Raw genomic sequence first — 117,508 nt, 5'->3', positions numbered from 1 at the left:
CACATAATTTAAGGCAAGTGACTCAACAGATTGAGCTCTTTCACTGAGTCCCATGTGGAATCAATAACTAACCAGAGATGGTCTGATTTGTATCTGTTTAAGAGTATGTTGGCGTAGAAGCAAATAAACTTGAATCAGAAGAAGAACTTGTCTGTATTGTCCCATAGGTGTTGACCCCAAACAACAACACGTCATTTTCTCTGCCTAGCCTTCCTGCAATGAGTTAAACATGGCATCATTTGTAGAAAAAGTTCTCTTCTGCTTCTGTTTTTTACAAATTAAGTCCAAGTCAAGTGAAAGTCAAACTCAACTTTATTGTCAATCTTCTATGTATGAGTTACAGACGATCTCACAATCCCGTATACAAATGTATGTATATATACATACACACCTGTACACCCACATACAGTATATATATATATATATATATGTACTACACATATACTGCATTATCAAAAAATAAAAAGTCACACGGATGAAGAGGAATATATTACAGTAAAATATGTACAGTAGTGCAAATGACTGTCCATAGCAGTGTGTGTCTGTGTGTGTGTGAATTTGTGTGGGGGTGTAAAATAGATTTTAGAGGAGATTAGAGATAAGATGTAAATACATGACAGGAGATAAAATGATATAACAGTCTCTTAAAAATGGAAGGTGATGGGATAAAGCAGTCAATTAGCCTCCTTTATTTACTTCTGTAACATTGTGACATCACTGTGTAACACTCCTGCTTCTATTGGCTAGCATTCCAACATATTGTAAGTGAGAGGGTAAGAGGATCTAGATTGAAATGAGATACTATTCACTTTGCATCTTTAATCTAGAGATTAATAGTGCAGAAGCATGCAGGATCAGATACAATTACACATTACATAAAATTACAAATGGGATTTAATGGGATTACATTAAATTATATTACATTTGAGATGAGACGATAAAATAGAGATGAGATTACATCAAATGGAATTAGTTTAGGTCAGATACATGAGATTAGAGATTAGATTAGATCATATGGGAGACTGAATGACATTCCATCAACTCTTATTTTGTCTGTGCTGTCAGAATAGAGGAGATATCAGATTAGAAGAAGAACATTAGATTACATTGAAGTAGATTACAGTCAAATTAGAGGACATTATAAGAGACAATGAAGAAGGAAAAAACAAGCTAATGAGCTAGAATCAATACTTTGGTTCAGGGTTATTGTGTGTATGATGCCAGCAGTGCAGAGGAAAAGTGTCTGATACTCCTGTCAAACATCCAGCTGCCCAGTCAACAGCACACTACCCAATTACTGTCCATCTGGCAGCAGTGCACAGAGTTGACCTGAGGTACACCCATTGTGTGTAACAAAATAAAAACAGCTAACCATGTGCGGCAGACTCGTCGGTATTTTGTTAGATCAACAAGCTGTGGGGTCCGAGTTCTAACAGGCAGTTTAGGATTACAGGAAGTAACTAAACTTGTTTCTTTGTGACTCAGACTGTTGAACTCAGAAATGTGATCTGGCACAGAGAGGCCCCCTGTTGTAAGAGGATATTTTCTTTTCTTCCAAATGCTCAACATTATTAGTGAGTTAAAGGCTGATAATCACCATGCTGATTAAAAAAAAAAATAATAATAATAATAATAATAATAATAATAATAATAATAATAAAAGAAATGATGTTCCACATTTTAAATTCATAAAAGAACACATTATACTGTATGTATTGTTCACCTTTTCTTCTTCTCTGTTCTCACATTGTTCGGGAGTAGCTTTAACTGAGTTGTGGACAGCTTTCTCTGGCACAGTTTGGACCAAAGTAATTTCAGAAGTAAAAGGATTGTTTTTGCAGATCTGTAGACTTCCCTTATGACACAAGATTTAATTTGGAACATTGACTGGACATTCCACTGACTTCACCAAAATGTGTTTCATATGAAAACATTTTACGTAACCCGGCTGGCAGCTTAGGGCTGCATGGAAAGGAACATGGTGGGCTTACAGTAGTAGTGATGGCAGCAGCTGTTTGCAATCTTTTAGTTTTGTAAGAATGTGGAAAAATGTTTGATTGTCCATGTAAAAGTTTGGGATTTTGAGGACATCGAGCTTGAATAGTGCAGCTTGTAAACAAAGTAGTTGAGAGTGCTTAGTAATGTTTGAGGAATGAACAAAGAACCGCCGCTGACCGAGGGTGGGACTAAATATGGACATTATTAAGGGTGGTAATGCTTTGATGTTCTGACTTTGTTCCCCTTGAGGCATAGACTCTTTAAAGAGTGAAAACAGCTGCTGGAATGAACATTTGCATATTGTAATTTCAAAAACCTTGCATCTACATTGCTTTACTGTGTGACTCACCATGACATTGTACTTAGATTTAATGTTCTTTATGACTAAAGACTGAAATAATCTGTGTCCTGTTCCCTTTTGGACCTGATGGTGTGCTTATGGCTGCTGTGTTTTAATATGTTGTTATCTGTACTAAAATGGGTAAAGTTATAATGATGGGATTCTTTTTTCAGGTGGATGGGCCTTTATAATGTCCTCACAAAATGCTTTTATTTTATCATAGCTAATTATTCGGTTTTTATTTAAGTCTTGCTTGGATTGAATTATTCTTTATGTATTTACCCTAATGATATAGTCTTTGTAGAAACCTCCCATCCTGCACTTTAAGTTGACTATTGCAATACAGTATAATGGAGACTACTGCCACCCTGTGTTAAATTTGTGATACATCGCTTTCTCTTTTTTGGTTTAGAAAGAAAGGGAATAGTGTATTCACAGAAAATGAAAGTGAATCTAGTGTAGTCATTCATAAAGAAAGTGGAACTAGTGTGCTTATATGAAAAAGAAAATGAATCTATTCGGAATAAAAGAAGAGAGAAATAAACATATACCCTTAACAACCAAAATCACCATCATGTAGTCTTTTTTGTGTTTTATTTGTGCTCTAGTAATTCACTAACAGTTCCAAAAACTAATGCAGATGTAGGCTTGCACTTTTCCAAGATGACTTTACACAATAAGTGTTTTTTAGAAAAATAATTGATTTATAAATTATTGCATAGGATACAATGATCAAAAATAATGGGGACGATGATGGTAATTGAGATGGCAAAATTATATCTTGACACTGACACCAGCGATAGGGAGTATTTTAACCAAACAATAACTGAAAAAAATAAATAATAATAATAATAATAATACAGTCAGGAATTGTGACATCTGCAGGATACACCTTTGGTATTTGCTTTGCACATTTGGAGTCAAAATAAGTTATCTCACTGTTATCACCAGTTGTGTTTTTCTGTTATTCTCAACGTAAACATTTCCCAAATTGGGATCAATAAAGTTATTCTATTCTATTCTGTTTTATTCTATTCTATGTTCTTGTTAGAAATGTATTTTAAATACTTTTAAAACTCGGGTTATATCCCTGGTATTATCATGGATGTGTAAAGAGAATATGATCAGCTTTGTTTGGAAAACTACATAATGCAACGAACAGTTACATAAATGTCACACTTAGTGCTACCCAGTGGTTGCAATCCATAACTAAAGTTCCAATTTACAAAAACGTTTAACTTTGGAAGTTTTGGACAGGAAGTTTAATATTGTATTTAGTCGTTCAACTTTATAGTGTAGTTACCCACTGTAACCACCAGAGGGCACACGTCGTTCAACTGATACCAACCAATTTGGCACTGCCTTTAGTTGGATGGTCATAGCACATCTCTGTGAAAACTTCATCTTTTACAACAGAACATCAAGCTGTGACCAACTTCTAGTGGTACAAAAGCTTATTAAACTAATGTATTATCTATTGTGTAACGTATGCTGAGTTTTACTGTCCTCTGGTGGTCGCAGTGAGTTTACTCCTCTAGCGTCAAGTTAGACATGTCAAAACGAAGCTTCAGTTGGACTCTTTCAAAATGAATCACAAAACGTTTAGATACAAGCTGTTACCAGCAGTATAGAGATGTAACGCTCTAGGCAGAGTTAACTAGGGATTGTAGGTTTGACATTTTAAACACAGCCTAGTTTATACCGAGTATCTGCTTTGAAGTCGATTTGTGTCGCGAAGTCTGCGTTCAGTTGAACGGCAGCACAAACGGTGATTCTCTCGGCAGTAGGTGGCGCTGTGTCGTTAGTTAGTGAACAACATTGACACAGAGAGGAAGAAGAAGAAGAACAAGCCGTCATGGTACTGTCTGATAGATTTTTGAGCCGGCTAACGTTATTTTTGTTCAAATTGTATATTTTAGGCTAACCACGACCCGTTTTATTGGAACGAATAACATAGCGAGTCACTTTTAATTAAATAAGTATGCCAAATAATGTTAATTCATTGTCAATAATGGGTTTGACACCGTCAAGCTTGCTAAAGTTGCTAACAACCACATATGTAGCTTTAGCGGCATTTGTTGTCGTTAGCCTAGCAGTTTTTGTACAGTGTTTAATAATGGATGTATTTGGAGTGTGCAGTTTAGTCTTTAACTTTAGTGTTGTTTTCCTTGCCAAGACCGCATTTTGTGCGATTTGGGGTCGTTAAAGTCTAATTGATGTTAACTAAAAGTTACGTTACTTCAGCTAACGTTATAAAGCTTAATCGTTCTTACGTTTGCTAATCTTGTGTTCCTTGATGTTTTTCTCACACGCAGAATCCTTCAAGCTAAGTAATGTCACCCGCTTGACCTGCAGTGCATCTGGCTTTGATTTGAACCTGTTGGTCAAGATGAATCGTGCAAAGCCAACAACTCTCAGGCGCCCCAATGCTGCAAAACCATCAGGTACTCGAGTCCCATATTTAATGTTACTCTACACATATTACTTATTTTTTCACAATGGGATTTTTTCCTCGTACACTACTTCTAGTCTGCACGAGCCTAATGGCACTATATTGTATATGCTGTACATATTGTAAATCCCCCTTAGGCTAATATGTTATATTATGATGTAGGGCTCTTCAAAACATCTTGCAGGAGGCAGATAAAAACAGCATCATATTTGAGGTAGCTAGCATCTTATAAGAGTGCCTCATAGATGGTAAATGAAGTGATGCTAGCTATGGCTTATTTAGCATTTAAGTTATCAGCTAGCTATCTACTAGATGAATACAACTGTATGTGATATTTGCAATTTAAACATAAAATAAATATATAACCCCATAATATCATCAAACCTTACTTCACTTTGTGTAGTCCGCAGGCTCTAATGTGTGGCTTCAATAGTCTTGTGCTTTGGGCTCAAAAGTGTGGTCCAGTCTTCTAGAAATCATATGTGCATGTGATGGAGGAATGCACAGTGCCTGTAGGGGGTGTGGTCTCAATAGCCATGCAGTAAGCAATGTGCATGTGATTGAGGAATAGCATGGATATATTTGAATGGCATCTGTTTGTTTTAGTAAAGATTATGCTAAAATGTACTTTCCCCAACTATGTTTAAGTTCCCTATGATGAGCCAACCTTCAATTTTGAAGATTCATAGTTTATTCCCGTTTATTCCCTTAAATTCCTGTTAATTCCCATGGAAAGTTTCCATCTTTGAAAATTCCCGGAATTTTGCAACCCTAATTGCAATATTGTTCAAACATATCATGATGTTTTATTTTTTCCCTAATGCTCATCCCTGCCTGACTTTGACATCTGCTTTTCCCAGGTCACCCTCCACCAGGAGACTTCATTGCTCTGGGATCGAAGAACCAGGGTGGAGACCCTAAACCCCCTGCTGTCCTGCTGAAGCCGGCATCCACAAGTTTACCTGCTGACCGTAAGAGAGACACTTCCTCCGCTCTGCCCTCTGCAGGTCTATCCGGCCTCACAAAGCGTCCTAAACTATCCACCACCCCCCCAGTCAGTGCTCTGGGACGACTCGCTGATGTCGCTTCTGTGGACAAGAGGGCGATATCACCCTCAATAAAGGAGCCATCAGTGGTGCCAATTGAAGGTACTTTTACTTAAGCCTCAGAAATTGGAACAAAATGTATACTAAACTATAAAAGAAGCAAAGAAAGTTTAAACTCTATTCTTTTTTTTGTATTGTAGTGTCACCAGCTCTGCTGCTGGATGAGATTGAGGCTGCAGAGTCTGAGGGTAATGATGACCGCATCGAGGGACTGTTGTGTGGAGCGGTCAAACAGCTCAAGCTGAACCGAGCCAAGCCTGACATTACGCTGTACCTCAGTCTCATGTTCCTGGCCAAAATCAAGCCTAACGTTTTTGCTACTGAAGGAATTATTGAGGTAAGATTTCTCACTGATACTGTGTTAGTCTCACAAAAAAACAGCCCCCTAAAGTTTGCCCCGCAGATGTTGAAATTTTAATTTCCAACTGTCCCACCTTTATCTCAGGCCTTGTGCAGCCTCCTGCGTCGAGATGCTTCGATCAACTTTAAAGCCAAGGGGAACAGCCTGGTGTCTGTTCTTGCTTCCAATCTGCTGATGGCAGCCTACGAAGAAGATGAGAACTGGCCAGAGATCTTTGTAAAAGTGAGAATCTCCCAAACACTTGAAACTTTTAATAAATTAGTTTTATGTTAGCCATTTTGTGCAGTTAATCTAAAATGTCATTTCAGGTGTACATTGAGGACTCCCTGGGGGAGAGAATCTGGGTGGACAGCTCTCACTGCAAGACTTTTGTGGACAACATCCAGACTGCTTTTGGGACAAAGATGCCCCCTAAGAGTATGCTGCTGCAGGCTGAAACCGGACGCTCAGCTGGAGATCTCAGTGCAGGTACCCTGAGAAAACGCACTGGCTGGTTTGGTTGATGCAGTGAACAACTGGCATAATTAAGCTGCTCTTTTTTTACTTTGTGTCTTTAGGTAGCAGCCCTCATCCCTCAACCCCTGATGAGGACGACTGCCAGACCGAACTGCTGATAGCTGAGGAGAAACTCAGCCCTGAGGATGAAGGGCTGATCATGCCGAGGTACGAAAACAATTGTCAAACTTTTGGGTGTAGATACAATTCCACAATTATATTTAATATGATTAATATTACATAATATTTTATGAATTTATTACAACTTATTTTTGAAGAAAATGTACTAATGTCCTGTACCATTTTGTCTCTGTCTTCCCCTCTGGTGTTCTTTAGGTATGAAGAACTGTCAGAGAGCGTGGAGGACTACGTGCTGGAGGTCCTGAAGGATCAGTTGAACCGCAGGCAGCCGATGGACAACGTGTCCCGAAACCTGCTTCGTCTGCTCACTGCCACCTGTGGCTACAAAGAGGCACGACTCATGGCTGTTCAGAGGCTGGAGATGTGGCTGCAGAACCCAAAGGTGGGTAACACATCCTGAATAAACCAGTTGTTTTGCTCAATAATCCAGTATCTTATTGGCAGTATTATATGTCTGCCACCTGTAGTGAAATACTTCATTTGGGGACCTAAATACACAGTTAAATTAAAGGACCAAATCTGTGTAATTTCTTTTGTTTATGTGAAATCATGCAGATGGATGTCGTTTACTATAATTAATAAAGCTCTTTTATTTTACTTATGTGTGTGCACAGCTGACTCGCCCTGCCCAGGACCTCCTCATGTCTCTGTGCATGAACTGCATCACCCAGGGAGCGGATGACATGGAGGTGATCTCCAACCTGATCAAGATCCGACTCAAACCGAAAGTCCTCCTCAACCACTACATGCTGTGTGTCAGGTCTGCATACTCTTGTTTTTACTTATAACTTGTTGTTACACACAGTGACTCAAGCCCCTTTCCCACTGCACAATTATTCAAATTATTAGATACAAAACATAAAATGTATATGCTTTCCTCAAAGCCACCACACTCCGTTGACAGATACTTTTTCGTTACTGATTGTTGTAAAACACTCAAATAAAACTAATGACAAGTGTCTTTTAGTCTTCTCAATATTCCAACAATCACTAACTCTAGGGTTGAGAGTTTTAAAGAGCCACTGAATAAGTAACATATATATAAAAAAAGGAGTAACCACTCTAACATTTCCACTGTTTACTGAACTAGCTTTGTGGAACACCAGGAAACAATTAAAAGTAGAAAATTGGTCTTTTGCCTATTTTTAGCACTTTTTCCAAAGTTCAAAAAATCTCCACATACAACTCTGAAAACAAATTAAGCGATGCAATTCATAAATCTCAATCTCTACATGTATAGCAGCCATTCCATTCCAGTGTCTGTTGAATTCCAGCACAGAGAAATGTTGTCAGTAGTTTATAGAATTAAAATAATGTTTATTTTTACTCAAACGCATACCCATAAATAGTAAATCCGGAGTAACTGATTGTCTTGCAGTGGTCTCTTAATTTCTTCCAGAGCTTTATGTGCTTCTTTTCGTGGAAAAAGTGAATTTACTAATTGATGGTTTTTTTCCAGGGAGCTGCTCAATGCTAACAGAGACAACCTGGCCACGATGGTGAAGCTGGTGATCTTCAACGAGCTGTCCAACGCCAGGAACCCGAACAACATGCAAGTCCTGCACACAGTGCTGCAGCACAGCCCAGAGCAGGCTCCAAAGGTGACTGGAAATGTTTATATTGTTGGAACATGCAGCATTTGGAAATGGTTTTAATTGTGTTATAAGTCTTCAGCATCTGTTTTATATTCAATAGTTTTCTCTAAATCAACATTCCCCTTGTCTTCCATTGTGTCTGCAGTTCCTAGCGTTGGTGTTCCAGGACCTGCTCACCAATAAGGATGATTACCTGCGCGCCTCCCGAGCCTTGCTGAGAGAGATCATCAAACAGACCAAGCATGAGATTAACTTTGGGGCCTTTTGCTTCGGATTAATGCAGGAGAGAAAGGAGACTACCTATTTGGAAATGGAATTCAAAGTATGCGTTCTTAAAGTAATATAACCTTTACTCTTCATGCATTAACTCTGAAGCTGATAATGACCTTTGTCTCTCCCACAGGAGCGCTTTGTTATCCAGGTGACTGATTTACTGACTGTCTCCATGATGCTGGGCATCACGGCTCAGGTCAAAGAATCTGGCCTTGCGTGGGACAAAGGGGAGAAGAAGAGTGAGTGCTGCATATTTGTTTTTATGCTGCGTACACTAACCAAGGTTCAAGGGTTTTCATTATCAAATGCACAGTAGCTACAGCGTAGTTATGGCAATGAAAATCAATGCAGCGTATTATAAAAGGACACAACACAAAATAATAAAATAAAGGTAAACAAAATAGTGCAAAATGAAACAGAGTAGTTTCAATTAGAGTTAGACCAGTCTATAAATAGTGCAGATGAGGTATAAACATGTCAGAAAAATAAATAAACTCAATAACCTCAAATTTGCATGGAATGTTGAAAGTGATCAAGTGTATGCAGGATTCTATGTACATGTAAATAGTAGTTAAATATACAATAACAGGATGTAAGATTAAAGATTAGATATTGTACAGTGAAGTACAATTAAATACTGTTTGATCTACTCACTAACTCTACTAACTTTTTGCACTTATTTCAATTGATTATTTTTAAATGGAGTTTTGTTTAGTTCTTAATATAACCTCAGTGGTTAACACAAGCAAAATAGATTTTCACATTCTTGTTTGACATAAGGAGGTAAAAAGTATACATTTTTCAAACTTGATGTCACAAAAATGGCGGTTGCTACCAATTAGCTAAATGAGACTGCACAGGTTTTCAAAAACAAACACCTGTCCGCCTTTAGCTCGTGGTGTTGACGTGAACTAATGACACTGTGGTGTAGTTTGTTTATAGCATGAGCTGTTCACTGTTGGCGATTGCCCTGCACTTCAAAAAGTTATTTTGCCTGATAAAACATGTTAGTATCATTAACTATTGTTTGCCACAGAGCTTAATTCTGCAATAACCCAAATTCCAAGTGGTTTTGTCAAAGGAACAAGGGTGATGCTAACCTCAGGGATGGGTTTTATCAATAGGTCATCCCTGCTCTTTATGCTGGATTAGCTTTGTCTTTAACACATATCTGTTTGTTTCAGATCTGGAGAGCCTGAGGGCGTTTCAGAATCAGATAGCTTCCATCCAGAGGGACGCTGTGTGGTGGCTCCACACCGTGGTTCCCACCATCAGCAAAACTGGTGCAAAAGACTACGTCCACTGGTCAGTAACTCTATGCGCTGATGTGATTAGTGTTTAAACTACACAAGCTTATCATATTTCTTGCTGCTTTATATGAGACTTCTCTCTGTCCGTCCGCAGCCTCCACAAAGTGCTGTTCACAGAGCAACCTGAGACATATTACAAGTGGGACAACTGGCCTCCAGAGGGTGACAGAAAGTGAGTTTTCCCCCAGTATTTAAAGGATTCTTATGCATTAGTTACATTTCACTTCTGGTATACAAATAAAGTGTTATTGGTTTGATTTAAAAACAATATTTCTTCCACAGCTTCTTCCTGCGCCTCTGCTCCGAAGTGCCTCTGCTGGAGGACACACTGATGCGCATCCTGGTGATCGGGCTGTCACGTGACTTGCCGCTGGGCCCGGCAGATGCAATGGAGCTGGCAGATCACCTGGTTAAGAGGGCTGCTGGAAGTCAGTCTGATGGTGTGTGAAGATCCACTTAGGCTGTATCTGTTACAGTTCAAGCTGTGTGTTACATATTTGGACATTTGGTAAACACATGTGGCTCTGTTTAATGAGCAGCCAACTCAATTGTTTATAAAGGCCAACTCCCTATTAACATATTATCCTCACTAGTCAAAAAATGCATGTTAGGGAGGTAAGAATAAAAGAAATACGGTTTTGATCTTAATTGTTTTTGAATAATAGTTCTTATTTTATTATGTATTTTAAGTAGATTTGGAGGTCCTGAAGGTGGAGAGGATCCAGCTCATTGATGCCGTGCTGAATCTGTGTACATACCACCACCCGGAGAACATTCAGATGCCTGCAGGGTACTACAACTGTCTCATAAAAACATTTTGGGGTCATACAGTTTACAGTTTAAAATAACAAATCATTTCTATGTTTTAGTTACCAACCTCCCAACTTGGCCATATCTGCGCTGTATTGGAAGGCATGGCTGCTGCTGCTCGTGGTGGCAGCGTTTAATCCTCAGAAAATAGGTATAGCACGCCTTTTATGTTGTTGCATACATGCAAATAGCTATTTATAACTATTAAAAGTTGTTTATGAATACTATCTGATGTGTTTTTGCTTTAGGTCTGGCTGCGTGGGACGGCTACCCTACTCTGAAAATGCTCATGGAGATGGTCATGACAAAGTAGGTCAAGGTTGTCTTTTGTATAGAATAGTTCTGGATAATACTTTCAAACAACTCACACATCTCTCTCTGCTTCCACAGTAACTATACCTACCCTCCGTGCACCGTCGCCGACGAGGACACAAAGACGGAGATGATCAACAGGGAGCTGCAGATCTCCCAGAGAGAGAAACAGGAGATCCTGGCCTTTGAGAGCCACTTGGCAGCAGCCTCCACCAAACAGACCATCACAGAGAGCAACAGCTTGCTGCTGTCTCAGCTTACCAGCCTGGATCCACAGTAAGGGAGCAAGAGGAGTAGCTTTATGCACTTAGTTTATGGTATTCTTTAAGAAAAGGCCGTAGTAAACGTACCATCCTATTCTTTTTAGACAAGTCAAACTAGTTTCATTTTTACAGCCCAATATCACACGTTACACATTTTCCTTAAGAGGCTTTACAACATTTCAACATACAACAATCTTCACAAAAACACTTAAAAAAACTGGTAGGCAAGTTTATGTATATAGCACATTTCAACACAAGGCAATTCAAAGTGCTTTACAAAAATGAGAGCCATTAAGAGCATCAAAACAGGCATTAAAAACTGTCAAAGCAAAGAGAATAAAATAAACGTAAAACACAGGTTCATGAATGATACATAAATTCAAATAAAAGTTGCTTAAAAGCAGCGGCAAAAAGAAAAAGTCTTCAGGCTGGATTTAAAAGTAGTAAGTAGAAACTTCTGGAAGAGCCACACAAGGACACGTCTTGTTGAGTGGAGAAACACGCAATAGGTCTAGGAATAACCAACCGAGTAAAATTACAGAGTAGGGTGACCAATGTATACATAGAATGTTAGTATAAATTCAGAATAAGGATTCCAGAGGAATTTGAGCAGCGCCCAGACGTCTCTGAGCAGATAGAACCACCATTGAGCCTCACAACGTTACCTTTGGCATGTAAGCTGGAAAGAGGATGGGCTACACAAATGCAAAAAGAACCAAAACTGAAGAAGGAGACAAACAAAAACTGAAAAAAGAGTGCAGATGCTGAGATCTTGATCCAAAAATACAGCAGCCATAACCACGACAGCATGTTATTGTTGTCAGTCAATTTTGTAAGAAATCTGTAAGTCAATATAAGCACTTTAATTTTTCAGAATTGGTAAACAAGTGTTATTGCTGTGGCTTTAAGATGGACTTGTGTTTGTGTTCAGGGGTCCTCCTCGTCGACCTCCTCCTGCGATCCAGGAGCAGGTGAAAACCCTGAACCAGTCCCTGCGTCTGGGACATCTCCTCTGCCGCAGCCGCAACCCTGACTTCCTGCTCAACATCATCCAGAGACAGGTAAGGGACACACCACTGCACACTACAGACCTGCGCAAACTGTAACACATCTCTACAACTTATATTACAAAAAGTCTCGATGCCCGACTCAAAATATATTTTAAAGTAGGGATAAACAAGTTCTTAATTTGTGAAACAGAGATTAGAATCAAGGTCTATGTCCACGTCTTATAACTGTAGCACACTCTCCCCCCTCCCCAGGCTTCCTCTCAGTCCATGCCGTGGCTGGCTGATCTGGTTCAGTCCAGTGAGGGCTCTTTGGATGTGCTTCCAGTGCAGTGCCTGTGTGAATTCCTTCTGCATGATGCTGCAGATGACAGTCTGCCAATAGAGGATGACGAAGAGGGAGAGAGCAAAGAGCAGAAAGCCAAGAAGAGACAAGTATGTTGATGAGAACACCATACCGTACTGTTGGAAGTCAGCAAATAGTGAAAAATGATCCTGTTTTCAAATTTTTTCTCTTTTATAAGTCTCAAAATAAACAAGCTACATGCTAAATTTAAACTTGTGCTTATTTATTCTAGTGTGCTGCTCATTACTCACTCTTAAATAATCCTGAATTCTTATCTGTCTTCCTGTTAGAGGCAGCAAAAGCAAAGGCAGCTGCTTGGACGGCTCCAGGATCTCTTGTTGGGTCCTAAGGCCGACGAGCAGACAACATGTGAAGTGCTGGACTACTTCCTGCGCCGCCTAAGCTCTTCTCAGGTGGCATCCAGAGTCCTAGCCATGAAGGTACTGTAGTGGATCCGAATGAGAACCGCTCCAGAAGCATTGTGTTACTGATCAACAACATTTGTGATTACATGATATTTCTGTGCGTAGGGTTTGTCGTTGGTGCTGAGTGAAGGAGGCTTGAAAGATGGAGATGAGCGGGATCAGCCCATGGAAGAAGACTCTGCTGATGCTGAGCTATTGCCAGGATACCAGTGGCTGCTACAGGACCTCCCAAAGCTGCCCTTGTTCGACAGTGTCAGAGGCATGACGTCCACCGCCCTACAGCAGGTCCGTGATAAATCTAAACCTTTAAGAAAGATATCATAATAATGGAGTTTGACGGGTGTCTTGTCTGTCTGCTTCCTTTTTAAGGCTATTCATATGGAGACGGATCCACAGACCATCAGTGCCTATCTCATCTACCTGTCCCAGCATGCACCAGTGGAGGAGCAGGCTTCTCATAATGATTTGGCTCTGGTAATCACGACGAGTTGCTTAAATCCATTGCATCACATCCTGATTGTGTAAAGAGATGGACCTGACATTTTTTAATAGGAACCCATCCAGAGTTTCAAGATGCAGACAGGAGTATCGTCACAGCAGCTATCTTCTGTAGACAGGAACATTTTTGCGAAAGTAAAACACATTTAAATAACTAAAAACAAGGAACATCTAAAAAAATCAATACTTGTTGAAGCATACTCTATATTTAGAATAATTTCAATGCTTTCCTGTGCTGCAAGAAAGCCCTATTTGACACAAAATTGAAACGTTTGAAATGTCACTTAGATTACCGTCTGAATCTGCCTTATTTGTGTGTGTGACTTTGGTGAATCAAAACTACCTTTCTTTGCTTTAATGGAGCAGTACTGACATGAATCATCTGATCCTCAAACACTCTCTTCAGGACGTCGCCCGGCTCATTGTGGAGCGGTCCACCATCATGAACAGCCTGTTCTCCAAGCATTCCTGCAGACCTGAGTCCAACGCTGTGCTCAGTGCCTTCCTCACCATCTTCTCCACTTACATCAGGAGGATGAGGAAGACCAAAGAGGGCGAGGATCTCTACAGCTGGGTGGGCGTTAGCAAGAGTTTAGTTACTGACTGAACCACAACATCATTATTGCTATACATCATAAACATTAAGGGCCTATTGTCCTGCATTTCTCTGTGATTATTAATTCATCTTTACACTGAGTGCAAGAAAAATGTATCCTAGTTATCGATTAAAATGCAGAATATTCTAGATGATTGTTTTGTCAGTCTAAAACCCACTTTAATAAGAAGGGAAAAGGCTCCTGACAGGTTATGATCTGCATATGGTAACATTTCTGCATGAAAAATGACCTAAAATATTACTTATATCCCCCTATAGTCTGTCACCTATACCTGAGGCTCTAATCCCAGTTTGATGTCTCTAGGCAGACTACATTGGGGTGACAACATGTGTTTGACAAATGTTCTATCTTCAGTCAGAGTCACAGGACCAGGTGTTTCTGCGTTGGACTACAGGAGAGACCGCTACCATGCACATACTTGTTGTCCATGCCATGGTCATCCTGCTGACCCTGGGGCCACCCAAAGGTAGTCGTGTTCAGTTAGCCATTTATCGCTTGCAATGTTAAATGAGCTGTGCTAATGTGTTACCATTGTGCGTTTTACAGGAGAGAGTGACTTCTACGCTCTTTTGGACATTTGGTTTCCCGACAAGAAACCCCTCCCCACTGCCTTCCTGGTTGACACCTCAGAGGAAGCCCTTCTGCTGCCTGATTGGTTGAAGCTGAGGATGATCCGATCAGAAGTTTCTCAATTGGTTGATGCAGGTACAACTTGCCATAGTGGAAATAAAAGGTGTTGTAAATAAATGAGTTCTTTCTCACAAAACAATACATGTCCCTCCCTCAGCTCTACACGACCTGGAGCCTCAGCAGCTTCTGTTGTTTGTGCAGTCCTTTGGCATCCCTGTCTCCAGCATGAGTAAGCTGCTGCAGTACTTGGACCAGGCTGTCTCTCATGACACTCCGACGCTGGAGGAGAACATCATGGACAAGCGTAAGAGTGATGCAGATATCCCACTTTGAAAATTGATCAAGATTTAAGATATTAAAGATGTATCTTCTTGTATTTGTCCTGCAATAGACTACATGGCCCACCTGGTTGAAGTGCAGCATGAGCGAGGGGCCACTGGGGGGCACACTTTCCATTCATTACTAAGCTCGGCTCTTCCTCCAGACAGAGGTTGGTGAATTCCAAATGATGTGTATGTGCTCTTTAAGGTTATATTTTACAACATTGAGGGAAGTTTAAACTGATACTCGTATTAAAGGTAGTTTTACTTACAATATAAATGTGTTAAACAAAGTGACTGACCACGCTCCTCCTGATAGATGCTGCGGAAACAAGTAAGGCCAAAGTTACCGTGGAAACGCCCCACAGCTCTGTGAAGATGAGAGCAGCCAGTCAGCTTCCTGCAGTCGGGCCTGATGACGATCTCACTGGCATGCTGCTTCAGGTGGGATCTACGAGCTTATTCTCATTTGAGAGTTTTGGATGAAATGTGCATAAAACACAATTTTCGGGGCTAAATATCTGTTGTTGTTGTTGTTGTTGTTGTTGTTGTTTAAATACACACTATAGCCAAATTGTATTCCCATGATTTCTCCCCAGCTGTTGAGTCACCTGCATGCCAAACTGACCTGTTTCTGTTTCCTTTGCTTCTAAAGATATTCCCTTTGAAAGCGGACCCTCGCTGGCACGGCCCCCCCCCCAGCCAGCTCTCCCTGGCCTTGCAGCAGGCCCTCGCTAAAGAGCTGATGCGGGTCAAGCAGGGCCAAATCCAGCAGGGTGGCCTGGCTTTCCGGCTCCTACAGGCCATTGCAGCGCTGCTCACCTCTGCTCATGCAGGGCCTATTGTCCTCTCGATGCACCACAGCCAGGCCCTCTCCTGCCCCCTCATGCGCCAACTGCACCTCTACCAGGTAAGGCTTGCTTACTATCAGCTCATAATTCCATTTTCAGTAATAAAACTTTGGATTATAAGACTTTTTTTCTTGTTTCTTCCAGCGACTCGTGTCCCAGGACTTGGGTTTCTCCTCCCTGTTCCTCAAGGTCATTCTGGAGATGTTGATCTGGTTGGAAAACCCAACTGCGGAGGGGGGGGCCCTAAAGAGTCTGCTCAAATCCTTCGCTGGTCAGAACTCAAACAAACAGAGGAACAATGATGGTGAGCCCCTCAACACTTAATCTGTCAAAAATGTTTGTATATAATCATTGAGTGACACATGTCTCTGCCCTGCAGTGCGGACAACTTTCCTCCAACTATCTGAGGCCCTGGTATATCGCAGAGATATTGAAGGGCCCCTGAGAGCCGTGATTGCGATGCTGAAAGCTGGAGACAGATGTAACGCAGAAGCGGAGCTCATTGGGAAAGGTATTAGTCTTTTAACTAATCATCATATTGAGTGATTCCAACGTTTGTGAAATAATGAATGGCTTTAACTAGAGTTAATTTATCACAGTGTTGAAAAATGGTTTGTTGATGTTTGAGGTGAAACCTTTTTTAGTTTTTCTTTTTTTTTAGTAAAGATGTCAACAGTTTTGAATATTTTTTAACCTCTTAACTTAAATATATTCATTATTGGGTTTTTTGTACAGGAAATGTTCCAAAGTTCCCTTTTTTCCCCTGTATTGTTTTATAAAGTAGACATTAAACATACAAAATAAACTTTGACAAACAAAAAGTGCTTTTACAATTAATAAAAATAATGAATAAAAAGCCGAATTGGAGAGAAAAGCAGTCGCTGTTTTCCACTAATGTTATTATTTGATATCCCAGGTGAATGTGACCAGAATCTATTGTTTGACTTTACTTGCATACAGATGCATAATGGCCGGTCCACACTCATCATGTTTTTATAAAATGTGTGTTTTCCAGTGTTACAGGGTCTGATGGAGGTGAGGTCGCCGTATTTGGAGGAGCTGCTGTCTCTGTTGATGACTGTTGGTACACAGAACGGGACGGCCGGCCCTGTTGCCATGGTGATCTCCTTGCTGCTTCAGGAGAGTGAGGAGCAAGCGGTGAAACAGGAAGTGGATTCTAACAAGTGAGCACGGCATATTCTATTTCTCGCTCAAGTCAGGCAAGCAACAGTGATATCTGACAGGACTAAATGCCAAACATGGCTGCCTGGGACAGAAAACATAGCAGGAAGAGCGCTTGCTGTCCTTGTGCTCAGAAAAAATTGCTACTGGATTTGGTTTGGAAAGGTTTAATTGGTTTTGCAGCTTTACAGATTCAGGAGCTGTGAAAATCAAAGAACACTCCAAGGTCTCGTCCAAGCAGTTCAAGTAGAGGGAGATAGAGATTTCATTGTCTTGCTTGTGTCAGTTTACTAATGTATATAGCATTTGGTATTCAGACAGCTTTCATATGGCAAATTCAATGGCAAAAGGTTACATTTGTTAGTTGAACCAATACGTTGGGAAATCAGGCATACGATCTTTAGCTCAGCTCTATTCTGGATATAGGAGGGATGATACAGGGTTTTAATGCAGGTCAGGATAAAAAATCATTCACATTAAGTTGATTGTGCTTAATTTCCTTCTTCAGGATATTTGTGAAAATCCTTTTATAGTGACTCAAAAAACTGTACAGGTGGCTGCTGTAGTAGAGGGGTGGAAAACACTGCCTTATTCATCAAAAATACTTTATTTAACAGACTCATGCAATTGTTCAATTTCTGTAATGTATACAAGGGACCTTATTCATTCTTATTTAGATCTATTAGGTCAGTGGTTCTCAAAGTGGGGTCCCCGGAAAGTTTTCAGATTCATAAATTTAAATTATCATGATATCATTTTTTTTTTTTACAAAAGGCTTCATAGTTCAACAAATAATATTTAATTTTTTTAATCTAAAATAGTTGATAGATTACGTTCTAATCTAACAAATCTATACATTTAAAAATCAAGCACGTCACCCGTTACCATGGAAACAACAATAACGTCAGTCAGAGAGCTCCGCTGCTAGCATCATAGAGGTATAACACGGCTAGCATACTACGAAGATGGACAGATTTTTAAAACGACCGGTTACGGCTACAAATGAAGTAAATGAAAAACAAAAAACTAAGTTAAGGAAATACGATGAGGAGTACCTCCAATATGGATTTATTGAAGTGGAAGGGAAACCGAAATGTCTGATATGCCTGCAGTGTCTTGCCAATGAGGTGATGAAGCCTGCCAAATTGAAGAGGTACCTAAGCCAAGCATCCAGATTATGTAAAAAAAGACCGGGCTTTTTTTGAGAGGAAGGGCGCGGACTACCGCCAGCAACAACAACGGATGGTTAATGTAACGTCTGTTTCTGCTGAAGTGCAGCGGGCCTCCTACCTGGTAGCGCAGAGGATTGCTAAGGCGCGAAAGCCCCACACAATAGCGGAGGAACTGCTGCTCCCTGCTGCGGTGGATCTGTGTGAGGTGATGGTGGGGAAAGATGTGGCTGCCAAATTGAGAAGTGTACCTCTATGAAATGACACCATTAGGCGACGAATTGAGGACATGTCTGCTGATATCAAATCACAACTGCTGGAAAGAATGAGAGGGTCTAAATTTGCGGTTCAATTGGATGAGTCCACTGATGTGTCCGGCTCTGCGCAGCTCACCGCGCTGGTTCGCTACCCGCGGGAAGGAAGGATTCAGGAAGATTTTTAATTTTGTCAAGAGTTGACGGGGTGGGCAACAGGTGAGGAGATTCTCAATGTTATAGATATAGTGGGGCAAAAAAGTATTTAGTCAGCCACCAATTGTGCAAGTTCTCCCATTTAAAAAGATGAGAGAGGCCTGTAATTTTTATCATAGGTATACCTCAACTATGAGAGACAGAATGAGAAAACAAAATCCAGGAAATCACATTGTAGGATTTTTAATGAATTTATGAACAAAAGTTCATCTCAATACTTTGTTATATACCCTTTGTTGGCAATGACAGAGGTCAAACCTTTTCTGTAAGTCTTCACAAGGTTTTCACACACTGTTGCTGGTATTTTGGCCCATTCCTCCGTGCAGATCTCCTCTAAAGCAGTGATGTTTTGGGGCTGTCGCTGGGTAACACGGACTTTCAACTCCCTCCAAAGATTTTCTATGGGGTTGAGATCTGGAGACTGGCTAGGCCACTCCAGGACCTTGAAATGCTTCTTACGAAGCCACTCCTTCGTTGCCCTGGCGGTGTGTTTGGGATCATTGTCATGCTGAAAGACCCAGCCACGCTTCATCTTCAGTGCCCTTGCTGATGGAAGGAGGTTTTCACTCAAAATCTCACGATACATGGCCCCATTCATTCTTCCTTTACACGGATCAGTCCTGGTCCCTTTGCAGAAAAACAGCCCCAAAGCATGATGTTTCCACCCCCATGCTTCACAGTAGGTATGGTGTTCTTTGGATGCAACTCTGCATTCTTTCTCCTCCAAACACGACGAGTTGAGTTTTTACCAAAAAGTTCTATTTTGGTTTCATCTGACCATATGACATTCTCCCAATCCTCTTCTGGATCATCCAAACGCCCTCTAGCAAACTTCAGACGGGCCTGGACATGTACTGGCTTAAGCAGGGGGACACGTCTGGAACTGCAGGATTTAAGTCCCTGGCGGCGTAGTGTGTTACTGATGGTAGCCTCTGTTACTTTGGTCCCAGCTCTCTGCAGGTCATTCACTAGGTCCCCCCGTGTGGTTCTGGGATTTTTGCTCACCGTTCTTGTGATCATTTTGACCCCACGGGGTGAGATCTTGTGTGGAGCCCCAGATCGAGGGAGATTAGCAGTGGTCTTGTATGTCTTCCATTTTCTAATAATTGCTCCCACAGTTGATTTCTTCACACCAAGCTGCTTACCTATTGCAGATTCAGTTTTCCCAGCCTGGTGCTGGTCTACAATTTTGTCTCTGGTCTCCTTTGACAGCTCTTTGGTCTTGGCCATAGTGGAGTTTGGAGTATGACTGTTTGAGGTTGTGGACAGGTGTCTTTTATACTGATAACGAGTTCAAAAAGGTGCCATTAATACAGGTAACGAGTGGAGGACAGAGGAGCCTCTTAAAGAAGAAGTTACAGGTCTGTGAGAGCCAGAAATCTTGCTTGTTTGTAGGTGACCAAATACTTATTTTACCGAGGAATTTACCAATTAATTCATTAAAAATCCTACAATGTGATTTCCTGGATTGTTTCCCCCATTCTGTCTCTCATAGTTGAGGTATACCTATGATAAAAATTACAGGCCTCTCTCATCTTTTTAAATGGGAGAACTTGCACAATTGGTGGCTGACTAAATACTTTTTTGCTCCACTGTATGTTCATGGAGACTGGCAATGTGAGTTGGGAGAATTGCATTGCAATTTGCACAGATGGTGCAGCTGCCATGACCGGATGCAAGAGTGGGGTGGTTGCCAAGGAGCGCAATCCAATGATGAATAGCTACCCACTGCATGCTGCACAGGCAGGCTCTGGCGTCAAAATCATTGAGTCCTGAGCTACACTCCGTTCTCAGCACGGTGGTATCTGTGGTCAACCACATCAAGTGTAAACCACTGCAGTCCCGTTTATTCGGCTAGCTCTGCAGGGAGATAGGCGCAGGACAGGACACCCTTGCTGTTCCATTCAGAGGTGCGTTGGCTCTCCTGTGGAAAAGTGCTACAGCGGGTGTACGAACTGTGCTCAGAGCGGTATGAGTTCATCCAGAATGACAAGCCAACCACTGCAGCGCTCTTCTCGGACCCCGAATGGATCGCACAGCTCGCCTACCTCGCAGATCTGTTCAACTTCTTAAACAATCTCAGTTTGTCCGTTCAAGGTAGATATGCCTTTATCCTGGAGGTAAGCGACAAAATCAAGGCATTGCGTGCCAAAACAGCGATCTGGAGAAGGCGGGTGCAAAATGGCATTACAGAGATGTTCCCCCAACTCAGAGTTTTTGGACACAAACCAAATACCAGCTGAGATTGTGAAAAATACAATCGGTTTGCATCTTGCGTCCCTTGGTGACTATTTCAATGACTATTTCACTGACATTGACACCAATGCCTGGGACTGGGTGCGTGACCCCTTCGTTGCCCATACATCAGTGCGGGGTCTCAGTGGAAAAGCAGAGGAGGAGCTGCTGGACCTGGCATGCGACGGGACGCTGAGAATCCGGTTCGGCCAAGGGGGGCATGTGGACTTTTGGCCTTCGGTTGAACAGGACTATCCAGAAATCGCTGCTGTTGCCATGCGGGTGTTGCTCCCCTTTCCAACCATATACCTGTGCGAGTCATCATTCTCAGCGCCGACCTCCATGAAGACCAAGTACAGGGCTCGGATGGAAGTGGAGTAAGACCTACGGGTATGCCTCTCATCAACTTCTCCAAGGATGGAGAAGTTGTGCACCGATAGACGGGCTCATCTCTCTCTCTCTCTCTCTCTCTCTCTCTCTCTCTCTCTCTCTCTGTCTCTCTCTCTCTCTCTCTCTCTGTGTGTCTACACCACCATGCCTAACCTCTTTGGATTTAATCAAGAAACATTAACCCTGTATAATGTTAACCAAAACTGTAAAATTATGTTATATTAGTAAAAACATATTATTGGGAATCGCGAGAATTTTCAGAGCATCCCCGTAACCATGGTAACTCACTCTCACTCCTGCCTGGTGTGCATGGCGCGAAAGGAGAGGGAGAGACGGAAATGTCAGATATGTTGCATTTATTGATTTAGTTTGATATGTGTGTCTTCACTTGCAGAGAGAAGCAATCAGCTTCATGGACTGCCTTGCATCACTCCAATAGTGTCCAGAGCTGGCTGCCATTACAAGTAGTGGTTTGGGATTGCAGCAATGCAGTTTCAGTTTCAGTTGTAATTTACTTGATATATGTTGCAATGCAGGCATGTGTTCAATTGTTTATAGCCTGCATTTATTTTGTGATTAGATTTTTATAAATCATTTACTTTGAACTAAAAGTGAAACACTTGATGTGTGTGTGTGTGTGTGTGTGTGTGTGTGTGTGTGTGTGTGTGTGTGTGTGTGTGTGTGTGTGTGTGTGTGTGTGTGTGTGTGTGTGTGTGTGTGTGTGTGTGTGTGTGTGTGTGTGTGTGTGTGTGTGTGTGTGTGTGTGTGTGTGTGTGTGTGTGTGTGTGTGTGTGTGTGTGTGTGTGTGTGTGTGTGTGTGTGTGTGTGTGTGTGTGTGTGTGTGTGTGTAGGTTCTGAAATGCACTTCAAATGATCACTTTCCTCTTGATTTCCCTTTGATGTTTTGTTTAGGTACAGTGTTACTTGCAGCTAATTGATTGATTGTTTTATGGGTATTCTGTGTTGAGCAAATATTTTGAATACATATCTAATATCTTTCTAATACTTTTCTCTTGTGTTGTTCTTTCACATAACTAAGACTATAGAAGTGTAAAGAATAGGCTACGTCAGATTATTCCAAGGGACATACATGTCAAGTCAAGTCAATTTTTATTTATATAGCCCAAAATCACAAATCAGAATGAGGGGGTCCTTGGTGTATTCTCTCTTGTAAGGGGTCCTTGGCTGAAAAACAATTGAGAACCTCTGTATTAGGTTACTTCTTTCACAAAGAAGGATTTGATGTGTGTCTTATGTATGATGTATTACAAATATAACAAAATGTTTAAGAACGGAATTCCAATTTGTTTTAAAAGCATATGTTGATGATTGTGAGACACTATTACTTTGGCCAGTATAATCAGAATTACATTTTTTATATCGTCCAAAGCCTAATTCTAGATTGGGTTTTTATTAGGAAATGAAATATGTGTTCAGTCACATCTGACTCCATAGAGGTAACCTTCCAGTTTCGCTTTTTGCCAGCAGCTCCGAAGTGACAAAGTCTGGATTGAGCTCTGGGCTGCTGGTTGATTGGCTGGAGCATCTCGACCCTGAGGTCACCTCCTTGTGTCCAGACCTTCAACAGAAGTTGCTGTTCGCCCTCAACAGGGTAAGATAAGCCTCGCCTGCAGATGATGCTCTCCCCTGTATTATCACACTGGACTAAGTGTTTGCTCGGCGTTCCTGATTCATGCTTTCTCACTTTTTCAGGCTCGAGGAACCCCTGCCTACAGACCTTATCTCTTGGCTTTGCTTACACATCAGTCAAACTGGTCCACGCTCCTTCAGTGTATCGGCTCTCTTCTCAGCAAACGCAGGGACTACAAGTACGGACATTTCTTTAAACGGGCCCTATTGTGCTTTATTTAGGTTCTCCCTCTCCTGTTGTGTGTGATAAAGATTTTTGTGCTTGTAAATGGTCTGCAAAGGCTAAAATCCCCCCCCCCCTGCCTGAACGCCTTGATTGTAGTCCTTTGTTTACTTCCGCAACAGAGTGACATTTCCACATACAACTCGTGCTTTTATTGGCTAGAGCTCCAAAACATTGTATGTGATAGGCTAAGGGGCGGGACATCTCTAAGGGGTTGAAGATCACAACAGAGCTGGCCAGCTAGCCAATCAGAGCAGACTGGGCTCTGGTTTCAGACGGAGGGTGTGAAGAGGTGCGGCAGCACAGGCAGTATGAGAAAATAAAGAGCTTTTTGAACATTAGCATGTTAACTTAGAGGCACAAAATACAATTATGAAACCTGAACATGTGCATAATAGGGCCCCTATCAGCAACTGTTTTTTTTATTGAGTTATTAGGATTTTTTATATTCTTACAGAGAGCTTATCCTTAGTGTCTGTGTAACGCTTTTCAGGCTTGACCCATCATCCGCGCTGGATTTCCTGTGGGCATGCAGCCACATCCCGCGTATCTGGCAAGGACGTGACCAGAAGATCCCTCAAGTAAGATCGGAAGCCAACACACCAAGTTATTTTACACTTTTTTTCCCCCCCGCATTTCCAACGAGTCAGAGAGAGTTCACTCACAGATGGATTCTTCTTTTTTATCTCATCAGAAGAAAACAGAGAAGTTTGTGCTGCGGCTCAGTTCTGAGGAGCTCATCAGCCTGGTGGACCTGATCCTGTCAGAGTCGGAGCTGAACACTCGCGACTCACCCCACGATGACAAAAGCAGCTTGAACCAAGCCTCCTGCTCCCTCATCCAATCCAGGCTGCCCCTCCTACACTCCTACTGCAGCGGAGAGCTAGAAAACATCAAGAAGGTCTCCGAGTACCTCATTAACTGCACCAAGAAATGGGAGGACAGGTAAGGTGTATAGTCATTGTTTCAATGCTGATCTTTTAGTCATACATTTTAAACTATATTTAGAGACGCGTATGCTCATCACATTTTGTCAGCCTCACCAAAGTGCTTAGCTCATACATTTGGACATATTGTTTTGTTCTTTCTAATTAGCCCAAACACAGAAAGTCCCTTTTTCTCCGGTGCTGATAAACTTGGGGTAAATCGCACTAGATTTTCCTTCCCGCTGCAGATGAACTTTTCAGACATCCTCTGTCAGCCACAATGCTGCGGACCAGGGAAAACTCGATAATTAGGTCTATTGGTGTGAAATTAAAAGCAGCAGAAGTCGTCTGTACTGTGATCTCTTTAAAAGCTCAGCGTATTATAATGAAGCCGAGAGGATTAAGGCTGAAGCTCTAAACTTGCCTGTGTTGTGAATTCCTGCTCTGACTTAGCTGTCAGAGATCAGGGTGCAACTCTTTGTGGAGGCAAACCCTCCTTTCATGAATATGTCTCTGGTTATTAAACCACTTTAATGAGGAAACTTTGGCCAAGGTCAAGCAAAATTAGCTTCCGAATTACAGTATTTTAAGTACAGCTAAGCTGTCTGTTAAAAACTGTTGCTTGCGGCAACATAGCAGGATAAAAACATGTTGAAAGTAGAGGGTTTTGGCCTTGTATTGAATAAACACTTGAGTCGATGTTGAGCATTCTTCTTGGGAAACCTCACTGTCAGATAAGCTGCTGTTTATTCCAATTACACACCAACTACTGAACAACAGGCACACTCTTTACTCTTGGTCAAGGTCGTTGTGATTTGCTTAATTCATAGCGTGTATTACACACTTCATTTAGTATAGAGTACATCTTCTGAGCCCGGCAAGAGCCTTAAAGGATTTTATAAAACCACAGAGACTTCAAGGCAAATGCCCCAGAATTACATTACACTATTCATGTGCCTAGTTTGTGTTAGTGTACAGTAATTATTCTCGCTTGTAGACATAAGTAATAGAAAAATGCTTTATCGTGCTCTTATCTGCGATCTCAGATCAGCTCTGCTCATAATCCAACAAGAGAGATGGAGAAAGTGAATCTGACAAAAATCAAAGGTAGTTTTCAGTGATACCAGGAACACAGTTTGCTTTATAATGCCAGTCCCACCACAGAGCCAAGCTCAGTTGAGTTTGAATGCCTTGAAAAGCATTGTATTGCTGCAAAAAATTGGCCAACCAGTGACTGTCAAATAAAAAAGAATATCTTCAAGCCGCACAACTCAATAAAATTAGGGATTACAGTTTAGATTTCTGTGTAACTACACTTTTAGCTTTACCATAGAGCCAATTATAAAATGCATTTCCCCTTATGTGACTGACTCATTCCTGTAGTTGGTTTCCCCGTTCACCTTTTGGTTTATTTTCTCTTTCAGTGCGATGAGTAAGCGGTGCCAGAACTTGCTGCTGCAGATTTATCTCCACTTCCCCGAGGTCATCCAGCACGTCACTCTGCCTGAAGGCACCTTCAGCAGCGGGGGGGCTGCAGACGGCAGCAGCTGCAAGGTAAACATGTGTAACTTGTTAAATAGAAAACAAGTCATTTTAAGAGATTTTCTTGTGACATTTTAATTTGCTGCCCTTTCTCGATTGCATACCAATGTGTGTGGTCATTGTACTTGTGAATATAAAAGGGATGTCCTACTTTACATGGACCAGATGCCCTTTGTGTTGTGTACATATCTCGGGCCATATTCACAAACATTTAGAGAAAATCCTAGAGTGAGAATTTTAGAAGTTGTTCCCCTTAAGATTTATAGTGAATAACTTTTAATAATCTGGTAAAATTCGTAGAAAATGTCATTTTTTAAAAGAGGTTTCTTACCATTTAGCTTTATGAAGAAAAAAAAAACTGCCCTTGGTTAGATGTATTATGAATTTCCTTCATACATTTAGAAATTCAAGAGGAAAAGCAGCAGATAGACTAAAATATCCCATAGCTCATCGCAAAAAAGGTCATGACACGTGACCTCCAGCCTTCACCATGCTCCATTGGCTGCACTCTCCTCTGTACTCCACAGGATGATAATGCAAGTAATGACAGTCTTTTTGAATAAAAAATCACTGTCATTGCCATAAGAATTACCAAAAAGTCATTGTAAATTCATCAAAGTGTGGTCTATACTTATTGAATGTGCTTTTCCCAGCTTGATGTCCTGGTGCATCGCCTGGTGATACTGCTTGCTGATGTCGGAGACTCGAAGTCTGTTGAAGGCCGCGTGTCAGACGCCAACCTCGCATGCAGGAAGCTGGCGGTGTCTCATCCAGTCCTTCTCCTCAGGTGAATAAAAACTCTGTGCTGTATTTTGGATTTAGTCCACAAATACAGCGACTGTGACACTGTTCTTCTTTCATTTTTTCCCCCAGACACCTGCCTATGATTGCAAGCCTCTTACACGGTCGCATTCACCTGAACTTCCAAGAGTTTAGGCAACAAAACCACATGACGTTCTTTAGCAATGTGCTGGCCATCCTGGAGCTGCTGCAGCCGCTGGTGTTCCACAGCGAACACCAGAGGGCGCTTCAGGACTGCGCTCTGTCCTTTATGAAGGTTCTTCGGGTAGGAGGCTCACACACTCAGATCAGACCTAATCACTTATTTTAATAAGCTACAAATCAGAAGTTTACTATCTCCATGTCTGTGCATTTTTCCTCCTGTAGAACTTCCAGAGGACTCGTTCCCCGCTGGTCTTCATCAACAAGTTCTTGCAGTTCACACAGAAATACATTACCCACGATGCATCAGCCGCCATCCCCTACTTACAGAAGCACTCTGACATCTTGCAGTAAGTTTATCCTGCCAGATATGTCTCTTTAAATGATACAATTTTGCCATCTGTAATACGTTTACTGTATTTACAGCAGAAAGGGCTTGATTGAGATTCTGTTTTGCTGTTTCTCCTGCCAGGGTTCTGTGTGCAGAAAACCCAGACCTGGTTCAGCTGAAGTCTCTGCTGGCTGGACTCACTCTGCCGGTCAGGAGGTCTTCATCAGAGGTCGACCCAGAGGAGAGAGATGGTGAGCACAGGAGGATCAGTTGAAGTTGTTACAGAGGCCACATATATCTAAAGCAGTTCAAAGATATTACCTTTTGTTTTCTGTCTTATTACTTGGTGATACTTCCTGTATTTATCCGTAGGACCATATGATTTGAGTTCCTAAATGTCGTTAAGCTATAATTTCAATACGGACTCTTTTAATTGAAAAATGTCAGTGTGATGAGCCTACTTAAGCCTCTAGCGACTGTTCGTTGAGTGTTTTGTTGCTACGGTAGAGTCAATAAAGGCTCAAAACGCCATATTTGTTCTGATGTTAAAGACCTTGAAATCTGGTACGGCATACTCTGGGCTAGAACGTTGATATTTTTAGATCACATGAATAATAACGCAATATATCAACTATAAATTAAATATTAAATACATTTGTATAAATAAGGTTTAACATCTTGTTTAATTTAAGTTCATAAAAGAAATGACTTAATTGAGCTCCTTGTTTTCTTTTTGATACTATACTTAGGGCAAAGGGGACTACTATATGCCAAAAGACTGAAAATAGTTTGTAAAAACAAATTCAGTTTGAGCGATTAAAGATGTCTTCAGCTTTTAGCTTCATGGAAGCCCATATTTATGCCATACTAAGATGTCCATTGCAGGCACAAATTAAGTCTTAAAACCCGCTGTTCTGCCTTTTCTTGTAAACTTCAATTCTGTTAAATAATTGCTTTGGCTCTTCACCAGACGACGTGTCCGCTGGTTCCCTGCCTCTGGTCAACATATCTGCCTCCGTGTCTCTGAGTGCGTCTGACATGACGATGTACTTGAAGAAGATGTCGAGAGGAGAGGCAGTGGAGGGTAACCAATACACTGCTGCAGCAATTTTTCATGTATAAATCCCGTATCATAATGAGTAATACACTATTTCTTTCTGCATCTGCTATAGATGTGCTGGAAGTGTTGACAGAGGTGGATGAGAAGTCGAGGAGGAGCCCAGAGATCATCCAGTACTTCATCGTGAGTCATAATCAACATAAACACAAAAAAAAGGTCAAGGGGAAAAGCTGACAGTTTGTAACACATCCTTCACCACCTTTGTGTTTGCAGAATGATCTGCAGAGACTCATGACGTCCTCGGAGGATTTGTGTCGGAATATGGCCTTCAGTCTGGCTCTGCGCTGCATCCAGAACAATCCCTGGTAAATTAACAGCACTTCAGGACTATTTCTACAGAGAACATGCTACAACGAACAGGAAACGTGTCACAAAAATATATGGTTTTTTTAATTCTTTAGGAGCTAGGAAAAAAAGTAAACCAAATAACTTTAAACATAACTTTGTACAATGCAGGTCAAATCAGGAAGCAGATAATGTATGTAATATGGTGATCAGGGGTACAACAAAAATATCTTGTGTATTCCAGGCTCTTGGAAGCTGATATAGTCCTTTTAAGATCTGATTGAGGGCTACATGAATTCTGCGTATTGTATTGTACAGCTCCTTTAGAGTTAGCTTTTTCTCAGCAATGGCAAAACACCTAACAAAATAATAGTTATAGTCCTATCCAAGTGTTCACTTTTAACAAAATACACTTATTTTGAGGAAAAATAAAGTAACTGAGCTATAAAAAAAAAAATTACCTGTATTTTTGTTTTCACAGTAAGTTATTTTGTTTTTCAATTATATTTCAGTATATTGTGATTTCCACAAATAGAGTTTACTCTCTAATTTGTTTTCCTCCTGTTTAACAGCATGCCTTCCCTTAACCGCTCTGTTCTTTTTCACCTCCGCTGAAGAGGCATGGTGTTGTTGCTTATTTCAATTGTAATTACCATCTGTAATTTATGTATTGTTATTTTTGTTGTCTTGTTTAAACTTTTTAAGGCTTTGTGTTATTTTTTCTATATTTCATCTATTAATGAGGTATTGTACGTCTCTTCTTCAGTTTGTTGCCCTATGCACCAAAAAACATTTTCTAAGAGGGAATGTGGGGAAATAATGGTTTAGGTACAGATTTTTGACAATCACTCAATCTTTATTCCATCTGTCAGCCTACTTTTATGGGTTGCTATGTACTTTTCACTCTGTAATAATGTATGTTTCTCTGCTGTAGCCTGGCGACAGACTTCCTGCCAACCTTCATGTACTGTATGGGCAGCGGTAACTTCGACGTAGTGCAGACGGCCCTGAGGAATCTTCCAGAATATGTCCTCCTCTGTCAGGGTAAGAGCATACTATAAATGAAACAGCCACTCCTCTGCCTGCTTTTTTTTTTATGGTCACCTGACCACATATTTCTTAGTAAAACAAAGCGTTTACACGAAGCATGCACAAAGTCGCTGTCAGTCACGCGTCCATGTGATTTTTCTTCACAGAACACGCAGACATCTTGCTCCACAAGGCATTTTTGGTGGGGATCTACGGGCAAATCGACACCAGTTCCATGATCGCAGAGTCAATGAAGGTCCTTCACATGGAATCCACAACCTAACAACACAAATCCCACAACAACAACACACCATGTTCAAAATGTTGTCATTCATTTTCTGCATTCCAGGGCTAGATTTCTTTTAATGTCTTTAGTTCAAACATTGGTGAAATGAGCTAATGGCTACGTCTGTGGCTCTTCATTGCTACAGATTAAAGGATCCATCAGTGATCTGGTAGCTAACAGTCAGATAATAACGCCTAATAATCTTACTAAGATGTAATTCATTTAATCATTTTAATTTGGTGACGTCAAAGAATGCATTACACCTCCCTCTAACTGAGCTGAAAAATGAAATAATTCAAATGATCTATTTACCAATTATCATCAAAGATAACTAGGATTGGAATATTAGTAGGTGATGTTATTATATAATCAGTTAAAGAAAACATGGTATATCATAAATTAATGTTGCAGTAAAATAATACATGTTATTATATTGCAGTTGTTAAAAAAACACAGATATTAATTAAATCATCACTTTTTATTGCCTTTTCCCACATTTCTTGGGAGATGTTGCACTTTGCAGTTAATAAATAACAGCCATCAATTATTACCAGATGCAGAACTTAATGTTTATTTAGAAAATGGCACACTATATTTGGCTTCATATTTTTATTAGTTTGAATATGAAATGTCAACATTATTGTATGATTAAAAAGGAACATGCTTTATATGTCGTTGTTTTTAATTAACTATAAAATCTATACCTCATGTCCCCCAACCACTGCAGTTACTTTAAAATAGCAATATTGCAAAAAATGTTTCAAGCTTTTTTCATTTGACTTTTCTTACTATTAAGAATAGCAGCCAAAAGGACACAATGTGCCGATGCCTGAATACAATGTTCATTCTTTCTGTTACCTGAACATCATCTATGAGCCACCGTGATTTCAACTGAAATAAAATACCTTTTGGAGTATGCCTTTTTCTTATTTTAAATCCCACTTTACCCAGTAGAAAGAGAATAGTGTAACATATTTCAGCTATAAACTGCTCAAATTCAGGGTTTCAATGAAGACATGTTATCACTATTCAGCTGGAAAGAAGTTTAATTTAGAAATTGTAAAAACAAATCTCACAAGAACCAATTATTACCTCTCAGAATAATATTTTAGCGCCTCGAACTAAATGGAAAGGGGGGAAAAAACGTTTATGGCTCCTCATTTAATTCCAATCATTTCTGAATCCTGATGAAAGTGGAAACGGCTGTCATAGGTACGCTTTCTCTTCATTGCCGTGTAACAGACAAATTAATGTAGTGATGCACATGCTGTGATGGAAACCATTTTGCCATGAAAGTGTGAGTTGTTTTGCCCGGTGCCACTGACTTCATCTGAAAACCTCTTGATGGAGTCAAAGGGATAAGCTAAACAACGTGTAGGCATGCGGGTAAACTAGGAAAGTGGTCGTCCCCATTGATAGCAAATTAACCATGGTGGTAATTGTTCAATCACACAGAACAAAGTGAGCTTTGAAGACGTCATGTGGGTAGAGCATTTCACAGGCCAGACTGCTGCTGGTGTTTTGTTACAAAGAGGACATGAAGATGTATCCACAGCATGGTTAGGGATCCTCAGTGAGGGTGAGACGTGCCCACACTGGTGGGTCACTGGAATCTGTCATTCAGAACTAACAGGCATTCAGATGGCTGGCAGAAAGTAATGCAGTGTTTTCTTTTAAATATGTAACACAGTATCTAAGAATGTAGGTCAAAGTACTCTAAACTAAACCCACTTTCTTTTTATCTATTTGGGCAACAGCATAGCCGCGGAAAAAATCAAGAGACCACTCCAAATGTTTCTTAAATCTTTATCTCTACATGTATGGCAGCCATTCCAGTGTGTGTGTTGAATTCCAACACAGAGAAAAAATGCCAGTAGTTTATAGAATACAATAAAAAATAAAATAAAACAATAATTTAACTCAAAAGACGTACCTATAAAAATAAAACAAGAGAAGCTGATAATGCTGAAGTGGTCTCTTAATTTTGTCCGCAGCTGTATATACAAAGGCTGAGTTATTGCAACATTTTTGTATAGAATTCAAACCCAATAAATTGGAAATACATTATATAATGTGCCTTTGTCTTCTGAACCCTCAGGATGCCTCTAAGTCTCCTTTAATCAATATGCATTCACACATCCAACCCCATAATTACCTTGTTCATTGGTAAACCCAATCATGTCCTACCCATCATGCCTCATGCCTGCTTATCTCTCTGCTGGCTCTGTGATGTGTTAATTGCACCTGTATGGTGTCCTATAACTCGCCGAAAGCTCTGTTTATGGTTATCTATCAACTTACAACACAAGTGTTAGCAGCCCGGGCTCTTGGTCCGGCGCCAGCTTCCTATTGGCTGGGCAGCAGTGAGGCGGAACAGAGATGAATGACAGCTAAAGGAGAAGTGGTGGGAGGAAGAGAGGGGAGGGGGTGGTGTAGCTGCCTCTTGCCTAACAGTCTGACGGACCACTGACAAGTTAACAACCTGTGCCTTTATTCATCATACCAGGCTGGATGCCCTGAGACGCAGCTGCGAAGGGCCAACCGCTCATTTGTCAATGATGATTATTTTGACTTCAATCAATAAAATATCTTCATAGTTCACATAAAGTATAAGTCTAACCCTGCGCAGTGGTGGAGTACATTTACACAAGTACAGTTTGAGGTATTTGTACTTTACTTAGGGATGCTAATCAGGGGCGCAGCTACCCAGTGTCAGGGGGGTATGCAGCAACAGTTTTCAGTCCCCGACAGCTTTTTTGCTTTATCCATCTTTTCCCATGGACTTCAACTCACTACTAGTGCCTGCTCGCTCAGCGCTCGCGGCGCCCTTGCTCCCTCTTCTATGTCAAACTTCTATGGTGGAATCTTATGAGATAGGGCACCCTTCTCTAGCATGTTAGTCCTCTAAAATGTTATATAACCTTAAGGAAATGCAGAAACTATTAAGAAACGCACAACAGCAGAAACATAAAGAAAATACCATTTTTACCATCGCTTTGGCGCTACCCCCTGGTGTGGCGCCCCTATGCATCGCATATAGTGCATACCCACATTTTGCGCCACTGATGCTAATTACTTATACTCCAGTAAATTCAAGAGGGCCATTTGACTTTTTTATTCCACCGCATTGTTTTTACTGCTGTGTTTGCTTTTTTAGAGGATTTAATGAATAAAGATAAATATAAATGCAAATACTGATCTCATGAAACACAACATATTGTTCATTTCTTATATCTGGTGTCTTGTTTCAGAATCTATACATTTCTAGCAGAGAAAAAAAGGATTTTCTCTCTAAAGTGTTTTAAGATAATTGTTCAAGAGTCAGAAATGTTAAACTTAATCTAACATTTCACAAGAAAGTGCAAAAGATAGTTAAAAGTACAAAATAATAAAAATATTTCTGTAGCAGAACTTTATTTTTCATCATTCCTTTCACATTAACACTTTTCAAGACCCTTACAATTACCTTGTGACTCTTTGCAGGAGACATGGGTCCTAGGCAATCATTGTTTTAAACAACCAAACGGTATTTAATGAACTAGTTCAAATTAACTCCATCTCAACCGACTAAAACAGTAAAATAGTCCATAGTCTTTTATAGAACCATTAAGTTAACAGTTGATACATTTTCTACATTTAACAGAAAACATTGGATTTTTTTCTTTTAAATGTTTATATCTGTTGTACTTTAACTTGACTACAGGATCTGAATAAGTCCTCCAGCACTAACCATGAGAATGTGAGATTGTGAGATATTGTTTCAAGGTGCAGGGCCACGGTGTCAGAGGCTCTTCCTGCCCATGTGAAAGTGGACAGTGAATGAGCAGCGAGCAGGAATGCAACCGGCGGAGGCTTCTCGGTGTCTCTCAGCTACAGGAGGGGCCCCGATGTGTCGCTACCTGCCCATGCACATCTGTCTGCTCTCCGTCTTCCTCTCAATGGCACCCTCGCCTTAGATCATCTCCTCTTCCTCCACGCATGAGTTGCACTTGGCTTGCGTGGAAAAAATGTGGACCATCTCTCGCCTCTCTTCTCCGTGGCACTTTGATGTCTCAAGTGTGATTGCTCTTGGATTGTGGCCGCTTTCCCTTGAAGGTTTTGACATGAAAAGCAGGCTGGGCTCTCAGGTTTGTCCCATGGCCAGTGATCCAGGACTAAAACAATCAGCATGCTCACTGTGGGATACTGTTACCAGGGAGAGTGAGGCACCAAGCATAGGGGCTTCCTCAGCCATGACACACACTTTTCTTCCAAGTTACAAACAGATTTTAGGTGTGTTGATTGAATTATACCATCCACGCTCCCATTAATAGATTTTAGTTTGAAGTTTGTGCAGACACTAAAAGACATAAGCACGCAGTCAGAGATGAATTCTTGGTGTGCTTGCGCAGAGTTGGACGACTGAAATGATTCGACATTTCTGATGAATTAAAAATAAATGAGGCCCCGTAATTGCTGTTGAGATTGACCCAATCTGATAAGTATGATAATTTGACATGTCATTAACAGCAGAGGCATGTGACAACCCTTAAGCTTCACTTACACTTTCATTAAATATTGATCTTATCTGCGCTCATTGCTGTTCCAGCCTGCAAATTACACCAGATAGATATATTCCCATGACAAACGATAATCATCCATCTTGGTGTGACATTTGGCAGAACTCTCGCTTTATGAGCTCACGTGCCGTTGTAGTGGATGAGAAAGCATAATAATGTGCAGTGTTCACGACCTCCATTAGGTCGGATTTTTGGAATCCGACCTTTTTCGGAGTGTGGAAGTTATTCCACTACAGCCATGTCTTTCAATGAAAGGTAGCCGGCATCATTTAATTCATTTTTTAACTCACTGAAAGTGCTTTTTTGCAACAAAGTCCACAAGGTATAAGTCATTTTACAGGAGGCTTAGTTTTCCAATTTGCAGTCCTTGTGTTACTTGCTTTTGGACCTTGATTGGCTTCCAAACTAGTTATATAAATTACATAAACAGCACTTGGACTATACATCACCAGTTGTGTGATTTCCTAAAATAGTTTTGCTGTTCCTAAACATGTCCCACATTTCTTCAACTAATAGTTTCCTCAGGTGTTGGACTACTTGTTTAGCAAGCAATCTTAAGTCTTTATTTAAGCACAGAACAACGTTGCCTCTTCTGCAGATAAATGTGAAAATAGATTTCTACTATCAAACTTGACTTAATTGGGCCTGGAATTATAGGTGTTTCTAAATTCCAGAATCATTAAATTATCTGAGATCCCATACACACATTTGAGATGGCTTTCAGATGTCCCTGTCCTTAAACCTGCAATGACTGAATGCACGCTCAAACAAGTCCATTTTAAACTAAAGCCATCTGAAGAACGTCCCATTGGTGGCTTGCTAAACCCACAGATAATGCACGTTCTGTCCCTGCAGCTGAAGGTCTGCTAATGATACAATGATTGCCATTTCAGCTGAGGATCTCCAGTGTTGCATGTCATCCGGGGAGCTGGAGATACCTAAGAATCCAATAAGACCTGGCATTAGCCATTACCATTGTTGTCTTAATGCCTCCTTCAATTATCCACAAGCAGCTCTTTTGAGCATCTACTGTCAGATCTTCCCCCACCTCTTTTTCAACAATTTTGTCCCTGATTACCTGGATCAATGGGCATTAAAGGACCCAGGCACAGACAAACACAGAAGTTTGGGGGGTAGGGAGAAAGGGGGTCTACTTTCAGACAGAAAATAAATCCCTGTAACTATCTGTGTGCCAGGGACAAACGGAGATGGCTATTCAGTCGTCAGTCGCACCACACACAGTGTTTAGCCACAGCTCAAACTAGACACTTTAAATCTATTTGGCTTCTCCCTGCAAACCCAGGAAATAATTTCTTCCAATCCCTGTCTGTCTGCTACCTTCGTCCTTAATAAATACACACACACACACACACACACACACACACACACACACACACACACACACACACACACACACACACACACACACACACACACACACACACACACACACACACACACACACACACACACACACACACACACACACACACACACACACACACACACAATTAAGGAACAACATGTTTGGTGCATTTTAGTGCAAAAAGTTACTTTTATTCTGAAATAAGCATAGATTAAAGTACACACTCACCACCGTATGCCAACATGAGTTAAAAAACATAATTTTCCTTTTCCAAAGAGAGATATCCAAACCTCTGCATGTGTGAGAGAAAGCAGTATTCTTACTATTAAGGCTTTTTTCCCTTTACACGTAAATGGTATATAACGCAATTATAATGCTTTTCTTTTTTTCTCCCCCATTGCTCACAGTTTTTTTTTTTGTGGTACTTCTGACATTTCTTGAAGCTTTTTTGATTACATTTTTATGGTAATTCCTTCATTCATTTTAATTGTTTGTTTTTTTGTTTTATTAAAAAACCTTAAGTTAATAATGTGTAAGTAATGTGTATTTTGGGCTATGTATAAAGATATGGCACCCTTACAAAGAGATGCTTATGGTGAAAATCTTCTTGAATATCGTGAACACATCATCATTCCCATGATGTAAAGTTTATTTTAAATGAACTAAATATATTTTTCAGTCTCAACATGAGCTTAACAGGAATCCAAACCCTGACCTATACTGCCTCCACTAAGGGATTAATTCAGTGTTTGAACAGGTGCAGATGAAAGGGCCACAGGTGAGTGTTGCTGAGGAATGACCATCCCGTGACTCACCGTGGCTCTGACCAGCTGCCGGCTGCAGACGTCCCGGCTGATCAAAGCCGCTCAGCCTGCCTGCTCAGCGGTGACAACACTGGCAGCTCCAGGATGAGCAGTTAGCGAGATGTGTTGTTAGGTGATATGTATCTTCAGATTAATTGACACACCTGTGTTTAATTCATGCAGACAGTGCAGGCGATCATCTCATCAGAGATCCGTCAACACTAAGCTACAGCTGCCTGGCTCATAGAAAAGAAGTGTTAATAATCTTCCTGTCTTGGCTGTTAATGTGTTGATGTGTTTGCTTTGATCCGAGATGGAAAAATCCCTTAAATATTTGGTAACACTTTGACCACTGTCGATGGTAATAATTATTGTACTCACGATATAGCTATCATGCAATACCTTGAAAAATGTTGTTTAATGATAGCAACAGAAAAAATCACAGCAACATTACTGAAGTAAATATCTACAAATGCTTAAACTTTTTAACCATATTGACTAGTTCTGCCTTAATTGAAACAGGTCGTACATCATAAATCATAAGTAGCCATTTCTCAGTGGTTACGTACTTATTTCCTATTTTTTTCAAATTGATATTTTGTTCACATTATCTCAAATGTACACTTATTACAACTTCTGTTTTTAATTCAGTGTTACAACTACTGCATAAATTGACCTCTGTATGCTGTCACACCTTTTTTCCCATGTTTTCAAACACATCATTTCCACTATATGGATACCTGCTCAATTACTGACAACAAACCAGGGGGACCAACTGAGTTTCTTAGGGAATATGATAAGATGGGCTGGTTGGATCATTATAATACTTGACAATTATTCTTCCTTTTGTTTTTGTTTCCCTATACTTCAACACAGTATTTAATGTATGTTAATGTTAATGATCAGTATAGGTTAAAGGGAGAGTTTTGATGCAGTGTTGCAATAGATTTGAAACCATTTCTCAATCTGCAATTTTGTTTCCTAATCTAAAGATTTTGGACATTTTTGCTTCGATAGAAATCCAAACATCAAGTCAAATGGGAATGTATTATCACGATCAAAAGTCTACTAAATGCAAATGTAGTATTACCTTACAACACAATAACTCAGTGTATTTCTTCTGTCGTTTGAAGAAGGGATTTGTGCACAGCGACTACATTGGACATTTTGCTTTAATTCTTATGTTACTATATCTTGTTTTATCTTTAATTGCAAACTCTTATATTATTTAATTGTATGCATCTGTTATTTTATTCATTGTTTAATTTAACTTCTGTTAAAACAAAACAATTACCCCCTGGATTAATAAAGTATTTCTGATTTGGATACTACATTTTCCGTGATGGTAAGCTGTTCAACCAACAATTACACCTTACAGAGGAATAAAATAACTAATAGAGTAAACAAAAAGTTACAAAGAGGGCTTATTAAACATGCGGCCTTCTGCTTTGTTTGTTTTTTGTCAGGAGAAATATGTTTATCCTAGAACCAGCTGCTCAGGATACGCTGCTTCCTGCTTGATCCCACAGGTCTGCAACAACTTGTCTCTTAATATATTTGATGACTGTAAAAGCGTTTCGGAAAGAGTTTACAATGAACATGTCTAAATGTGTTCACACATTTCCACAGCTGAGTTTCCATACATGCTGAGCTTCTGTCTATCATCACTGATGTTGCAACATTATACACAAAGAGCAACATGCGCTATCAGTAAGGAAACATGTTGCGGTTGTTGGGAATGTAATGACTAATGCAGCTAACACTGATGCATTAATACTGATAATGCACTCAGAGCTGAATCACAGGTCGGATTTTCGTCCTTTAAACCAAACCGTGCTGTCTGTTTGGAGGTCATGTGACTGGGAGAGGCGAGGGGGAGGTTTTGGAGGAGTAGCACAGGTGAGACCACCTCCACTACTCAAGTGTTACTTTTACTCCTCAGGCAATACCTGAAACCTGCCTCTCAGACAAATGCAGCAGCTTAAACGACCAGCAGGTATATGTGGACAATCATTTTCTTGGGATGCATTTCAGTGATCTTTCAGTGTCATTGTAGGATTTATCTTGTCCCTTTACATTGGAACTTAATATTGGACTCTTAACACCATGGACATGTTTGGCCCAGGACAACTGGTATCTACTCTCCTGCCTGCAGTTTTCCATTCACCTGGAGCTCACTTCTTCAGTGCATTCCCAACCAGGCTGGGTTCTCCACCTCAGTTTCTGATCCCGGGCCCCTTCATCAGCTACGAATCCTTGAGGAATTATCTGCAGCCAGAGCCATGCAAGGAAGCTTTTCTCCTGGCCACTCAGGCGGTCGGGATAGGGCCGCTCACAGAGGGCATAGGTAAGTTCAAAGTGTGGCCAGAAAGTAGGCTGATGATGCTGGACATGTGCAGCCAAACTGGCACAGCATGTCTACAGGCTCTAAGACAGTCAGTAAGCACCATCTGATCGCAGTGTAAATGTTTACAAAAGATTGGCTAACAGCTCGTAACTAACAATCAATTATCTAGCAGTGTTAAAGCGGGCCTAATGATTGCTGTGCTAATTATCCAATCTAGAGCCATTAGTTCCTTGTCACCCGTTGGCGATTGTGTAATTGGTGCTCGCGCTGTGTTTTCCAGATGAACAGAGGCCAGTGAAGCAGCGGCGTGCACGGGCCAACTACAGCAGCTGGCAGCTGGAGGAGCTGGAGAAGGCCTTTGAGACCACCCACTACCCAGACATCTTCATGAGGGAGGCCCTGGCCCTCAGACTGGACCTCATTGAGGCCAGAGTGCAGGTAACCAGCTCACTGAACTGAATGTTTGCTTCAAACTGAGTCAACTCATATTCATTTTTATTTGCAAAGGAATATTTTCCACCCTGCAGATTATTTGGACGGTCCATCAGTATCAAGGTGTGTTGAGCCAAACAACATTCAAATAAAAATATTATTATTAAATCTATTCCAAAAAAGTGCATCATGTTAAGGCCAAGACAATGACACTTTCCGCTGATTTTACTTAGCTTGGAAAATCTAGTAGTTTTTCTCATTGTGCCCCTGCAACAAGGAATATCATGCAGAACATTTTAAAGCTTATGTACCTTTTATTCTACGGGGGAATTAATTGTTTTCTATGTTTTCACTACAGTTTTTGGCTGATTTATAAGGCTACATTTCAATTGCTTGTCATTATTATGTATTTGTTTTTAACTCACCTATATTCAAGTCTCTACCTCAATTGATTTCCAAAAGGAAGGTAAATGAATGAAAGGAAGAAAAATGTATATAGAAAACTACTATACATTTTAATATCAATGCATTTTAGCTTTATATGATAGACTCACATTTTTTAAGTCTGACTTAACAAAAAATCCTATATTTATATTGAAACAGTAATTGGTTCTAGCTACACTGTAATATATTGGGGTCGAACCTTTTGTACATTCAAGATTGCAGATGAAACTTCAGGCTTACTGTAGCAGTTAGCAAATAAAGTTTCAGAAGATTGTGTTTCTAATTTACATTGAAATTGCATCTGACAGGATTTGTATTCACAGCAGTTACTGATGGTAGGGATTGTTACAGCAAGCTATAAGTAAATACCTTTAAATCAATTTACATGAAATGAAGACTACATCCTTGAATAAAGTATGGTAAAAGATGTATTTTAACTTAGAGGCTGACATTGTATCCAACATTCACTTTGATTTTAAACACTGCAACTAGTCTACATGTTTTTTCTCCCTATTATTTGTATTAAGTATTATTTCATTTGTTTCCAGGTATGGTTTCAAAACCGCCGTGCCAAGATGAGGCGACAGCTGAAACTCCAGGGCCAGCTTGCAGGGCCTTTTGTAAAAAGAGACAATGATGAAATGTGTGAGAAAGCCAGCAGGAGTTTGAAGCAGCAGACAGAGAGTTGTGAAGAGGAGCTCTGGGAGAGACGACAGGAAGGAGAGAACTATCCATGGACAAAAGCTGCGAGTGCAGCGCTGAGTGTGCGTCTGCAGCCTGCGACCCCAAGGTCGGGGAAGTGGGAGAAGCCGGAGGGGCCGAGCTCAGACGAGCTCCGCTCTTGCAGCATCGCCAAGCTGAGGGCCAAAGCCAGAGAGCACGAGGCTGAGATCCACAGCTCCGTAAACATGTCAGGAGGCGACACAGAGTCCCCAACACAGGAAGATGATGCCATGCACAGTGATTAATAGTTTCCCTTCTTTCTGTTAGTAAAGACTAAGAGAACCAGCATAGACACTATTAATACGCAGGAACATACTTTGTAAACTATTTGGGTGAGGAGCTTTAGTATTTACCCCAATATAAAATGTTATATGTTAATGATTCTTCTTTATAAACAAGTATGTTTCTTTCTGCACAATTTCATCTTTATGGTACGTTTCAACCAACCTTTCTTTCTGGAACTTGTTATTTAAATACACTTTTAAAGTTATTCTAAAATGTAAATGGTCATCCTGTAAAAACTCTCTGTATCCTGCTCTTTTTAATTACTTTAAGAACAGGGTTTCTCACAAGCAAATGCCATTTCTTTACGCACTCTACAACATAACATTGATGTGACTGAGGATGACACCTTTTGAATGAATGGCGCACACAGGTCAGTCTCGAAGAGCTTACAGTGACAAATGATCCATCTTACCATCAGCCTGTTGAGGCACAGCTGAAATCGGAGTCAGTCAAATCATTTTAAAATGATTTCACTTATAGCTGCTCATCCCTGACCACTCAGGTTTCCTTCACAGACAGCCAGGATGTCGGCAAGCAGCCACACGTCCTCACAGGAAACAATGGAAATAACTGAAAAATGAAATCATTTGTGAGTCTACTGATTGGTTAAATATATGCATCAAGCACACAATATACTGTTTTTACTTTGATTTTATTGAAAGGGAAATATTTTTTTTAAGTTGGCTCTTTTTAAAATGGGCAATTTTACAATTAAAACATGCAAAAAATACTATATAAGGGTGAAATTATAATTATATAAAGCTAGTGATTGTGCTGTTTTCCCCACTTCCTCAATTTGGATATGGTCCAAGAAACTTCTAATACATGTTCAATTCTGATTATAAAAGCCATTTAAGTATCTTAAAACTGAAGACCAAATTATATGGAGGAATATGATAGGGAATTATTGGTAACAACTTATGAAACTAACAAAAGTGTGATTCATAAAGAAGTATTTCATGGCTCCATCCATACTCTGTTGGGACACATTTTGAGGAGATACACATTTATCAAGAATAAATCACATTGTCACAATATGACATGAGAAGAGAAAACAAATATGTTATTTCTTCAAACTGTTTTGTATCTTTGACCTTCTGATAGTGTTTTTAAAAAATATATATAAACAAGTTCAACAAGTAAATAGAATAGCTTTAGATAATGCAAGAAATTGGATGGTAAAACTGCCCTTTTAACAACAATGCCTGGATGTCCTGAATGCACACACTGTAAACAATAAAATAAGGCTCCTGGTATAGCTATGGTTAAAGTCCTACAAAGTATTTTCATACTGTGTGTTTCATGCATTGTTGATGCATTTGACCACTGGTTGAGACAGTTCTCTAACGGTGCTGTAACGCTGCCCCCTAATGGGCATGAAGGTGTCCTCCGACAGGATAGGTGAGATCATACTTGGCCACCTGCTGTAATTCTTTAAAATCAAACGAATGCATATGTTATTCGCTGTGTCGACCTTTATGCAACTTTTAAAAGGTATACTACTACTACTACTACTACTACTACTACTACTACTACTACTAAACTACTAGTTTTGAAAAAGAATAAACAATTCATGTGTTGCAGTGTTGCAGTGTGGGTCACTCACATTTCAAAGACTCAAGTTCAACTCTGCTTTCTCACTCACTAATCAATAATGAGTTGGGTCAAATCTGTAACTGTAACTTTTCAAAATGGCTCAGAAAAGCACATAAGAGATAGTATAGAAGTTGTTTAGTTCCTTGGTTAGGTAGAAGGCCTCAAAACGTTTCGTGAAATTAAAAAAAAAAAACTTGAGGGTAATTTTTCATGTTAAATATACTTCATGGAAGTTACTGAGAAATCATGGTACAAGTTTTCCTTTAAAAATGGTGGGACACCATAATAAGGGCTAATTAGGGCAGACTCCTTTTATGACAATAGTTGGCCTCAATTAGTCCCCAATTAGGCCCCACACAAAGATGACTGAGGGGGGGAAAAATGTATGTCATAGCTTCTGTTCCTGGTCCTCATACCACACACTGACCCTGATATGCTGCCTGAGATAACAAGTCTGCTGTTTAATTACTTTAGAAATACTGCAGCATTTGCCTCCTTTACTGGGACCACAAAAGACGGATTTTAGGAAGCATTCAATTAAAAAAATATTACTTGTACTAAGGTGAGATTCCAAAAGACCGTTGAAAACCTTACAACAGTTGTGACATTGTAAAAAAAACTCAGCAACATCCTGTCACAAAAATGCTCAGTGATTCATGAGTCAGCTTTATACTTTCTATTAAGTCCAATTTCTATGTCTTCTGACAACACATGTGGTCCCTTCCAATAAAACTCTTAACGTATATACTTCCGTTTGCATTTAATACATTACAAATAATATGATATGAATACATATTATAAATAAAACCCCAAATGCCTTTCCTAACTGGGAGGAGTTAACTGCCATAATGTATAAATAATTTAGATGTGTCTTTATTTTGACATTTAAAAGTTGTGTTACAGTCCTAAACATTTAAAGTGGCATCCATGAATTAGCCTTTATTTCTCCCCTAGCTTTGACTGGAATGGTAGCTTGTATACTGGAACCAAAAGCAAAACAATCACAATTAGGTTTAGTTTCAAAATACTTATTTTGAAACATTTTATCCATTGTGTATGAGCAGATACTACAAACCAATGTGCAACGCCTAATTGTGCTCTGTGTAAATTGTTAGTGGTTCATAAAAAATAACACTTTGATTCATACTGATTCAGGGTTAATACAGGTTGCAAAAAAAGTGCATGAATTATGAACATGAGTGCTTCTATTTACCTCTCTGTGTGAGCTGTGTTCAACTGTTGTTAGTGGGGAATCAGCAGTCGGGGTCAATTAGCGTAATGAGCGCAGACACAGCTAGCAGCAGCAGCTCGTCCCGCTGGCTGGCTGTCATTCAGGTGGAAGGAGGAAACAGGACGCAGCTGCAGCGCCGCAGTTCACGGTCAAAGCCTGAACACAGACATTTGTTTTTACCTCTCTTTCCTCCGACTCCTCCATACTGAGCCTCCGCCTGTTGCACACTTTATACCGAGAGAGAGAGAGCAGTCAGTCGCTGGGAGCATGGCCGCCATCAAGGCTCTGGAACAGTGGTGTAAACTGCAGTGTGATGGTTACCGAGATGTGGCCATCACCAACATGACGACCTCCTTCAAGAACGGAATGGCTTTCTGCGCGCTTATACACAAGTACAGACCCGACCTGATGTGAGTATGACATTTTGATAGTGCTAGATTGCTCGATGAAAGTGGTTAAAATGTAGGTGAAATGAAATTCTGCCGGGGTTTGCCTGAGTAGGCTACTTTTGTTCAGTCTGTGGGAGTTTGTTGGGAAAATGTTTCATTTCTTGTATTTTTTTCTACAAGATTTTCTATTTGTTTGGTGTATGGAACTGACCTAAAACTGAATTTATTTTAGAAATTACGATTACCATTTAAATGATCCTTTGTTGGTGTACTGTTTTCAATGTTATTCCTAAAGTGATCTATCATGTGTAAAAAAGAAGAAATACTGTCCTGCAAATGTAACATTTTTATAAAGTACTTTTATATCTTTTTACAACCCTTCAAGTTAAGTTAGATTTTTTTTCACCAGCTGGTCTAATTTCCTTCTCTGTTGTATTTCTGTATTCCTAGAGACTATGACTCACTCAAAGAGGAGGATGTGTTTGAGAACAACAGACTGGTAAGATGTCAAGTTGTTAAACCTTTGTCACATTGAGTGGAACAAAGTTCAAACTCAAGTTGCAAAATCTGATGTAGCACATCCACTTCATTAACCCCTCATGGCCCTTGCAGAGACGCTCACAGTGTTTGTTCTCCACTCGGCATCCATGCAGCAGACGTTTAAATATTTAGCTGGTTCAACATTTTAAAAGCAGAGCGCTTTAAGCAGAAGCTGCATGGTGGAATGTACACCTCTCTAATAGAGAGTCTCCATCACTTTCAGACCACTATAAAACTTTCTGGATCTTTACTCTGCCTCTGTCCGCTTGACCTCATTTATTTTGTTAACCCCAACATGACCTGAGCAGCACTGCTGGGATGGACCTCTTCATAATTCAGCCTTCTTCCATTTTACCAGCTTCCTCCGGAGGGTTACGGGCCCTGCAGAGTGCTACAGTATGCACTCTTTGCGACTTCCTTGTTGTCTTGGATGATCCTGTCAGTGTCAGCAACAAACCTGAGCTCAGGGGAGAGGCTCTCCAGTTTATTCATTTTGAATGAGGCTCCCTGTCCTCTGCCACTCCATCTATATGATGACAGTTCACTTGAAGCCATTGTTCTTGTAGAATTCTTTAATGTAAGCCATGAAGAAGAACATTTAACCCAATGTGTCAGAAAATAGCATCTGTAATCTGTTGTGTGTCTTGTCTTAGTGAAGTCTGCTTTGTTGTACATGTCTTTAGTTTAATATTATTTATGTATGTAATACGTCCTTTATAAATCCAGCCACATGTTATTTTGTTTGATCAGGTTTTTAGTTATGAACTGTTGAAGGTGCTGCCTGTGCCGAAACAGGAGACTGTGAGTGTTATTCACACTCTTCTATATTTCATGAATAGTGTCATGTTTCCAACAGGTGGTTATTTTACGAGTGTAGAAACTGTCTGTGTGTTTGTAGGAAAAGCAGCAGCCTCACATTCTTTATCTTTTGTGCTCGTCTTTTTATATTAGCAGACTTGGTATTCAGTCAGGCTTTGCTCTAAATTTAATGAGCGTGTCCAGGCTGATCCCAAACACAGCCCGGAATCCTGCTCCCTCCATCCCCTTTCTTATCCCTACAAGCTCACAGGAAGTGCGCTATTCATTATGCAGCCCTTTGCAGACCTCTCTGGGCTGAGTACCGCCAGTCTATTTAAGGTAGATTGTATTGTTGAACATGTTTACACATGCTGTAATTGTATTGCTGAGCCGGAGAATATTGTGTTTTTCTATGGAAAAGATGTGTTCACTTCATACATAAAGGTTGTTTTGGCAGGAGTTGAGGGCTGTTTGTTAAACTATGTGTTTTTCTGTTAAGGCTTTTCAGGTTGCAGAGGAGAAGTTGGGGATTCCCGCTTTGTTGGATGCAGAAGACATGGTGGCACTAAGGATCCCAGACAGACTGAGCATTCTCACCTATGTCTCCCAGTACTACAACTACTTCAAAGGGCGGCCTTCCAGTGAGACTTTAGCTGCTTAAAATGACCTAACATTGCATATTTTCTTTAAATCAGGACTTTTCTTACTTTAAGCTTAAGTATATTTGCTCTCTCCCCTGTGCTTTATTGTGCTAAGAGACTCTGATGGTAATTTATTTCTCTTCAGTGGGAGGTGTAAAAAGGCCAGCAGAGGGCTCCAAGGAGGAGCCTTCAGAGAAGAAAAATCTGCCAGTGGTTGCCAAAACCTTTGTGTCTAAAACCGCCACTCAGAATCGTTTACCTTCCACTCTCACGGCTCAGACCTCCCCCAAGTTGGCCAGAGCAACTGCTCAGGTCAGTGTCCGAATAAAGATTTTGGAATGATGGACATCTTTGTTGTCTTACCCATTACTTTCTGTTCATGTATATAAGAACAATGAGGTATATCATCAGTGCAATACCTTTTGGAATACAGCATAACCTCAGTTTTTTTCTTTCTTTCACAGAAGCCGGTTCTTGCAGAAAACGCTAACAAAAATGGGACTCTAACTAGCAAATGTGTAGCATGCAAGTACCATGTTCATCTGGTTCAGAGGCACTTTGTGGATGGCAAGCTCTATCACAGAAGCTGTTTCAAGTAAGAATGTTATCTGTATTCACTGATCATTTCCTGTCATGTGCGGTTTATCATATTAATGTTTCTTGTATGTTATTTAAACTTCTATTAGATGCGGTGAATGCTCGAACGTGCTTCATGCAGGAGGGTACAAACCTGGGAAGAATCCAGACACTTTCATCTGCAACGCCCACCAGAACAGTTGCAAACCGCCCTCTTCCGAGGTCGGGATCAAAAACAGACCCACGGGTTCAGCGGGGCGGTTAAATAGTGCCAGTCAGACTCAGCCTGCACCACGCCCCTCTTCTTTGCTGTCAGCTCCACTGAATATCGTCCTGAAACCAGTAGTCAGTCCTGCTCCACCCTCCCAATCCTGGACGGCCTCAGCCCATCGGACGCAGACGGCCCGGCAGAGGTTCTTTCAGGCTGCAGTGCCAGTCACAGAGGCCTCAGCAGGTAACAGGAAGCCAACTGAGCCTTCAGGTGTTTCAGGAAGGCCAAAGGTACCGCCGACTACTGATGATGAGAAGAACAGAGGCAGGACAAACATTGGAAAGAAGTTGGCAGAGGAAAACTGCAACAATAACAACAAACGACCCTTTACCATCCGGTCAGCCGAAAGGAGGTGAGAATTAGTGCTGAACTAGACTAGTGTGCTCAGCTTGCTCACCTTTTTAAGGGCTACTTCTTTCTGTTCATATTAAAATACAACAGAAATGCCCAAAAAGCAAGATGAATTTTAACCATACCATTATCTTTTTCCACACAACTTTTGAATCATATATTATTTTGCCCACAATGATCATATACTGAAAATCTGACATCCTGACAGCCCTATGTGAAATATTTGGATATTTCTAATCTTTCCTACTGTCTGTTTGATTTTGTCATAACTTTTGTTACAAAGGCTGACAGTGTGGGTTTCCCCTTCTCTGTAGGTTTGGAGAGGAGCCAAGTCCAGCTGATGGCCCCGGTTTGAGAAAAGATAAATGCAGCCAAGACCCAGCAGGAAACCGGGCAGGACAGCCCACCACCAGCCAGACAAACAAAAAGGAACCGCCATGTCTGAAGGCCATCCACAAAGACAACACGAAGCCAACGACTGTACACACAATCGCCAAAGGCAAGCACGACGAAATGCATTTCACTTGTTTTGATCCATTATTTGACATCCAGCCAATATTCACCCCCACCCCCCACCTTCATTCTCCCTGTCTGTCTCCGAACGCATTCATAGAAAACAAAGCTCTTTTGTCGTCTTTGCCCTATTTATACAGGCAGTGCATTGAGCATGATGGTGGTTCAATGCTGGGTAGTGACATTTTAATTTCTGTCTCACACTTTTAATGAACTTTACAGAACTGTCACTCTCTTTGGATGGATGTGCATGCATGGGTGCAGCATCCTGACAGAAAGTAGGTTTCAGACAGAAACACAATTACTGTTGGTTTTTAATATAAATAGTCATCAAATATTTTAGAGAAGTATGCCTTTGATGGAAAGTAATGTTGCCTGTTTATATAGACCATGGACATTTCTTCAACTTGGTTTGTAAATCAGGATCACCTCTTGTCAAATTTGACATAGTTGGAGCATTTATCCTTTTTTTCTGATGCACAGATTATAACACTATTTGTCTTTTAATACAGATGGGCAGGTGAGGATCAGTCACTTCTCTGCCTTGTGGTGAGAGACTAGATAATGAAACCGGTAGCAGCACTCATTAGGAGCTGTTCATGCAAATGTGACACGGAGAAGAGTCAAGGGACTCTTTTGTTTACTGTGAACAGGAACTTGAACTGCTTAGAGAGCACACTTCATTGCTAAAGCAGATGTCAAATAAAATGTCTTTAAAATTAGGAAGGACTTCAACAAGTATCCATGTCACAGATGACGTTGTGATAAGCTCTCTTTTGCCATCATGCTTTTATTCCTCTTCACTCAATGGTTTTTGTCTAAATCTGCAGATCCAGTCTGGGGGCAGATGAGGCTCAAACCTGTGAAAATGGAGCTAGCTTCAAAGTAAGTGTCCTCAATCATCTTATTACACCATCATGACTCACTTAGGGGAAAATGGGTAGGTCACACAGGTGGAAGAAAATCAGCTTGAAAGATTTGGCATGAAACATCCCTGACCATTGAGCTTATTCACTCTCCAGAATGCAGAATCGCAGAGCTTCTTCCGTCACTCTTAATGTTGACTGGCTCAGAGTGCAGCAGCTAGCTCTGTCCCCCCTCCTAACAAGCCCCAGGGAGTGCCAGGCCTGAACTTTCCCCTCTCTTAACACTAGATTCTCTCATTTCTAAACCCTGATGATGATTCCTCCATTCATCCTTTTCTCATAACAAAACGAAAGGTGAGGCTTGCCCTATATTTTCATTCTTTATTGTCAGCCTATGGTTGTGTTGAATCCAACAGCTGTGCTTTTATGTCATTCTAAAAGGTGACAAACTTCAAATGCTAATTGCCTTTTCACTTTCTAACAGAGATGCTGAAGCGTTTACTGAGCAACATAAGCCTGGATCCTTGTCCACGGCGTGCTCTAATGTCCCCAGCAGCACTACAAGGCCTCCCTCTGCTCCGACACTTGCACTACCTCCAGTTACCTTGGCTCTCTTTGATCCAGCACACTTTAGAGAAGTGTCACCCCAGAAACCCCAGCTGGCTTCTGGAAACCTTGGTGAGTTCCTTCTGTACTGTACATGTTAATAATGGACTTTTTATTTGTGGTGGATTGCCCTCAAACTTTACTCTTTGTCTAGTGTGCTTTTTGATATCTCCAGAGCAAAAGTAATTTGTTTGTTAAGTCATGATAACCTGATAATGGTGCAAAAAACTGAAAAAAAGTCATTAGCAGATTAAACTTTCTGCAGACATATAAACCATCTTGTTCTTTTTATTTCAGATTTAAAAAATGCTACTCCCTCACCTGTGAAATCCCCGCCCAGACGGTTAGCTGTGGAATCTTTTAGTTCTCCAACAACGGCTCCAGCCAATCACAGTAATCTTCCAGGTTGGTTTCCTGCTCTTAAAAACCCCTCCATTAAAGCTTCACATACATGTCCACCGCCATCTTGTTGATTTTCATATCAGCAGTAATTTCACCCTGAAAATAAATCAGGTGAAGACATATGTGACAATGCTTTTTTGAATAGCTGCCATGAAAGGACTATCTAATCCTATTTTATCTACCTCTTAGGTGCTAAAAAGGGAAAGTATTTGTCACCCACCAACGCCTCCAGGACTGAAATGAGGTCACCCTCTGTAAGTTCCCTCCATTAAGTCTCTTAAGAGATTAATTAACAGCTCTACAAATATGCTTTCATTATATTCCCAGTTAAAAAATGGATGACCTTCTTTACGTTTAAGTGTCCAAAGTCGGAATTTTCAAATTAAAATGATCTGTACTTTCACTGAGACTCTTAAGTTCTCTTGTTTTATATCAGGTGAAGTCTTATCACATTCCAGTGGAGCAGATTGAGAAGGACCTGAATGATGTTGAGAGAAACTTGGCTCGGTTGGAGAAGGAGGGCGTAGAGCTGGAAAAGAATCTTCGCAGCTGTGAGGAAGGTACATTATTCCTGTCAATCTTCCTCTGCAACTCGTTTTTTCCCCACCTCCTTCCTTTTCCTTGTTTAGACATGCCCGCAAAATTGAATGATGACGTGTCAGAAACAAGCTTTGCAGTTGTGAAAAATAAATATCCCAGAAACTCACTTATTCGGAGGCGGGAGGATGCCGGTGCTGTGGTCAATTTTGCTCTCTGGCAGGGAATAACCTTGACACAAGCTCCGATATTTTATTGTATTTGTGCAAACTGCTGAATCCCACCGCTGCTTCAGAGAGCATCTCTGGTGCTGGTTGCTTCATACAGGACACACACACATTCACTCACCATCAGCTGCAGCTTGTATGTGTGTGTTCTGGGGATATACCTGCCATTTCTATTACTGTTTCTGTAGCCAAATGAGGTGAGAGGCGCAGACAGCCCACAGGGATGTTGCCTCTCTTTTTGAGGTAGTAGGAGTAGGGGGCCTGATTGCTTTGCTCAAGGTCAACATGACTTGAGTATAGTAATATATATTTTGGTCTATTGCATACTTTTTCCTCTTATTCTCCACCCAGGAAGCCCGAGCATGCAATCACTTGGCCAGGATTTGACACCAATTGCTCACCACCTAGGAGATCATTTACCTCTCAACTTGTGGTAAAAACGAAACCCTGGCACTCCAGTGGTGATGGTGATGGCACGATGTAGACCATCTTGTCCTCACTCCCTGTCCTGATCTGTCCTTATTGGGTGTGTGTTTTGATGGATCACTCATTTGGTTTGGCAAATATTCACTCGAGAAATCTATTGATCCACCTATCGGGGTATTCCTGTCTGCCATGGTGAAGCAGTGCACAACATAGAAAAATGCTGGACCAAAAATATCCATGAGCTTTAGGGAAATATATTAAAACAGCCGTCAGCGTTTTACATGTATATAAATCACTGTCTTTGTCAAAGCGTTACTGTACTGGGGTAAAACACAAGTTAATCCTTATTGGAGTTTTGTAAATCATTATTAAATAAGTGATGAAGACACATCTGTACTTCATCCTGTATGCCCTCCGTGTTGCTCTACATCCCCTGCATGTTAAATCGTGCCTCTTAAGACCCCGGGCAGGTGAAGAGTAATTTTATTATATGGGAATGCTGGGACTTGTCTACTACATTCCAGGGCTGTAATGATTATTTTAACTATCGAGTAATTCAGGATTTTATTGCAAAACCTGTCAAATAATGAGAAAATATAATTTCCTAAAGGGACATTTCAAATGTTTGCTTTGTGAAACCATCGCTCTATCTTCATCTTTGACTGAGAAATGTACAAATCCTCACATGTGAGAAACTGGAGTGAGATCATTTTTGTGTTTCTGCTTGAAAACTAACTTATTGACGATTGTTTTAGTGTTGGGGGGGGGGGCCCTCTTATTGGATTAGTTGACTAATCGGTCTGTTGGGTCCAAGCCCTCTAACATTTCTTTGCAATATGGGTTAGGGTTAATGAAAAGTATTACAGTTCAGGAAGCCTAATGTAATGAAACGTAAGAAGGTTGCGGTTATAGTTGTTTATCACATGTATGTGTGTACACCTTGTATTTCTTAATGGAAACATGTTGTGTGTTTCAGAGGGAGATGGAGACATATTAATGGACCCTCTGATGGTCGACTGGTTCAACTTGATTCGAAAGAAGCAGATGTACATTAGGAAGGAGTCAGAGCTTGTATACTTGTGAGTTCTTTCAAACATCCCACAGTTTTTGGTTGCAAATGAATCTATTAAAAGCTAATTTAATGCAGCCTGTTTAACTTTGAGCAAAATCTTTTTTAATCCTTAATGATAAAGTGATGGCATTCTGCTATATGAAAGTAGCTTTACGAAGGATTCAAAGTCCTTTACGCAGTTTTGTATGGATGTGATGTGATAAGGAATCAGGTTTAACTTTTCTTTTTATGTGTTCATGATTTCTGAATGTATATGTATTTAGAGCCAGGACTCAGGAGCTGGAGCAGCAGCAGCCAGATGTGGAGGGGGAACTTCGCAGGCTGCTGGAGACGCCAGGTTAGACACCACAGGCTCACTTCTCAACATCAGCTTTTCTTTTTCTAACACAAAAATCTGTTTGTATGACAGATCATTTAAAGTCCAGAGAGGAGCAACAGCGGGAGAAGAAGTTGATGCAGAGACTGGTGGAGATTGTGGATGGCAGAAATGCAATAGTGGAGGGTCTGGATGAAGACAGGCTGAGGTAGGGGGGGGATCAGTAATACATCGCGAATGTAACAACTTAATATGCAAAAGAGACAACATGCTTAACTAGAGTTTTATTTTGAATTTCAGGGAAGTGGAGGAGGATCAGCAGCTGAACGAAATGATGCAAAATCTTCGTAAGTATTATATTAGATACTTTTTCATTGAAGTGACTTTCTGTTTTGAATTAATCACTAAAATACATTATTTATATTTCTTAAGGAGTAAAGAAAGCCAAAAATAAGAGGAAATCCTCCATCTCCAAACTATTCAGGCGGAGAAGTAAAAGACAAGTGGAATGATCCTCACAGAAATGTTTACAAAACTAATTTGACTGTTGTATTGTCTTATTATCATATATTTTTAAAATGTTTTAAAGTTTTTATATTTAAGTACTGCAGTACATACGAAGGCAAATGAACAGATGTCCAATTAGGATGAATGATGGATCAAATCATGTTTGTGGTTGTTGAATAGTTCAAATTAAAGGTTCAGGTGTAATAATATTGTCACCTTTTTGGTTCTTCGTTTGCTGTAATTTGAATGAAGTGAGAATTTCTAAATGGCTTAAATCTTTTCTTTTTTTCCACAATGGGTGTCCTGTTTTCTCACAGTTATTGTTTTTCACAGTTTTTTTCACAAAAGAAAATGGTGTTTAATTACGTGGCAAACACAGCCATGAGCATTTCCCTTGTATTGATTATGCTTCAGTAGGGGAGAGTCACAAGGAAAAAATGTCTTTAGTCATGAAATGTTAGTTATGTAAAAACTCTGTTAATTTATTATTTAATTAGATATGTAATTTATCATTTGTACTTGCACTGGGGCAAACACATTCAATGTCGGGTGTTAAACACATCCGCTATCATGATATTTAAATGACTGAGGCGACATTTTTTTTCTAAAACAGCCTTGATTCAAAATGAAATGATTTAAGTATTTATTTCATAATGGATTTTAACTAATTTCCTATAAGGGTATTAGCAGCAGAAAAAGCCTAGAGAGTTGTGTTTCAATGTCTGTGGAGTGCAAGATGGAGAGCCACACATGTTGCAGAGCCTCCTCTCCCTCTCTGTACTGTAGGTGGCAGCCTGGGTATGCTCTATCACAAGGCAGGAACTTGGAAATCCAATTTGCCACAGTACGGACAGTTAATTTCTTTGCTAATTTTATAAATGCTGCAAAAATGTTCAGCTGTGCTGATGCAATAATGTTATGTGAAAGAGGATTAGGTAGAGCAGTAGCTTATGGCCGGGGAAGGCTTATAAACTATAGGTTGTATTGAGCTTTTTATCTTCAAACCGGGTTTAATTAAACATTACTCTTTACTAATATCTGCATCAGAAATGCTCCGTACCTGAGCTATTAAAATGTTCAAACGTGTGTGAAGTCACTCATGTGTGGAAATGGCATTTGCAGTGTGTGTAAGGAATGTAATGTTGCATTTAAAGTGTTACTGAATGGTATGTACTCTATTTATAATATTTTTAAACTTGAAATCTGTAGTCCAATAAATCCTTTGAAGATTAGTGTGTATGAGAGGTTGAATTATTTACTTAACAGCTTCCTTTGGCACACATCTCTCTATTTAAACACATCCTTGAACTTTTTATCACTCCACTTCCCATACAAGCTCCAGCAATGACTGTTGATTCAACGACTGCCAAGATCAGACGCTGCTTTCAGTGAGGAACCAACAAAGCGGCGGCTCCTTTGCATTAAAGCTGCGCGGCAATCACAGAGCTGCTTCAATGTATGCTTTTAATAAGGTTTTTTTTTTCTTCTTTTTAGGACATCAAGATAATTCACTGGCGTCAATATATTACTGCTACTTAAAAATCCATATCCCTCATTTTGAGATGCATGAAATTGTGATCATGAACTTGGAACACAATCTTTCTAGCTGAGCAGAGTTGGGGATGATATTGGTACAAAAACTTGCCACACGTGATGTGGGTGACAGTCGAGACTGAATGTGTGATATTGGAGTTAATTAAAGCTTTGCGCCCCATCTACTGCAAATGCTTGCACTTCTGCAATTAAGAATCAAAGGCGAGGGCTTAGTGTCAGGGGGGTGTCTAATACATGGTTTTAACAGGAAAGGGACCTGATTTGCCAAGCTCCTAGCGACAAGCATTAACAACAGCCTCAAATTAGAGGGACATTAATATTCATAAGTAAAACAATTCATCCTGTGAATGTGTGATGAAATGGAATCCTCTGAGGTGAGCTCTTGTGTCCAGGCTGCCATCGTTCATTAAAATATGCCATTACCCATGAAGTGCTTAATCTTTATGAAACGGTGGTAAAAATCAGTTTGAACTGCTCTGACAGAAAGGTGGAAATTGTAATATTGTTCAGCGCCTTACATTATGATAATCCGGTACATGTATTTAAACAAATGTCAAATAAGTTTCTGTATTAGCTGAATTGTTTAGAAAGATTTTCCTTTTTCTTCCTGAAACAAAAATGTATTATCTTTGCTTGTGTACATTGATTTTATTCTACTAATACGACGTGAGTGCTTTGTGATGCTTTAGTTTAGCTGTTTTACGCTGTCACTTGGAACACAATCTAAAGTGTGTGTCTGTGTCTGTGTCTGTGTGTCTGTGTGTCTGGTGTGTGTGTGTCTGGTGTGTGTGTGTGTGTGTCGTCTTATTCCAGTCCCTGCCAGAGTTTCTGCCACTAGCCTGTAATTATGATCCTCGAGGTAATTTTATCAGGCTCATTAGCTCTGATGAGTAAACGAGAAGCGTGCCTCTAATTTATTGGCCATCCAGGCTGGAGACTTAATTCTCATCAGAGAGATCATAATATTTGTACAGAGACACAGATACACAGTATATATACTCAGTATCAAGGCTCCTAGACAAACATTAGGACCTTTTTGACTCTAAAACCAGTAATTACACTGAAAACATAAAGGATAATTGTTCATGTGCTAAAAAAAAATCCCGTAGATATCATTCTGATGAGCATAGGGCAACATTACATTGTCTCTTTTTTAAAGATTTTTAAAATGAAAGCTTTTGTTTGTATTCTACCGAGTCTTGTGACTTTATCTTCCTGCACAACATTAGATTCTCACACCTCTGCAAACAAAAATTGCATTGTTTTGTTCCCTGTTCAATAGAGATGATCCATTTTCTGTGTCAGAGAATGTGTTAAGGGAGCGGGGTAAATATGCTCACAATTTCCAGTGTGTAGAAATTTGCATTGAGGGGAAATTATGCATGCTGGCTAGTGGAAATGAAATGTATAAAGTGCATGACTGGTAGACTTGACAAGTGCAGCTTTCATCCATCTCAAATGAATAATTTTCACTTCCCTTAAACAGCCTTAATCCAACCATGTTATCAGCGGGCATGCAGGATTCTGCCAGACTTTCTCCTTAACGGCACAGCAACTTTCAACTTGCTTGAGATTCTGCTCTGCAGTTGCTTACCACATGCTCTTAGGGACTCACTCTTATCCCTTCCTGCTGGTTTTGTGGATCAGTAAAATTCCTTCAAAACACAATATATACATAAGGCAAGTCTTAATAGATAGCAGAATGTCTCACTCTACCCTCCTCTGTGCTGCCTCAGAGGTCGACTTAATGCACTGTATTTTACCTCTGATTCACATTGGCAGGGAACTCACAGGGATGGTGTCTAAAAAACCTATTTGCTCGCTGGCCCTTTGTCCTCTATTTCAAATTTCAGTGACAGACCCTTCCATGCTAGCATAACGTGGTTTAGAAAATTCTTGTGGCCGTAAAAGGATAGAGAAGGATATTCATGGTAAATTACTCATTTACAGGCCGGCATGCAGCGGTTTGACTTTTTTATTTAGGCAACATTTCCTTGTCTCCTCCCCTGAAATACACTCTTATGATGATACTATATTGTGGCAAATCCCCCCTGTACATCCCAATCCTTTTAATTTATGCACTGTGGCAGGTTTTCTAAATACTACTGACAATAAACAATTAAATGTGTAATTGGTGTTTATGCTGCTAATCCTCGTGATAGCCTTTAATATGAAGGGGTTACCTGGCTATTTTCAATATCCACTCTCTCACAAGCTTCGGTTTGCGATAAGAATATTAACCTCATCAATTTCAGGTAACTTTCACCGCTTTAACATCTTGTCTTAAAGACCTACGTGTTAGCAGGAGTCTCAGCCTTGGCATTTAGTGACATTTTAAGCCTTTTAACAGAATCCAGACAGGGATTTGCAGTTTCCACCAAAGGAAAATAATTTATATCCTCCTTTCTGAGAAACTGTGGGTAGAGGGATTAAATGCACCAGAGAGATTTGTATGTGGTGCAAGTAAAACAATATTGTGACTCAGTTAATACATTTCCTACCCATCTACTTTCATGCTTTCAGGAAGTCGGGAGTTGTTACTCATCTGAGTTGGCTTTGAACCTTTTCTTGGTTAATTTTCTCATTTTCGATGGTTTTGAGTGTATATGGCACAGTGATGGCAGCGCTGTGTACCTGAACTCCACTTACAAGAGTGCTATGTGACACCCATAAATAAGTGTCTGCTGAGTCTGAGGCAATGAAGAGTCAGACCCAGACCAATTATTTTGTATTCATTCCTAATCAAACATCATTAAATCCTTTGGAAAAAGCAAATGTTTCCGCACAACTCTGAATTATATTTAAAACATAATAGTGTCCTGCGCACAAAAAAAGCTTCTGAATGACAGTTTGGGACACAAAAGGTCTTTTTTCCCGCATGTTGGATAGTTTGTGTATCTGCCAGTGTGTGTGTTGGCTGCTATGTAGTGGAGACATGCAGGGCTCTGTTCTCTCTGTGGGCTGGCGGCTTTGATGCACTGCCTCCCTTATCTCCTGCCTGGCAAGGTTAATGAAGTGGTGGCACTTTTGGAGGAAGTAGAAATGGGATGAGTAGCAAAGACCAGAGGAAGGCTTGGAGATGAAACATCCTGCTCTTAGCGGCTGTAAGTGGCAATTTTGGTGAATTACATAGACAATAAGAAAAGGGGGTTGTCATCCTCTTAAACACAACAGTGGTCTGAATCAGGGATGGTTGATTGCATCTCTTTCAGCCTGGTTCATATGAAATTACATTAGCATTTAGGCATTGCTTGTAACTTGATCTGTCAAACATCTCCTTATGAAGCCATTGCTAATGTTTGTAAAGAACATTTCAGTCCGGTTTGTGCTCGGTAATTTTCTGTGTGGCAATGTGACACACACAAGATCATTATAGCAACGGAAAACCAGGAAATCAACTAGTGAATTGCTAAAAGTTGTTTAACGTCTTTGAGCGTCAGATCATTGCTCCTTTGGATCCGGAGAGCTCATCTGGTTTTCAGCAGGGTGTAGTCCAATTTAGTCCTTTGAAAGACTTCTGGAAACCCACTGTGTTTTTGTCCAGGGCAACAAGTCTCACTTAAGTGAAAGGGTTGGCTTATTTTATTTGTAATAAGTGTCCTGGAAGTTGCCGTTGCTTCAGCTTAAACAAAGGGCAGAAATGCCACCCTAATATAAATATAATAACAGGTGATGTACTGCTAATGCTCTGTATTCTTTAGCTTTTTGGTTCTAATATTCCAATTCCCTTTGCATCTATAAGAGCTAATAGGTAAACAGTCGTGAATGGAAGAAATGAAGCAGGTCTACATGCCAATGAATTAGCATATAGATGAGTTCATCTCATACAAATAGTGCTCTTTTGCCCAGAACTCCCTGTGCTGAGCAAAGATCATGTATGTAAAGTATGCATGCAGAAAAATGTAAATTAATCCATTTCAATCATCATTCAATCTAGTACGATTTTTTTCCCCCCTCCCTTCTCTCGTTTGTCCCTCCCTGCTCAAATGTCCAGAAATATTGAGAGGGCGGTCAAACTATTCCCCGAAGCAGCTTAATTGTTTAACATAAGTAAAAGAAACACACTGTACTCACAAAAAACATAGCAGATGCAAATTGATGTCAATGACAAATAAACACCCAGATCATTTGCATGTGGATGAGACAAAAGGCTGAATTGAGTTTTAAATAAATAAAAGCGCCTCAGTGTTTCTCAAATCAAATAATACTTTGATTTTCTAAAGCAGCGATTCCATAAAAGGAGTGCCATTGACCGTATGTTTTGTGTGTGATCCTCATTATTGTAATTCCATAAACAAACAGCACCTCTGTGAAACACAACTATTTGTTACATAGCTCTTGTTAATATGCTGAAAGAAGCTTAAAGAATTGGGTCAGCTAATTAAGCAATTAGCTTATTTCAGCTCTGTGGTCAGGCTGTTACTAATCTACGGCACTGTGAGCTCAGAGCTGCCAAAAGCAGGAGAGGCTTGTGTGTCTGTCTCCCATCCCGCCTGACAAAGGATCATGTTTGAAGCCATGCTTTCCCTCAGCAGAAAGCCAGAAGACTTGTCTCTGTTCACTAATGCTCACGTTTCTCATGCAAATCCCTGGAATTGAAAAGGTTGTTTATTGTCTAGTTAATATATTGAGACATTTATGTAGTGCTGTTGAAGTGTTTGATCTCTGTATTTGTAGCTGTGTTAACACACATGAAATCCCAGACTGATTAGAGTTTGATAGCATTAAAGCCACGATAAATGTTGGTGGCTTTTCGCAGAGCCTGCCACGTGGCTTCTTACCAGGCGACTGACGACGGCAGAGTTAGGCAGCGCAAAGTTAAATACATCACTGGTAGAATTGAATGAAAAGTACTTTTTGTAATACCTTGTAGCTTTTCTTTCCAGTAGAAACTGCTGTTGCTGTCACTTTCTGCTTCATTTGCGGATTGTGTAACAACAAATTAAAGGAACTGTTTCATGTTTCCCAATTAAACAGGTTTGGATTTTTGTATTTATGTATTTTTATATCTGTGAGCAGTATAAAGGTAAGTGGTTAGCTTAGCTTAGCTCATGCTTCGGGATCGCTGCTCAAATATGAGTATTACATATTGTTGATTTCTAAGGTTCTGTACCACATAACCTTATTCAAACAGTGTTTTCAACATTTATAGCAGCATATTAAATCCTAGTATAAGTATGTATAATTTTGTTGATGCTGTTAGCCATTGCTTTTTAGTTACAACGGTATAATTGGACACATCTGTAATGTGTATTTTTCCTGAGATGTAAGTATGAGTTTGTCCTAAACACCAAACTTTCCGACAATAAACAAAATGCTCATTTACAGATCGATGATTATACTGTGCCATGTAATTGTGATAAGGTGTGTAAGGTTGCATCTGCCTGGCAAAACTTCATCACTGCAGAGCTTTACAATATAATGAATGATGACCTGCAAACAAACAACCATGATTAGGAAAAACACCGTAACAAATTACACATTATAGGTGACCGGCTGACTTTGCTGTAACTTAAATGTGGAAAAGGTTAGACATTGATATGTGTTTTTAAAGTCCAATAAATAGTTGATAATAAGCAATTTATAAGTGTTTACATAAACCTGCAACTTTTGTGTCTGAACAACAAGGTTTCCCTTTTTAAATAGACATTTTCTTATTTGCTTTACCGTATGTACTTACATGATTCTAGAAATATTGGGGTTGTTAACTTATGGTGGGCATACAGTCATTGTAAGTCGCTTTCATTAAAGTAAACAGTAGAGCTGTGGGCTGAAAATCAAAACAATGTCAAAGATACTAAAAGGCTCTGTTGAACTGTGCAGAATGAATAGGTAATGCTTTGTTGGTGGGATCATCACTTAGATCAACTGCTTTAACATTACACAGAGTTTAGTCATCCATCGTTAATATAAAAATATAAGACACTCTAAAGTTTGATATATATTTGAGTTTCAGGTAAAACAACATATTAACTAGCTACAAAGGCAATACTTACTTCTTAATCAAATACACACTTAGTCATTTAGAATAATAAAAAGGTTGTTAAACTAAGGAAGTCTACCATATTTTTTATGCTATACTATACTAATGGTATTTTAATGATGGAAATCTGAGAGAGAAGTGTACCTAATTGAAGGAAAAGGCTTGAAATGCATTGTTAACGGGTCAGAGAGACTCCACTTAAGGGCATGATGATGATATGCAAGGTGTGGAAATGCATTTCCAATCTCCCTGGCTTGAGCCCATCAGTTTCCATTCAGAAGTGTGTGCACTTGTTCATTAAGCTTATGCATATCATCAACTGGTGCACTCATTCTATCAGGCAGATATGGCAGGGATAAAACGATGTGAAGGATGGAAATTCAAACAACCATTCTCATTTGCAAAGGTCATTAAAGCCTGGCATACATTAGAAAATCTGCTAATTATGAAATGGCTTAACTCCACATTCAGTGGGATTATGTCTACTCATTTAGAATATGTTGATCCCCTCCCTTACTCGTCACAAGACAGTTGATGTATGGGACTTGTGGCACAGAACTAATGTTCCCAGTGCTTGTCGGACATCTTAACTGACTGTAAGAAGTCTATAAAGCGGCCGTCTTGTTCTGAGGGAATATCGGCATCAACACTGCGGGACAGACGCAAGTTTGAGAGCTGCTGGGAAAATGTGTTACACTGATGATATTTGGCTCAGACACTTGTTTATTTTACATTAAACTCATTGAGCAAATACGCAGTTTATCAACACATGTTATCACAGTTAAACTGATCATTAACAGCTGCATCTTGATTAAATATATAACTCCAGCATAACTTGAGCAACAAGCTACTCTGGCGTTTCAATGGAGAATAAAATAGTCATTTACTCTGACATGCATGTTTTGACAAGCACATATAATCTGCTTTTGATATATAATATGGTACAGAATCAAATGATACAACACATAGTATATGTTACTGTAACCCCATTTCGAGTTGGACTTAACTTTACTGATTTGATAGCCCATTAGCTTGTAATATAAAGAGATGATGCATATTTCTCATTTTAAAACCCCTGTTTTTATTAAATGCACATCATTGTTGAAATTATATGTGTACAATGGCAAAATATTTTATGTGATACCATACAAAATAAATGAATTCATTTATAATTATTCTGAAAATCAGGTTGGTTATCCATGATAAATACAAATGACAAAATTAAAACTATTTGTGATTTGATTGTGATGTTGCATGTTTTATACACTCATCAAAAACTAATTTGTTGGGGTACCTTATTTTATTTGTTGTTTTGGTTGCAGAGAAAACCACCAAAGCAGAGTATTTGTTTTCAGTTTCATATAGTGGGGGATATATTTGTTGAACAGGCATAGGCCATTGATGGTTGGAACATCACTTTTTTATGGTCACATCACTTTTGCAATTCATTTAATTTAGATAATTAGTGTGTAAATTATTCTGAATGTATCGGCAAAACAGATAGTATATTCACAGTAATAATTCCATCTATTATAATATCCAGCTAATTACATTAAGTCACTGTAATTGGACTTAAATGGGGAGAAGATCGCATTATGAACCGGAGTGAGGAATTAATTGTTGTTGCACTTAGGAAAGACTCAGAAAAAAACCCTTCATGCAGATCCAGTTAGAAGTGGTCAACACATTTTCCATAATGGCATGGATTTCTGCTCTGACTTATAACTCCTAAGAACCGAGTCAAGGTCTGTACTATTGGCAGTGTAATTCACAGTTAACCTAATGACTTACCTCCAATAAAGCTTGTTGAAATCCTATAATTGACTGAAAGAATTTCCTTCAGGAGATTGAACCTCGTATGGATCAGATGCACACATTGCCAAATACCGGATTTTTCAAAATAGCCTCAGCATTGTAGTCGTTGTTGTATCAAATCACTCTGATTTGGACTATTTAATAATCCAATTGCCAATTAAGACGGGCGGCAGTGCTTAGATCTATAAAAGGTTAATAAGCCTCAGCTGCAGTGTGTTTCTCTTGGGTAAATGTCACTTAGACGTAGGCCACCATGGGTCAAGATCTCCCTCCAGATCTAAATTTAATCACATAGCATCGCCTGGCCCCGTCCTCACCCTCATTAGTCTTTGGCTTGTGCAGGAGTCTGATCTGCCCTGTTTTAGCCCGGGCGCGCTCCTCTAACCCTCTGACCCAGACGTGCCTCAACTAGCGTTAGCAACACAGCCACAAACTAAGAGCTAATATCTATTTCTGACAACTTTAAAGTTCTACAGATTTGCATGACATGTGTGCCTGCATGAGTGTCTTGAACCGGAGGGATGCTATGAAATACCATCATATGGTGCGATCTGTTGGCTGAGCTGTCACCTGATGCAGGCCTGTGCCACCTGTCGGCCTGCCCCACATAATGGCACAATGACCGCAGTGATTCAAGCAGCCGTCTCATCTTAATTATCTCCTCAGAGTTTAATTAACTAGCTCATCTATTGGCCAAAAGAAAAAAAAGAGAGAAGAACAAAAAAGAAGCAGACTTGAATCACTTCAAATCACAGCCACCGAGACAGAAAGGATCATCATAAGATTATTGTTTTGTTTAAAGCTGTTGAAACGCACGAAGTGCATCATGACGAATAAATCCTGAGAGGCTGCGTGTGATTAGAATGGATACATTTCCATATTGTTTGTGGGAGCACCAGAGGGAAAGCGCTGTCATGCGCTCTGTATGTGTTATGAATGTGTCACTTATTTCACTACAGTGTGCTGAAAAGATGTCATGGTGTACGGAGTCCATATGGAGCAGAATACAAAATCATTTAGTTCTGAATGTTAATGCGAATTACGTACAAAATGGGTAATAATTCTTCTGCCCTACAGAAATGATTAACATAATTCTGATAAATAGGCAGATGGCAGAATGTGTGAATTGAGGTAGATTTATCTTAATTAATATCTTGAACCTACTTGGAGAAAGGTAAATGGCTCCACTGGGGCCAGGGATGTTCCTCTGTCTGTGTGTGTATCTTTCTCATGGCCTGACATGTAGTAGTGGCCTGAGGATATTAAGTTGCTCTCCAGGTATGCATCAAACCCAGGCAGCCTGCTGATAATGAACATATACCCAGGCAAGCGAGCATGCAAAGCCACACACATATTAAAACACACACACACACCACCATTGCTTACCCCCCTTTAACTCCATAGAAAAAACAACATTTTAACAGTTTTCCCTCTCTCTGCTGTACGTGGCTAACATTCATCATCATTTTCCTGCGCTGTGAGCTCACATTTCGTGCTTTATTGCTGGTGTCGAATAAAGAGTGAATTTCTTTTACTCATCACAAATTAAGGCAATTAAAATGTTAATTATTACAAGTGGAAAAGGGACAAAGGAATTCAAATAAATTGATGTATTGACGTTTTTTTAATTAATTCATTCGGGGTCCTACTGTGTTGGATAATTATGCTTAAGTGTTTAATTACATATTTTGATGGGATCCTCAATTACTCTGGCTTAATAAAATATCATTAGCCTGTCTCCCAGGTTCTAAGCTGTGGAGACATACAGTATTAGCCGATGTATTTAAATAAAATATTAGATCACAGGCTGGTCGGGATATGTGGCAGGTCTCCAGCCCTCAATCTCCTCTAAATCTCTGTTAACCTGGAAGCCGCTCCTCACATCAAAGTTTGACACAGCGGCAAACAAACAATGTTAAATTTACATATTAATTAGTGGCAGGCTATCAGCACGGGTGATGAATTCAAATGTGTGGCCCTTTGCTGAGGCTTCGCAGCAATTCACAGCCACAGTGCCGCCTTGCGGGAGGCTCAGCACTCAGCCCAGCAGAACAATGAGAAATTACCTCGACCCAAAGGCCAACGAAACCCACCCCATCATAGCCAAGATAGGTTTTATTACATGGTGAGAGTAAATATTCAATATCCTTTCTCTGACTGTGTGTGTCTTACAAATCAATTTGCAGTGTCATGACATCAACTGCAAAATATGCAAAGCACAGATAAGTACCTAGTTGTCACCCATCCAGTGTTGCTCAGTCAACCTCCACTGTCAAAATGCACATAAGGAACGATAGCTGCCATATGCTTGCTGTATGAAATTATCATTTTTAAATCCTCTAAAGGTTAGGCAGTTATACAAGTGATCCGTCAGTTTTTCAGCTCTTTGTTACAGAGCAATCAGAGCACCGAACAGGTTTCCACAATGAATTCTGTAGGCTTTGCCATGTTTTTTTTAAAGTAGAAAATGTGTTTTACATCTCCTTGCTAGAAACACGGATCCTTGGCAATGGCTCAGAGGCAGGATCCTATAATTAGAACACAGTTCAGCTGGTTAGCAGGTAATTTACCTTTAGGGGGAGAAGTCTAATTATTGTCTTTGAAAAGCTAATTTAGCGTCAAACACTTCAGGTGTCTTTTCCCCTCTCTCTAGCAAAGAGAAAGGTATCCTGGAGGACTGTGGGATCTGAGCCATCTCGTGTGCCTGGTGCTTTTAATGTTTTGTGTTTACATAGTTGATTCCTTAGGAAGAGACTAAGCAATAAAGAGTGCTAAGCACCTTCTCCCTTTGTTTACTTCAGCAGGTGTTTTTTTTTAAAGAGGAAGGCACCACTCCTTGACCTGCCGATAAATGCTTTAAACAGGCGGATCTATTTCCTGGCAGATGGTGTTTGTGAGTGACACTGGTTCCCAGCAGAAGCAGGCCCAGGGAAACGATCATAGTGAAGTCTCTGTAGAGCAAACCAGCCTGGTTACCTGACGGCATATGCTCTGCTGTGGCTTACACCTGCTGAAGGATACCGTTTACACCACAGTCCCTGGACTCCGCCTCCGCGACGGCTGTTAATCACAGCTCACTACTCGTTCAAGCACTTTTAAAAACTGAAAAATAACTGAGTAGCAGAGGGGGCTCCTCAATTAAACTTAGGTTTTTGTTTTTTTTTCTCAGAAATGTGATTGTGTTTTCTGTTGGGACATTTATCATAAGCTGTTACTCGTCCTCAGTGGAAAATAAAGAATTCTTACATGAGACATACACAGAAAACATCCCAGAAAAAACACCTTGCTGATGAAACATGAGCTCTTTGCCAATACTATACCACATACCAATTTAAAGAAGGTTGAAAAAAGTAAGTATGCATCAATGGTGCCACGATATCGGTATTGAAAATCTTATATTGTGTTAAATATGTGTTTTTGATACTTTTGTCTCACGATATGAAGCATAAAGGGAATGTAGGAGCTACTCATCTATATTACAATAAGGACTTTGATTGTTCCAGAAGTTAGTATGAGGTTTGACATTGGTAAACATGTCCTGGTTTAATGATACTGCTCCAGAGAAGTTTTCACTATTAAAAAGTGGATCAGTTTCCGACATGAACAATTTAAAGGACCTTATATGTGTTCCTCCTGTTGGATCCCAAACATGTTTCTTATATCTTGCATTAAAACATGATTTCCTGGTTCCAGATGGCCCATTAGACAACTATTTTGTCTTGGTTTTATGTTAACAATTGTATAAATCAAATGAAATAAATCAAATGTACAATGTATATATAGAAATGTATTTTCCTCTGGCTCGGAGACTGTTTATCCCTGCTCGCTGGTACATTTTCGACCACACCAGCAGGGACTGAAGGACAACAGTGTCCACTGCCACAGGGATCAGTAACAGGTCCACTGCTGAAATATGTGCAAAGTGTCAATAGTCTGCAGCTCTTCTGTCCAACTGGAAGCCATCGAGCTGCTAAAACAGAACTGGTGATTAGGACACAGTCACCCGAATCCGTGCCAATTCAGATGTCTTAGCAACCCTGGGCACGGCAGTTTGATCTGCCTTGCTGTCATTGATTCACAAGGCTTCCAGCTGGAGCAAAGATCCCCATTGAAGCGTAAGATAGAAACCTCTCCATCTTGGCACATCTTGGCTGGCTCAATCCCCTGCAGGCCATTAGAGATAGAATATGTTGTTTTCTATTTTTTTTTTCCTCTAGAAGAAAAATACAGTCTGTCTTCATGCTATAACAGCCATTACTTAATTGTGCCGGATTTTCCGAGCAGAGTGTTGCTTTAATTAAGCAGCTAATTGCAATGTAGCTCTTGATTAGCTTTGGGGGATGGGAATGTTCAGACAGGCTGATATGTTGTGCACACTTCAGAATCATTTACAGAAATTGAAGCTAATTTCGCTCTCTGTCTAGTGCTGCATTAATTTAATTTGGGTTGCTTTTAGCTCATTAACACTTCTAATTAATACGTTGACATCACTATTAAGATGTCTCTTTGAAATTGGTGTCTCCTGATAATCAGGATGGAAGAGGCTGACGGATGAAGTGAGAAGCTGACTGGGGAAAATGTAGAAACTCCTTCAGACTGAAGGGGAGGAAGGCCCCCGTCCTCATTTATAAAACCTCTAATATTGTATCATAGCGGATGCTAATAGGAGCCTGTGGCAGGTGACTAAATTGGAAATGAAAGGAATGCTGATTGTTTTAAAATTTGATCAGGGTTACTCTTTGTGTGTTTATGCGCATATGTGTGTGTGTGTGTGTGTGTGTGTGTGTGTGTGTGTGTGTGTGTGTGTGTGTGTGTGTGTGTGTGTGTGTGTGTATTTGTGTGTGATGCTCTAGGGAGTTGGGGGTGGAGGTGCGTCAGGGCCAGATGCCATACACAGCTGAAGATCACGCCTGAGTAACTTTGTGTTTGGGTTTGTCATTTTAATGAGCAAAATTTAGAGACTATGGGCTGGTAACGCTGCGTGAGAAGCCCCATTACATTACCATCACTTTAACCAACCTCCACTCACTAGCACACATTATGGAGTTTTTTTTCCCTTGTTTAATTTTAGAAACAAAAGAGTGATTTATTTTGAAATTAAATTAATATGTGAAATTTGATAAATTTTTACTCTAAAAATCTAAAATAACCCTCCAGCCTCCAGATTAACCCCATATGATTTTCACCAATTAAACTGCATCTGAATTATTAGGACCATTACCATCAAGAGGTTAAAAACTGCTGTGTTTTTTCTCCACATGACAGCCACACACTCATTCTCGTGCCCTAAGCAATAAACACCATCGCCTCCCTGATTGACTTTCTCTCACAATGTCTTCCATTAGGCTCCATAAATTGAGAAATAAGCATTGATCGGGAAAGGATTCAGTTATTTGGCATGGCGATCAATAGGGGAGCTTGTTTTCCTGTGAAGTGCTTTCTTTGCTGAGTATTCCTGAGGACAGGCCACACTGTAGGAAAGCCTTCTGTTTAGCACTTCATTAAAACTGCCTCTAATAGGAGCCACCGGGGAGATGCTCCCTGCATCGTGTGTAAAAGCGATCAACATCTGCATCAATTAACCCCTTCGCTCCCATGGGACCCATTAGGAGGAGGAACACCCTTTAACGCTGCATATGGTTTGAGCTCACAATGGAGGGTGAGCAAATATAATTGCTTGTTTACTTTTAACATTTTTCTTAGTGTTTGTGTAATTCAAGGATATGTTCATCTGATTTTTTTCCAATTTGGAAAAGGTGATACAGATTGGGAGCAGTTTGTAGTCACAGGTGTTACACACTCTCAAAAGTGAAAGAAATAAGGAAAAAAGGATTTAAATGAATTTTAAAAAAGCAAATTATTGTTGTACACATATAAAACTTACATTTAGTATTCTTTATTATAATAAGCCACACTTACACATTATCTATAGGCCAGACTTACAGCTGCACTTTAAGTGACATTGAGTGTTTAGATCCGTTTTCCTTCCCTGGATGAGCAGACAGGTCCAATTAGAGAGTCTTCACGAGCAGCATCAACAGTGTGGACACCTGAAATCACTATTGGCAAGATGTAAGTAGAGCATTTATTGGTAAGAGTTTTACTGACAAAACAGATGTGGAGCTGTGGTGATTTTCAAAGACAGTGAAGAAACAGCTCGATACCACAAGATTCCTTCTCTTTTAATTGATACTATACCGGATTATGGCCTCTTCGTAAAGAAATACTGAAATGCATATATTTATATGGACAATAAAACAATGATTTCTAACAAAATTACATGAATGTATTGTATTTTCAAATTTTGAGCTGTGCAATAAATTGATAAAGCAATTTTTCATTTACAGGAAGGCGTTATAGCAGCGCACTGATTCAATGAGAACTTCACATGGGAAACTGTGAGCGAGAACATTTGCTTAATTAGACACCAGTTGTTTAATCTTGGGCGCGATGCAATATTATGTTTAAATTGGGAGTCATTATTTGCAGTGCGATAAGTGACATTAAGGTCTTGCAGTGTATGATTAAACTGAGAGATATAATGTATTTTTAAAAGAAGGAAAATTATTAACTGCGACACAATGTAGATCAACGAAAGGGCAAAAAGTTAATCTTCTAAATTTAGATTTTTAAAATTAATATATAATAATTAGATATATAAAACATTTTCTATCTGAGAAAATTAGAATCAGTTCCTCTCGTCACCTGTCCACAAGTGTTTATCGCTCAGTAAACAACGACAGCTGAGGCTGACACGTTTAACAAACCCCAAACCAAATCAGGAGTAATAAAATCACTCATTTTGGTTAATGAGCATATTAACAGCAGAGGTAGTGTTTAAGCACAAACAAGAACAACAACATTAATAATTGCAACTCTCTAGTGCCTGGCTGATGTAAGCTTTAATAATTAACAAGTCTTTGTCTTGCTCCCTAGAGGCTGTATTCCTATTATCCAACTAAGTTACAAACGAGTAATTACGCTGTCACTGAATGGTCACAACTGTTTACCTCAGAATATCCCCTGGTCCATGTTTAATACCTGCTCTACATCTACACACATCAGGTTTACCTGACAGAAGCGTCGGCTGAAGGCAATGCGTGGCATTTCAACTTATTTATTTCACTTTTTCTCCTCTCATTAGAGGATTACTCCTCTTACCTCCTGTGTTTACATATTAGTGCTAATCCAATTGAGTCAACAAGGGCACTTAGTGCAGGCTATGAACTGAGTCTGAGGGACTTAAAATGGGAGGGGAGGGGATATTAATTTACTTCTTCAGATTTTAGGCTTCCAGGGAAAATAGTTTTGAACATCTGCTATGACAAATGAAGCATTGCGAGAGAGCATGTTGTCAGTGAGAGAATGAGCCGCCTGCTGTTGGAGTTAGCAGTCGGCCTGTAGAGGGAGCCCATGATTATGAGTCCGTGTATGACCTACACTAATGTAAACTGCAAAGTGTATATTTGTGTGGATTTCATAAATAGCCTTTGGGGAGACTAAATGTATATAATCTGATTTCTTTCTATTCCTGCCTTTTCTTTCAAAAAAAGGGAAGAGATGTTGCACATAAAGCAAAGTTCAGATTGTGTAATACAAGTGATTAGAATAGAAAAATGTGTTCCGTTTAGTATGGGATTTGATGTAAGAGCAACAATTTCTGGTTAATGAGGATTCGGATCCCTGGGCGCTCCCCGGCTTCTACCTCCCTGCCCCATCATCTCCATAACATCAGTCATGATCTTTGACCTGAGGGCCAGACCCCGTGTCAGCTCAAACTAATTAGCCTTTGATCGCCGGTGACTGCAAACAACACGAGTCGCACCAGAGAGCTGGATTTATTTTACCATGGGATCTGGTTGCTATACTTGCCCTAGCAGCACAATACAAGGTGTGGAAATAAGACATACTAAATAATTATATTATGCTTTAGAATTGTTATTAAAGAATGATTTGCTGTTGGTTTTAGCTTCAGGTTTCAGTAGAGTAACATCAGTCACATTGGTTTTTGTTGAACCTTTTAGTTGAAGTCCATACAAGGACTAATATAGAAGAATGGCTTCATATTATGCAAAACTCAATTAATATGTCTTGCACTGTATCGGCTCATTATGGAGCCTGTATTTGTTTAGTTGAACCATTTATCTTCCCCTAATTAGTTATAGATCAATAAAGCAATTGATTTTGCAGTGTGCTCAGAGATTCAGTGGAGGAGTTAAAGCATAAAAAATGCAATACAACCTGACCATTATAACCAGCCAGAAACATGACTCTCCAGATTTCCCTGTAGACTTTGCGCTGTCAGACATTATGTATGTAAAAAAACAACAACATATCACTCACTGATTGTGGGTAAACAGCGCACTTTACATTTGCAAACAGTGTCCTCAAATTCCATCTGTTTTTGGCAAAGCGGAAATCTGAGCTTAATCAGGTTTGAGAGCATAAATAATCTTTTCCAGCTTCAAGGAGAGTAAATCACAGCTTTGGTTCACGTCTGTAGAGGACACAGGATGACATGTTGTGTTTTGTCAAAGGTTTTTTTTCCAGGCGTTTTTATCATTAATCATTAGCCTGTCCCTCTTTCTCCAGGGCTCAGAGATGATGGCAGCTAATTAAGTAGTGGCTGGTGTCAAGTATGCTAAGAGGCCATGTTAGGCAGAAAGCAGCACTCTCAAACCACTGACTTTAAAGGCTTTTTATTCTCTGAGTCTTTTCTCCCCCCTTAACTTCTCTTTTTTTTCAACCTTTTTCTTTGAAATGTAGCATTTCCTCTTTCGAAATTCTCCTGCTTCAAAATAAAGAGCGTTAAATTATACAGCATGAAGGGTTCAAACACGCAGGCATGCAAAATGCTTCGGCTTTGTTCGCAGTAAGCTGGAGGAAGACAAAATTTGGCAGTGTGAGTTAAGGCATTTCAAGTGTGGAGGGAAAAGAGTCAGAACATAGTGTCATAACGAAATGAATAAGCGCAATTTATTTTTTTCTTTACTAAGTTGAGCTGCTAATGTTTGTATTTTATTTTGGCAATACTGAAATGGCTGCAAATTGTAATTGCTTTTTTTTTTCTTCATAAAAGGTGCAGGAGGAACATTGAGTGAGGGGGCTTTGTGTGTGGTAGGACCAAGCTAGTAAAGTAACACCCATTAAAACCTAATTTGCACCTTTAGGCAGTTCATTAATATAGTGAATGGTAGAATCACACCAATATAGTCTGTCCTCACCTTAGGGCACCATCTCTATTCATCAAAACACACACACACATTTCTCATTTTCACTAACAGTGGTCTCCGTCGCTGAGCTTAGCCGCAGCACTATTGAGACAATGGACACATATGTGTGTAATGTCCAATAATGGCTGTCAGCCACCCTGAAGGCCTGTCCATGTCATTATTTATCCTTCGAATGCTAAACAAGGTTTGGTGTGATCTGTGTCTTAAACAGCAATGCACTTTTTAACATGAATTCCTGCCCCTGTGCACTGCCAAGACATGACATAAAGAAAATAGAAACAATCATGTGCAGTCTCGTTGTCATTTCATCAACATGCTGCAGGCATATCATCATTTTTTGAATGGTTGACATTATCATTTGACTTAAATATCTATTTTAGGGTGGTTATCACTTGAGTATTTGCCAGAGGCTGCAGTGATCCAATCAATCAGCGTGACTTAACTTCACACACTTCAGTGTTCTTAACTCTCAAACGCAGGCTTTCTCCACAATGAAGGCCACACATAAACAGAGACTTTTTTACACACACCCTGAGGCCAAACTGCAATGTCTGCAGTTCATCTCTCCACCAGCAGATGACCAATTCTCAGTTTTTTCCCCAGTGGACCGTTCTGTCTGTGTTCTCCATGAATTTCCCTTTCTTTTCATCACTCTCTGATGTCCAGCTGCTCCTGTCAACACCTTCTTACAGCCAGCAATTCATTGCAACATACTGGCAGCTGAGACCCCTGTGATGAACTTCAATCTGCCGTTTGCAGAGGGGGCTTCACCCTGCGTCGGGCTAATCAAGGGAAACACCCCCTTCCAAAAGGGAGGGTGTCTACAGACAGATTGAGCCCAAGTTACCCCGTAATTACCCTGCCACTGCCCCTCTGCTGCAAGCTGCTGCATCTGAACGCACTCTGCAGAGGAACAGACTCTTTGGTGATTACTTTCCAATCTGTTTAACAGTGAACAACAACCTATGTGCTTCCATTACGCTCATAAACCACAACTTTTATTTTTTCCTCTGAAAACATTTTAAGGGTTCAGAGCACCAGGCATTTTGTTATGCTTCCTACGGTAACACAGTGCAAATGTCTCTTGCCGCAGGTTTCGATTATTTCCAACTTGGTACAGTCCCTGGGGGGAAGTTCTCGGGGCTTTCTGAATTTTATTAAAGCCTCTACAGCTGATTACTTGGAGTGAGGTTCACAGGTTGGTGCATTTTAGGAGTGGAGTGAGGCCTGACAGGGTCATGTTTAACATGTCCACAGGCAATCAATTCACCTTAACCCCTCCTGGTACTCCAGCCCTCTCCACCTAAGCTGTCCTTAATAACCAGGCAATGGCGAATTACTGATAAGGCACCGGGGTCTCTGACCTATATATCCCTCCCTGTATGTATTGGAAAAATCCACCCAGAAAGAAGTGTACATTATAATTCATAGAAATGGTGAAATTAAACAATCCTACATTAAACGGCTGTGAAATTCATTTAATTCTTCAGTTTGCTGTTCATAGAGGATTTCTCAGTGATAACTTGGTGAGGCATAGGGCAAAATTGTCTTGATGGAAATATGTTGAAGTTTGAGGGAAAATGGGTCTTATTTATGTCAGTTTATGTAAAATCTTAAACGAAAAACTGAACGAAACATAGTCAGAAAACGCCCAGATTTGGTTACTATGCAAGACTTTATACTATATTCTTGTAAAAAACCTAAAATGATGTTTTATGAAGTGAATAAATACATGTAATATAATCATGCAGATAGTGGTTCAAATTTATTTGGCTAGGTTTTGATATAAAGTGATTAGGTGATTGGAAATGTACCAGGACATTAATCCCCCTCCTTCACACACCCGTCCCTCATCAAGAACCAGTCACTTTCTATTCTCCGCTGCTACTGAAAATGTACTTTGCACTAAGTATTTTTTGCACTAAAGCACTATTTGCACTACCGTCAAACTGTGTTGATTGTGTCTAACATATGTATATATTACTTAGTATTGTTTTTTTTGTATACCCCTTTTTTTCTACGCTCTTATCTTTTTAAGTTATATGTTCTTGTTTATATTTGAAACAGTATTTCAATTTTCTGTATGTATAACACATGTGGAAACTTTGACAATAAAGTGGACTTTGACTTTGATTATTGATGAATAGTGAAATCATAAAAAGCCAATTTTGTTCACAAATGTACCTGTTTTGTTTGTATATCAAGTTAGATTAAAATTAAAATAAAAACACAGATACAGACTTATTGTAACGGTTGAGTTTTATCTGGCTTATTTAACTGTGGAAATCTTCTATAGCTCAGTGGTTACACTACAGTTCTCTTACATGTCAGTGACCTCTGTGTAAGTTTTTACTTAACAAGCATGCAGAGGGTTCTACATTTGCCCTCATATGACAGTGACTAATTGCCCTGAGGATGCGAGCTGCTTGTTAGGCGAAGGAAAGATTCTCTTGCTCTTCACCCGCCTAAATTAATTATTTCTTCTTTTCAATTCACTCTACCTCATCTTATAAAGGTTAGAAAACCAGATATGAATATTTTCTTTCTCTAATTGTATGTAGCAAATGTTCCTTGTGGACTTGCTCCCAGTTGTTTTCAACAACAAATACTGTGCATTCAATTGTGCATTACATTTTGACAGCGTGCACTGCAGCATTTGATATTTTTTTAATTGAATCATGTCTACAAAAGTTTTGATGTTGCACATATTATCCTGTTTTGGAAAAAAATTACAATATATGATTTTCGAAAAAAAGAGAAGGCCATTTTTATATCAGCCGCGGAGAGCACTTCAGCATTATCATTTTCTGTGGTTTGATTATTTATATATGTCTTTGAGTTAAATGGTTTTTTTACAATTTATTGTATTCTATAAACTACTGACAACATTTCTCTTTGTTGAAATTTAACAAACACTGGAATGGCTGCCCTGCATGTAGAGATAGAGATTTAATACAAATTTGGAGTGGTCTCTTAATTTTTGTCGGAGCTGTGTAGAATGTATACTAATAAGTAACCAGCTTGTTAGTTTTCTCTATCACTTTAACTGTGCCTTATATAAGAAACATACCATTTTAAAGTTCAATATGGCCTATGCTAACTCTTAACTGTAAACAAATTGATATGTACTATATCGCAGCGCTTTATATCTGACTTTTGACATTTCTGCTCAAAATCTGTAAAAAACATCCGTATTCAATGCCATTGGAGTACATGTGTAAACACTCATTTAAACCATCTCTGCTGCTCTGCTTGATGTTTTGTTGCCAGCTGTCTTGCCCCTTCCCATCTCTGCAGTCAGAGGCCGGTCTTTTTGTTCTGCGGTGAGGTACCTGTGCAGCTGTCAGGGTCGCGGCTGTTTAGGCAATTAAGAATGTAAGACGGAGGGGGTTAGTGAATCACTAGGAACATCAATCTGGCTGGACATTGTGCTCTCACATTACCACCCTGCTGTTTTGGTATTTATGCCCACTGTTTACACAGAGCACACAGAGGGGGTCCTCCCAATCAATGCCATTATCTTTGCTAATACTGAAGCAGCTCTAGCAGACTCTCCCCCCTTAACGATCAGAATTAGGGTGTGCTGCATCAATGGAACTTTGCACAGGTACAAAATGTATCTACAGCACCTCCTTCCGTTTGTGTTGCCTTCTATAACAGTTCTGCATATATCCTTCTTTTTCAGGATCTACAGCATCTCAACCACCTTCCCCCGTGTTCGGCACCATTTCACCCCACCTTCCCCCAACCTTTACCGCCCTGTGCCTGTCCCTGGACAGGTTTCAGCATATAAATTTGAAAATGATTTGTCCTGCCCTCTTAATAATAGATGAGAGAGCAGAGTCAGGGTCCCTTCAATAAACTCCATCCGTGCTTTAATTAGTGAACAAAAAACGCCAGGCCTGTTGAGGACTCTGGCTTTGGCTCTGTGTTAGTAATTAAAACTGAAACCACCAAAAGGAGAGGAGAGGAGAAGGCTCTATTTTTAACGGGCAGGCTGTTTGGTGCCGAGTGCCCGTATAAGGTTCTGCAATAAAGAGTGATAATGAAGGTGTGAGACCTCTGGGGGCTGACTGGGCGCTTGCTACAATGGCTGCTCTCACACCAGACTGAAATACAGGGAGCAATTAGAGGAGGCAGTGCATAGACTGGCCACCAGAGATTAGTTAACACCTCAGGAGCTCCGCTTCAGGACAGGCACATGCTTGTTTTCTTTCTCTCTCTTTTGCTTTCAAGATAACGCACTAAGGCCTTAATGATGAGATTTATTTTATTCAATTGTCATCTCGGATAGATAACGTTTCGAGCGGTCTTGTTGCAGGTTGTGTCTGTAGAGGAAAGGTCAGCGATCTTTTTTCAAGATTTTCAGTTTTTCTTTTAAATTATTCACACACATATAAAATCTCTGACTGTCACAAGCTTTCCTCTCCACATATGGGTTTTAAACACGATGACAAGCGCTGCCTGCCCGAGTTCGAGGAGACCTTAAGCCCAAGAACCAATCAAGAGGACATTGTTAATGGAGGCCACATATAAGCCGTTAAGCCAGTATATGCATAATGTTATTTAATTGGAGTCATAAAAAGCCAATTAACCCCCCCCCCCTTTCTCTTTCCCACTCTCTCATTCTGTCTTCTTCTCTCTGTCAATTCACTTGGAATGTGTGTGACAGAAAAAAAGTATGTAATTTGTTTTGTTAAATAAAACAATGACAATTACACTACTACTTTTAGGTATTTTCTAAGATAATCCTTAAGATCTAAACCCAATCCTGCAACAATTAGATCATTTTTCTATAAATAGGGAAAATACAGAATGGATTTGGGTCCTATTGAAATATTTGTAAAAGAAGAAAGCACAATGGTGAGGGGCTTCTATGTGATCACTCTTTTCTGCCTTCTCATTCACTGAATATACGGATTTTGACAATATATTTGCTCCCAGGAAAATAGCAACAGTGGGCCCGCAATATTGGATCTGTCAGGCTCAGGCCATTTAAATTTCAATGGCAGTAAAGTGGGGGGAAGCAGACACTGTTAAATATGATGCTTGAATGAAAATCTAAACCCTCCAATACCTCTAAGCAATGTAACTCAATGAGATGAATTAACTGTAAATGCCTCATTCTCTGTGTGAGTGTCTTCCAATTTAAAATCTCATTATTCATATAAGATCCTGAACAAGGTGACTCTTAGGATAGATCGAATAAGTGAAGATAATCTTACCGGACAGTTTTATGCAAATAGGAAATGTATTGAATCAACTATGAGGAGAATGGGGAATCAAATAAGCTAATAAAGTAGAGTTAGGATGAAAAACACCATGAATAATGTTTCCTCCCTATCTCAGCTCAGCACTTATGCCACTGCCTGTGAAGTTACAAAGTGTATTAATTCAAAGAATGCTGTCATTTAAAGTGCTTTCTCTTTAGTATTTTTTGGGAAAAGTATTACCGGTTCACCTCTATAAGCCGTTTAATGTCGCTAAATCATAGGACTGCTTAATCTCTGTTGCCACAATCTTTAAATCACTACAATATCCTGATATTTATTCCACAATTACTAGCAATGAATTTTCCCTTTGAATATAAGCATAATTTATACCTTGACTGCAGGTAATAATAGCTCATTGTATTGCTCTGCAGCAGTTAGTTAGGTGTTTCCAGAAAGAATTGAGACAGAGTAACCACTAATAGCTGTTTGCTGGAGAGGTCCATCAGACAAGGATTGATTACAAGCCATCCCATTCAGGCAGCGCAGGTCTGCTTGAGTTCATCCATAATTCATAGTATAAATAATGTAACATTCATTACACAGAAAATATGAACTTTTGTTATGGTTTGTGTTGCAGACACTGTGCTTATAAAGCTAACATAATCAGTGCTTTAATTTGTTCCTCACCCCAAGGGTGAACGCAAATGACAAATGCAATGATATAATTATATAATAGCCTCACAGACAAAGCTTGTAGATAAAGGAACTCTGACATGGCCATGCATGCTATTAAGAGGGGAATGCATTGTATTTATTAACCTGCAGGATTAACCTTGTCGAGTAACTATACGTCAGAAGTCAGATTTGTTTATTTATTTACATTTGGTCACACACATAATCTAAAAGAACTGCTCTGTGTTATTAGGACAGCAGTTGTAGCTCTGACTGCTGTTAATGGTTTGCTCAATATTGGCGTAGGAAGATTCGTACTACGCTCACTTTGAAAGCTGAAGCAATTTACCACTCAAGAAATTCTCAAAAGACAGTTTTCCCTTTTTTTTCCTATCGGATTTGCAAGATTTACAGCAAAGACAGCTGTGTGTCAACGGTTCTGAGGCTACTGTAGGCCCAGCCATCACTCCACATTAGGACTCCTTTGAACATAAGTATATTTCACTCTGAGTTGGTGACATGCCGTGTGAATGTGTGGATGTGAAATTATACACAACAGTGGTTAGAGGGAGATAAGGATGGAGGAGGAAGCTGGGAATTATAAAGGAGATCACAAAAAAATATGTGCAATGTATTTTATAGGCTTGAACTAATTTCTTAGACAAAAATACTGCACATGATTTTTTCTGCTTTTAAAGCTAATACCTTTGTCTGATAAATAAGTTTTGTCCAACATGGTACATTGTTCCAGAGCCTACAATTCTTCTTCAGCAGCCACTCATGCTCAAAGCAATGTGATAAAGTTGGGGAGTAGGAATGTGAAGGAGAAACACTGTAAATCAGTGTGCAGGGGAGAACACCGGGAAGAAAAAGATATAACAGATTTAGCAAGGCTGTAAATATGTGAAAATAAAGGGAAACCTGTGGTGAGAACAAGAAATCTCTCCTTCCTCTTCCCTCATCTGTCTCCACTACACTGACCAGGTCCAACAGATCTAAGCAGCTCTCACAGGTTCATCATCTGCAAATCCCTCCACACACATTATAGCCCAACACGAGTCATCATTCCCTACAGAATATGTACCACAAAGCTTCCCCGGCCTAAATCTGTCACAATTCTTAGCATGATTTAGTACAATTAATTCACAGAAACTTCATGAATAAGATCACACAGTATTCTTTCAACTAAAAACCTGTGCAGTTTGAATGGAGCATATTTTCTCTGAACATCCTGGCTGACCATCCTGCTTGATTTGATGGGTTATTAAACACTTCTGTCAATAAAAAGCGTGGTGAATCCTAATTTCAGAACCCTCCATCAATAAATGACCATGAAACTGGTGCAAATTAACCTCCAAATGTCATGGGAGAAGCGGTTGCCACAGCTATTACTGTATCTATAGCTGGTTGACAGACTACACTGAACATATACTGTATGCAACACCATATGCATTTGAGTATTATAAAGTTTCCCTTCAGGTCTTTTATACCTCTAAAAATGCATCGCACGATTATGATACAGTATCTGATTTTAAAGCAAGGAATCTCAAATATCTCAAGAACCGTTCACCATATTTTTATATTTGGCAGGTATTGTTGGGGACCCAAGGGAATGCAGTGTCAAATTTTATTCAATATTAATAAACTGTGGATAGACAAGCAAACAGTGCTGGAGCTGCACACTGAGTCGCATGTCGTGTGCAGCGGGCCTTTACATTGACTGCAGTCAAAAATGTAACTGTAGCCAACAGGCACACGCTCCAAAACTCCACATCCTGAACAGCACTGCAATAATGTTTTTTAAAAATAGTAATATAAAAGTCATAGTATGTTGTAAAAAGTTATATTAAAAAAGAATAGAATTGTATGCCTTAATTACAAAAAAAACATAACATCATTTTAGGATATCTAAGAAAATATGCCAGAGAAATTCATAGTATAGTATATCATTGAAATTCCCCAAAAACTTTCAAAAAGCCTATGTCAATAAAAGGTCATAAAAGGTGATAAAATAATATGTGAATTCAAAAAAAGTCATGAAAATAAAGGGAATAGAATAGCATGTCTCATGTTATAATAAAGTTGAGGTGTATTTTGTCAATGGCCATTACAGCACTGACAAACATGACAATCCATAGCATGAAATCAACAAGCGACCAGCAAGCAGCATCACTGAACAGGCTCTGTAATAGTTATCAAGACAGCAAAGGGGACAGAAGTGAAATGCCATCAACAACTGCTGGTACAGACCCTGCTGCTACAACCAATACACATCACTTGGGCCTTAGTGTGCTGTTGAAGTAAAGGTGATGCTGGCGTTGCAAGTGGAAGTGAATCACAGGTTAAGAAGTAGGTCTGGTGATAATTTACATTTTTCTTATTGTCCTAAAATCATATAAAAAGACCAAAATCATCTATGAACTGATCTTGGTGACAAGTCATACAGCCACTGTTGTCCCAAAACTGTTAAATACACGTGAGTGAGCAACATTGTTTCACAGGCTAGTCAGGGACTGTTGTTTATTTTTGACTCAAAATGATATGCACAGATCTGCTGCTGTATGAGCCATTTAGCATTTTTGTAAACCACATGAAGTTATTTGAATTGTTATAATTATTTACTTACCACCAGTTTGTAAGATCTGCTAACAAAGACATGTATAAGTAGAGGTCTGTTTCAAAGTCTAATGTCTTATGAAACCACACAGGAGGGTATGATTTTCTTTTTTAATTGTGCATTTTTCATGTTCAGTAATACAGAATTATTAATTCACAGGCTCTTAAGTTGTGCTTTTAATATTGCTTTTTATTCATGAAAAATAAATTTGCTTCCAAACAGAATTATGTATGCTTTCAGAGAATACTCAGTAAAATAAAATCCATTAACGCCCAAAAAAAAAGTGAGTGAGATGCAAAAACGGTGGTTTTAATGCAACAAATCATTTGCCATTAACCTCACCTGTTATTTTATGGTAAGTAGGGTCTTTGTTATTCTAATAATAACTTCTAACAGAAACCAATCATGTCAGGATCACACTGCAACATAAAAAAACAGCGACACTTTGACCCCTTATCCATTACACATACTACTTTTTTGACATGCCGCTCTACAATGGGGCTTTTACATTTTGCATTTGTGATGTTTCAGCTGTTCCAGGTGCCGGGCCTGACCGCACAACTGTGATGACAGTGAGAAAAACAGCCCCTGATGTATGATCATGGTCTGTCACGTCAGGTCAGTACCACAGCTCATTCAACGGCAGATGATATGCTAAGTCCTACAACACAGGCAACAAAGAGGAACATACAACTGTATAAGTCCTGTAAGCGTTGTAATTCTCTGCCGCTGCTGTCCTTTTCACTGCCAATATAAACAGAAATGTCAACAGCGAGCGTCCGTCAGCATCTTGTGTCAGATAATCACAGGAAGTTGGGCTTGTTCTGGCTGAGTTCATAATGCTCACCTTAATCCGTCACTGGGCATCAAGTAGGGCAGTAATATTCTGTGATACGCAGATATACAGTTTCCCTATAATACGATTATCAGTTAAAACTTACTCCACAACAACAAACATGACTTCAAGAGCGATCATCAAAGGCTCACATATACTTAGTGAGCTCATGCTTGAGATATGCTATATACTGCTGAGCTGAAACTCATATAAAAGAACAGTCAGTTGTTTATAATGCCTTGACATTTTAAAAACATCCAAGTGTATCATTTTTTAATGTTAATGCCTGCGATTCAAGAATATGAATTGATCGAACGCGGTTTCTCTATGATGTGCTCTTTAAAGTCATATCCAAGTAACAATTTATTTGCGGACAGATGAGAGTCAGCAGCAATATTACATTTTATTTGCATAAAACGCTCATAGGAAATAATTCAATAGATTCAAAGTTTGTTTTTCAATCCAAAGTGCATGCTGTATAGGATGCCAAACTTCTTTTTTGTCTTGGCTGTATTGTTGTTTTTGTTTCATCAGTTATGAAGCTTGTTAAGGCTTCAGAGAAAGGGATGATCAGGAATATGAGTGCAGAACACAGAAATGACTTCCAACACTATGTTAACAGCTATGCAGGATCTATAATGATGGTGGTTTTTAACGGCATGTTTGGTGCCATCCAAAGAGATGCGGAATTAAGAGTTGTGCTGTTTTACAAATTAAGAGCTCGGCTACATTCATTCCGGGCAAATTACAAAATTAAGTATCATGAAAAATGGCAGTATGAATCATTTTACCCCACAATACAAAGTTAGAAAAAATACATAACTAAAAGAATACATTTAAAAAGCTGATTATTCCCTACTGTGACATGTCTCCATGCTTTAATGTACAAAAAAGCTCTTTATGTTTCTCATACTGCCTGTGCTGCAGCATCTCTTTTCACCCTCTGTCTGAAACCAGAGCCCAGTCTGCTCTGATTGGTTAGCTGGCCGGCTCTGTTGTGATTGGTCAAAAGCTTAGAGATGTCCTGCCCCTTCACGTACAATGTGTTGAAGCGCTAGCCAATAGGAGCGCAAGTGTATAGTGATGTAACTATGTTGTGGAAGTAAACGAAGGAGTCCTATGGAGGCCATATACAATGCACAAAAACCTATATATAAAACACACTACAGGAAAGGGAAAAAACATAATTGGGGGCCTCTTTAAATTTGGTCTGTATTCGCTTGTGATTCTACAAGAAAAAATTAGAAAGTGCATTGAATGCCAGAAAAAATAATTTTGTTCCACGATAGAAAGTGGAAAAGCTATACAAAGCCAGATAAAAGCTCTTTTAAAACATGAACAATATAAATAACAAGGTGTGATTTCTATATCAGGTTTAAAACCAGATTTTTTTTAATTGGCTGTGACTAAAAAAATGCATTAAATCATTTATATACAAACTGCTAAAATAGAGTATTGTGAAAGTCAGTTTGGTTGCTTTAAAGCACCATGTGGGACAGAGTAAAACCCATCACAGTGCCTCTGTGCAACAGACTCCCAGGGTAAATAAGAGTTTACCATGTTTAATGTCTGACACAATCAGAAAGAGTCCTTCACACACACACACACACACACAGCCACAGACAGGCTGATACTGCACAAATCAGCCTGCTAAAACACCCTTGTTAACATTTTAAACCTACAGAATCATAAAAGGTGATGCCGGGGAATTTTGGACTTTTATTCCCACTAAATCACACACTCTTGATTTGCAATTCCAAATCTAGAACATAAATAGGGCTTCACGGCAACAGCGTGAATCCAACTTAAAAAACCTTGAATAGATTTAGAATTTTTAAAAGCGAGATCAAATGAAAATCACACAAAGGCACCAGCAAGTGGAATTGAAAGTGTGATACAGATGAGGGGGGTGTTGGGGGGGTACGGATGAAAACAGGATTAGACTCCACAGGCCTGGTTCCCACAGATTGCCTGAAATGGGGAACAGATTTAAAGCAGGTACTGTGTGTTGACAGGTTTGGTGGTTTTTTTGAACAGGCATTTCCCTTTCCTTTTTTTCAGCATGTCTTACACATTTAACTAGACCCATGTCAAAACCTGTTTACATGTCATGAAAGGAAGCGGAACATGTTCAAATCGGGTAAGCTATTGAAGAAGAAACTTGGATGATTTGACAGTTTGAGTCGCTTAGATGTTGCCCACTTTGAGCGGGCTGAAACAAATGATATGCATGTCAACGTCTTCCCTGTTACACTGCTATTAAACGATGTTGTAATTGACGTTGATTAAAATAATGCTACTTCGGTGTTGAGTAAATTCTGCTCTTGTCTACATGCACACACAGTTTACACATGTAGTTTAGAGGCCATGTTGTTGTACCTCCACAAATCAAATACAGGCTGCATGCTTAAGCGTTTCCTCGTATGTCAGCAAGTTTTAGAGATTAAACTGTTTCATGTTTAATGGGATAAGGAGGAACATGAGCTTCTATCCAATCCTGGCCCAATTGAGTGTTTTTAATGCAATTTGTCAACTCCCTCTGCTAGTGGGATTTGTTCCATACTGTTAGATGTGGAGTCAATTACATAGTATCTCTGAAGAGTATTTTGCTTGAGAGATTGCTCATCTGGCAATATTAAAGCTACTTAGTATATGTTTGGCAGGAGTGACGGAAATACAGTTAACAGGTTTTTTAAAATCCACATCCACTTTTTTTTTTAAAGACACGATATACTGGATGTAATTTGGAAGTGTTTGATTTAAGTTTCTCCTTGTATCCGCGCATATTAATACAGAGATATACTGTATAGGATAATATGGATTGCTCTTCTGAAAACAGGAGCAAATAAAACATTCACTTAACTCGATATGACTCTGAAATGTCCAATATGATTAATCATAGACTCGAAGCATTACAAATGACTCACTGGGTTAATGTTAACAAATATTCTCCCTTAAGGGCCTCTATTCATAAATTCATATTCTCTCCAAATATTATTCTATCCACCTGCTGCGTGTGATCCTATTTTTCCCCCCTTTTTTCCCGTTTTGTGATCATACATAATTTAGTCCCCGGCCACATCTAATAAATGATGTTGACATATGCTCTTGCGGAGAGCACTGCCGGGGAGTGTTGGTTGATAAACTTCTTTGCATTCTCACTGGATCCAATTTTGCCCTATCAGTACAAGAGTGTGTGGCTCTTCTCCCATGGTCCACCAGGCCCCGAGATGTCCCGAGGCTTCCGATTAGTAAAAAGTGTTCGAGAGGGGAAAAAGATTTGTGTAAAATTCTAATTTGTCACTAATAGTGTGTTTTTTAAGGGTCCTGTTCTTTGATTCTTGTCCCTGTGTGTGCAAGGTGGCCTTTATAAAGATATGTTTATTGTATGTTGTTATATTTTACCGACTTAAATCCCTGCTTCCTTTTTGTGTTGTTTTTAAATTAGATTCTTAGGACAGTTTTCATGGCATTTCTGTAGCGCCCAACGGAGAATTGCATATTGTTTTTGGTGTGTGTGTTTGTGTGTGTTTGAAGGGGATGGGTGTGTGTAGTGGGTCATTTGTTGTATACTGCGCCCAGCGAGCCACCAGAACGTGCAGATGGATTAAAAATTGAAATTGCTTTAAGCGCTTAAAACCAAATATTTGTCAATTCGCAGCCTGAAATGAATTCCTACAGTTCCAACTCAACAACCCCCCCTCCATCTCTTCTACCCAGAGCATCACGAGAGAGAATCAATTCGATCAATTCCCCTCTACCAATTGTTTGTTGTTTTTTTTCCTGCTGACCACACCTCAAGGATTAATATTTGATTAGCCTTTAGGAGAGGTGGAAAGTACTTATTAACCTTATTTGTCAATCTGTCAGTGCCACTGTGCGGATTGTGCCTTGCGGCGGGGAGCGCGTGGCCTGGGGGGGAGGGGATCACTTCAGGGAATATCATGTCTTCCAATGACGGCTCTCCTCCTGGATGTTTCATCATAATTATCCATTTTAAGGCGGCTGCCACAAGCATGACATTAATTTCTGCATTTTGAATACATTTGTTAATTGATAATATGATACGTTGTCCCAGAATAATGTAATGGTATTGATGTTTAGCCACTGTTTCCTACAACAATCTGGTCAATTATGTCGAATTCTTCTCAGAATGAATAACATGAAGAGTTTGTGGGTTACTCATTTTATTCGTAATGATTGTTTGTTCACAAAAAATGGAGTGTGTTGCCATCTAGGTCATTTTCATTACAGTCCATGAACACAAAGCATTCACTAATTTTAAAATTGATGAGTAAACTTCCACACTGTAAGCAGTCCCTTTTTTCATTAGTAATTTTAATTAAGTCTTCTGCACAACACTGAAATTGACTTTATGTATAATTGTTCATTATACGTCTTGTTTTCTACAATGGGGAAATTAAGGGGCCTCAAATGGATGAATCTGAGACATGATTAGTCTTGTTCATCCCAAATGTGTAATTTTTTTAATGCCTGGCCTGAGCTTTGCTGCAAAGTGAAATTGATACTCGGTATATGAAAACATTTAATGAATTGCCAATTCTGTTGTCAAAATCACGCTAACAGATATTCTTGGGGGAAATTTAAAATGCACATTTGAACATCCAAGCTTTGCAGCAGTCGTATTGAATCTTTTGTTTTTATTGACAATAAAAAAAAACTGATTTTCAGAATTTTGAAGAATAAAAGCTGCTGAAATATGAACCAGACTCACACAGGATTGAATTAGTAATGGCTTTATCTGTGTTGTTTACAGTGTAACTCTTGCATCACAGCCAGCACACACAGGTCTCTGCCTTAAAGTGTCTGTCTGACTCGAGTAGTGTCTGAATGATAAAACCTCTCATGCTCATTGGAGGCCTCCAAGATCCGTCTCCTGAACCTCGGTGTTATCTGTGATCGTACGCCCCCACGCTATCGAGCTCAGTCAAAGACCATCCCATGGTTTGCAGTGTTAATTACAGATCCTTTGAAGTGATAGAACACAGCCCTGTAGAGATTGATTACTCTTTGAGCTAAGTTGTCTTCCAATTACTTAGACAATTAGCCAACTAATTAAAATACTTACCCTGTGCATTGAAAAAGGAAGAGGAGTAGTGCTGTGAGGATCTCCCTTGATATATGAGCTGCCAGGGATTCTCAGAGTGTCTCAGCTGACAGAGGAGGGCCTGGTGTGCTGACTGCAGCGCAGGAAAAGAGGCCCAACGAGTCTCTGCAACACACTGTGGTAATAATGAGGATCAAGCTTTTGGAGACATTCATCACTGCCTGTTGATTGAGGAGAGGGATGTCAGATCAGATTGATGTTTGACAAGCCATCATTTCATGAGTTTTCTTTTCTGCCTGACAAATACCAACTCCTGAATGACAAGCTGGGATATTAAACATTGCTAAATTGATCTTGTTATCTTTGCAGAACCAAAAAAAGGGAAAAGGTTAAAGAACAAATATTCAGCATGACGTTTTTTCTGCTGACAAATAATGAGACAGTTGACTTGGAGTCACTGGAGCATGTCTGAAAATCGAAATAATTTGTAGTAAGTCTGAAAACACGCAAGCTCTTTCTTTAAAGGGTCCATGGAGGAATTCAGTCCTCTGATAAAAAGACGAGGAAAATCATTTCTGAGAGTCTCAAGAGGAGTAAAAATAATTGTATTTAATAGCAAACAATTACTGTTCCTTCTTCACTGTTATCAAAATATTAAAAATGCTGTTTATTGTTTCGCAAGTACAGGCTGTGTTTGGCATATTTCTGTCTCTGTGATAACGATAGTTATTTTACCTGCAAAGCAGAAAAAAAGTATTTCCAAAGATGTTGGAATGACATCGCAGACTGACATCACCAATGAGCGCCCACGATGTATTACAGCATTGAAAGACTGACTTTAGCTTCCATATGCTAGCGCAGACTTTTTGTAAGGGTTACATTGCGTTATACGACACATCCATTGTTTGGGATTACTCTCCAAAATAAAAAAATGTCATTGGCCAAAAACCAAATAATTAAATGAAATGTTGACTTCATTTGGCAGCTATATGGTTAAGGTATGATTCAAAAAAGGCAAAAAACATATTTGGTTAGGGTTAGGCAACGATTAAATTCCCAATACATCTTTTGCGCCTGATGGACAAAAGTCATAATTTCTAAGAATGTAGAGGCTTTTATGTTATTGTAATTGAAACACATATATTGCAAAGTGTCTTAAATGTATGTGTGAGAGAAAAGGGTTTGTTGTCAATTAGAGAATGTAAATGTTTTTAAGTGAGCAGTTAAAGATAAGCTGCTCTTGCACAAACACAAATGCAAGGTAACCTGTGATTTTCCAGATTCCCTAATGAAAAGAATATGCATTGCTTTCAAATAAACAATCTTGTTTGTCATAAATAAAGTTACAGCTGTCTAAAGGTCAAAAAAACAATGCATTAAATGCAGACGTTCTCATCTATGTATGGAGTTTATTTAGTTTATGCCAGTGTTAAGTAAATGTTTAGCATAACTCCCTGAGGCCATGATGTCTGTGATTCATTTGACTCTACACGCCCACATCTGAATGGGATGAAAAGTTGTTGTTCTTCTCTTATTTTGTGTGGCCAGCGTCTGACAGAAGCTTGTCACACTTATTGTCATGTCCCTTTAACCCCAGCTGGGCAACTCCATTATTCCCCTCCCATTGTAATGGTAATGCTGTGTTATCTGTGCAAGGGACAAATATGCAAGGGACAATGGGGATGTAGACATGCATTCAATTTATGCATCCATAATTGCTTTTGATGATGTAGATAATTATGTTGCACTCCGGAGAGTTTTTGCACCAGCCAATTTATAGAAAAACCTTTAAACCTTTGTATTTCCTAATCAAATATCATCATGTAATTACTATTTTACCAATATTCTCGAGTTTAAAATGCTATTTCAGATTTTAAAAACACTTTTGATGAAGGGCATATTCATCTCTGTGATTCAGTTAATTTTACATATGTAACTAAAACATTTGAACATAGGGCATATCACAGTATTTTTCCAAATGATAACGTAACAACGGTTTATCACAGTATTTATTTATATTTCAATGATTGGAAATGTATTTACATTTATACGTTTTGGCCCCACAAAAAAAAAACCTGATCAGTGGTGGCCCTCATGAAGCCGTAGGAATCAGAATGCTTTTAACAACCGCAAAATTTCAGAAAGACATTTCACCAGCGTTACGTTTTAAAACAAATCGTATTTTTATACATTCTTCGTACTCCAATACCTGCCTACTGTGGAAGTGGTGGTGTAAATTACTTGTGTTACCTCCTCAGGCAACAACTTCAGTTCGACAATGTCATATGTTTGATCACATCAGATTTTTTAAATCCCCAAAACCACCAAACGACAAACAACTCCTCTCCTTGTGTGTCATATGTAGCTCCATCTCCAGTCTCATTTTCTTCGGTGTCCATCTTTACATTCAGCGCCACACGTTATGCTACTGCTACAACGCTTGGCGCTGTACCACAGGATGCATTTCAGCAGAGTGGCCGTCGCCACCTTTTCAACGGTATTGCGGTGTATGACAAATTCATATCATACGGTATAAAGTTCACAGTGTTTGGTATGAAACCGTATATTGACCAGCACTCTATGAAAATATTTCTATCATAATGATTCCATTTGAGGAATGTATGGAAGAGGTTTACGGCCGCATGTAAAACAATTTTGAGATCTGACCAAAAGTGAATTATTTTTTTGTCCCGATAAAGAAATTAAAATTCATAACATGGAACAAAAAAAAATGACTCATGGTCAGACATCAAAATAATGTTTACATGTGAAAGAACCCTCTTCTGTATAAACTTATATAAGGACAAATTCTAATAAAACCAACCAACTTGCCTTTTTCAAGTATTTGTGATACTTCTAAATGTCTATCAAGAGTTTTGACTTTTTCAAGAGTTATTGATCATATTTGCTTTAAACTCTTGTAGAATAGTCTTTATATATTTGTGATAGGTCACTCAAGGTTTGTTCCTGCTTAAAATAAATTACCTGACAACTTGTAATGTAAATAATAACATAATGCAGATCTTAAATACAAAAATGTATAAGAAAAATGGAAAATCTCCTTCCCCTTTTCCCTGCTGCCAGTTGCAAACTCGCCATAGAGCGTCTGATTGAAGATGTTAGGGCAGGTTGGATCGAAAGACCCCCCAATGATTAAGGGGTCAACAAGTCTGGAAGATCAGACTCTCCTTCCTTATCCTCTAATCATAGGCTATATAAAACAATCTTAGCACCACTTAACCTGAGCAGGGGCTCTGATATGGCTTGGCATGCTCTGTCTCTATTAATCAATCAGCTTCAGGCCTCCATGTGTGCTGCGATGCAAATGTGTGTTAGTGTAGCTGAGGGTCCCATTTCTCAGGTTTTTTTTAAAATTTAGTATCAGCCAGGCCATGGTTGCCTTAAAACACACGACTAATACGGTCAATTGAAGAACGTCAGTTTATTTAAGAATTCACAAGGTACCCCTGTGAAAGACTCAACATGACCAAATATTTAAATGAGCTTCCAGCTGGCAAAGAATGAATTGACTTGTGCATACATACAACTGTGTGTTTGAGGATTTATAATCAAATAAGCTTTGCCCTGTTTCGCTGTTCGGCAACATCTTCAGTGAAAATCATCCAGATGTCTCAGTCTGTCAAATGTGTCCTTTTTCTCCCCCCATTTTATTGTCAGTGAAGAGGTGCAGGATGATGATACTGACAACACAATTTAGGCAGCAGAACAAACTCAGTTCTTTTGTTTTCCGGTGACAGCTGTGTGCGCTCGCTAATACAGACTTAAATGTTGAGGGAAATGATGAATATGAGAAATTCAATATCGTTCACCTCTGTTGTCAGACAAAAAAAATAACGCTTTGATAGTGTCTCATAATCTTTGACAAGATAATGTTCCAGCAGTGTGATGATTAAAAGAAAAATTACGTGTCATGCATCACCAATGACAGAATGTAACAAAGTACATTTCCCCAAGCGCTAAAGGAGTAGTTCAACATCTTGCAAAAATATGCTGGTTCGCTTTCAATGGAGAGTTGGTGAGAAGATCAACATCACTTTCACATTGGTCCAACAAATGTTTCAGCCAGCACTTAAGGTTTTACATTAATCTTCCCCCATAGTTAATTTATACAGTTAGGGATATTAACTTTCTATTAAAGGTAAGCACCATTTTTGTTTTCTATCATCTCTTTTGGCTACAGCACATTTATCCATTTGCCATTCAGAAGCACACATAGAGACTAATGCTGAGTGATGGTCCTAACTTCTGGAATAATTTGGGACACTTTTTGACAAGACGATCAGTGGACAACCCTCTGAGCTAGCTAACTATTAGCTGCTAAGCTAATACAACGCTAGCTTTTCTGTCTAATGTTTGGAGCTAGTGTGATGAAAAAAAAAACTCCTTAAAGAAATAACTAACCCAATAACATATCATTTGTCTGATTGCATCTCAAAATGTATTTCATATGTTATCTTAATAGTTATTAGTGGATAAAACAGTATTTAATTGAATTTCACTGTACAATATTTAATCTTTAATCGTACATTCTGTTACTGTATATCTAAATCTATTTACGTGAACATAGAATCATGCATATTGTATATATATTTTTTTTGACATGTATATACTACATCTGCACTACATGTAGACTGCTCTAACAACATAACCTGCACTATTTTTACTCAAATGTATGCTACTCTGTTTCATTTTGCACTTTTTATTTATTTTCCTATTTCCTTATTTTGTCTTATGTCCTATTTATAATATGCTGCATTGTTGGAGGAGCCCAGGACCTAAGATTGCATTGCCATAACTACACTGTAGCTGTGCATTTGATAATAGAAAACCCTTGAACTTTGAACCTTGTATCTCAAAGACTCACCCCATGTTGCCTTGAATTCAGGAAGGAACTTGTTTTTTTCTGGCCAGCCACCCAGATTCATGATCAATCTGAAAACAGAGAAAGGCGTTAATAAATTAGAGGTACTGGGGTTGTGTTCAACAAAAGCAAAATGTCAAACACCTTTTTACAAACTCTCACACAACATATGCATTATAATCCAAGTCAGTACTTTTCTTCATTCTCACTGAAGCTTTACTATTTCAATAACTTCAACATGAACACATCTCAAACTATAGTCCTGATACTTGTCTGTGTTATTCTGAATGACTCTGATGTGTGTTTGTGTATACAATAAATACAAACATTAAATCAGTAAAGTTTAAGTTACATTTTGATCTGGACTTTTACCTGTAACCCAATCTATTTACGGTCCAGAACTGCTACTTATACTTAGGAGAAAATACTTTGTCCACAATCATATGGACTTGTGGCAATAGATCAAAAGTAAAACATACTAAAAGGACTGTTTTCATGTACAATCGAAAATGGTTCTCCTAACTTCAGCCAAAGTTTAATATTTTAACATTTTTCGTGCCATTAAACTCAGCAGTTTCCTTGTTGCTCGTTTCCTTTTCAGCCTTGAATGTGCATGTAATGATTGTACCGAGGGTCAGTTTCATTGTGAGAAACGAGCCACGTTCCACTCTGCACTTTGAATCTGTAGGCCGCTTCACTGAGGAGGCCCCTGTAATGTCCCTCCCTGCTGCTGTGTACAGTCGGGCAGCTGCATCGAATGGCTGCTCCATCGTCTCAGGCTGACTGGGCTGCTTATGAGAGGAACATAAACTACCACGCAATATCCCATTGTCTCTGGCCACTTAGTTCCTCTCATTGTTAGAGGTTATTTTGCCCTTACGAGGGGCAGAAGGTTTTCAGTGTCAGCGGCGGGTGATTAATGACTCGCTGTGGCTCCCTCCTGCTGAAAAGTGCACACTCAGTCTAGACTTAGATTTCCCCAACCGACCACCTTCTTACCAAGAAAACATCCATACTCCAGTTGAGGAATTTTTGAATCCCAAAGAGACCCATGTCCCCCTGATCATGCTCAACACATTTGTCAAAAAAAAAAAATGTAATTGATTTTTAAGTGGAAAGTCACATTTACATCACTGCAGTCCCTCATGGTTAATCAAGTCTAATTAGCTGGACAAGTGGAGATGTGACGTGTTTGGAATCAGAAGGTGCGCTATGAATTGATTTTCTTTTATCATCTATTTCTGAAGTTGCATGACAGCACAAGAGAAGAGAAGTGCTTGGTGTCAGAGACAAACAGAAATTATTTATATATAGTGGTTGAAAATGAGACACCCTTTGCCTCCTGGTTGGCAACTACGACAATCCCTCAAATCTCTTCGTATTTTGAGCAAAGACCAAAGGAAACCCTCCTGAATAATGAAAGCAGTATTCCTCTCATATGAGGCATATTAGAAAACCCAAGGAAAATAATGAATACATTTGGTGTTGTGGTGTTTCAAAGGCTCGCCATGTCTTCCTCTTATGGAAACCACGCAAGGAGCCACCTTTGTTTCCCTGACCTTTACCATCAAACACTGTTCTTGTTTCCAAATCCCTCCGAGTGCTAGAAACAACCAGACTCTGCTGGGGCCTATATGACTCAAATTATATCATTTGTCCAATTTGCTATTGTTTCATCCATCCAGTCAGGATAATTTGCTTTGGGTTTCTCTGTAATGTCTGGGGTTTTGTCTGCTCCCCCCGAGAGACCTGCTATACAGTGTGTGCCCTAGATAGACTGTTTATCAAGTGCCCTGTGTTCTGTCAAGTTGACTTTCCAACCATGATGCACAGATAAAATGTACAGCTTCATTTCGCCCGGTAATCTCAGGAGGAATGAGCCTGTGACCGCGGCACGAGCCTGTTTACCTGGGGTATTAATTGGGTCAGAGTTAAAAGCGTGGCGGAGACGGTCTCGCCGAGGATAAAGACGAGGCAGTCATCATTACTCAACACCTACTGTATAATGACAGCTTCATCTCTCCCCCAGCAGCCATCCTCCTCCTAATTAATCTCATCATCTCTGCTAACAGTTGGACAGTCAGCGACTAAACAGATTCAACATATGTTACCACCACTACTACCACTCTGAAACCATTTCTCCTGCAAAGTGAATATCTGTCATTATATTTAAGCCTGCCAAGATCAGATCTGTTCACGTCAATTCTGCAATACCTCCTGATGTATTTCCTTAAAGTGTTTTCATGGAACATCATTCGTGTCTGCACTCAATTGATTCATCAAAGTATTTTATTTTTTGTGCCTCGTAAAAAAAAGAGCTTGAAGCTTCATAATCAGTGTCAGATTTTGACAACTGGTGGCAGCACGCTCATTAATCAACTTGTGAACTCGGTCATTTTCAGCCTCCTGGGTTCACTAGGCACAGACAGCAGTTACAGACAGCGACCACCGAACGCAGTGGACTCTCTGACAGCTCCGTCTGGCTCCTCCAGATCACACACACAGCCTTTCCTGTGACGACTGCGGCCGATTCACAGGAAATGGGAGAAATCAGTGTCATTATTAATATTGAAGTGTTGAAGCATCATCTTTTGCCTCATCTTTTTGCAGGCAGGGTGTCATGCTTCTCAAATTAATTGCTTGCTTGCCAAATGTATCTTTACACATTATCTTGTTCTATCTTTTGATTGCATGTGCTTAATCCTTATCATAATTGGAGTTGCACACTGCCACTGGGCCAGTCATGTCTCATACCAAATTAGGCTTAAAATTGTTTACTGAAAGAGGATGCCGCTCACTTTAGCAATGAATTAAATATCACTGAAACCAATATGCTATTGCATTAAAGATAAAGAATGAGAAAAAAATATCTAAAAACAGTGACATTTAGTGAGTCAACTTTTTGTTGCTTTTTTTTATTCTGACAGGAGATGTTGTGTTTTCAGTCCTCGCAGTCCAGGCTTTTTGTATATTTGACACGTTCTTGATAGCACATGAAGATTCACAAACAAATGAGTCCACTCAACCATCAGAGTACCAGCGATTCAGTGAAAGTCCCTGGAAGTATTGGAAGTCTCAGGCAGAATACAAAGAGCAATGATGATGATGATAACATGAATGGGCTACATGGGTAATAGAGCACCACCTCTATTTCTGAAGGTGTTGTTTTCACACAAGTTGAGAGATGTTAGCACATTGTAAAGGCAGCGAAAGAACAAGACAGCTGCCATAGTCATTAGCAAAGCTCTAGGATGCATTAATTCAATCGAATGCCCCTTTGTTCCATACTATATTCTCACCTGACAGTACATGTACATATCTATTTGCTCGAGGCAAATGTAATAGAAATCAGGTCAAACACAAACAAGAAATAGATTTCAAAAATGTATTTCTTGGGAAATTTAGCCACGTCTTTTTTATTAAATCAATATGTATTTGACCTGCTATATATTTGTGCTTCATAGATATAAAAAAATAATGTTTTACACAGGCACTTAACTATTACAACTAAAAGCAGCACGCATTTAATGGCAGAATTTGCACAGAAACCCCAAAAGTCTGAAAAGTGTAATTTTATCTGAAAACCAATTTTTCCAACGGCCTGTTACCCACAAAACCTAGCTAATTTAATGACGACAGCAAAGGACTGTCCCACACTTCTCTATCTTTAATTGGCTTATCCCTAACCCTATATTCTTACTCTCACTCCTCATACCTAAACCTAACCAATTCAACCAACAAAGACAAAAGTTCAAGCCAATCAAAGGCCCAGTAAGGCGGGTAATCCTTGCTGGTTTTTTGAGCATGTGTGGTGTTTTCGGGTTAACAGGCTGTAGAATAAATGTGCTGGTAGTTTAATTGGACAATTTTCCCAACTATTGAGGTTTTGGCCACATTAATAAGGGCCTGAAAATGTATTTCCTCAATCCGATTCTTCCTACTACTGTATGATTGACGAGATCCTACATGATTACAATATTTTCTTCCAGAATTTGAACAGTTTTGGTTATTTTACACGAGAGTTTCCTATGTGAGTTCATGTGAATTTACCTGTCCTCAAAAATGTCAAAGTGTTCAGTCCCCTGCCTGCACTGTACAGTTTATGTGAACGCATGTGTCTGCAGTGCATCTCCTTCAGCTACAGTAACAATATGAAGTGTGATTATAGTTTTCATTATGTGTAAAGTAAGTTTGGCCACGAGATGAACTATATTGGATAAAAAAACACACACTTGGCTCCTCTGAGACTTTTCATTTTATTTTGGCAAAACAAGAGCAGCAAAGAAGAACAGCGATGAATAAAGTGAGCAGTTTGACGATTAAAGAGACAAAACGCTGATAATATAAGCGTTAATATTAGAGCTTTTACTCTGCTGTTGAAGCACTTGAAGACACTATTGGCTTTTACTATGCAAACTACCTCCATGCAGCTTTCGTGATCTCATGAGCTAGTGTGCATTTGTTATGGTGTATACAGTGCACCTTCTCATTGATCCCGATGAATAGTGTTTTGAATTAAAAGCCTCACAGAGAGTTAGTGCCATGTGTCCAACTGTTGGTCCAGTCTTAAAACAATATTGCAGGTTCTTGAGAAAGGTATTTCTTTATCCTCTACTGTCTCTACGGAGGCATATTGGCGGACGCTGTTTGCACTGTTAATTAAATTTCCTCTTTGCAGCAAATGAGGTCATATTCCAACATTGGTGTAATGTCTCTCTAATGTACAACAAAGGGAATGTAGAGAGTCCAGGAATCTTTACTGAAACAATCAACTACATCACTGTTTGTCTGCGGATCTATATTTTTGAGGAGCATTGCTATGGCGAAATTTGATGCTTCTACTTGTGGTTTTTATTGCTTCAATTTTACAGACAGTTGGGATTAATGTCAGTCTCTATAGCTCCCAGTCAAAAAATGGGCAATATTGTAGGAGCCTTTCCCATTATTCTGAGGCCATACAGGATGAAATCATTTGTTCTTAACTCCGCTTGCAATATTGTTAAGATTGTAACGGTGTGCCATTTAAAATGTTGTTCGTCATGATTCATGTCATATTGACTTACTTAGAGATGATCTCCAGGGTGGCTGTTTGTGCCAGAATCATTTTTCTGAGCTATAAATAAGTATATGTTTTATCTTATTGAACATTTTCAATAAGACGTGTGATTCTGAATGACATATGTGTTTTATAAACCAAGGAAAGTGTGTTCACAAGCACATTCAACAGACATGAGCAGGGTTAAGAAGGGACATTGCTGTATTTGTTTACACTGCCATCATAACTAAATACCACAGTAAAAGACATCCTTTTGTACAAAGAAAGAAAAAAAAGAAGGTTATTTTCTCTAATTGGAAATGGTCTCTTCCAGTGAATGAGTTGGGCTGCAAAGATAAGTTAAGTAAAAGTGGCCATCCAATTAAACAGTCAGGGACATTTCCATTTTGATATCCATTTTCTTTCTTTAGCCATGTCTCTTTTGTTAAGAAACACTCAAGCTGAAATGAAATCAAAGGTTTTTATTTACCTGCTCTCATACAAGTCCAGTCCCCTGTATTATTCAGATATGACAATGTAATTTTTGTTAACAATCATTCTCTGAGTGGCTGCCTGTTTTAATTACTTCAAAATGTAGCATGACCAAAAACTATTTGAGAGGGCCTAAAAAAAAGCTAAGACGTCCAGCAAGTATGAACAAAATGAAATTAAAGATGTTTGGAGTGTCGAAACAATTTAGTGCATTTAATATTTCAACCAATCAGAATAAACATTATGATTTTTAGTTTAACTGGTGTTTTAAACTCTTTCTTTAAAGTTTGGGAAATATTTCTGGGTCAGATGTGTGCAGGACTGTCATGTGTCTTGGAGCGTCTGTGTCCATTAATTTAGTACCCATTTTGAAGTTAAAGATTTCTACTCAGTTGATATGTTTTACATCATCTGTATAAACAATGCAGCATTTAAAGAAAGGAACATTATGTCCTTTGCTGCACTGATGCATCTCCGACACCAGTGGCAGTGCACTGGTACACAGTTCATTAATGTGCATTAACATAACAATATCCCCACTGGAGACTAGTGATGCATATTGGATGGGTGAAGTGGCATTGTGGAGCTGCATTATAAAAAAAAACAAAGGGACTGACGGGCTAAGAACATAATAAATAGAGATTTTTTGTAAGACAATGTCTATATAGGAGAAACACCATTTATGTTTAACTCATGTTTCCATAAATCATATGAGCAAATCATGGTGGATCAATAAATACATTTTTAAAATTGACAATAACTATTGTTGGCCTCAACACTCAAAGAGTGGAGGGGATTATAGATGCATTTGGACTGATACAAAATAATATTTGCACAGGATAAAAGAGTTTACTGTATTTAAATCTTTATCTAAATGTTATACCTCCAGAATTTGGGACACAATTTATTCTTGGGTAATTGGATGGATACATAGAAGGCATTTACATACATACCTACAGACAGACAGACAGACAGACAGACAGACAGACAGACAGACAGACAGACAGACAGACAGACAGACAGACAGACAGACAGACAGACAGACAGACAGACAGGCAGACAGACAGACAGACAGACATACATACATACAGACGGACAGACAGACAGACTTCTAGTTTTGATAAGGTAGAGTGCAGAAAACAACCACTACACCAAAAGTAAAAATCAAAGGTACACAAACCAAAACAAAGATACAAAATAATTCATCCAGGACTGACTCAGATGTTTTTAGTTCCCCATGTTTGACAGACCACACCATCATTGAGTCTAAGCAAATCCATAATTTCTGCAATAACGTGAAACAACAGGGGATTTTCCACAGCCTGTCAGCTGTGATGTCACATTGATGTGGCCCTCCATAAAGAATGAAGTGGGAAAAATGCCAAAAGGTCACAGAGGGCGCAGCCAGGATACTTTTCTGGTGATCAGACTACATATTATACCTTTAGAAAAAAAACACCACACTGCACTACAATAAAGCTGTGCCCCATTCATTGAGCCGCCCTCAGGCTGTACGGCAGCTCATTGTTTTCTGTCTAAGACATGTTCAAGTTTATGATGCTGGATGCACTTTTCATCTCTGATATTGATTGGTTTGTATCCAAATGTTACAGTTTTTAGTTCTCAAAAGGGAAACTCAAGTTCTTAAATTCAAATACCTTATGATGCAAATTCTCTGACGACAACACGGTTAGATATAGTTAAAAGAGTTCCTGTGCCCTTATACACAATGTCATTTACAATTTTTAGGCACAGTATACTCTGTCATTCTCATTTAGCTTTCATTGTTTTTATTTTTACTATGCACACATTTAAAATGCTCCATATTTTCCTAATTGAAATTAGAGATTGTATCTGGGAAAAAGCCAAATGCAAATAGAGTAGGGTGAAAGGTGGGGATAATATTAGGGCTCACAGCTGGATAGGGACCATAAAAATCTTAGCAGGGTGTATGAATTAATTAAGCCGGGCCCAGAGCAATATCCTTTCAAGGATCCCAGAATTCCTAGCTATGGCCCTGCATGATATATGACACTTTAATGAGTAAAGGGAATAGACATATTTTTGCAAACCAACCCAGAGTTGCGCAGCAGAGTACCAGAGGAGTTCTTGCGTTGGGTTTTAGACGCAATTATTAACCACAACCTATAAAATGCAATTCATTAAATTAGGCTGGATTTTTAATTGAATGATACCTTACTGACTTGAACAGTCTTTATTGGCAGTTGCTTGAGTAGTGCAGAGTTGTTGTCTAAAACTGCAAATATTGGTTTTATTGTTTTTGTGTCTTGGGGCAGACAATTGTAGTAAAATCAGCAATGAGTCTGCACATACGCTAAGACCTTGGGGCATAAGTGCTTACTGTGAGTCTACTATTAGCAATGAATGAAGTGTTGTGTCTACCAGTATCATCCCCACTTTGTACTTCAGTTTGTCCTGTGGATGGAAACAGATTTAAATTTTAGTCCTAAGTCAAAATCCATTTTACAGCATTATCAGTAAAGAACTACCCACATATTCAGTTATGTTGGACTTCTTCAATCTATCAAATATTTGCTTTTTAAAAACCTGAAATGGGGAAAACGTTTTTCAGCAGAAACTGTCTTAAAGAATACATATTATGCTCAAGCTTCATATTAGTATGTTGTGCCTCTTCTGTGACATGTTTCATGCTTTAATGTTCAAAAAGGTCTTTATTTTTCTCATACTCCCATTTCTCATACCTCTTCTCACCCTCTGTTTGAAACCAGAGCCCAGTGTACTCTGATTGGTTAGCTGGTCAGACTGTTGGGATTGGTCAACTGCTTAGAGATGTCCCATCCCTACACGACAAGAATAATACAATTCTGAAAAGCATAATAAGGCTTTTGAGGGAGATACTGTATGTATTTGAAAAAAAGAAGTCTGATGTACTACCTACGCTTTGTGTAATTAAGTGAGTGAATTCCCAATATTACCACCTCACATACTGTTTACTGTTTTAGCTACTCTGCTCATGATCATAACATTAAAATGTATATTTACATTTTCAAATAAGGAACATAAACCTGCAACAGCTCAATTTTTTTCTGTAGTGTATTTTTTGGGCAGGCTGACACTAAGAACACATGGAAGATTAAAGAGGCCGATAGGAAGTCTCTATTAAATTTGCATTAACACATTGTGTAAATCTGCTGATGATTGCCTCACAGAGACCCCGCGGTTCGTCGTGCCATCCCCTGCTTCTGTACACTGGCCAGATGGCCACTTCAGAATGAGATTGACACAGTGTTTTAAACTGATTTCATGCTAAGTCTCAGGAGAGGGGGACAGACCATCCACTCTGTTGGGAATCGGGATTACAAAATAGCCAATTAAAAAGGAAAGTGGTGAAATCTTGGCCTGATAAGGTGGAGATTAAATCGGTTATAGTTTATTAGGCAAAATTACTTATTAGAAAACTATTCCTCTCCAAACAGATTTCCATTACCAGCACAACTCCTTTTTATCTGCACTCCTTTATCTGATGGCTGCACTCTGTAATTATGAATCCTCCAAATAGCAATTATGACACCAATTGGACAAAATTTCCTCGTACATTTCATTTACTCTCCATTATGGATTATATTTACCCAACATCTTGAAAATACTTCTCGGAAGCGAACAGCTGTGCCTGACCTCGCTTCTCCTTTCAAAAACATCATTTAAATTATCATGGAAATAAATTAAGAAAAAGAAATCTCATTTCATTTGTTGCCATTGAACCTTAAAGGAAAAATCATGTCAGATTTCTGTCCTTGTTTCTGCAGCATCCATCATGTGCCCACCCGGTGCCATGTGTAATTACTGTTAGAGAATGGCTGAGCAGATGCGAGGGCTGTGGGTGAGCCTGAATCAGGAGACTCCAGTGGGTCCCAGTGTCCCTGGATAACTGGTGCTCGCTCTGCTTCGGAGGCATCTGTGCAGCACCTGTGGACAGAGCATTGCCCCACCTGCTACCAAACATCAGCTGTCTGTTTTTCCACCGAAGCCCCAGGCCGCCTCTTCAGCCTCTCCCCTAGGTCAGCCAGGTTCATGAGAAAACCCCGTCTAAGCTTTTCTCACCTTCCACTAGTTCCTCAACATTAAAGAGCTCCTGGGCTAGTCTGAGGTTGATCTGTTACCTGGAACATCCTCTGACCTCGGCGCTGCTCGGCCTGCCTCCTTAAACATTGTCAATCTCACACCTGAGAGCTCAGCAGCTATTGGTGCTCTATTATACCTTCGCTCTTTACTCTAACCAAACACTGAGCTCATATCGGAAGGCTGCCGCTGGATCCCTTCATTCTCTTCTAAGGGCCTGGAATAGTCACTGAATCAGATTGATATAGATTGAATTCTTACCCTGCCTATTGTGAACAACCATTTGTATTCATGAAATCAAAGTATTTACCTCTAAGATGAGCATCTACTATGTATCGGTACATATACTGGAAGCTGAAGTGTTGATAACATGAAGCAATAATACCCGATCGCATTTCCATCTTGCCTTTCATCTGAGAATCTTAAAGCCCTATTCTTTTGTGTGGAGATAACCAATCCTCTGCGATACAATACACACCACAGTAATTGCAGTGGGTAGATGGGGATTCATTAATTTCTTCGAAAATTACAACAATGTGGTCCTGACTGAATTTAATACCTGTAAATGCTATGGCACATATATGTTTTTTATCATCTACTTAGCATGGCTTGCATGCTAGCTGCTTAAAAGCATTTCCTTTATGATACTGAAGAGGCTTATTTTACATTATTTTTGGAATGGAAACGTTTGAATTTTTTAATTAGCTTTGGTAAAAGACAGTTTTTGAAGTAAAATGCAGTAATACATATTTTTGATCTTATTGTTGACATTTGCGGTGATCAAGGTTGAACTCAATGAAAAACAACCTATTTTTTTCATGATAAAAATGTAAAAATAAGGGCCTCTATACAACTGAGTTGGTGGAGCCCAGATACCCATGCGGAGGACCCCGGTTCGAAATCCGGCCATTTGCCATGTGTCATCTCCTCTGTCTTTCCCTTTCGACTACGTCACTTATTTGGAAGAAAGATAATCAGGTGAAATGGCAGCAATGTGTTCAATCTAAAAAACAATCACAATATTTTTGATACTCTGTATAAGCATCAGTGCTTTGGAGCCTGACTAGTTGGCAGGCCTTTAAAGTTACAGTGCATGCAGTCCATCAGGCTGTTGGCCACACTGTTTTAATCTGTTGTTGCCATATCCAGAAGAAAAAAAGTGCTTCAGCTGTTCAATCAATTCAACAAAATGGCTTAATGAAAAACTGGCATTGTTTCATTGTGCCATCTAAGGCATAATAGCATATGTGATGCTGCTGCCTCTGGTAATTTTCATATGCATGCTCATATGTTACTCTATACAGAGAAAATAAAGAGGGGGGGACTTCAGCTGTTGGAGCTCTCAGTGCAGATATTGCACAAAGCTTTGTGATAAGGGGTATTGGGAGACCCTATTTGATTTCATTAGATTGAAAATTAGATGAAAGTCCAGATCTCAGAGGACACTTAGCAGTGCCTCTGGCAAATTGACAGACATAATGCTGTTTGATTTGCAACCAAAACCGAACAGCTGAGGGTTTGGTTAAACCAAATATATTCCCCTTATTGATAAAGAAACATGAAGAGGAATATCACATTATAGAAAACAAGCATGGCATAATATTTTATATGCATCTGCGGTATAATGTTTACCAGGCATGTAAGTGAATACAGCACGAGTTATATGACATAAAGATGTTTTTAAAGCACGTTTAAGTGGACTTGATATTCTGTCCATTTCAAAAATATAGATATTAAAAGTATGGTCGTGTTCATGCTGAGGATTTATAATGACTTAATAACTTTTTTAAATTTTTTCATTTATCTGTCGTAAAGTTATCTTACATTTAAGAGGACTTTTTATACATGACCTTTAAAATGATCAGACATTAAAAAGAATAATGAACTCTTTTGCATGAATAATACAAATTCAATAAGATTCCTTACTTATCGGTGCACTGAAACAATCATTGCGGCTATTCCTGTTCTCCAAATCACTTTGATGTAGTCAATTTTTAAACTAACGGCCCATCCTATGCATAGTGGCCTTTTGATGAGGACAATTGTGGCTTTTTGCACAATTACAGATCACATTTGCCAGCCCCTGCGCACAGATTTGTTTTCACATGGTGTTCTGGGCTGAGTGGCTGTCAGGGTCTTCTTTATTCATCCGTAGCTGACAATCATACTTTATTGAGAATGGAAAAGTGACGGCTAATTGATTTTACAGTGATACCGATGGAGAGACAATGAATGTGCCATCAATTCAATCCGCTATTTAATGGTTCCAATTTAGTCTGTAAATGCTCACTAAACTAATTTCACTGGGTGCAGCAATCTGAAAAGCTATCATATCTCTAATCTCCTCCTATATATTCATAAGGAAAAGGGAATTTAGTCAATTCCAAGGTGTGGAGATGATCTGTTAGCGCAGTGTAAATGTTTAGAACGCGGCAATTGAGTTCATTTATAAGGATATGAAAAGTTTTATTGGCAGGGTCAGTGGAGTGGAACTGTTGGATAATAGGCAGTTACCGAGAAGTGTTTGAAGGCTATGAAGCATAGAGATGTAGGGAATAAAATGCCGGGACATACCGTAATCGGAAGCTAAACTGAAATTCTGAAACGGCACGGCTGTTAGATTCCCACTGATAAAAGGTTCAGTGGCAGAGGCCATTGCTATTCAACCATCTATTTATTTTCCTCTGTGCAAGCTCTTCAATTTTGGCTAAAAGTGGGAAGCAGTGAGCCGCATATGCCAATGTGGTGTGAGATGGTGATGTGGATGCAATGGGCTCTATTTTTCCATCAGAGCGTTTCCTATACCCAATCATCATCGGATATGGCTTTGCCTCACAAAGAGAACAGGATGTTAATATGACTATTCTCTCAATAAAGGGAAAATACACAGAAGTCTTTTTAAAGATGAGTTCATTCAATTCACGACACAATTCAGTGCCCATCAGTGTGACCCCAATACTTCTTCTCTTCGTCTGTCATTTCCCTTTGTTTTAGCCCCATCTCCCTATTTATTTCTCCCTCATGGCCTTACATGGACAAACACACACCATGCATATACAAACATTTCATCTCTCCCCGCTACCCTCCTCCTTTTCTCCAAGGTCCTGCCTTTGTTACATCCCTGCTTTTTTTATAGGGTGCATGCATCTAAGGTCACCCAGGTTTTTAAAAATGCAGTTTCCTCTGTGTGGTATGTCATGTCACCTGGATAGATTTCAGCAGGGACGTCTCTGATCACATCTCGTCACTATGGAGAGATCCCATCCACAACCCCCCAGAGTGTCCCGCTCTGCTCTGAGCAAAGACCATTCCCACCCCGCTGCTGTTTGTTTACGAGCTGCTGTTTAGACATCCATTAAGGCTATTTGAGCAGTAATGTATGTTGGACTAGAAGGAATCAGGGTTTACAGAATTTGTCTGTTAACCAAAATCAAATCCTCAAATGAGATCCCTACTTTGACAAAATCTGCAATGAATGATGATAAATGTTCATAAAGTGGTGAAGACATGGAGAGTGATGTCCCGGTGGATGTGCACAGCGCGGCTAACGTTGGCAATTAGTCTAGAGGAGAGTATTCCTCGTTGGGATGCAGAGACGTGAGAGATGTTGGTGTCAGAGCGCCATGATTGGTTTACTGTGATTTCCTTTTGGGGATGGGAGCCCTACATACATGTATGTTCCCATGAGGACCAAATGTAAATATACTAGATATATCGTCAAAACTTCAACCTTTAGCAGGTCTATTGTGTCCCTTCATGAAATATTGATGAAAAGCCTTTTTTTTCATTGTTTCATATGCTCCACATCATAAGTCATTCCTTCCTTGCATAATGACAGATGATGGGTCAACAAATGTTCTTTTTAAAACAAAATACATTAACAAATTGCATTCAAAAAGTAATTCGACTTGTTTTAAGTTCAAAGTGTAATCCTTCACAACATCTTGCAGCATGCCATTAGTAATTTCATCGAGGTGCAAAATCATTTCTTTATTCATAAATTAAAATGGAATTTAATAGGCTCTTCTTTCTTTTAGAGGGACTTGATTAAAATATCCATTATGAGATCAGCTCTTTAGTTTCTGTGTTGTGGATTACTTTTATCTCGACAGACATAAATTATGGAACTCTGCTCTCTGAGGTAATTGCCTCAAATATATTCATTGTGCCATTCTTTTCAGTCATATCCCGGCAACATTTCTCCCATAGCTCCGATCTCAACCCAGATTTTTTCATTTTCTCATGATTTCCACTCGCATCAGAGCCGAATAGCCGCCATTAAACTTTTATTTTTAATTTCTGTCATTTATTTTTCTCACTGGGGCAATTGGCTGCTCTGATATTTGACCAGCATGATTTGCACAGGTTTATGTGAGCCAGTGTAACTTGGAAAAGTGCCTTCAGTTTGTTGATGAGAGCAATGGGACCATGACCCGAATTAGAGGGCTGCTGTTGCCAAATAAGGATGTTGCGACAGAGGCAGGGAAAATACCTTTAATCCCCAACAAACAAGCATCTTTGGCTGCGAGTGGTTTTTGTGTTTGGCAGTGAAGCCAATCGAGGGCCAGGGTTAGACGAAGGCCTCTGAGTAGCCAGGCGAGTCCAGCTCAACATAGATAAGGGTGATCATGCTGAAAATGACTCATAGGTAAGACCCCTATCTCTGGATACCCAGCTAGAACAAGCTTTATCAAGCCTCATCCTGATCTGGATCTTAAAGACCAAACTGCATGAATTCCCCCAGCAGAGAGGTTATGTAGTGCAGCGTTGAATGCTTTTGAGATGGAGGGCTTACCTTTAGTCATATGGACCCTAGAATTGCCAGAAGAGGTCATCTTTAACCTAGAGATCCAAACCAATTATCAATTTATTTATCTCTTTTCCCAACATTCCCCAAGAGGGATTTGGCTAACATTCCCTGGTTGGCCAGGAATTTGGATTTAGCATTTTCCCTAATCTGGCACATATGATAAGGTTTTTTTACAACAGGATAATGCCATGTTTGTTTGCCTGATAAACAATAAAATAAAGTAATAAAAAGCAATGTTATTTCCAAGCGTGGTTGAGATCTGGTTTTAGCCCCTTCTCCTGTAATTTTAATTCAGTTTAAAAGATGACAGGCGCTGATTGAAGGCTTTTGCTTTCCATTATATCCTTCTGCCTTACTATGAACACACTGTACATCAAAGCAGCCGGCTCAGGTCATCTGAGTGTGTGGTGCTTAAGTGCACAAACCTCATTTTCGAATTTATTTCAATAGCGGAGAGGAGATAACAATGTTTCAGCGATTCAAGAGTATTCCCTTTCAAATCACATCATCCAAGTCCCAACACACTTGACTCTGGATTAGAAGAACCAGATTAAAAACCTCAATTTAATTAGAGTGAATGGATAGATCTACCACTTGAAAGAGCAATAAGTAAGGTCCCACTTATAGAGAGATATCTGCTGGCCCACTGAGGTCTACACACCCCAGGTAAAATTGAAGATGTAATCTTTCCAGTGCAAGAATAAACTCCTCTGGCTGCAAGCCGGGGATACACAAAGCCTCATGATGTGCCCCGCTTTCCAATCACAGGCTGAAGCCTTGTAGCCCTAATGTAGATCAATTATAGGGCAGAAGAGTCACTGTCACATGTGATTCACAATATCAATTTCATGCTCTTGGAAACTGTTTGGCAAGTGTTCCCTCTTTTTACATCTGCTAACCAATCGGAAGGCAACATGTCAACGTGAAAGTCAATTTAATGGTGTGACAGTTAACCAGTGAGTGCAATGTAGAGGAGATTTTCCCAGCAGTCTTTGTCTGTCATGGCCTGATATTATTTATTTGCTGCATAGCCCCGCACAAATAAAATGTCACATCTCATTTACACATCCCGCCCTTTTGTGATGCAAAGATTCGCTTTAAATGCTAACTGTGGGGACCGCTCGGGCTGATTAAAGAACCCTTGAAGCGTGCTGAATAATACACTGGATGTTTAGAGAGGGACAGCCAACATGTTGGTGAGGTGAACAACCCCAAATATTATTTTCTGAATGAATGACAATAAATCAGTAACCAATCACTCAAGGCTCACACTGATGCTCGTGGGTGATGGCTACAAAATGTAAAATTCATTGTTAAAAGGAAAAGTTAAACTTTTAAGGTATTACTGGCATTTCTAGCAGAGAATAAGAAGTATGTATGTTAGATTATAAGACATGAGTTAGCTTAGCATAAGACTAGGAAAGTAACACAATCTCCTGCTACCAAATGTTAAGATCATAGATTAACATGTTATATATGTTTAATCCATACACAAAGCCATGGCTAAAAGAAACAACTCAACATTTTGTTGGGGTTGTTTTTGCGAAACTAAAGGAAGTTACTGCTTCCTAGACAAAACCCCCATAAAACGCTGAAATGCTTGTAGGTAGTCTTTTGTTTTACCTTTGGACAAAGACAGGCTAGCTGTCCTCTCTGGTTTCCAGTATTTATGCTAAACTGAACTAACCACCTGCCAGCTGTAGCTTCATAACTCAGACTCGCACAAGAGTGATACCATTCATATTATCTAACGCCTTTCTACAAAGCAAATAAGCTAGGTTTGAGCGTTTTTGGTTTAAAGAACAGAAATGAGACTACCTTCAAATAGTATGAAATGGTAACACGTTTGCTATCAAACATACTGTATCATGCATTATCTCAGGAGGCCCACTGAGCAACAACAAGATGTAACAGTATTCCTCAGTGTCTATGTCCTCACAGATTCACATAGACAACAGAGGCTGTTGATTTTTACGTGTTCATATGAGGCCAAGCGGTGGTGCTCTCAAGAAAAGGACAAGATGCTCTCTTCATCCTTGGAGGCACAGGTTTTGAAAATAAACATGCAGCAGTGCCAAAGCCATTTCACATTCTGAAAAGGCGACAGTCCACTAATCTATGAATAGGGCGCCTAGGAACCCCGGTGACAAATGTTATCTCAGCGTGGCATAGATGGTTCAAACCCATTCAGCCCCCGACTCACAGGCCACTGCTAAGATTATGACACCATAATCCCCAAGCATGCTTTTTGTTGCCTAGATGGGCAGGTGATTCTATGTGTGAGCAAAACAGCAGTGCAAGGGCAGCAAGGAGAAATTATTATTTATTCTTGACATGACAATAGAGGTTTGGACAGTCAGGGTGTTGTCACATTGTATGTACACATTTGAGGTTTGGGGAGATGTAATTCCAAAGGTACAAAAAATACTGTAGAAGATTGTGTTTTCATATCAGGCTTTACTTTTTACCTTTTATCAGTTAGGGGTGTATGGGAAGAGGGAACTAACGTTTTGGGGTTTATTGATGAAGTCTGTGTTTCCTTTTTCGTGTGGTTGTTCAAACATGTTTGCATTTTTTGGACGTAAAAAAGCAAAGAGGTAATCGCAAATGGCAAAAAGTGCTTTTCTGATCCCAAAGGAGACACAACTTCCTGTTAAAAGGTCGTTTTAATTGATTGCTATGGAACTATTGATTAACCTCAAATCAGATGGGTTTTATAAAAGCCTTTCTGCTCACCACAGGAGACATACAGTAAAAGGAAATTCCCCAGGGCACTAGCACCTTTGTAGGAAATACAAAACAGTCTTTCAGCTACTGATGATTTCACCAGCCTAACGTGATTTAATTGGGTTTGTATTGCCTTTAATATAAATGATGATGCGGCCTTGGATGAGGTCACTCACAGGGTTGTGATTCGTTGCAAAGTAATTGAAGTTCCCTCATTTGGAGGAGGTTTGGGGAATTAATCGCTGGACGCTCAAGGACACAGCACCAAGATGTCCAGAAATAAGACAGGATTAATTGAAAATCTTAATTACTTTCTAAGGGCATAAACATCTCAATATCAATTAAAATGTGTTTCCACTGCACTTAGAGGATATGAGGTGCAGCAGTTAATTAGATGTGGAGACTGACGGGTGAGCTCACCGGTTTTCAATGTAAGCCCTTCAATTGAACTGCTATGATTTAAGGGCATAAATAATGCATGTGAGGCTTTACTTCATACTTTTCTGAGCATTTTTTACCTGTTATGTGAAAATGTTCACAGTCACTAATTCAAAGTTGAACAAAGTTGAAGGTTAGATAGATAATATAAAGCAAGAGGTATTCGGGTTATAATGTGAGTTTCTTAAATTATAGAGTGCATATTAAGCAGAGTTATATGACTGGGGCCAACAGGGAAATAATATCCTCCAGCCGCTTCGCTAGTGCTGTGCGGTTGACTGAGCAGATAAAAGCTTGGGTAGAAATGGCTAGTGGATGAGGAAATGTTTTGGAGGTGTAACAGTGATTGTTATTCAAGGGACACCCTTCTACCACAGCCGGCAGTGTGGCCTTGAGGCCTGTCTGTCATCTCACCGAATTTCACACTTCCTATTTCTTCCTCGTATTTATTCATTTATCTATCATTCTTCCTAATTCCAGTTTATCTTTTGGGAATTGTTCAAGGCCCCTTTTGTTTCACTGTATGTTTTTCCACCCATCCTCCTCCAGTAGCCCCTGCTTTTCTGCTTCAGCTGAGAAAGGGGACCAGTCATGAGCCATTTAACCATGGGAAAGCAGGAGGCCCCTCTAAACTGGTATTTCCGAACCAATCTAGGTAGTGTATTCGAATTGCAGAGTAACAAATGGACAGTGGAAGGGGTTTGTAATGGTGATTAGAGTCTGAAATTGGTTCAGATTTACAGTGTCAGTCAGAGATGGAGAGAGAGGAATAAGCAGTCTAAGCGGTCTAATGGATCCATCAGCTTGCTTCGGCTGCTCAGTGGGCCGAGTGGGGTCACCAGCCATCCGCAGGCACCACAAAAGCACTTCAATTTTGTTAGGAAATGTATCAATTTAACTGACTCGAGCGGCACACTGAAAACCTAATGAATCTGGACTCAATTTTCCAGCACACTGCCTCTGTGAACCAGAGGAAACAATGTTGGTGGTGAAGGGGTGAAGTCAGGCCATCCTGATTGGCTGGCTCTGACTTCCCAGCCCTCGGCACGACCAGTCAGGAAAACAGGGGCAGGCCTCCGTTTATCTAGCGATAGTGGCAACACCGACTGCTGTCACTCATCTAACAATCACGTCATTAAAGGTAAATTGGCTTCTATTTCAGCGGGATGATAATGCTAATTGAGTGGCAAAACATAATACCAGGAACTGTTGTGTGCCGTTAAGGGGAGGAGGGGGACAGATTAAATGGCCATACAATAGTGGGCGTCAGGCATGGCAGATGTTGCTTTGTGCTCAGGACTGCATTGACATATCTCTTGCTTGTCAGGCCGGGGCTTTAGAAGAGACTTACAGGACAGGGGACCAGATGGTCTCATACAGAGGCTGAATAAAGCAGTTAAACAGCGGCACAGTTTAAAGACAAGTCAGATACAAGGAATGGGCTAGTTGGTAAATAAAAAAAGAAAGAGTGGTGCTTTATCGATCCAACTACCTCTAGCCAGACCTGACTGCAGGCTAATGAAGGCACTCTGGTCCGTGGTTAGGCATTTATTTAGCACCGGCCCTCCTCACCGCTCACTCTCTCTTTAGTGGAGCTGTCAAGCAGCTTTCTCCTATTGGCTGCAGAATGACAAAATCAGGGGCCAGCTCATAGCCGGGGTCAAGGAATATGGTTAAATGGCTTGTATTCTCTTCACGGGAGTTTATTCCTGTAATAGATAGAATCTAATGTTGCATAAGCAGATTAACTGACGCCCATGTGGCGGATTACATTGACACTATTTTAATGATATGGCACACCTTGGCTGTGTGTCAAGTGCATCTGTAGTTTGTAATGTGTAGAACTGTGCACGTCTATACTTACAGAGCATAATATAATGCTCGCTGTCAGGCTGTTATGGAGTTGAGAGGCTGCCCCTCCACTTGACCTCACCATTATAGTGAGCACTGATCTCATTTGACAAGGCCGGCTGGAGCAACCCTCAATGTCTGACAAGTCTTTGGAGAAAATCCTCCTCAATGCAGTATTAATATTAAATGGAACGAGAGTGAAGGTCCAGCAGTAATCAGTGAGCATCAGATCCACAGTGTGGTGTATCAGACTTCTGCTGAAGGAAGAAAATAAATGTAGTAGAGCTTGTTATAATCGATGCGTTTGTTCCAGGGAGGAAACTGCATTTTCCTGACTCATTCTTGCAGCACAAAAATCCTGTTAAATATAACACCATATTGACCAAGAAAAGAGATAAATTGTGTCACATTTAAAATGTCCAAGTCAAGGGGATTTATCTTCAAATCTTCGAAGACAGTATATTTATTCAGTCAATCTTTCCCTTGTTGTATTTGATTGGCTATTATCTATAAGAGTGTTACCGCCCAAATCAAACTGAGATTGCTACTAAAGAAAAGAAGAAATCATGGTTTAGACTATGCAATCTCTTTTGATAAGCGGGACAGTTAGATTACTCATGATCTTGCCAAAGTGTGATGTGGGACTTCTGGATATTTTGCTGTCGTTTCTGTTTTTCCTCAATGAGAGCAGAACGGGGGCTTTGTTTATTTCAGCAGGAACAAGCATAAACACACAGATAGATTTGTGTCGAAGCCCCACGGAAAAGAGAAGTTAGAGATGCTATTTTACAGGTTCGTACTGACTATTTTATTTTTTCTCTCCTGTCCATCCCCTAGGTGTTTGACTGTGAGACATTTAATCGAGGGACTAGCAGTTTCATATCAGTAACACAAATCAAATAATGCAGGATGATTTACTCCCCCTAGCAACTAGGGAGCATACTCTTAGCAACCAGCCAAGCCTCGGGCTTCGGTGTAATCAGCTTGAAAATATTTCAATTATTGTGTTGATTTTAGTGGATTTGAGAGGCGGCTGGTGTGCGCCTTAGTACATTCAGCCCATGACCTGCAGAGGAAGGCATTGATTTAAACAGGTGTCAGAAAGGAAATGTAGAGGCAATTTAAATGGGAATAGGATAGCAAAGTCATTGAGCATTGTTCAGTGCATGTGTGACATCAACCCGATGCTGCCAAATCAATGCAGCTCAGCTGAACTCAAAAATCTACCTGGAGGAATCATCTATCTGCCATGGGCCACTGGAGCAAATGGATTGCTTTTTCCTCTTCCTGCGTAGCCATGTCTTCTCTGTTGTTTGTACAAAATAAAATGAGACTCTTTAGCACATTCAAATGAATGAAGACTAATTGATTCTGTCACTATTATGGTGACAGAATCACACAGCGGGTATCTTTCAGTAAGATGAAGGGTAACAGGCCATCTGCATGTCTTTTCAATGTGAAAATAACATAAATTGTCATGCACACTTACAGTGGTGGTTTTTTTAATAGTTTTAATAACACACTGTTCATAGTACGCATAACATATGTGGAAAAAGATTACTTGAATGTATTTAAGTCAACATGTAATTATATAAAAATAAACTTACTTTAAGTTAAAGTTATTCAAGTACACCATATTTTCAAAATATTGTTTAGCATATACAACACATTTAATCCATAACCAATTATTTTGAAGCCAAGTATATATTTGTAAAAAACTCAGTCTAATCTTTTTTTAAACTATTTATTTAACTCAATTATACTCAAAACTTCAGCTGTACAATTGAGTTTTTTTATTCATTCTTAAATTGTTAATCCAATAATGTATTTGGGCATTTGCAGATCTATTGAATTAAATGTGGGTAAGGCCTCAAATAAACCTGAGGACAATTATTACATCTATGCAATGTTTTTTTATACTTTATATAGCAGCCACACTTCATTTTAAAAAACAAATATGACTTTATTCATAGGATGAATCTTATAGCCATCCATTTAACCCAATCGGCTGTATGAATCAAAGGTCAATCATTTGTTTAAAAGTGATTTCTCTCATATTGCATAGTAAATAATAGTTTTTCTGTATAGTTCAAGTGTCAAAGTTTAATGCCATAAAGTAATTTTATGTCCAGAACTTTATTGCTTTTCACGTTGTTGTTTTTCTCTGAGGCTGCCGTGATATTTTCATCTTTGAGGGGGCTTTATTTAAATAACAGAAATTGTACCATACCATGCAGCAATTAAATGTGTTGCACTTGTTTTGTGCTGCCACTGAGTATCTTGGATTTACTGCCTGATTCAAGCCTCATGTCGATAACAAAGCACCCACTGTTACAATGTGGGCACAATGAGTAGGTGTTATGTGTTATGTGAGCGTGTGTACTGTGTTTCAAGTTTGAATCATTTGAAATATAGGAATTACTATACTGTGGCACAAAGTTCAACATTTATTGAAAAAAATGAATATGTTGAAGCATGTCTTTGAATATAATAACATTTTAGTCGTTAATATACAACCTAATTTGCAATATCTGAGATAAAATGGTAATACAAGGATTATTTCACTTATTAAATGTTTAATTCATTTTATTTATCATTTAATTTATTAAAGTCAATAACTCAAATCCACGTCATCCTCCTACAGTTGTGTTGTTCATATTTTCATGAATTTGGCCATGTACAGTATGAAGAATATAAACTAAATAAAACATTTTGACTCTAAATTTTTTAAAGACAAAAACACTGTAAATGTCCAAGTATTAATGCACTTGTTGGGGTAAATCGACTACAAAGTGACATTATGTAAAATTCATTAAGTCTTACCAGAAGGGACAAGCAGATTTAAGATACCCTGTGAAAGCTATATTTTGTAACGACTGCTGAGAGGTGTTCAAGAGTAAATGGATTCAGGACTGGGAAAAAGACGTAGGTGAGGGGAAGAATAAAGGGCTGCAGCCGACCTGGTGAAGGGTACGATTCACGTTTGATTAAGAAAAGACACAATAACATGAGTTTCCACTATAGCGTCACTGCAAGAAACAGAAGAATCGGAAGGAAGAAGGGACATAGCGTGGATAGGTTTATAAACATAAACTTTCAGAGCAAGCATGGCTAGCATGCTTTCAACTGCAGAAACGTTTTCAAAGATGCATCTCTTATTAAACATTTTACTTTCATTAACCTTTGTCTATGGCTCACTACAGACACCTTTTCCAGACCCCCATTCTCACACTACCTGACATTTGACAGATGCAACTGAATTCCCCCTAATGTTGTATTGGTCTCAAATACTAAAATGTATTGGTCATGCTTTGCTTTGAAAGTAAAATCCTAATATCAAAAAAAGTATTTGTTATATAAAGATTTGCAGCTGAATTACAACCTCAAATAAAAATCAGCTGGTGCAGCCGACTGGCAATATATTAATGTAGTGTAGTTCTAAGGTTTTGGAATAGTTACATGTTAAAATATACATGGTCACAACTCCCATCCATCATTTGATTGAAAGCTCCCACAACCTCTCAGTGGGGGGGCGCTGCTCACGGCAGCTATTTTCTGCTGTTGAAAGTCTTAATTTGGGGCACAGGTAGTGGGTCTCATGATAATGCACTGAGTATTCTTAATAAGACCCCGAGGTGAAGGGTACTGTTAAGTTGATACTCTACTGTTATACGATCACAGGGGGAGGGGGGACATCTTGTCAGAGCATGCAGGATTTTCTTAAAGCACCCTGCTTGTAAAACTCTGTAAGCTCCTTCACCTTCACTATGAAAAAAATCAATACCAGCCACAGCATGTTTGAAAAATGTCTTTATAATTAGAGGTTATTGTTAATGGAAACCCTTGGGAACATCGAGCAGACTGAAATGTGCTCTTGTTTATGCTTAAGATATTAGAAAGTAGGCCTATTCTTATTTGATTTATTGTTAATCAACCATACGATTCAGTTAGCTTACAATCATGGAACTTGTGATGTTATATATACATATTATATTATGCTCTTAACAGCATCCTCACAAAGATAAATGTCCTGTCCTGGCAACATCTGTCCCTCCATCTACAGCTGTTAGCAAAGAGGTTTAAGACAGCTGACATTAACTGAGAGGTTGGACACACCAAAGGGCTGGCACAAAGTCAATTTTAGAATCGCCAAATAACCTACAATGCATGTTTTGGGGTTTTGGGGGAGAAACCAGAGCACCCAGAGGATGTAAACTCCATTCAAAGATGAGAAATGCTAACCCACAGCTGGCTAGCATGCTCAAACTCAGAACCAATGCAATTCATAGCAAATTATCCTGTTCACTTCAACCTACAAATAAGAAAATAATCGAAGGCTTGTCTTTCTTGACTATTGTGTTTTTCTTGACTATTAATGTAGTGTGCAGACTAGGAAGCTTTCTCTCTTATGATTCCACGCAAACATAAGAAGCTATAATTCCTTGTGCTGTAGTTTTTCTTTTTAAAAAGATATATGAATAACTTAACTTTTCTAATACAATTTTTAGATATACATTTTTTTAGTTGGAGCGAAAACACAGCGACTGCCCAGTAGAAACAGAAAGACAAGGTGACTTCTGCCCATTGGCTACCTCCTAAGTTTGCTCTCTTAAAATGAGAAAAAAGACTTAATAGATGCAACATGAAGACATATCATGTTGTGCTTTCTTTAAGCTCTAACTATACAGTTTCTATCGACATTTATCCACCTATCCATATCTCTATCAAGAAAAAACATCAGGAAATGTCAAGTAAGAAAACTGCTAATGTGTGTGATCACATTAATCATCTGACAGGATCTCACTTTCAGTGGTTAGTCCATTATGATTCACACTGATGTGAGGTCTACATGTCAGGTGTCATAATTTAATTGTGTTGTTTTCTATTTCTCTGGGATACTTCAGGGACCAGAAAGCAGAGTAATGTAGCAGAATCCACCTCCGCTCTCTCCCTCTCTCTTCTTAATTGGAGACACTGGGGGTTCACATCACTTTTCACTTTAATCTTGACCTTAGAAGATAAACCACTGATAAAGATGAGAATCATTATCTGCCCAGAGAATTCAAGGAATAATTTTCTCATCTCGTGTTCTGTTCATTAATGGGAAAGCACTTTTTGTAGGAGAGGATATCTTGAATTTGCACACATGCTGGAAGATCTATGACAGAACGGACAATTATCTTTCTAAAAAACTCTGCTTTTAATGATACTCGGAAATTACATTTGCCAAGTCATTTAACTTCTAAACAATTGTTTGGAAGTCACTCAGCAGGTATCTTGACTATAACAATATTGAAAATAGCTTGAAACATGACCACACAAGACTCTGTCGAGAACTCAATCCGATAAGGATGTAAAACTACCGTAGCTCACCCCCATGAGAAATACAAGTCAATTACTCAACAGAGTAATATGAACTATTTCCCAGTAAGGCTACCCACCAACACTGATACTGCTTACATTTTAAGAATAAATGACACATGTTTATGCTCTGAGGAAGAACAACAGACTGAAAACTCTCTCAATCTTTAACCCTTGACCAGGGATAAGCCCCACCCCCTGAGTTATAGTTGTTACACATTTCAAGCTCTTTGTTCTTTTTTTAAAACTAGAGTCTTGCAAAAGTGGTATACATATGCGCTGAGGGTATTTTGTTAAAAGCTTTATAAAAAAACCATGTAAATAAAGAAGCAGCATTGTTCTTATAGCAGTATAGAGCTACTTTTACCTGAGGAGAAAGGGATTCTAGGTTTGAGACAGATGACTGGTGATGTTATTTAGCATTATTTCAATAACATTTGCAGGGGTTTTAGTATAAACATGCCAAATACAGAGCAGCTAAAGTTAGCCTACTCTCTAACATAATAGTAAGCTAGACATGCTAACGTTTGCAGCTAATATTTACAATACACAGACAACAATATTAAATCTATTACTTAACCAAAAAAACACTGCAAATGCTATTTATATAGGGAGTAGAGCTCTTATCAAAGGCCCATGTACAACTTGTAATATATTTTGGGGATGGGTTATTTAGCATATTGGTAGTTATACCAGCAGTACGTTTTTCCAGATATGATACTTTCTTGAAAAAAACCAAATCTTATAATTTTACATGGTTTACATAATACAAACATTAATATTCCTGTCTACATTTTAAGATTATACCTAAAAAAAACATATCCTTAAACCCTATGCTGTATTTCAGCTTGCCTGATTGATGGAAAAACTAGTGTTGTGCTGAAACGGCCACTGACTGCCTTCCATCAAGGACAGAGTCACCTCTCTCCGGAGGAGAAACCCGTCCTCTGAGGCACACCGAGTCGACGGCTAGAACTAGGTCAGCTCACCTCTTTGCTGGAAGTTATACTATTATTTCCTTAATGTCATCTCGCTCCCAGTGTGTGACTTTCCTTGTGATTGACTTGTTTGGTGTATTCTCCAGTCGATGCTGAGGGCGAAACCAGCAACACAGATTTGTGGTATGGTCAAAACGAAATTCAACAGCTACAGGTAGCCGTTAGCTGTTGTGACAGACAGACAGACAGACAGACAGACAGACAGACAGACAGACAGACTACAATACTCATACAAGTAAGATACGTTTTGGTTGCTTGAATCATTCCTACTGTCTTTATGCGATGTCAAGAGGTCCTAACTGTAACGTGATTGTGATTTTAGTAATAGAGGACAAAATCCAAAGTTAGATGTTTCAGTCATCTTCATTTGAATTTTAGAGATCGGTGATACAGAATGAGGACTCTGGATGCCGTTGCACTCACTTACTTAGAAATCGCTTTTGTAAGCAATCACCAGTATGGACAGAAATGCTTGTAAAATGTGAACCCATCCTTAGGGCTGAACGATTTTGGAAAGTAATGTAATTATAATTTTTTTCCTCAATATTGCAATTGCGATATAATATGCGATTATTTTTTCAAGGTCCTCTTCTCATGTATTTTTCAACAAACACAAGCAATAAATCAATCGTGATTACAATCGTGAACCTCGTGAGGTAGCAACAGTAGCGAGGCACGTTCTGCACAATACCTGACGTTGCGCAGCATCTTCCTTTTTAAAGCCAAAATAATTCCACACAACTGACGTGCCGCCCCTCTTTGGTACCAAACTTCCAGCCGTGCACTCTTCTGACGAGCCTGAGGCCATTGTGCAACAGGTTCAAGCGCAGCGTTGACTTCTTTCCCTGCCTACTCGGCTTCGCTCCGCTACGCTTTGCTCGCTCGCAAGTCACGTGACCAGATCACGTGACCAGTCAAATCACAGCCTTTGCGGTTGGAAAATCTCGTTTTGTCATATCGCGATATTATCGCAAATGCAATTAATCGTTCAGCCCTACTTCAAGTGGTGATTTTGTTTACAGCACTTACAGCACTTCTCTCTGAAGCTCCTTTTTGCAGTCAGAACATC

At 39.4% G+C, this 117,508-nt stretch overlaps 3 protein-coding genes across 7 annotated transcripts; all 3 read left to right on the top strand.

Annotated features, from left to right (window-relative positions):
* Nucleotides 1-4,178: 4,178 nt before the first annotated feature.
* Nucleotides 4,179-30,846, top strand: ints1 (integrator complex subunit 1). Of its 5 annotated transcripts, none has more exons than XM_063904492.1 (48): nt 4,179-4,196; nt 4,654-4,782; nt 5,651-5,938; nt 6,037-6,233; nt 6,342-6,479; nt 6,566-6,725; nt 6,815-6,920; nt 7,089-7,275; nt 7,508-7,653; nt 8,353-8,494; nt 8,634-8,810; nt 8,892-9,000; nt 9,946-10,066; nt 10,166-10,243; nt 10,354-10,511; nt 10,765-10,861; nt 10,941-11,032; nt 11,130-11,190; nt 11,272-11,469; nt 12,388-12,517; nt 12,719-12,898; nt 13,100-13,249; nt 13,340-13,519; nt 13,604-13,708; nt 14,139-14,306; nt 14,704-14,815; nt 14,896-15,054; nt 15,137-15,283; nt 15,371-15,469; nt 15,619-15,743; nt 15,955-16,209; nt 16,295-16,454; nt 16,530-16,661; nt 17,166-17,334; nt 23,085-23,208; nt 23,310-23,425; nt 23,963-24,050; nt 24,164-24,414; nt 25,820-25,949; nt 26,591-26,724; nt 26,811-27,003; nt 27,105-27,229; nt 27,352-27,461; nt 28,181-28,294; nt 28,383-28,453; nt 28,544-28,635; nt 29,550-29,659; nt 29,812-30,846. In XM_063904492.1, exons 2-48 carry the CDS (start codon nt 4,728-4,730, stop codon nt 29,925-29,927), a joined length of 6,555 nt encoding a protein of 2,184 aa, XP_063760562.1. In that variant the 5' UTR covers nt 4,179-4,196; nt 4,654-4,727; the 3' UTR covers nt 29,928-30,846. The 5 variants fall into 5 exon arrangements, with proteins under 5 accessions (XP_063760562.1, XP_063760560.1, XP_063760561.1 ...); XM_063904490.1 differs by having other exon boundaries at nt 23,082-23,208; XM_063904491.1 differs by having other exon boundaries at nt 10,762-10,861.
* Nucleotides 30,847-38,752: 7,906 nt separating this feature from the next.
* On the top strand, nt 38,753-40,849 carry si:dkey-43p13.5 (visual system homeobox 2; the record flags this gene model as incomplete). The annotated part of the gene is made up of 3 exons (XM_063903734.1): nt 38,753-39,005; nt 39,286-39,443; nt 40,430-40,849. Coding segments are annotated over 3 exons (831 nt in total), but the record flags the coding sequence as incomplete, so codon positions are not given.
* Nucleotides 40,850-43,721: 2,872 nt separating this feature from the next.
* Nucleotides 43,722-53,986, top strand: micall2a (mical-like 2a). The gene is made up of 17 exons (XM_063902970.1): nt 43,722-44,126; nt 44,556-44,604; nt 45,943-46,084; nt 46,230-46,396; nt 46,549-46,679; nt 46,771-47,283; nt 47,597-47,781; nt 48,626-48,680; nt 49,146-49,339; nt 49,565-49,672; nt 49,859-49,923; nt 50,106-50,229; nt 51,836-51,938; nt 52,195-52,268; nt 52,341-52,455; nt 52,548-52,594; nt 52,680-53,986. The coding sequence occupies exons 1-17, from the start codon at nt 43,984-43,986 to the stop codon at nt 52,757-52,759; spliced, it is 2,295 nt and encodes a 764-aa protein (XP_063759040.1). The 5' UTR covers nt 43,722-43,983; the 3' UTR covers nt 52,760-53,986.
* The last annotated feature ends 63,522 nt before the right edge of the window (nt 53,987-117,508 follow it).

This window comes from Eleginops maclovinus, chromosome 16 (assembly GCF_036324505.1).
Source record: "Eleginops maclovinus isolate JMC-PN-2008 ecotype Puerto Natales chromosome 16, JC_Emac_rtc_rv5, whole genome shotgun sequence".
Classification (NCBI taxonomy): domain Eukaryota; kingdom Metazoa; phylum Chordata; class Actinopteri; order Perciformes; family Eleginopidae; genus Eleginops; species Eleginops maclovinus.
Note: the sequence above shows the minus strand (reverse complement) of the source record. Positions and strands in the feature narration are given on the sequence as shown.

Bases quoted from the DNA above. Each gene is read 5' to 3' on its own strand.
- micall2a (XM_063902970.1), top strand. From the start codon at position 43,984: ATGGCCGCCATCAAGGCTCTGGAACAGTGGTGTAAACTGCAGTGTGAT. The intron at 46,680-46,770 runs GTAAGAATGTTA...AACTTCTATTAG, and splicing joins TATCACAGAAGCTGTTTCAA to ATGCGGTGAATGCTCGAACG. The intron at 47,782-48,625 runs GCAAGCACGACG...CTAAATCTGCAG, and splicing joins TGTACACACAATCGCCAAAG to ATCCAGTCTGGGGGCAGATG.
- ints1 (XM_063904488.1), top strand. From the start codon at position 4,728: ATGAATCGTGCAAAGCCAACAACTCTCAGGCGCCCCAATGCTGCAAAA. The intron at 10,244-10,353 runs GTGAGTTTTCCC...TTTCTTCCACAG, and splicing joins CCTCCAGAGGGTGACAGAAA to CTTCTTCCTGCGCCTCTGCT. The intron at 10,862-10,940 runs GTACTACAACTG...TCTATGTTTTAG, and splicing joins AACATTCAGATGCCTGCAGG to TTACCAACCTCCCAACTTGG.